The sequence below is a fragment of the Ambystoma mexicanum genome, chromosome 3p, assembly GCF_040938575.1.
Source record: "Ambystoma mexicanum isolate Mex_15411 chromosome 3p, UKY_AmexF1_1, whole genome shotgun sequence".
Lineage (NCBI taxonomy): Eukaryota > Metazoa > Chordata > Amphibia > Caudata > Ambystomatidae > Ambystoma > Ambystoma mexicanum.
This window is the reverse complement of record NC_090925.1, coordinates 1,038,154,604-1,038,298,782: the sequence shown is the minus strand read 5'-3', so window position 1 is coordinate 1,038,298,782 and position 144,179 is coordinate 1,038,154,604.

Sequence of the window (144,179 nt, the reverse complement as noted above, 5' to 3'; positions counted from 1 at the left end):
TGCCCTTTTTGCCAATTTTGTCAATCTAGACCTCTGATTGGTCAACATTTTGGGTAAAACTGCCCACAAATAAAGTTTTGTGCAGAAAAAAAGGGATTCCCCAACCAAGGCAAATCAGGAAAACATCTGATCCAATGGAAAAGCGAAACTGGAGATTAAATTTGCTGATTTCACTTTGCTGTGATAATTTCACCCGGCCCTTGTAAGGGGCATCCTGTTGGCAGTGTCGGCTCGTTTCACAGTCGCCCATGGGCACTCAAGTAAGCCCTGATTCTATGGGTCACAGTGTCAGATCAAGTCGTCCGAGTTGGGTACTCAGCTTTTTTTTATCATGGCTGTCATCTTCTGTGTAGTCTGGGTCTGAGAATACGACAATGGACATGTGGGTAGTAGCTTACATCATTCCAAGATCTTCTCTGATTTGTCTAACCTTCAAGTCTTTTACAGGTGCAGCCTAGGAAATCTCAGGGGAGCCCAACAGCAGTGATGTTTCCTCCGGTCACATGTCCCTTTGGTGGGATTTAGAGGCAGACTGTGCTGGAAGTAGAAGTGTTGCAAATCTTTAGATCCACTCTCTTGATCCTTACTTACATGATAGCACTCTGTATGCTTTTTCTAGCCACGAGGTCTGATCCAGATGATTACACATGAAATCTTTTTTGTCCCTGAGGCTTTTTTTCTCTACAAATGTGGTCTCACCACCGGGTCCCTCTGCATTTCTCTGGTTTATTTCAGAAGTGATGCTCTGACGATGGTACGATAGCTCAGCGGGTTGAGCCTGTCCAGCTGCAATCTATGTGTAGTCTGCATGTCGCAGGTCTGAATCCAGGCAAAACCCAGCCTTTCATTTTTCAGGGGTTGAAAAATTAGTACCAACTTCAGTTGGGTGATATTTGCATGTAAATATGGTATATGTACAGCGCTATATTAATCATTTATCAGATCACAAGTCTCGTCCGCTGGGTCATGCTCATGGGTTAAAACTTTTGATTTTCCATACGGGGCAGAAATTCTACCACCTGAGGAACCAAATGAAGAGAGGCAGCTCAAACTCTAACCAGAGCAAAAAGGTGCATTTTATAGCACGTTTCAGAAGGAATTGGAAACAAGCATTGGCAATGCAACAGTTTGGCCTTTTTTTTGTAGGCATGGGGAATACATTTGCGAGGCAGTGCCATAGTGGTATTAATTGGCCACCAATGGTAGTACCTGCAAAATGGTGTGAGTACCTGGGCATTTAATATCAGTGTCTGGCAAATGCTAACACTTATACACAAGCCAAAACTGTTGGCGGAAAATGTGAGTTTTACCTTCTTGCTGGAGATAAGAATCTCCATTTTGGGCCATTTTCAGTGCTATTAGCACACTGCAATATGCACCACGCGAATAGCGGCACCCCAACCCTATTGTGACGAATGGACACAATGGGGAATGGGGATTTACACGCCGGACCGCATAGTGGTAACACAAATTACATTGGGCGGTATCCTGGTGCAGTTAGCGCTGGTATACCACCCAACTACGGATGAGGCCAATTAACGCTTTGAAGACATCTTTGAAAAAACACTGTCAGGCACTTCGAGCACACAGTTTGATGGTAAGTCTGATAAGGCTTGATAAAGCTAGCTCAAAGAGTTACCCGGAAGATGTATTTTGGGTGGGAAGGAGCAGGGAGTAGGTGGCAATGGTCATAGGGATTAGTATGGCTATTTACTGTCAATGGGTGGGTAAATAATTGAACAACATCTAAAAGCTTTGTGCCCCTACTCAGATGCCATTCCTCCCTAGCTGTACTCTAATGCAATAGATTTGACATATAGGCAGCCCTTTAGCGCCACCTAATAGCTAAAACAAAAAATGACTAGGAATCTACAAGCAGCACTGAAGATACCACATCTCAGCAACAGTTACTTAATCTGCTGCCCTGCTTTTTCATTTGTCCAATTTACACTTGTCCCTAAACCTTCAAAGTACTCAGGCTGTACTCAAAAGATAAATTCTCAGCCATAATTCTCTTTCAGCCAGCCACCCTGGCAACAAAAACACTTCTTGTGTGAGGGAGAGAGACATCAGCAGGCTCTTGGATTAAATTAATGTATTCACTCCTCTTTACAGTCAAAAAAGAGCATCTCACACTATAATACATACATCATGGGTTGTGATACCATGGCAAACAGATTTTGCAACAAAGTATGCTAATGTAGACTTTAAATTTTAACATATTCTTATTGGTCATTTTACTAAAAGGTCAAAGTAGCATGTGTGTCCCTATTGGACAAAAACACTTCCTGATCAGAATGACTTGCTATTTCCCACATTTTCTACAGCACATAACTCCTTATTCAAATTAGGAAGACTAGGTAGCTTTTCAAATTTCACTTCACCCTGCAATATACGTTGCAATTTTTACACTGAACAAAACACGTTTCTGAGAATTATGGATTTGTTCCAGACATCATAGCACATTTTGTTCACGGTCATCTCACCGTGCTTATCTACTTTTGACTGTATACCAGGTTCACTTTCAAAAACAGCACCATGGAAATACTGTATCTTCTCTCATTTAATGCTAAATCTCCTCAAATTGGCTTCTGTTCAAATGCACTCCCATTTTGGCACACAACACTTCATTTCTGTGTTCTCAGTTTTTCTAAACATTTTGTCGGATTCTGAGATTTGCAGCCTTTTGAACTGAGTATCCATTTTAAAAGAATGGATTATCTTGCTAATGTACTACCTTTACTTTACTTTTAATATTTATAATGTGCAACCTTGGACCCTGAGGCATTAGGGCACTGACAGGACGAGACAGAAGATATGACAAAAAGCAGATACCGGTAAGCAACTATCCCAAACAATCAAATCTTTCTTAAAGGCCGTCAAGGAGGAGTGGCCTCTTAAGACCGGGGGTAACAGGTTCCAGAGCTTGGGTGCAGCAATGAAAAAAGCACCCTGTTCCTTTTATTCTGCACCGCGGGAGAAACAGAATGTTCTGACCACTGGATCTGAGAGCCCTGCCATTAATTTTTATTAAAAATATGCTGTTGGAGATAAGCAGGCATTTGACCTACTCAGCATTTAAATGTGATGACCAGTATTCTGAACTTATCTCGTACCGCCACGGGAAGCCAATGAAGAGAGTGTCTGGCATCTGAGACATGATCCCGGCGGGCTAATCCAACCAACACTCTAACAGCTTCATTCTGAACAACTTGGAGTCTGTTAGTATCGGCCTTACTGAGACCAACCAAAAGGCTACTGCAGTAATCAATCTTTGTCCCTGTAATAGCTCAGGCAATCATTTCTGCATTAGCCTGAGATACATAAGGCCTGAGAGGCGACAAAAGCTTAACATAGTATACAGAAGATGACACTATACTACTCGCTTGAGCCCTCATGGATAATGTCTGGTCAAGAACTATCCCCAATATTTTTAATTTGGGAAGAGGGGAAATATTATCGTTGCCCAGTCTGAAGGAACTATAAGCCGGGTCCAGTTTAGCTAATGTAGCAGAACTGCCCAAAATCATCAGCTCTGTTTTTCCTCTGTTGAGGGCAAGGTTATTCTTGATCATCCAGTTCTCAGTGAGTAAGAACACTCTATTGAGTTCCAGCTCATCCTGCGAGTGAACGCCTGTAAGTGGGATGACACACTGGGTGTCATCAGCATAGTTGGAGAACATGACCCCTCGTTCTGTAGTAGCGAGAAGAAAGGGGCCACAACGACATTATAGAGGCAAGGGGATGTACTTGCCCCCTGTGGCACCCAGAAGAGCACGTTAATAGGTGAGGTCTTTGCCTTCTCAGAGCAAACCCTACTGTACCTGTGTTCCAAAAAGGAGGTAATCCAAAGCGCTGAGACTGGAGAAAAGGTAGCCACCCCTATTAGTCTGGACACAAGAATGGAATGTTAAACCAAATTGAAGGCGGCTGAAAGGTCCAGGTAAACTAAGGGAGAGGAAAACCCTTTATCCATAAGTGCTAAGAGTCTGGACGTTAGATCAAGTAGGGAGGTCTCAGTACCAAAACCTTGTCTAAATCCCGACTGATAAGGATTCAAAATAGGAAATTGATTCAGGTTCTGAAAAATCTGAATATAAGCCATGCTATCAAGTATTTTTTAATAAAAACTGTATTTGTAATAGGATTAAAATAAAGTGTGTTATCTACCCCCAAGCCCTGTTTTTTCAAGATGGGGGTAACCCAGGTATGTTTTAAGTTGTACGGGACATTACCTTCACACAATGAGGCGTTTATGAATTTGCAAATGCGTTTCAAAAGGGCCGGAGTACAAGCCTTGATAATCAACGAGGAGTACTAGACATCATTTGCAAAGGGGTTGAGTCCACAAAATTGAGTGTACTATGGATTAGAGGTTCTATGTTAGCAATCGTTAGATGTTTGCAATTCTGCGACAAGATGGTACTGGCAATCTTGTTCTTCCTTTTCAGAGGGGAAGGCACAGTAATTGTAAAATGCACAAATACATGGTCCGACCAATGACATAATGATGTTTGAATATCTACACAGGAGACATTAAGGACTGAAATCCAATTCAACGTATGGCTTAGGTTATGTGTGGGAACATGTACTTGTTGTTCAAATTCTAGGTCCACTAAGGATTGTTCTAGTTACTCTGCAAAGGGATCTTTCGTATTGCCTGGCCAATAATTAAAATCTCCTAAGAGGATGAAGCGCGATGTGGGCTTTAAGGATGGTAACACATGATTAGAGAGGGCCTATATAAAATGTGTGGACAGCGAGGGAGGTCAGTATAATAATAGAATGTTCAATGTAGACTCTGATTCATACTGGAATGGAGCTACCATGCTCTTTCCCGTAGGAGTGACGAGTGAGGGGCTGAAGATATTTCTGGCAGCTGCAATAGCGGCCAGAACTTCAGGAAGTCCAATGGTTGTAGGTGTTCATGCTAGAGTAGCGCACCGCACATGGCCTGGCCACGGACTGGCACAGACTGGCTAGCCCCCTTTGCACCAGTTATGTCAGGGAGCTATATGCTGTAATTATTTAAGCACTACATGTTGCATATACATTATTCATAATATATTTCAATAGTATCTATTGAGTATGTGTAATATCCTTCATATCTTAAACATAGTTTGGCCTATTGACTGTGTTACGTATGTTTGTACACAATGTAAGTGTAATTTTTATATCCTATGCTACCCTAAATGAGTGTGTCCAGTTTTCCCTATTTGTAATGTACTTTGCCTTGACTAAGGGCAGCTTAATTACCTAAACAGAGAATAATCGTGATTTTTACAATGTCGACCAGGAGAGTGGAGTATTGGCCCTAGCTACCATTGTAATTTGCCTACCATGAAGGTTGGGGAGTATAGACCTCCTCTACACTATGGATCTCTGATTCTGCTCAAAATTGCTGCATTACATGCACCTCATGTATAATACTTAGAGCTAAAGGTATTTTGTCTGCTTCAACATTGACACTGAACACAGGTCTCTTAGGATGTATGGTCAGTAACTGGAAATTGTTAAACATCTCTACGAGGGCAAAGTGGGGTGCCTGCCTCTTTTTCTAAAGAGCTAAGGGGGAAATTGACCCATTTGCCCCATGTACACAAGAGTGCTTCTATATATCGTCTACATATAGTAACTTAGAGTTAAGCTTGGAGAGATCATCTTAATTGTGTTCAAGTGAAGAGGATGTTTTCTTTTCTAAAATGGTTGTTTATGGCCACACACTAAAGGCAGAACAAGGACACCTTCAAAGTGCTCCTGGAAGTGTTTGAGCAGAAACAAGGGCCTTAAGGTACATAGAAACATCAAACCTATGTACCAGGACACGCTTCCACATATGGAGTAAAAAGCATTAGGTGTCAAGATGGACCCCAGGGGTTCACCACATTGTAGCACCAGCACATGCAATCTTTCTGAAACCATGTGAGCTGCAGTACTTCTGTAAAGGGGACTAGGACACCTTGATGAGGGAGTGGGCCTTGTCAACAAAGTGACTTTTTGGATTTGAAGCACATCTTGAACAAGAGCCACCAGACCTTGAGTGTTTGATGGTTGGAACAGAATACACAGGTTCACATCCCCTGAACCGGAGCAGTCATTGATCATCTATTGCAGTGGTAAGTAAACTCCCAGCAGGAAAATGCCTCCCAGCCAAACAAAAATAGATGTGCTCCCACTGGGGTCATGTATGTTATTCTCCTGTGTGAGCATTTGCTTGCAGTGTTTGTTAGCTAGGTCCTATGAGGCAGTGCCAGCCCTTGGCAAGGGGAGCCTGTGCAATTACCTAGGGTATCACCAATGAGTTAACTAACCCAACCTAAATACATTTGCTGGCTTCCTGAGCTGAGTGTGGTGTGAGAGCTGCTTACCGCCACCCTACCTTCCTTCCTACAACCCCTGCACAACCCTAAGGCTACATTCCAAATCTTTATTGAATACAAACAAAACATAATACCGAAGTGCCTCATGGATGGAATCAATGTGTCTCACACAGAGGTGTGATAAGAACACAGATGTTATCATTTTGATGTGGGAGACCCTCACAGTTCCAGTTGAACTTAAATGTGTGCCATGTCTTAAGACAGTTAGTCTGTGTCATCACAAATAATATCCCACATTTTAAACCATCTACTTTGTTCCAAAGGTGTAGGCTTGTTGGCATGAACAAAAGTGTCCTTTTGTGCAGAATTCCAAACATCCCTAATAATAGCCTGCACGCCTGTGCCCAACAATGATTCCAAGCAAGTAATTATGTCACACTGCTTGTTTTGAGGAGTGCTTTCAAATCTTTGAAGCACAGTTGTAAAACACTTGATTCTTTTCAGGCTCACATTATTTTCCCTAGCCTAACTGGAAAAATACAACTACAATCATTCTCTTGGCTCACATGTGTTTCTATACAGATTTGCATACTTGCACTTAAATGCCAAACATTAATTTACATGAGTACCAAGCAAAGTCAGGAAGATACGTTGCCAAGTGCCACAATTAGAGACAGGTTTCAAACCCTGGCTTCACTATTTAACTAAAGTGTGTGATGAGGCCATAAAAGTGAATATGTTTCGCAGTGAGCACTATTAAAAAAGAAATCATGGCTAAATAGACAGTAATGTGGCTCCATATAGAATAATGAGAGTGACTACTCATATGTCACTACACCAGTGACCTAATCCTGGAAACGTCTTGCAGTGCAACTTCCCATGATGCCCCATGATGCCCTTGAGTATCAAAGCATGATATCACTTTGCATGGCTTCAGGAGATGTTAATACATTTATAATGTAGGGGCCCCATACACGTCCTTTAAAACACGTAAATCCGAGGACCAGCCCTTTCTGGAGGGAGTGTTCACAGCCAACCCTTTTGCCCATTTTTCACAGACCTCAGTGCTCTTTTGTAGCCAAAGTTATCAGGCAAAATTCAATGCCGAGTTTTAAAAGCCAGTTCCGCTCAGACACTGTGACGAATCAACTTCAGGGGCACCAGTGGTTCAGGGATGAATATCGGTTTCTAAGCCATCAGTAAACCCCACGCCTCTAGTACAACAGAAGGGATCCGAACAAATTGGAAAACAATTAAATTATAAGAACTCATTGTCCAATTTTTGGTAACGTGAACGGAATTGCAGGATTATCTCTGCAAGGTTGTGGATCGTTGGTTAGTTACAACACAGTGAAAATACAGTTATTACCCAATGATAAAAGTGAATGTCCAGTCAAGGTTGTATAAAAATATCTACTTTATTATTACTACAACAGACAGTTCTAGCACAATACAATTGCAACGCGCACTATAAAGTAAAACATAAGACAGTTTCACAAAGGAAAGGGATGCACTCTGGATACTGACAGGAGGGTAGTTGGTAAAGCAATCAGACTTACTGTTCAAGATTATTTGGTTTCAGCACCAAAGGGGCAAAGGGCCGTAGCTGTCTCTAGGGGTTTTCGGAGAAGGAGCAGGGGGCAGAACCACAATGTACCTGTTGTTGAAGAAGTTATTGGTGCTCGACAGCATTGAGGCGGTTCCAGGGTGCTTTGCAGCCTGGGAGACGGAGTTGGTGGTGGGAGACAGCTGCGGGTACCAGACGGCAGGCAGTTTGGCAATTGAGGCTTGATGGACATCTGCAGGGTGTCCAGCGCAGCGACTCTGTGCCAAGAGAGGTTTCTCTGTGCTGGTTGGCAGATCTGGAATGCTGGTCGAGGCATCTCGGATGGCTCTGGGGACTGCGGCGTGACAACAGTCAGTGGTGCAGCCCGATGCGGTTTCGAGGACTCGACTGTCTCAAAATTGTCCTTAAAAAGACGGACACTGGATGATGCTTGGCTGGCTCTCCTCCTAGTTTCTTCACAGGGCTTGTGTCCTTTCAAGGCGGATGGCCCAAAGCACAGGTGGGGGTTAGCAGGCAACAGCCTTGTCCTTTGTCCAGAGACTCTCTGGCAATTCCCTGTGTGTGCTGGCTGGGTACCAGTTCTGGAGCTGCTGGATGGGTCCTCTGAGTCCGGTATCTCCCCCTGTTCCCTGGGAGATGTTTAGGGGAGGGATCCTGCTTCCCTCTTGTAACTCCTGTAACTCCTGGCCTTCCTTCACTGGCGGAAGATGTAAGGTAGACTGTACCTACAGCTCGTGTCCAAATTAGTCCTTCTTCTTACTCCTTGCAAAGTCTTCAGATTATCTGATCAGTGAGGGGCTCAGCCCTCTTTTAAAGCCAAACGGGACCAGGGATTGGTGTAGGCCAAGCTTAACTTAAGTGAGCCAATCCTGGGTATCCACCAACAATCTTCAGTGATGCTTCAAGTAAGAACCAGGGCGCTTAGCAACAGACAGGGGAAGGATGACAACATAGGGGGTCATAACGAGTATGGCGGTAGGGGCTTAACGGCACCGTTAAGGAAGATGGTGCCGTTAAGCCCCTACCGCCATATTATGAGGTCCCTTAGCGGGTCCCAGCAGGAACAGCTGGTCTGACCAGCCGTTCTTTGCGGGACCCGTTAAGGGACCTTGGAGCTAATAACGGGCCTGCAATTTTCGGGCCCGTTCTTAACGCCTTCCCCATTCCCATTGAGCCCTATGGGGGCTCAAATGGAAATGGGGAATGGTTTAGTGAATGGGGACTTACCGGGTCCTTATAGATCGGAATGTCCCGGTAAGTCCCCATTCAGTGGGACCGGACCCGGGTTTGGAGGCTACCTCCAAACTCGTAATGACCCCCATATACTTCTAAGTCCCACCCATCTTTGTGTATGCTGTACATCAAAGTGTCTGCCTAAATAGCTGAGCCCTAAGCAGCGCTTGATCACAACATGTGCCTCCATTGAAGTAAGGGGTTGCAGGCAGACTTTCATCTCGTACAATTCACATACTTCCACACTCTGAAAGGAGTGGTTGCATACAGGACATTCAATGCCCTTTCATACCAAAGAGGGGTGTTAGTACCAAGTTGACACATTGCATTACAAAGAGCTGTTGACGTCTGTTCTCCATTGTCACTTCCTGCACCCAGACCTTCCCTGAGGCCTGCTAATTAACTTTATTCAGTTTACGCCGCCACCAGCAAGGTTCGACAATGGAGATGCAAATCCATGGGCCCTTGACATTCTAATCAGGCTGCCCACGGCCAGAGGCTTTTGATGTACCCATGGCTGTCAGGTATCAGCTACACATGACAGGGGAGGGTGGCACAGGTAAGCTGTGTCCTCCCAGAGTGTCAGACTATGTTTCTGCTGTGCGGTGAGCATGGGAAATATGTGCGGGTATGCCCCCACATATTTACAGAGGTTGTTCTCTCATCATTCATTCTTTTAAATAAACAAAAAAAAGCCCAGGTGAGTGCACTCTTCCTGTGTGGATGGCCGAATCTCACACAGACCTAGCCTGCTGTTTAGAGATCTGGTGTATGAGTGAAGGCTCCGCCCAGCAATCCAAGGAGCTTAGGCAGATAACAGAATTTCGAATTCTGTATTGCATTGTTATTAGACTGAACATGTTATCCCCCAATACTCTCTCCTTCACAGTAACCTTACTTTTCTTCACTTTCCTGCAGCTCTGTACCACTTTGACACCACGGGATGGTGCAACAAGCTTTGTGAGGCACTTTGAGGAATACAGACTCCACATTTTATCTTTCCCACTCCTCATTTCATCATGAAGACCCCAGTGCGGGGGTTCAGAATTACCCTGAAACCGAAGTTATGGCTAGGGAGCAACACGAGATGAAGGGTGGTTGGTGGGGGTCCGAGGAGAATCTAATTTTTGTGTATGGCTGTGTACACTCTGTGAGTAGAGGTTGAGGCTTGTTGGAGCCAATGGGGTGGATGTCTAAGGCAAAACGTCTTGGGAAATTGATTTCTGCTCCAACTCACCTGATGAATGCATAACAAATGGTGTTTGTTGACCCCAAGCATTGCACCGATGGGCAAAGCTCCTAGCTGGCCACAGAGCACATCACCTGAGCACGTTAGAGGGAGGTTTGAGACAACACTCAGCCTGGAAAGCTACATAATGAGGGAGTTGAAATGGATACCTGAGGTCTTCATAGCTCAAGCAGCTGTTTCTCCAAACTAAACGTTTGAGCAACCTATAACCCTTATCATCTTGCATATGGTAATCAGTGGGATCAGCAGGCTGCCGAGTTTGCCTTATCTGCCAATTCCCAGATTCGTTTGGCACGCAGGGCACAGTGTATCTATTGGAGAGAGAGTCTGACAAAGGCAAAGTGAGCAACTGAAAGTGGAACTGTCTGCAAGATGCCAATGATGGGAGTGTTGGAGGACAAAGGGTTATGTTGCTTTGTAAGTCCTTTTCATGAGTTACCATGGACCTCATCATAAGTTGGGGAGAGCAGTAAAATGCGGCAGTAATGCTATTACCACTGCATTTACCGCTCCGGCCAATCTCAAGTTTGTCGGAAAGCTGGAGTTTTACCTCCAGCTTTTTGCTGCAGAAATAAATCTCCACTTTCTGCCAGTTTTCGGCACTATTAGCTTGGCGCTAATTGCGCTGGTGCAAAAAGCACCAAAAAAAAACATTTGGTCAGTAGGACCCAATGGGAAGTGGGGAATTACTGCCTTTCCACCACTCGTGATCCACGCAAATTGCACCAGAACAAGTAGCAGTAATGCTAATTGCGTTGGGTGGTATCCCGGCACAATTACTGCTAGGATACCACCCAACTCTTGATGAGGCCCTATGTCATTGAATGCTTTGTGATGACTTGCATGCCTTTCTTCATGCCTTCCTATGTCTGCATGGGGTTTCAGATTTGTCAGCGCTCCTCACCAACTTGCCCATCGAGGTCTCTAACTGCTCCCTGAACTAAGTTTCAACTCACTATACAAAACACACTTGGAAATGGAACACCCCTCTCAACAGACATCAGACATCAGAAAACGACTCCTCTACAACCAACTCAGATACCACACCCTAGTCGCATGGACATTAAAGGCTCCCTTTGGGATACACATGCCACTACGCTCTCAAAACAGAACACTTAGAAAAGGACACACATGTAGAGCTCAAGGTACTTCCAGTTGGCACCCATCAATACAACACAGAGCTATTTTGTATGTTCTCCTCTCCTGCCACTAGTCCCACCTGCCCTCTTTCTTTCAGTTGTGCAAAATGTGAGAAACATGAAGGTGTCCCCCTGGCTAGTCCCCGGGGATCTGTCATCCAGGTGGCCAAGACACGGCCATCGCTATTGGATCCAGTTCCTGGGGGTGGACCAGTGAGGGAGGATCACCTGTAGGGGGGTCCTTGGGGAGTGGGAGTGGGACACTGATGGGTGAGACACAGTATCCCCTTCTTTCAACACCTCTTCCCCATCCTACCACATAGGACATTCAAAACCACTGCCCCCCCTTTTCCGACACGAACATTTCCGCACAACACACCAGAGAATGGACTAACACTAGGGCCGTTTACTTGACATGTCCCAATACAAGGGTCAGGCAAAGTCAGGCAATTCAATCAGAATCAAACACACTTGATGGCTATTTCCCTTCCTCACAGGGATAAAAGGTGGAGCAAGAGAGCATAGTACGAGCAAGGCAGACCGCACAATGAGACAGCTATTCAGAACCGGCAGTTCAAGAGGAGGAGAAAGCAGTGAATATCAAGAGGCTGAAAAAGAGAGACAAGAACTTGTGCTTTACAACGCAGACCCGCGAAACCTCTGCAGAGGGAATCGTAAGACTGAGGACAATAGCCCAAGTGTGCTGAAACAAATGTCAATGGTACACGGAGCATGTCGACAATGATAAGCGGGAGCGAGGGAAACTCCTGCTATCGTGGTACGAGCCTTGACTCCAGCAGAGAAGAAAGCCAAGCGGTTCATCACAGCCAGTGAGTTGAGGGGAGAGCCGATAAGAACCAGCTGTGGTGAATGAAAGTAGCAAGTGGCAAAGTTGAGAAAGTTCAAAGAACTGTAAAAGTGTAAAGGGGAGACCAGCACCACGTGGGTGCTGCTCCAAGAAACTCTGGTTGATCCCCATTTGAGTACAACTACAGAAACCAGAAGGCTTTAGGAGAGCCGTAAAGTTAGGTCAAAGTGGTCATACAAGAGGTCAAACAAAATCCCTATACAGTCGAAAGCCTTTGATCTACGAACTTGAGAAAGCCAGGGAAGTGAATCCTGCAAACAAATGTGAATGTGAAGATGGCAAGAATTAACCTGACTGAGGGATGCCTACGAGAAGTGGCACGTCTAAAGTCCCAAGGAACAGTGTGTTGACAATGGTGAACCCTGCCGAGGGATGTCCTCCAGAACTGTTTCAAAAGACAGTAAGATTTATAAGTGCAGCTAAAAGTAAAGAGGGGGATCCAGGGGTGAAGAATCCTCACCCAAAACAAAAGTAGGAAATTAACTTTCATTTTGTTGAAGGAACTTTTATTTTGTTGTTGAATACATCAGGCCATCGAAGGCAAGAGAATTTCAAGAGAAACTAGACTTGGCTATCAACGGTCCTGATAGCTGCAAGTGGAACTGTCAACTCATGCTGGGAAAGCTTGAGTGTCTGCTCCAAGTTCCCATTTTACACAGTGCTCAAAACGTGGGGAAGGGAGATCCGAGCTACAGCATCCTGACATATTGTTTGTGGACACTTCTTTCTTTTCTTGAAAACCATCCCACACCCTTTTTGTATTAGTTGTAAGGTTTGGCAATAGGTTTCTAAGTATAGGCCCCTTTTATTTGACACAACGCCACTGGAACTGCCTTATTTTCATTTGATAGTTGACGCTTGCTCCCATCTTAGATCTAGGTTTAGATTAGGTGTTTTTCCAACCTGCAAATAGTTTAATAAACACCCCTTAACTGTGATCATTTGTGTTAGTCTTTACTGTTGTCACCATGTGTTCCTTACAGAAAGCACCTAGATGCCGTGCAAATGGTAGTGCAGCATGGCATAAATCTCAATAACACAACATAACCAGTACAGCAGGGGCCACAGCAGAGCAGATGTTCCACACGCAAAACAAGCACAACATGGGTCACAGCTAGATACATTTCAGTCATACATCAAGGCCCACAGAGGGCATATTTCAGTCACACAAAGCAAGTACAAAAAGGGCCGTAGCTATGCATGCTTCAGTTACACAGAAAGGGCACTGCAAGGGCCACAACAGGGCATGTTTCAGTCACCCAGAACATGAAGAGCATGGGCCACAGCAGGGCAAGCTTCACTCACACAGAACAGATAAGGCATGAGCCACAACTGGGTAGATTACACCACAGTGAGGAGCAGGTACAGCATGGGCCACAGCAGAGCAAGCTTTTCTCACACAGAACAGGCAGTGACGCAGCAGGTCAAGCTGTCCACATATAGATATAGCATGGGCCACAGCCAAGCAAGCATCACCCACTCACACAGAACAGGGACATCAAGGGCCACAACAGTGCAAACTACAGTCACACAAAAAATGTACGGCATAGGCCTCGGCATGACAAGCTTCCCCACAAACATATAGCATTGGCCACAGCAGGGCAATCTTCAGTTTCATATAACAGCAACAGCATAGGCCACAACCAGGCAAGCATCCCTTACACAGAACAGGTGTAGAAAGGTCCAGAACAGTGCAAGCTTCACACACACAGAACAGGTATGGTATGAGCCACAGCAGGGCAAACTTCAGTCTCTTAAAACAAGTAGTGCTTAGGCCATGGCAGGGACAGCTTCCCCCACTTTTGTATAGTATGAGTAACAGTAGGGCAAGTTTCAGTTTCATAGAATAGACAGAGCATGGACTACAGCTTTGCAAGTTTCATTTGGGGGGGATACTGGTGCAAACCTCTGAAACTACCAGGGGCTACGGCCAATGTCCTGATCACCTGATGAAGACCAGACAAACGTGATTCATCTCCCCCACGGGTGTTCCCTGATGTGTAAAGGTCCCAGCTGGCCACTGAGCAATGTAGAGTGAGCTTTGAGACAGCACGCAGCCTGTCAACTTACATACTAAGGCATTTGGAAGGGATACCTGGGGTCTTCATTGCTCAAGCAGCTGTTTCTATGACTCAAACATTCTTGCCACCCATAATCCTAGTTTATGGTAATTAGTGGCATCTCTATACTGCCCCTTTCTGTAATCTGCTAATTCCCAGCTCCTTGAGCTGCATAAGGTACAATATATCTGTGAGAGAGAGAGAGAGAGAGAGAGAGAGAGAGAGAGAGAGAGAGAGAGAGAGAGAGAGAGAAAAGAGAGAGAGAGAGAGAGAGAGTGACAAAGTCCGATAGTGGCAATGTGACAAAGTGAGGTAGGACCTGACTGCAAGAGGCCAGTGATAGGATACCTATTAAGGCCATTTTGATGTGTTTCTGTGACATCTAATGCGTCATCAAAAACAAAGAGGTGATGCTGGAAGGTTTAGAATGAATCATAAATTCTAGCATTGCTCTGGGCAACCCTCCAGACCATAGTTCTTCTCCTGTCAAGCCATTACAGAAGGAGAAAGACCATATGCAAATCAGGCTTGGTCCCACCCCAAAAGGGGCAGTCCAGCTGAAACTGCTAGGTCACATCCCTTCTGCAGGAAATCACAAGCATCCCCAGACATTTTTCGGCCTTGTCGGGCCTCATCAGTGAGGAGTAGCTTGGGTCTCTTGGCTCGGAGGCATGAGACCCACGTCTGGGCATACCCGTATCACCCGGGGTGACTAAGCAAAAACAAAGTGGTGATGGCTGGGAGGTTTCAAATTATTTTTAACCTCTGGCATTGCTCTGGGCAACCCTCCAGACCATCGTTCTTCACCTGCTATGCCATTATTGGAGGGGAAAGACCATATGCAAATCTGGCTTGGTCCCACTGCAAAAGGGGCCATCCACCCCGAACTGCAAGGTCACATTCCTTCTGCACGCGACTGCAAGCATTCCCAGACATGTTTTGGCTTTATAAGGCCTCATCAGTGAGGAGCATCTTGGGTCCCCCGGGCCGGCAGGCACGGGACCCACGTCTGGGCATACCCGTCCCACTCGGGGTGACAAAGCAAAAACAAAGAGGTGATAGCTGGAATACTTTTTAATTACTTCTATGCCTTGTTCATGCTGTACTATGTCATGTTCTGATTAACTGTATGTAGTTTCAGGATCATCTACACCCCCTCACCAACCAGTCCATCGAATTCACTGACTGCTGCCCACGCTAGCCCTCTCAAATTCTAACTTCCATTTGACAATATGCATACCAACTGCACTGCCCACGCATGGCAATTGAACACCCCACCCAAACGCTATCCAACATCAGACCAATACACCTCTACAACCCACTTGCATACCACCCCCCAGGCCAATGCATCCTAGTACGACAAGAACCGCAGGCTCCCTTCTGGACACACAAGCCTACATGCTGTTGATACAGAAGATCTAGAAATTGACCTGCGTGCAGAGCTCAGGGTAGGCAGCAACATAACAGCAAAGCCATATTGCATTTCCCCTCTATCTCCTACAACCGCCCCCTCTCCCGTTACCTTTAGATCGGCCAAAGTGCCTGGAGGCAAGCAAATGGCAGCACAGTGCAGTGTAAGTTCCGATATCCTAACAGCATAAATCCCAGTACGATTTTGCCAGTGTCGGCTGTTAGAATATTTTGAGCCCTTCATGCTAAATGGTAAATCCCAACACTGCCTTAGCTTGTTGCAATAGTGCAAACCCTCTCATACTTTCAGGAGCAGTGCTCAGAAGGTAGCTTCTAGGTGCTGACCTCTGAGTCTCCCAATGGCACTGTCTCAGTGGCCTTCTCCACTCCTCTCGCAGTATGGCACTTGGACTCCTCTCGCAGTATGGCACTTGGACTCCTCTCTCAGTATGGCACTTGGACTCCTATCACAGTATGGCACTTGGACTCCTCTCACAGTATGGGACTTGGACTCCTATCACAGTATGGCACTTGGACTCCTCTACCAGTATGGCACTTGGACTCCTATCACTGTATGGCATTTGGACTCCTCTCACAGTATGGCACATGGACTCCTCTCGCAGTATGGCACGTGGACTCCTCTCGCAGTATGGCACTTGGACTCCTCCCGCAGTATGGCACTTGGACTCTCAGCTACAATGGTCGATTGTTGGGTTGTGGTGCTTCAGGGCATAAAACAGGGAGGTAGCGTCTGGTCCTCCTTCCAGCCAAGACACAGCAGCTCTTCTTCGGCTAGGCGGGGAGACGGTTTTTCCAAAGATGCTGCATTTTAATGTGGCACAGCTTGGCTTTTACAGGCTGCGAAATTGAAGCATTTAATTGGTGTATGTTTCAAGCAGTGTGCTTGTTTGTACGCCTCTGTGGTCACAGAGGTGATTCGCCATGTGTCTAATATGGCGGCTGAGATCTTTTCGGAGAAAACTCTCCCCCTGCCCCCACCTTTTTGATTAATTTACGTCTGCTACCTCAACGGGCTGCACGTGGTACTCCTCAGTTAAGGTGGTTAGAATCAGATGGGGTACCAATTATCTTGCCCTCGCGCAATGCACGCCCTTTCTCCCAGGTTAAGGGGCTAACTATTACATCTCTGAGCTGACCACGGAAGGATGTGAGATCTTTGCTTTCCCATCGAACAGTCGAGGAGTGTGGCTGGTATTTTTCAGAGGGCCCTATGCATCATTTTTAACTGGGGTTGGCATATATTCCAATGCACCCCGTTTTAAGTGGCATATACTAGTGGGTCTACTTTACATTCTGTCCAGTCTTGGATTTTCCCATTGTAAATCCAGAACTACGAGTCCCAGAATGCAGGAAAAAAACGGGCCTCGGCTTGAATCTCCCGAATGGAGGATATTGTATGCATGCCGTGCATGCATCCCCTTCTTTTCTCACAAATGTAATAACCAACTTGTGGAAAAATATTTTTCCAATCCTAAAACAGTATCCTTCATTCTCAGCTGTCCACAAATGAAGGCTCTTTCCAGACGCCATTTCGAAATTGTGGGTTTGATATCAGAGAGAAATCGAAAACATACAACACAGCCAGAATGGCTGTACGTTGCCATGGCGCCCGGGAGACACTGCACTTGCCACATTGCTTCAGGTTTTGGAAATAAAAATGCGGTTGTAGCGCTTCTGCGCTGGGAGGCTAGCGACGTGGTGGAGCGCACTAGCTAGACTGGTAAGAAGTAAGCATGTCAAACCAGCTGGAGGGCAGCTTTGCCCAAAGAACCTTTACTTAGCAATAGACAGTTATGTCACATGAACTCTAGTCAGTGTCCATAAAAAGGCAAGCTGGTGTCCCTGTCAGGTGTTCCTTCCAGTTCACAACTGCTACCAAACGTCCATCTTAGATTTCAATTTTAGACAGGAATTGGGTAAATTGGATTGAGCCGTAGTGTGATGGGATGTACCAATTTTGGAATCCTTCTATCAAGGTTTGGAGACTTTCAGGAGTGGGTCCAACGGTGCAGCCTGCAGCCCGGGCCTTCCCTGTGGGTGAACATCCCAGCACTCTTCCAGTGCAGCTATTTCTTTCTTTTTCATTTTGTTATCATTTCACCCGCTTCACAGTCCCTGTGCCTCCTCTCCCTCTAGGCCCATCACAAGCCCTTATTCCCTCCCCTCTCCCGCCCACCCATGCCACATTGGTGCTTCCAGTGAGGAAGAAAGCCACTTAACTAGGAGCATCAGGGCAGCCCTGCCTGGGCAGTCGACTAAGGGCTACAAGGCAAAGGGCAGTTCCCCTTTGGGCAGCTCCCACTCCCTGTTTGCCGCTGTTCACCCATGGATGCCTGGCGGGACACCCGGCAACTACAACAAGGTAAGGTGGCACGGGGCGGTGAGCACAGCCATTGCTGAGCTCAGTTAAAACTCTGCCACTTCTACATTACTATCACTGAATCAGTACTTTAAGTAGATTACCTGCTGCCCTCCAAAGATAACCTGTTAGATCTGTTTCAGGGGCAGGAAATGTGTTGCAATTAGATGTATTTGAGGGTCAGTATATGTGTTGTACTTCGACATATATCGGGGGCAGGAAATGTGTTGCACTTAGCGTATTTGGGGAACATCACTTAGATGTATTAGGGGGCAGGAAATGTGCTGCACTTTGATGTATTTTGGGGCAGGAAATGTGTTGCACTTACATGTATTTTTCAGCGCAGACAATGGGCCTCATTACGACCCTGGCGGAAATCGCGGTGCTAAATGCACCGCGGAGCACGGCGGAAAGCTGCCGATAGCGCCATGGAGGTTGGCGGATTTTCCGCCCCATGCCGACCTTGGCGGGGCGGTAAATCCCCATTCCCCATTTTACCCTTCCCCATTCCCATTTTTGCCCCATAGGGTATAATGGGAGTGGGGAAGGCGTTAATTGCGCCACCGTAAAATACGGTGGCGTAATTAACAACAAGGTCCCGTAGCGCCATGGATTTTTCCGCCCGGAAAAACCAGGCGGAAAACGTTCCATGGCGCTACGGGAACTCGTAGTAGGGCGGACGGGTCCGCCGCGAATAACGCTGGCGTAAACCCACTCCGCCAGGGTCGTAATGAGGCCCAATGTGTTGAAATTAGAGGCATTTTGGGGAGAGAAAAATGCATTGCACTTTGGTGTGTTTTGGGGCAGGAAATTTGTTTCTCTTAGATGTATTTTGGGGACATGAAATGTGGTGCACTTAGATGTATTTTGGGGGCAGGAAATGTGTTGCACTTAGATGTATTTTGGGGCAGGCAGTGGGTCGCACTTAGATGTATTTAATGCAGCAATACTAGGTCAATGTTCAAAAGTAGCTAGATCTCTGAGGGATTCATGAAGTAACAGGCAATGCTTTTAAACCAGTTGCACTACATGCTTAGGGAACTTAGCCGCAGGCCAGTCCACTCACTCGCACACACTCACTCTATACCAAATATATACCAAACTTTACACCAAGCACAACATCTCTGCTTTTAAAATGCAGCTACAACCTGCGGCAAAATTCAGTCTAGTTGGACACATAATGAATTTACTGCATCAGAATGCAGCTACAACCTATGACAAAGATTCAGTCTAGCTGCATACATAACGAGTCTCTTGCACTCACGCATTCCCCTGTGCACCTCTTAGCACTCGTACATATGCCTGAGATTCATTGGTAGCTTTTTCTGTGATAAAGGACTTGGTGGATGGGTCTCTTTTCCACCACTACGAGCACTGATTATTCTAAGCCAGATGCGGGAACCTTGTTGAAAAAAGGGGTTCCCTGAAACTACACTTACCAGATTATTGACGTTACTGTAGGGTTTCCGCTTCTGGAGTCTAAGTACTGTGTGGTATTGACCCTCCAAGCGAGCATTGCTGTGTTCAGTACGTTAAGCGGGACAAGCAATTGGTGGGGTAGGCCGTAGCGTGTTGCAAAGCAATATTTGGTGGAATGGCTTAAGAAGCACATGATGGTTATGCAAACCCTTAAGAGGATCTAGCTAATAATTGCATGTTTGCACAGCGGGTTATTGTGGTTTACATTGCACACTTTCTCACTTTAGCATATTGCACTTTAAATTGGTTTTAGGAGATGAATGATATTTATTATATTGCTTTATGAATTGTTTTTATGTAACTAAACCTTGAAGTCAAAACCTAAGGGGAATGCAAAAATGTTTTCAGAAAATAAATGTGTTTTTTTAAAAATTGGTGGTCATTACCTATATTAGCAGTCCAGGTAGGCTCACCGTTTTTTTTTGTAGGGCTTAAGAAGCAACTGGCTCAGCCTTACAATTCCAAGTAGATAAGGAACATTTCAAAGATGTGGGATCCACCGACACTAGTTACAGGAAGTCTGTACCATCGCCCAGGGTCCCAGGCTTATTTTGGGAACACGGCACAGGCCCCAGCTACCATGTGTACACCAACTAATACTGAGTGCGTTCTAGAGGAGCTTCGTTGCTTTTAGGCTTTTTGCTGCCTGTCCAGCGAGGCTGTGCTGTCACCTCCCAAAACTCTGTGAGGCCCTCAAGACAACTCCTCTCCTCCACCTCCCTGTGGCCCAGCAGATGAGGGCATATCAGGCCCACTGCAGCCTCACGCACACTTTATTACTTAAAGAAATGGTCATCCCCCTCACACTTTTTCTTCATGAATCGTAAGTACACCCGCTCTGCACCTCAGTGCAATGTATAATAAGCATTTATTTTTCAACAATTCCATCAATGTTTATCCATATTTATATTTTCCCTGTAAAATATAATTCACACTTAGTGCTTTTCCGCATTAGTTCAATTTGAAAATGTAGTGCTTTGATGCATGAAATGGGCATCTCTTAGAGCTGGGTTGAAGCCAAGATCCATTTTCACTTCAAAAACAAACAGCTGTTCCTTATTCCGATGAGATATACATCTCTGTAGACCTTTACACAACTCCAAAAGGAAATACATCACATGTTTTAGCCTCTCCATTGTGTTTCTTTGCACAGTCATTAACCTGCAAGGTGTAGTTGACAACCTGAAGAGCTGATCAAGAAACATACATTTCCACTTTTCCTCCTGTCATTTTTTCTAATTCATATATCCATTTCCCAGCGCCCGAAGTCAAGCTCAGGAGCTTACATCTTACATTGTCCTTGACCATCTGCAGCCATGAGATATACTGTGGTCTTGCTACCACTTTTTCCAATAAGGGAAACTGTGTGATCCCCAACCCAGAACCAGCTCCCATCATTAGTCTATCCATGGCATGGACGATCATCCCTGTCTGTCTCCTTGTTGGTAACAACCTTAACCTGCTCACATATGGTGGCAATTTTCCCTATACGATCGTCCTCAGGGACGCTCTGGATATGCTATGGGATCTGGCATCCTATCCTTAGGTTGTGCTAGATCCGACCATCTTACTTCTTTATCCATTTGCAGGCTTCCTTCAGGGGCACATTCACTCCCTACCTTTACCCCAAGACTAAATTCTCTTTCCGTGTCCCTCATTAGTGACTATTATCTTCCCCACCTTTGTCTAGGTTCAGTCTGCTGAAGGACACTGCTCTACGTCCGTGACTAAACAGAATTTCTTCTTCACTTTGTGATTGAAATGCTTGGGGTCCATCCCTCTTTCCTCGAATTCCATACTTGCTATCTTCCTTTCATTCTTGATAGGCCTTCTCGATCGTTTCTCCAATGCTCACCGCATCAAAGCTTTCTTCTTCGAAAACTACTCTAGATGCCATTGCAATTGTTTTCTTCATCAGAGGAATCTCTTCTATTCTGTCCCATCATATTTCTGGGTTTGGCCCTAGTGGTTTCTTATGAATGAGACTGGTATCAAGACCACGCTGTCTTCTTCTTTGTTCTATTTCTTCATCTAGTTCTCTTTGTTTTCTAGCATCCCTTCTAATTCTTTCTTCCTCTTACCTTCATTCTCTTCTCCTTAGTCCTGCCCTTCTTTCCTCTTCATCCCTTCGTCTCTGTAATCTTTTTTTCCCTAGTCTTTACGCTTCCTCCACTTCTCTCTTCCTTTCTCTTCTATCCTTATCTTCTATTGCTCTCCATCCATTGTCATATTTTCGTTGTTCTTCTGCTTGTTCTTCTTTTTTCTCTTGCTCTTCCTGATATATATGTTCTCAGCGCTCCCTGCTCTTCCTTTTCTGCTCATGTTATTTCAATCTCTTCTCTCATTCCTTGTCTTTTCTTTCTTGTTTGTCCTTATCTTCTCTTTGCCTAACTTCCTCAATTCCTTTCCCATCTATTTTACGTAATATCTGTCCTCCCATCCATTCGTTCTGCACAAGCGCTATCACGTTAGCTTTATCCTTCTCTCCTTTCCATCTCTTAATTTCCCTGTCTATTTCTCGTGACAGATTCGACCACTCACTCCTTTCTTCTTTGTCCTGTATGATCTTATAGAGTTCTTCTTTTCTCTTATTTTCCTCTGGACTATCATCACCACTAAAAGCGGGGGTTTCGTACATTGGATCAATTTACCCCGTCGCCGCTTTCAACTCCTTTAAAGGATATAACCCTATTTCTTCCGTACTGGCACCTTTTACTTTGGGCGAGGTACGTGGAACTGAGGGCTTAACACCTTCCTCCTTACGGTGAATAAGCATCCACTCCTCAGGTGGCAGATCTTCCCTTTTTTCATGGTACATTTTCCAGAGCTATAGAATGGCTAATCTTTTTTTCTAATTTCTTCCCAGTGTAGGCAGTGTGCAAGTATGTAGTCATGTGTTGCAATACTGCTTTTGAGAATGATCCCCCTTGTGGACATGGCATACATGTTATCTGCTTTGCCTTTCACCCATTCCGCACTATACTGTTTGAGCTTGGGCATATGGATTGGTAGCATTTTACATAAGCGCATCAGAGGAATATCTCCCATAATGACGAGTTTCAATTGACTGTCAATACTTACCAGCCTTATGAACTAACCTTTATACTTTTGCTTACATCACCACTTTTTGAACGCCTTTAAAACAACAAATATGAGCACACACCATCAATCCCTACTCGAGCCTCTAATTTCTTAATTAGCTATCTCTACCTTTTGATTGTTACCAATCACTTTGCTATGTTCAATCACTATTGCTCCTCAACTTTTTCAACTAATTCACAACTTCTATCGCTCTTCGATATTTTTACTCAACAAACAACATACAGACTAGTCGACATCACACATTAATAAACACTGTGATCACCTTTTTCTCTCTCGCCTTGCCTTTACAGTGTACCCCACACAGGGTTTGAGACGCCACCTTACACAAACCCGTTTACGTGTTATATGTTTCTGTTCTACCCCCATTGAGATTTGAAATGTCTCCTTTTGAAACTCCCTTGAGCCAGGACTCTAGGCGCTACCGTTTCTTCACACAATATTTCCTGTTACTTAAAAAGTTATCACAATCACATCCCCTTCATTTGCCATTCCCCTTAGTCTACTCACGTTTCATTCATTAATCGACTCGAGGCCTTCAGTATCTACTCCTCCTCCAATCCGGCCACTTTGCCTTCTGTTTGCAGAGCACCCATGGAAACCGGGCAGAGATTTCATCAAAGGGGGACCTGCCCACCATCGTGGTTCTTCGTGCAAATTTATGTCTATTGGCCACTCTCCACAGGAAACCCTGCAATCTTCCGGCTAATGGCAGAGGATGCCAGATCATCCAAAAATCTGGAGACAAACTAGTTTCTATCTTTTCCAACCATCCGCACTGCTATCACATGAGCATATGGCCCTTTGGGTATTGTGCATGCAATGGATGGGGATGCAGAATACCTCAGACACTAAATTATCGAACTAACTCAGGAAGATGGTAAAGTTACTGTTTTATTAATAATTATCTAAAACAGGGAGTTACAATGAACATCAACGGACGTTTGCTCGAGCGCTCAGTGCATTTCTCATAAAAGCATCCTTATAATACGTCAGACGTGATGTCATACTATGTGGAAAATAAGAAAAACCTACTTGGGATTGTGATGGGTTCAAGGGGAACATCTAAGTATACTTTCTATAAGGGCTGGGGTTGTGATTGGCTATCTGCTGTTAGGTGGACAACTAATGCCTACCTCTAAAACATGTAATCTTCAACACTTTTAAGTACACAGTATATCATTGGCTCTCAAACTATAAGGCCCTTTGTTATACGGTCTTCTACAATTGGTTGGCACGCTCGTAACAAGTTTGGAACATTCGGTTCACTTAGCAGCACGTAAGCTCAGACCCAATTGCCAGGAGGTGGACTTGACTTTATCTCCCCACCCAATTAGCCCAAAATCTCTCATTGCCCATGCCTTCTGCCATGAAGAATGTTGTTGAACTTGTCCTTGCAAAGTATTCATGTCTCTGGGAATATGGGAGTACAGGCTTTCGCTATTATTGTTCTAGATATCTACCCTCAACTCTATTTCCATCCTTGGTTCACGTGACAGTAGACCACGATTTGGTCAATTTTTCAGCATTTATATATTTAAATGAATAAAACTTGCCATGCTTGGTGTTCTTTCTTTGCACCTTAACAATGGATGATTCAGCTTTGCATGTTTACTGCCTTCAAGAATAGATAACCCAACTTGGCTGCTTCAGCTTTGATACCAGGCCAAACAGCCTCGTCATTAATTTCCACAATCTCAGTTTATTCTTGCTGCAACACAGTTCTCGCCTTTTCTCTCCATTGGTCCTAGCTTACTAAATTCATGACACTGAGGTCCAGTTTCTATACAATGGCGGCTTCACCTGCAGTCTATTCACTACGTATAGCCAGCTTCTAAGATTACTTAATCTACTTGTGTTACATCATCTGTACAGTTATTGAACGACTTGTATTTTCTGCCGTGCTTCGCACACATGCAATCTTCTTTTCGCATATGAAAGTTTACTCGATTCTTAACTTCGTCATCAGTTTCTGTAAGATCCATGCTTTCTCTTCAGCCAGTATTCTCAGGGCACTATGCTTGTCTTTTGTGACGTCACCAGCTCCTCTTTTTGCTCCTTTTCATATTCCTTCAGGGAGTTCCTCCCTCAGATTATCGTCTCTTCAGGGTACATTCGATAGGGCTGTCTCAGTGGGTACCTTCTTTCAAATACTCGCTGTAGTATGGTCACAACTTCTGTTGTTAAGAATGGCACAATCTCAGGCTTCCAACATATTGTATGCAGGGGGGTGGGATTTCCTGCGGAGGCATGTAACTGCTCCTCTGCAGATTTGCAAGGGATGTCTGGCAAAAGTGTCTCATAGTTAATATTTTTGAGAAATGAGCTGCAAGCATGATCGATGTTATAGATCTTTAATCTATTCAGCATTGGACATCTTCTCAATGAGTGGTTTCATCTTGTGGCATACAGAGAATATACTTGGTGGATTCATGGCAGACTTGAAACGAAAGTGCATTGAGTTATACCCGCGTGTGTCGTACATTTCATAGCAGACGAATCTGAAAGTTCTTCAGGAGATTATGCTGGATTTAGCAGTGTATAAGATATACAAGGAGCATCAAATATATTAGATGTTTTTATAAGGATATCAGTATATTATTTTTAAACTTTGAATACCAAATGTACCTTTATCACCGTTGGCTACTGTTATAAAGGAAGATTCCTTGAGCCTCAGGTAATTCTTCACATCAACTTCCTTTGCCACTCCAACTGACACTGATGGAACACACACACACACACACACACCCCTCTCTCTCATAAAATCACATTCACCCCGACATCATCTACTCACATCATTCACCAGCTCAGACATGCACCCAAGGTAAGAATATACAATCCAAATACTTTCTTTCCTATGCACCGATACACTACACTCACACAGACACTCACTCAGCCATGCACACCATCACTTTTGCACACAGATTTAATTACCTTACGTATGGATTTGAAACAATTACCAGACCCTATTTGTTAGCACACAAAAAACATATAATTTAGCATCACCCTCTGCGCATCTCACTACCATCATGCTCCCTCCTTTATACTGCATATCCACTTACACTATCATGCAATACATCCTTACATCTTTACTCCACACAGTCTGAGAGCCACAATATCTACTGACAATACTTCCATTTTCATTTGGCATACACGTGTGGTGCCTCAATAGCTAATAGCAATACATCCAAATATAGTTTGCACACTTATGGTGCCTAAATAATTATTTATTTATTGGTTTTATTTATTGAGCATTTGTTAGGCCCCTATACAACAAATGGTGTTTCCGGGCACCACAAGACAAACTGGGGATGGAACAAGGAGAGTAAATAATGATGGCAAAAACAAAACAGTGAACATACAATTGTGGTCCTACTAGTCCTTGTGACATTCGGATGTGCAAGTGCAGTGAAGAGAAGTGCAGGAGATAGGGGTGGGGGTAAGGTATGGGCAAGTGCTGCTGAGAACACAGGAGGGAAGTGCTGAGGGGTGCCAGTGGAGGAGGCCACTGGCTAAGTGCAAAGATGTAGGAATCCCAAGGGTGGGATGCACAGCCGCCAGTTAGGGGACCCATAAGGGCAGTGCTGGGGGTGGGCGGGTGCTGGTGTCGACTGGCAAGGGCCTTGTAACCTGTGAGATTCATGAAGTTTCAGACTACCATTTTCAGCGATAGTGAGGTGATTAGCAGGGAAAGAGGTAGAGAAAAGCAGAGATTTCCAGAACTTAAGGAGGTCCGGCTCAAGTCTGAGAGGTGCAGGGAGGCTGTTCCAAAGAGCGGCATCAGCCGAAGAGAGAGACCTGCCCCACTCTCTGCTTGGAGAAGCATTTGACAAGCAGAGATTTGGAGTTAGCGGAGCAGAGGGCTCTAGCAGCAAAGTATTTAGGGAGAGAAAGTTGGAGATAGTGTGGTCCCAGGCCTAGGAAAGCCTTGTGGATGATGCAGAGGGTCTTGAATTTGATCCTCGCATTTAGTGGAGAGAACATACTGCTGGAGATATACGGTCCTTGGGCTTGAGGCCAGGGATAAGACTTGCAGCCCTATTCTGGTTTAGCTGAAGGGGGCGTAGAGAGGAAAGGGGAGATTGAGCAAGAGGCTGTTGCAGTAGTCCAGTTTAGAGAGGACCAGAGCTCTGGAAATATTGAGCTTCTAGAGCAAGGTGAGGAAAGGAGAAAGCCTCCAAAGAGGTGAACCTGGAACTGGGCTTCTTGGCAAGGTCCAAGATGTAAGAGGTGAAGGAGAGAGAGGAGTTGAAGATGAACCCCATGGTTTTTGGCCCTACAGGATGGTGAGGGTGAAGGGCCCAAGGAAGGCAGCCAGGGAGTGGCAAAGAAACAGGGCGCAGATGTCCCAATAAGAAGGATCTTCATCTTACTGGTATTAAGACAGAGGTCGTTAGCAGCACACCATACCTGGTAAGCGGTCAGAAAATTGGGGATGAGAGAGGAGGAAGAGGAGGTAGTACAGGGAAGTTTGAAGGAAAGCTGTGCGTCATCTACATAACACTGGAAATGAGGAAAGAAGGAGGGGATCAGGTGGGCAAAAGTGTAGAGATAGATACTGAAGAGCCATGGCGATAGGATAGAGCCTTCTGGAACACCAAATGTAGAGATTGAAGAGGTGGAAGAGAAAGGGCACAGCTGCAATTGGGAGGGTTGGTTAGTGAGGAAAGAGGCCCATCAAGGCTGAAACACGTGTATGGGGTTGCTGTTGGTACTCTTGTTCAGAAGGGAATTACCATAGCATTTCGGTACTGGACTGCCCCTATTGGGCGGGACAAAGACTGATATGTAACTGGGTATTTCCCATCTGTGAAAGGTACAGTGAGCGAAAAGCGATGGCTGTGAACTCTCAAAGTGGGAAAAAACCACAGAACAGGTTATCATGACCTCTTCTTTCTAGAGAGGGGCGCATGCTACCTTTTATGAAAAATGTTTGCAGAGAACTTGGGATTGGTCACCCTGAATTGCCTGGGAGAACACAGACGTGGACTCCCTGCTCACTTTGCTTAGAGAGGCACAGTTCCACCTCACTGATGAGGCCCAACAAGGCTGAAACACATGTATGGGGTTGCTGTTGGTACTCTTGATCAGAAGGAAATTGCCATAGCATTTCGGTGCTGGACTGCTCATGTTGGGCGGGACAAAGACTGAAATGCAAATGGATATTTCCCATCTGTGAAAGGTACAATGAGCAAAAAGCGATGGCTGCAAATTCTCAACGTGGGACAAACCACAGAACAAGTTATCATGCCATGTTCTTTCTAGAGTGGGGTGCCTGCTACCTTTTATGAAAAATCCAGTGGCGAGTCTTTGACGCCGAGGGTATCACAGAGGTGTTTTGTGAGGATAGAATGGTTGACGGTGTCAAAGGCAGAGGAGAGATAGGGGAGAATGAGAACAGCAGGAGAGTTAGAGTCAACATTTGCGAGCATGTCTTCAGGTGTTCAGGATAGCAATTTCCAGGCCTCTGGATCCCAGAATTCAGAATGATGCTCACGAAGGCAACTAACAAGTTCAGTGTGAAAGATCAGTTGGGGGAGGACCAACTACTCCAAGAGTTTACCAAGGAAGGGGGTGATGGAGATAGGGCGATAGTTAGCCAGGCAGTAGGGGTCTCCAGGTGTGTTTTTTTAAGAGAGGTTATACAAGGGAGTGCTTGAGACTTAGAGGGAAGAGCCAGTGGCGAAGGAGTGGTTACAGAAATCGGCAAGAGGCAAGGCGAGGAAGGAGATGTTGTCCTTAATGTTTCTAGAAGTGCAGGGGAGCACCTGTTTGGATGAGACCTTCATAGAGCGGACAACTTTAAAGACCTTGTCAGGTGATATGGACAGGGGGAAGAAGGGTTCAGGGGTGGAAGGAGAGAAGCCGGGGGAGGCAGGAGAGCAGGAGCAGGAGTGGAGGTGGGGGTATTGGAGAGTGAGGACAGGATGTCCTGAGTTTTAGATGTGTAATGGGAGGCCAAATGTTAGACGTCCCAGGTTGATAGGTGGCGTTCCTTGTGCCAATCAACAAGGCTTTTTCGACAACCAAAACATGGCACTATGTGAATCATGCCATGCTACACTCAGGAGGAGTAGCTTTTCCATTCCTGAACATAAAAACATCATGATGGCATCAAGGCTTGGTGTTGCAACTTTCTTCGTTTCTCTGTGCCTTTCCTTGCTCTTCCCACTTATCGTTTCAGTGGCCCTGCTTGCCACTTTATTTCCTTCTGTTCCCTCCAGCACTCTGCATACTTTCCAGTACTGTCCTACTTGGGTAATTCCACCCTACTCGTGCCTCACGCTTAGCGGTCCCACTCTGTTACTGTAGCTGTTGCCTTGGACGTCTCTGGTCCGTGACCACTCTGCTTATTGTAGCTGGCTGCTCTTGGTCCTCTGCATTGCTACATCCACTCCCTGGGAACATCCTAACTACAGGACATCAAGTTTTATTTTACTCCTTCAGGGATTTTCCTTTCCCTTGCCAGGTCAGTCTGTTTTAATTAGACAGCCCTGGCATCAGGTGAGAAGAGATGCTATTTACATCATAGAATACCTCTGCAAAAGAATTGGGTAAGCAAACGCCTAAAAGCTTGCATTGCCCACCTATTGAGGACAGCATGGCACAGCTTCAGGAATTGATGGCAGCAGTTGAAAACCTCTCTGTGGAGTTACAATCCTTAAAAGATAAAAACCTCATTCTTAAACAAGCCCTTCAGCTACATGACGAGTTACCTCCAGTCTGTGGAACCACATCTACTGTATATAAGTTCTATGGAGACCCAAAAAGTTAGACGGCGTTTTTGGATGCCTGTACTGTCCAATTTACCTTCCGTCAGACTTCCTTTCAGTAAGATAGGACCAAAGTGGGCTTTGCGGTGACCCATCTCTCAGGAAGCTTGTTAGCTTGGGCTACTAATCTTGTGGTAAATGACAAACCAGTCCTTAACTCATTGGTTGCATCCATACAAGCCCTTAGAATAATGTTTGACATACCAGACTTGGTCTATACCATTCAGGAAGATGTGTTAGACTTTCATCAAGGGAATATGGACATTTTGGCCTATACTACCAAATTACAACAACTGGCCACTCAAGCTACCTGGTCTAATGAAGCCAGTATGACTCTGTATCGCCGTGGACTTTCTTAGGAGTTGAAGGATGAGGTTTCTCGGGTTCCGTGGCCTTCCACCTTAGAAGCTCTAATTCGATTGGTCATTCAGATCAACTTTCACATACAAGAGCGTAAGGCAGAAAGAAGAAAATTCAAAACAGGAACCACTCGTCCTACGTCCCCTCCACAGGTCACACCAGAATCAACTCGGGATACTCCAGAGCCTATTCAGATAGTTACTACAAGGGGAACTTTGAGTTCAGAGGAAATAACTTGTCATCGTATACAAGGTTTGTGTAAGAATTCTGGTTCCTCTTCACATCTTCTGCGTAATTGTCCATTAGCTCCTCCTCGGAAGAAGGAAAACTCCACCTCCCAGTCTTAAATGGGACTAAGATCCAGGAGCAATCAATAAGACCCAAACACCCAGACCTCACCTCAATACGGTCAGCTAACACTGACCAGAACTTGCTGCTAGATCTCATTGTATCTCTGTCAGGATACGAAGATCGCCGCCACAAACAGTTAAACCATCCATAGAATGTAAAGAGTTATATTCTATATGTTCCCGCACTAATGCTTTACTGTCAGACAATCGGCAGAGTATTAGGAAAATGCGTTTCCGTGGCTTGTCATTTCAGACGTGCTGGGGATTGCCATGGAGACGCTGGCACTTGACACATTTCCAATCACGTGTCTTTTTGCACTGCCGGTCACATGTACTCCGCGTTTCTAGGATGCGGAGATATAACCACGCCCCTGGCTCAGCGCAGCGCTTCTGATCACTTATTGTGGATTTGTAGCATTCTTGGTTATTGTAATTCCTTCGTTCCGGACCCTTTTGCCTGTTCTACAACCTGCTCTTGCCTTGCCCATTGTCTTTGTTGCATCTTGTTGGTTTCGACCCGGACTGTTCCTGGATTGGCTTGTCTTGTTTTGATAGAGTGTCTCTCCTCTGACACGTATCTGTTCACGAAATTGCTTGCTTTGGACTCAATGCATATATTCATACCTGGCTCCAGCATTGGACATTCTTCCCGGAATCACGGCTGGATTCATCATCACAAAATAACTTGCTTTTGGATTATAAGGACTTTAATAGGTGTCCTTGTGCTGGCGGGAATAGGGTACTAGTGCTGGACTAGAGACTTCCTATTAGCACTATTGGACAGTAGGCATCCTCTTGCCGGCGGGACAGGATTCTATTACAACTCTTGTGGACCCTCCTACTGCCAAGTACCAACCAACCCTACCTAATTAGGAAATTGTCTCCTGGTCAGCCTGGTAAGAACCACATTTGTTTGTCCTTATAATATATCATCATAGTTGGTAGCATTTATTCTAATCAGTGGTTTTCCTATTTAGAGTATACATTTTCCTTCATGACTTAGAGGATCCTTACAATTCCATCCAGAGATTTATACTTACAGTCTCAGGTTGGCTCTATTGATGTTTGTTTCGGTGGATTATGTTATGATCTTGACTATGGGCCTCATTACACGGTAGGCGGAGATCCATGGCTCTATTAGCACCATGGTTCATGCCGGTAAAATACCGGCACCGCCTTGGTGGAAAGGGGAATTACCGCCCCATTCCAAGGTTGGCGGGGCGGTAATTCCCCCTTCCACCATTGCCCTTCCCCATTCCCATTTTTGCCCCATATGGCATAATGGGAATGGGGAAGGCGCTAATTATGGTACCGCAAATTGTGGTACCGTAATTAGCTCCCTGGGTCCCTTTGTGGGTTGGTTTTTAACGCCTGCAAAAAGCAGGCGTTAAATTCCCCAACCCGCAAAGGGACCTCATAGTACGGCGGTAAGGATTTACCGGTACCGGTAAAATACCGGTACCGGTAAACCCTTACCGCCTACCGTGTAATGAGGCCCTATGTGTTAATCACGCATTGTTTCCTTTGCACCCATTGAAGTTCCAGGGTGTCCAGTCCATCTTTCAACCAATTGAATGTTCAGTGTGTCCTTTGGTACCTCTGAGTGTTACATTGGTGGGAAGAACTCACTTATTCATTATGAGTTCAACGTACCACCTCTTCTAGATTCATCAGAGAATCTGACAGAATCAGAAGCCTATTCATGGACACCGCTGCAGACCCTTTGGCCACATTGGTAGAACTGGTGGCGGAATTACGCGCTGATATGTCGGCTGCGCACGACGCGACACATCGCTGCATAGATGAAATGCAGGCGGGCCTGCGGACTGGGCAGGTCCAGAAGCAGCCCCAGGCCGTTGCTTCTGGATCGGGTACATCCAGATCCCAGGCCGGTTCTGGTACAGTACTAGTGTATATGGCAGCCCAATTTCCCCTTGCACCTCCTGAATGTTTCTTGGGTGATCCCAAGGCCTTTAGGACGTTTCTAAATCAGTGCCGGTTTCACTTTTTGTGTCGTCCCACGCCTTTTCCAGATGCCACGACCAAAGCGGCCTTTGTCTTATCGAATTTAGGTGGTATGGCAGCAACCTGGGCCAACCCATTATTGGATCAAGGCAGCCCCTTGTTGTTTGATTGTGATGCACTGATTGAAGCTATAACCCGGGTTTTTGATACCGTTATATAAGTCACAGGCCACAGATCTGGAATTACTCAGTTTACAAATGGGGATGCACCATTGTTGATTTATCTTGCTATGTTTAACCAATTGGTTGCCGAAAAAGGTTGGCCGGAGGAAAAGAAGGCAGCCTTGTTTTACAAAGGGTTGTCTGACACCCTTAAGGATACTATAGCTACTGTACCTGTAGACTTCTTTTCCCGATTTTTTGGACGAAGTCCTTTAGATCGACACCCGCAAGGCAGAAAGAAAAGGGGAAAAGAGGCTTCCAGTTTCGTTCCCTCAGGAATACCTAGTTCCAATTCGGGGAATGGGGAACCTATGCAGATAGGGGCTGTTCAGGGTCCTTTAACCCATGAGGAAAGAGAAAACCGCAACAGGAACAATTTATGCTTTTATTGTGGTTCCTCTGGGCATTTCCTATGTTCTTGTCCCAAGAAACCTTTCAAATTGGGAAACGCCAAAGCCCGGAAATAGAAGGAGTTCCTATGCCGAGCTGTTTAACATCGGGCCCCTGCTGTTTTGTACCATTTATGCTTAAAGTTAATTTGCTCTATCCAAATGGTGCACCCTGGTTGTCTGAGGATGTTTTGGATTCAGGTGCCACTAGTAATTATATAGGTTCCCAGTATGTCCAGGAATAAAATATACCCTTACGCACCAAAGAGCGACCCGAGGTAGTCAATGCTGTGGATGGTACAACCCTTCCTTCGGGTTTGGTGACTGAATGCACTGTACCGTTGGTTCTGACTATTAATGATATGCATTCAGAAGTGATCACGTTTGATCTGATTTCTGCACCTCTGTTTAGGCTAATCCTGAGATTGTCATGGCTCCAAACTCATAACCCGGTTGTTGATTGGGTTACCGGCGCAGTCACTTTTGCATCGTCACATTGTCTATCACAATGCATAGAAGCAGAGTCCATAGGGAATGATCCTAGTCGAGCCTTGCTAGATTCTGCTTCTGTGATTGCTGGTATTTATGCTACTACTCTGCCTTCAGAATACCTTGACTATCGAGATGTGTTTGATAAGGGTGAAGCAGAGAAACTACCACCACACCGGCCTTATGATTGCCCAATTAACCTCAAAGAAGACGCTTAGGTCACTTAAGGGAGGATTTATTCTCTCACTCAGAAGGAGGACAAGGTTCTGAGTGAATATCTGGACAAGGCATTGGAAAACGGTTTTATTCAGCCATCTCATTCACCAGCAGCCTCCCCCTTGTTCTTTGTCCCTAAGAAGGAGGGTCAATCGAGGCCTTGTATCGACTACCGTGAGTTGAATGCGATCACGATATAAAATCAATATCCCATACTATTGATATCAGTATTACTAGATCAACTGGGTTCCTCAGTTATCTTTACCAAACTGGATCTGAGGGGTACCTATAATCTAGATAAATAAAACAGGGGGATGAATGGAAAACTGCACTTAAGATGCGGTTAAGTCTTTTTGAATATCGTGTCATGCCATTCGGACTGTGCAATGCCCCCGCCACTTTCCAGAATTTTATCAACAATGTTTTCCGGGATATGATTGATCGCTTTGTAGTTGTCTACCTAGACGATATATTGATATACTCCTCGTTTTATGATCTCCATGTACAACATGTTGCTGAGGTTCTACAGCGTCTGTGTACTAACCATCTCTACGCGACATTAGAATAAATGCTACCAACTATGATGATAGATTATAAGGACAAACAAATGCAGTTCTTACCAGGATGACGAGATGACCATTTCCTAATTAGGCAGGGTTGGTTGGTACTTGGCAGTAGGAGGGTCAACAAGAGTTGTAATAGAATCCTGTTCCGCCGGCACGAGGATGCCTACTGTCCAATAGTGCTAATAGGAAGTCTCTAGTCCAGCACTAGTACCCTATTCCCGCCAGCATGAGGACGCCTATTAAAGTCCTTTTAATCCAAAAGCAAGTTATTTTCCGATGATGAATCCAGCCGTGATTGCGGGAAGAATGTTCAATGCCGGAGCCAGAAATTAATATATGCAATGAGTCAAAAGCAGCAATTCCGTGAATGGATGCGTGTCAGAGGAAAGACACGCTATCAAAACAAAACAAGCTAATCCAGGAACAGTCCGGGTCGAAACTAACAAGATGCAACAAAGACAATGGGCAATCAAGAGCAGGTCGTAGACAGGCAAAAAGGTCCGGAACGAAGGAATTATAAAAACCAAGAACGCTACAAATCCACAAGAAGTGATGAGAAGCGCTGCGCTGAGCCATCGTGGTTATATATCCGCGTCCTAGCACCACGGGGTACATGTGACCGGGAGTGCAAAAAGACACGTGATTGGAAACGTGTCAGTTGCCAGCGTCGCCATGGCAAACCCCAGCGCATCTGAAATGACAAGCCATGGCAACGCCTTTTCCTAATACTCCACCAATTGTCTGACAGTAAAGCATTAGTGCGGGAACGTGTAGAATATAACTCTTTACATTCTATGGATGGTTTAACTGTTTGTGGCAGTGATCTTCGTATCCTGATAGTGTCTCTCTGTCCATCTGAAGACCATTCAATACATTTCCAGCTCTTTTGGATTCAGAAGCAGCAGGCCTCTTTCTGGATGCTACCTCAGCATCTCAGAATAAAACCCCTTTCTCTACCAAGCAAATGCCCATACCTGTTGAAGGAGTAGATGGGAGCGAATTAGTGAGTTGACCCCTAATCCACAATACATGTCCCATCTACATGTGGATAAATCATCATACAGAGACCATCATTTTTAACATCATACAAGATGCAAATTTCCCTCTCATACTGGGTATTCCATGGCATACCTTACATAATCCGAACATTGACTGGAGGGCTCACACAGTGTTCCTTGGTTCAGAACACTGCATGACAGACTGTGTCCAGGAGAAGACGCTTGTATCTGTCGTTGCAGTATCAACCATACTGCCAGAAAAAGACACTCAGATGGTACTTACCACCATTCCTATGCATTACCAGGAATACGATACAGTCTTTCACAAAGATCTAGTTCAAACCTTACCACTTCATCGACCTGAGGATTGCGCCGTCATGCTCCTTCCCAACACCTGGATTCCATTCAATCAATTCAAAAGGAATATGTGCATCAGAAGCTAGCCAATGGTCTCATAAGGGAATCGGTATCTCGTGCAGGAGCGTTGCTCTTTTTTATTCCAAGAAGAAATACAAAGGAATTATGACCATGTTTGGATTACAGAGGTCTTAACGCAGTAACTTTGAAGGATAAATATCCGCTCCCTCTAATCCCTGACATAATAGATGCTGTTCAGTCTGCTAAGGTCTTCACCAAGCTTGATCTCAGAGGAGCCTAGCATTTAATCCATAGAAAAAGTGCAGACGAGTGGAAGATCACATTTAGGACTCTGTACAAAACTTTGAGTACTCAGTATTGCCCTTTGGTCTCGCAAATGCACCCTCTGTATTTCAGCGTTACATGGATGATCTTTTTGCAGAACTTCTCTTTCATAATGTTATAGCCTATCTGGACAATATTTTGGTTTATTCCCAGTCATTGAAAGAACAAATTTCCCATGTGAGAACGGTTCACCAGTGTCTTCAGGAAAATCAACTTCAAGTGAAACCCAAAAAGTGCATTTTCAATTTTTAAACAGTGCCTCATTTAGGGTATATCCTGTCCCCTGAAGGCATTTCCATGGATCCACAAAAAGTGACTGCTATTCTTTGATGAAAAGGCCATGTGATGTGAAAGAAATTCAAAGTTTCCTACGACTGGCACATTTTTACAGAAAATTCATACCCTGCTTTTCTCATATGGATCTGCCCATCACCGCCCTGTTAAAGAAGAACACCACCTTTGCCTGAAACCAAGAAGGAGAAGAGACATATGAACAACTCAAAAACGAACTTACCTCCAGATCTCCACAAGATGTTTATTGTAGAAGCAGACGCATCAGATGGTGCAATCGGACAGTACTCAAACAAGAAGCATCGGACAAAAAAGAACATCCCTTGGCTTATTACTCAAATACCCTGACACTCTCAGAGAGAAACTATTTGGTTCTTGAAAAATAACTTTTAGCCCTTTAGGTGACTTGTAAAGAGTGGCGGCATCACCTACTGGGAGCCGAACAGGAAACTGAATTAAGAACTGAGCATCATAATCTAGTCCTTTTACAATCCTTTGAATGCAGAAACAGCTGTCAACCCCGTTGGGCGTATTTCTTCTCACAATTTCAATTTCATCTTACTTTCATTCCCAGATCGGATAACATCATTGCGGATCTCTTATCCCACATGGAGGCCCTGTTTCATAAAACTAATGGACCCTATGAAAGAATTTTTCTGGAATCATCCTTTATAGGGGTTATACCTTTCTGCAGAGGGTCTGCCAAGCCTATTCTGGTACAGATCCTTCCTTGTCTACTCTGGATCCCAAGAAGATTTATGGTTTCATGGATTAGCCTTGTATATTCCCTCCAAGGCCTTAAAGAGAAAAGTCATGCAGATGTGTCACAGTTCTACAATTGCAGGATATAAAGGGATTAAGTCTACTTTGCACTTGTTTCGATGTCAGTTTTGGTGACAACGATTATACCACCAAGTGGAGCAATACTGTCATTCTTGCCTTGTGTGTGGACAAGTTAAAATCCCCTGTCGAAGACCGTCAGACAAACTTCTCCAGCCAACTGTATCTTCACGTCCATGGGAAAAGATAACCACTGACTTTGTTGTGGATTTACCCCCCTCAGGAAACTGTACAGTGATCATGGTGATGGTGGTTACCTTCTCCAGGATGGCCCATTACACGCCTTGATTTAAAATCCCTTCAGCCATCGAAATGAACAATCTCTTTTTTAAAGAGATATTCAGATTTCACAGATTACCCAACTCAATCATCTCAGATTGAGTAACCCAATACACCTCAGTTTTTTGGGAATCTCTTTATAAAAACCTAGGACTATAAACCTGTATGTCATCTTGATATCACCCTCAATCAAATGGGATCACCAAGTGCACAAATCAATCTCTAGAACAGTAATTCAGCTGTTTTGTTGCCACGGCCCAATACGACTGGGAAGACTTGTTACCCACAGCAGAATTCTCTTATAATATCTCTCTTCACTCTTCGATTAACATTATACCATTCTTCTGCAATTATGGGTATCATCCTACTTGGATTCCAGCAATGCCCAATCACAGTTCTGTAGTACCTGAGGTAGAAGAAACCATATCTCAGTTACATGAAACCCAAAATCAAGCTTTATCAAACCCTATTACAGCTCAAAGAAATGCCAAACATTACGCAGATGATCATGGTAAACCAGACGCTTTTTATCAACTAGGAGACCAGCTATGGTTGTCTAGCAAGTATTTACCTGCCCATCTCCATAAGGGCAAGTTCGCTCCCAGGTACTTTCGGCCCTTTCAAAATCATCAAAAGGATCAATCCAGTTGCATTCAAACATTGTTTACTTCTGACCTGGCACTGCATACATCCAGTTTTCCACTCATCCTTACTTAAAACAGTACACCCAGACGATTATTCATATCATCAAGCTCCTCCACCACCTCCCATTTTACATAACCAACTTCATAAATATGAGGTGGAACACATTTGCGATTCCCGTTTCTATTGTGGTACATTGCAGTATCTCATCCATGGTATCTGTCCTCAGAAAGACCATGGGAACCCGCTTGTAATGTCCATGCTGCTGCCCTAGTTCATCATTTTCACTGATTACATCCCTGGAAACCAGGCAAGACACGGCTTGCCAGGGGGCATGATGTTAGACGGCGATACCGCCCCTAGTTCCTGTTTGATAGGTGGCATTCCTTGTGCCAACCAACAAGGCTATTTCACCAACCAAAACATGGCGAAACATGAATCACGCCACACTACACTCAGGAGTAGGAGCTTCTCCATTTCTAGACATGTAAACATCACAACCGTATCAACGCTTTGCATTACACCTTTCTTTGTTGCGGTACACCTCTAGCATGATTCTCTGTGCCATTCCTTGCTCTTCCCACTTATCATTTCAGTGGCCCTCCATGCCTTTTTCTTTCCTTCTGTTCCCTCCAGCGCTCTGCATACTTTCTGTTACTTCCCTGCTTGGGTAATTCCACCCTGCATGTGCCTCACGCTTAGCAGTTTCACTCTGTTATTGTTGCCTTGGGCTTCAGTGGTCCGTGACCTCTCTGCTTATTCTACCTGGCTGCTCTTGGTCCTCCGCATTGCTACAGCTACTCACTGGGAACATCCTGTCTACAGGACACCAATATTTTTGTTACTCCATTGGCAGGGTCGGATTGGCCCCTCTGCCTTTTGGCACGTGGCCGGGCCGAAATTGTCCCTGGGAAGTGAGGCCCGGTTTCTGGCCATGCCTGGGCTGGTTTGGAAGAAAAAACATTTTGAAAAAAAATATATTTTTTTTAACTTCTTTTTTCTTTCAAAAAGCCTTTCATCCTTCTTGGGTCAATACATGAGTACCAACACAGGTTGGGTGATATTGTATGCATATTTGTTCTATAAAAAAGAGCTTATGCGTAAGTGCTATACAATAACATATTATCAGTTGCCTTGGACGTTTGCTCGGATTCACAGTTTAGTGTACTTAGGAGCAATGCTATTTGATGCCATTTCCTATTTTGTCAAGGGGTGAAAGGTCGTGTTTCATCACTTCCCGGGATGTCACTTTGAGGTGGTGTCAAATTATATCACTTCTGGTGATGTCAGAGGTCAAGAGTTGCGAGGGGTGGGGCACTTTTATGAGGCGAGGGGTGGGCCACTTTTTTTTGGGTGACCGGGCCCATTTCTTGTCCCAGTCTGACCCTATCCATTGTTTTTTTTTTCTTTCCCTTGCCCGGTCGGTTGTTCTAATTAGAATGAGGAGAGGCCCTATTTGCATCATAGAAAAACATCTGCCAAAGAATTGGGTAAGCAAAAGCCTAAATCCAAAGCGGTTCAGAGAGCCTGGGAGGGAAGGAAAAGGACACTGTAGTTGTATTGGCGACTTCCTTTCAGATTTTGAAAAGTTTGGCCATGTTGTTAGTTGTTCAAGAGATGCAGGCTTGGATGTGGGCCCTCTTCTAGGAGCGATAGAAAAGCGATATTGCCTTTAGAGAAGACAGGCCAGTGTTTCTGAGGATGAACCCGAGGTCTGCCACTTCTCTTCAGCAACTCTGAGTCATATCAGTCGTTGCACTTGGAGGCAATTTTCAGGTGGATGCTCATAGCACGGTCAAGGATTTTGAGGGTGTTAGAGATGGAGAGGTGAAGGTTAGCAAGGCATTACTAACAATGCATACGATGTTCTTTTGCACACTCCAGTTGTGCCACAATAACCATCAGTACTATGCCAATATCATTGACGGCACACACATTTGGTGCCCCAATAGCTACTGACAATACAATGACGTTCATTAGGTTCATGCATACCCCAATCACTGCACACCCATAGTCTTTTACAGTTACCCTATACAGCTCAGTCCTTGACAATACCTCTCACAATTTCTGTTGGCATCAAACACATGTTCCCAATATTTCCAAAACTTGAAATACCTTTTCCCTGCAAGTCCCTGTTGCAGTGCCCAACTCTATACCTGCAATTAATGAAAAGCTTACTTCTTAAGACACTGCATCCCCAATTTTGGCCACTTACAAAAATATTCCAACATACTACATTGTCACACACTTCTCCTTTGGACATGTTCCCTCAACGGTACAACAATGCATCATAACAACTACTCCCCGAATAGCCGAACTAGCCAAACTTCCACGTTCTCATCTAGACAATTTATTGGACTTTTTTGGGTTCATTCGATATCTCACACTTTCTAATTCACCAGATAAACTGGAAAATTCCATCACCACATTTTCTTGTGGGCATCCACACAACACACATACCAGTAACTATTCAAGTTACCCATGATCAGTATTTCAATCTTATAGATATTTATCTTTTATATATGTGCCGCCCAATCCATGCCCGGGATGCCCGCACTTAAGTACCACTCCCGTGAAAGATGGCACCCCAGCCTCTTCGTCATACGAAGTGGAAGTATTCTTTTGAGGCTTCCTCACCCAAAATACACATACACCACTTTATTTTACATGGAACACATTATGTATTTCAAAAAGAGGCTCCACCACACACTGCTCCTCTGACATGCAAGCACAGTATTAATGTCCTCAGTAATTTCACGTTCTGTTTTATCCCCTCTTATAGATGGCAGAGCGCATATGTCCTGGCACAGTCCTGGTTCAGTAGGGTCCTTTCCTCTCACCTACCTATTGCCAAGGAACCACTCACAGCTATCCTCATAGAACGGTTCAATGCTTAAACAAAGTTACCATTTCGAAACTGACATCATGATTTAGAAATGTATCGTCGCCCTTTGCAGAGTACCTGTTTCACTTATGAACACATACAAATGTACCAGTGGACTCATAACAAGAGTGAGCCAACAACAGCATTTCATTGGGCGGCCTCCTAGTGCACGTTAACCAGCTCACCAGAGCACCATCACCCTTATCCAGTCTGTGCTCTCCAGAACTGTTTTGTTTTCTAGCACCGTGGTCTATCCGTCTTCTCATCACTTAGCATCCACATAGATTAGAATAATTAAAGTTCACATGATCACTTCTCCCTTCAGGACAGGACTAACGTAGACACCATAGAGAGAATAGAAAAAGGGACCCGCGGATGTGAAAATACGTGCCGCCATTTTGAAAAGCATTGTGATAATACGCACTGAGATATGTAAACAGTATAAAAAACGTTGTGAAAACACAGAGAGAAATATAAAAAATAATGGAATAAGTGAGTTGGAACGAAGCGCAGTAAAAATAAAACAAACTGGGAGTGACACACATTAATATATACGTGTGAAATTGAAAAAAAATAAAATGGAGAACACCAACATAACACCAGCTAAAATTTGGAAAAGTGAAAGACAACAGATTACAAAGTGGGGTTACAAACACAATATATGGCAATAAAGTGAAAACAATAACAAGTCAAGAAGCAATTAAATAAAATATTTCTGAGTTTTGTTAAAACACCTAAAGTGAGGTGGTCGTACAAAAATGTCGATTGAAAATACACATGCGGTGGGTGATGCAAATGAACAACAAGTCACGCCTCAGATGTCTGCAAATACGCTCATGTCGACAAATCCACTAAATTACTTGAGACGGCCAAATCCCTTTACTCTGGAACGACAGGAAACACAAGGCCAAAGATGGCAAGAGTGGATTGATGAATTTGAGGAATTCTTAAGGGCTGTAGGGGATCAAAATGTACCAAACAAAATGGACATTTTTACGAATCTAGTCGGAAGAGAAATAAAAAGCATAATCAAAACAATTCCACCTCGAGACAGAATGACATATCCGCTATTGGTGGCAGCAGTCAATGCACAGTTAATAATTCCACTCAACAGGGATTATGAAAGATATGTTTTCAATCAATGTACACAAAGCCCTCACGAAACAATAGTTCAATTTGTACTGAGATTGCAAAAGAAAGCCACATTTTGTGAATTTGTCAACTTCAATGATGATGAAGCAATACGTTTGAGAGTTATTGAAGGATGTTTATCATCGCAGTGTAGGAAACACTTGTTGAAAAAACCTCTACCCTTGAAAGAAGTATTGCAACTTGCTAGGGTATATGAAAGGGGTGACACACAAGCGGCCAATATAGAGAATCCGAAGAGAATGGGCACAATTGCTGTCATGAATAAGAATAACCAATGGCAAAGAAAAAATCCTGGCATAGGCTCACCAAGTTTGATGCGCAGGGGCATGGGAGAAAGACAATGCTACAGGTGTGGATTTGAGTTTCCTCACAAAGGCCCTGTCCTGCAATAGGTCAATTATGTTCACGATGTGGGCAGGAAAATCATTTCCAAACGATGTGCAGAGAAAGGATAAATACATTGTCAAATAATTATAACTCCCAGATAACACCAAACAGGAGGTATGAAAATCAAAGACGTTTAGGAGGACGGAACCCCGCAGAGAGAGAAACACGACCTTATCCCATTTCAAGGCCAAATCTGCAAATAACACAACCAGGTTTTGTTAGAGCCATGGATGATTTACGAATCAAGACAACAGACCAAAATATTCAAGATTCGAGAAAGAGAACAACATCAAATAATCAATCTCAAGATCAAGAAGGAATAAAGTATGAGGATCCATATGAGAATCCACCTGTGTCCTATGAAGAGGAAATACAGCCACATGAATATCATACAGAATGTGAATATGATAGGTACAGCAAAGAATATGTAAGGCTAATATGTAATAAGGAAGGTGGAAATAATGCAATAAGAGTAGTGATATGATATGATATGGCATTTGTAACACGCCTATACACAAGTGGTAAACCTTAGTGGAGAAGATATACCTTTCCTGGTAGACACTGGAGCTACAGTGAATGTTATGAGTGAGGAAATGTACAGAAAGATAACTGAGCAATATCCATTACATTCCTCAAAGGCTGCAATTTTTCAATGGGGAGCTGAACAACCACTACTGAACAAAGGACTGTTTCGATGCAATTTAATTCATATGGGACGATGTATACCAACCAATATACATGTCATCAAGAGCCCTGTTGTTGGCAGGTGACTCATTAGTTGTAAAACTGCAACACATTTAGGACTTATTGATGTGCGATACAATCAGTCGGAGAAGATACAAGGTGTTTCTTCAGGATGCCAGTCTATAAGATTCATATCAAAAGAAGAATTGAACTTCGAAAAGCTGAAGACAGAATTCCCGAAGTTGTTTCAAGGCATTGGAAAATTAAAAGCCAGCAGTGTACATCTGCACATTGACAAATCAATTCAGCCGGTCCCACAACATCCAAGACACACAGGCTTTCATTTACAGAGGAAAGTGTTGCAGGAACTGAAACAATTGAAAGATAATGACATCATTGAAAAGGTTGAAAGCGGCCCGACCCCATGGATTTCTCTACTAGTAGTAGTCCCAAAGCAGATGGACGACTTCGACTATGTGTAGATATGAGGATACCCAATACGGCCATATTGAGGGAAAGACACCCGGGACCGAACATAGAGGACATGATCATTCGCTTAAATCAAGCCAGCAGATTCAGTAAATCGGATCTGAATCAGGGATACCATCAATTGGTGATTGATCAGGAATCTGGGCCGATAACCACTTTCAGCACTCATGAAGGCTTATTCAGATACAAGAGACTTTGCTTTGGAGTCTCTTCGGCAGCTGAAATCTTTCAAGAAGCCATCAGAAAAGTCATAGCGCTTTTACAAAATGCGTTTAACTACAGCATTGATATTCTAGTATACGGGACTCACCAAGCTCAGCATGATGAAGCATTGAAAAATTTGACATAAACAAAAGAAGCCTAAAGTTCTTTGAGCACATATTCTCAGAGGACGGCATGAAAGCAGATCCGGAGAAGGTGAAAGTGGTATTGGACTTGAAACCTCCAAGAGATGTGGTGGAACTGAGATCTTTCCTTGGAATGGCAGCATATTGTGCAAGATATTTAGCGGAATATGCCACTCTCACTGATCCTTTGAGACAATTACTGAAGAAAGATATGGCATTTATGTGGAATGAAGACTGTGAAGAGAGTTTCAAGAATATAAAAAAGGAGCTGGCTAATGATAGAAAATTAGCATACTTTAATCCAGAAGGGGACACTGAAGTGACTGCTGATGCCAGTCCAGTGGGATTGGGTGCAATTCTGGCGAAAAGAGATTCAAGCAAGACATCAGAGTATAGACAGCAGCATATTGTTGCTTATACCAGTATAGCGCTAAGTGATATTGAGCAGGCCTACTCACAGGCAGAGAGAGAGAGTCTGGCTGCTGTGTGGGCATGTGAGAAATGTAACCACTTTATAATTGGAAAGCCCTTCGTACTTGTAACGGATCATCAATCATTGATTTCATAGTTTGGGAATCCAAGAGTAAAGATGCCTCCCAGAATTGAGCGAATGGGCATACGATTGCAGGAATATGATTACAAGATTGTACATAGGCCAGGAAGGATGTTAATCCAGCTGATTATCTGTCAAGTCACCCTGTGAACACGGTAGAACATGAAATGCAGCCGGAAGCGGAAGAGTATGGGCCTCATTACACGGATGGCGGTAGGGATTTACCGGTACCGGTAAAATACCGATACCGGTAAATCCCTACCGCCTTACTACGAGGTCCCTTAGCGGGTTGGTGCTTTAACGCCTGCTTTTTGCAGGCGTTAAAAACCAACCCGCTAAGGGACCTCGGAGCTAATTACGGCACTGCAAAATTGCGGTGCCGTAATTAGCGCCTTCCCCATTCCCATAGAGCCCTATGGGGCAGAAATGGGAATGGGGAAGGGCAATGGCGGAAGGGGGATTTACCGCCCCTCCAACCTTGGAATGGGGCGGTAAATCCCCTTTCCGCCAAGGCGGTGCCGGTATTTTACCGGCATGAGCCATGGCGCTAATAGCGCCATGGCTCACCGCCTACCGTGTAATGAGGCCCTATGTGTCTTATGTGTCATTAAATGCTTTACCTATCGCAATAATGAAGGAGGTATTCATAGATAGAAGTCAAGCTGACCCGATGATAAAAGTAGCAGTTCGACTCACGCAGACTGGGAAATGGCATTGTATTGACCAGGAAAGAGGATTGGAGGAGGGAGATATGAAGGATCTGTGGAAATTGGTGAGAATGAGCAGTGAACTGTCTGCAACAAAAGAAGGAATACTTCTAAGAGGGAACAGGCTCATAGCACGGAAGAGTTTGAGGAAAATATTAGTGATGTTGGCTCATGAGGGCCATAGAGAGGTGGTAAATAAAAGGAAAATCCTAAGAAATCAAGTATGGTTTCCATGTATGGATGTGATAGTGGAGGATATTTTACAAAACTGTTTTGCTTGTCAAGTAGCAACCCCTAAGACTCAGACGACGCCGCTTCAAATAGTGCCACTTCCTACAGGGCCATGGATTCGAGTGGCTCTTGATTTCTTTGGACCACTGGAGGAAGGAGGATATCTGATGGTGGCCATAGATGAATACTCAAGGTTCCCATTGGTACAACAAGTCCGGTCTACTGCATTCCAACACGTGGTGGTAGTCTTGGATGAGCTCTTCAGTGAGTGGGGAATACCTCAAATAGTCAAAACTGATAATGGAGCACCTTTTCAGGGTCATGAATTTAGCAAATTTGCAGCCCACATGGGATTCAAGCATCAAAAAATAACACCTTTGTGGCCACAAGCAAATGGAATGGTGGAAAGGTTTATGAGTTCTTTGAAAAGGACCAGACAAAAGGTCCTTGTGGACAACATGTTGTTTCCACAAGCGGTCTCGCAGATGTTAAGAAGCTACCGGAACACCCGTCATGAAATAACAGGACACTCTCCATCGGAGTTGATGATTAAATACAAGCCACAAATCAGACTTCCTAGAGTGGCGGACTATACGGCTGATGAGGACAATGAGATTAGAGAGAGAGGTCAAATGAAACGATTGAAGACAAAAGAATGGGTGGATCGCAAAAGGAAGGCTGTAGTTATCAATCTTCAGGAAGGAGATGTGATGATAGTCAAGCAGAAGCAACGGAAGAAAACGAACTCTAAATATCGGCCGATGTTATTAAAGATCAAGGACATTAAAGGGTCCATGGTCACGGCAACTGGTATTGATGGTGAAACAACCAGGAATGTATCCTTTTTTAAAAAAATAGCGCAAAATGAGTCTGGAGGGGAAGGTGGTGAAAGGAATGAGTCAAATGACACTGACCTGGACATTGGTTTAACATGGTTATATGAGGATGAAGGGAAGATATGGGGTTGTGATGCGGGGCATATGGGGAGCAGTAGCCAATGTGAGAGGAGAGAGAGTACTGGTTGGGATATGAACATGGTTGGGGGGAACTGTGGAGGTAGTGACACTTGTGCTGAATCAATGGACATGAACATTGATACTGAGTCAAGGGACACGAGCATACAAGGCAGACCTCAAACAGTGGTTCGCAAGCCAGCGAGGCTAATTGAACAAATGTAATAGTTGATATTTTTGGTAATTACTTAGATGATAAGTAAGGGGGGTGGAGGGTGTTGTGTATTGCTAATACATATTAGAGTATTTAAAGCCTGGGTAGAATAGTAGTCTAGTTAGAATACAGAATGTGAGAAAAGCATGTTCTGGAACATGGGGAGCGGGCTAGAGTTCAGTTGTAGTATGAATAAAGATATATGAAGACGTATCGCAACGTGTGAGCATTTATTAGGACATTTTAAGAAAGAAAGCCATAACAGTACCCACCACACAGACCACGTCCCTCCAAGTCACACTAATGGAACAGCAGAGGTAAGCGTTCCACACACACACACACACACACACACACGCACACACACATACAAACACATTCCACTCATGACATTACATTCACCCTGCCATTTTCCACTCACAACATTCACCAGCTCAACCATGCATCAAGGATAGCATATACGACAGGCACATAGCTATTAAATAATTTTATTTTATTCCTGTAGTGCCTTGTTATTCCTCAACTCTTCCATGGTCCTTTACAACCTGCCCTAAGCATGAAACACATACAAAGTATAGAGAGGTTTTGTCGGTACTAGGGTCATGAATCCGCTTGCGCTGCACTTTTGAGATTAGCTGCTGAATCTTAATGAACTGGTGTGCTGCGAGATCACAGGTCGTGAAGGTGTTGTCCACACCTCTTGTAAGAACTAGTACTTGTGCTTACCTGGCTATCTTTCGCTTGAAAAGAATGATTCTAATTCTTCATATCTTATTTTGAGTGGTTTTTATTATTGTCCTTTTTAATTTGATTTAAGTTGTCAGTCGACACGTGTTTCCACCTCTCAGGGTCTAACACGTTATGTTCTTATGGACTGGGTGGTGAAAAGGTTCTGGATTGCTAGTTAGATTGGAATCCTCACACTGTTAGTCCTGTCTACACTGCAAACCAGATAGAAGCACGAGAGGATCATCGGGCCAACTGGCTAGCACTTATGCCCAGCCGGGCACAACATTCTAACCGGACTAACAGTAGGACATCTATTGTCTAGGCCAAGTGAAATGCATTCTAACCTCCTATGTCCTGGTTAAATATGTGACTTTTTTGGGTTTGCTAGTATTTTCTCTGTATCATCCGCCACATCACAGGGTGTGCAGGTTTTACACTCACATTGCTTTGGTTATTTTGGAGAATGTTCAGTTTCTTGAACTGCAAACTGTGTATGTATTCTGCATTTGTATTAGTTCTTGCAACTATCTACAAACTAATAATTAAACCTCACCTAAATACTCTGGATCGTTTGCATCTGTTCTCTGTAGAGGCACACAAAAACATACCAAGCCATATACTGCATTTAAGTAAATAGTTACTTTTAAAAACAAAAAAAAGTATTGTTAAAGGCTGAGACTGTTACAGGAAGACGTTTAGTTGTGCAAATCCGGGTATGAAAAATCCTAGAGTGAGTACCAAAAAACTGTCAACTTCTGTGTTCAGCAATTTATGCTAACCATAATTAATATATTGAAGTACTATTTTTATTCTGAGATATTTATTTAATTGTCGAGGCATCAAAGACCCTTTACAATTTTAAATTGTTTTACTTTCCTATAGAGACTTAGGCAAATGAACGGAAAACTCAGATCACACCACAAACAAGGATCACAATCTGTCAAATGACATTGATTTGGGATGTAGCAATCCAAACCATCGCACAATGAACTCATGGAAACTACCCATGAGCAGTGGCCTCAATTCCTGATAAACAGCAGCGCAGAGCCATGGAAGGTTATGCAGGACCATTGCTACTCTGCAGAGTGTCCAACCCAGCTGATATCAACTTCAGAGAAGGTAAAGAAATTCAATGTCAATTAAAATCTTTCCCAATCTACACCATCATCCGCCAGCTTGCATGTTCCAGAGACAGTTTTCCATATACCACCATTTACACACCATGAACTAAAATTATCACTTTTTGAAGCTTCAAAAAAGCCTCAAACCCTTACACATAATAAAGAACTTGATTCTGATTAACGCATATCAAATGTAGAAGAAATTACTATCGCGTTTCAAGCTGAAGAAGGTGAATTGACAATTGAAGGCTTGCTATGGGAGCCTAAATATGTCTTTGTGTTAATCGGGTGGGACCTCTCTATACGTGCTGTAGTAATTTACATCCTGGAGGGCCATCACTGTATGGTGCTAATTATGGTTCGGTGGGGCCTACTTAACCCTTATTATCATGGCTGGGTAATGAGGTGGTCTAGACCCCTGAATAATGAACTTTTATGCACGTCTCCTCGAAATATGAACTGAATTGAACTGCTGTTGGTATTTTTTATGTTTATTCATATCTCCCATTAAGAATTTGTACCTGCATCTTCATGCTGTTTAATAAACCTGGAGATTATATGAGCTGGAAAATTAGTTTAAAAATTAGTTTAAATGAGGTTAAATGAAGGTATTCTATTTTATTTTATTTTTTACTTATTTTAACTGATCCTACTCTAATGTATTTTCTTTTCTCTCTATATATTCTTTATCTTATATTTGTAAATGTATTTGAATTATGTGTAAAGATAATATTTAAACTGTCTCACATTGTTAAATAAATCATAAATATGTCTTTGCATGCTGCCTGCTGGATATTTCAATAAATGCTGAAATGCAATACATTAACTGAAGCTACTCCTTGTGGAAAACAATTGATACATTTCAAGAATATGTTTATTGCAAGGAACTCCACAACTCGAGGTACCTGTCAAGATGAATACTACAGTCATCACACAAAAAAAAGAGTTAGAGCTAAGACTTCTATCTGACTAGGGCACAATGAGAAACCAAAAGGAATGAAACATATAAAACCACAAGCAATGTGCCCTATTGCAATGGTAATCAAGTTCAGACTCAAAATGTACCATAACATTTTATGATAGATTCCATTTTTATTGTCGAATTCCGTTTTTTACAAATAAAATTTCCTAACTCAACATGTAATCACAACATTTTTATATGAAACAACCAATCTGTTCATAACCCGGAGCACAATGATTACTCCCACACCCTCTCTTTTTACTCCTCTGCAAACCTCATCTCATGTATACCACACACCTACCATACTTTCAAAAACAATGAGAACAACACAATAAAATGAACATCTTTCAGACAAAATTTGAAAAAAGTAGAACACAAAAGAGACAAAACAAAAATCATCTTCGTTTTCAAAGGTTCATGAATTGATTAGAACCATAATTAAGCTCGTTCTTAAGCCTAATGACTAATGTTTCCATTTGTAACATTCCTGTGTTCTCTGTCATCGATGACAGAGGACAATTCATGAAACTTAGAAACTTTAAGATGAATACTACAGCCTTGCTTGATCTGCTCAATCATTCCTTGAAAATGTTGTGGAGCACACTATATGCTAGGTTCATGTGCACTTTGTTTAGTGGTTCGACATTCACAAAAATCTCAACATTTTGGGACATTTTGTAACTACAGTTCATGTTGAGGAACTACTACTTTAGATACTATCAAAAAGAGTGGCACGAGCAGGCAGTACTGGACAGTTCTCTCACAGGAAAAAGCCTTCATTTTCAGTTGATGGCCAGTGTGACAGCCTTGGTTTTAGTAGAAACACTTGCACGTATTATTTCCAGAACTTGTGCACTAAAATTATTTTCATTCCATGGTGGTCCAGGTTCCAGAATGTACTTCGGAAGTCGAACTGGTAGTCACTGACACCAAAGTTGGTCAAACCAAAGTCATATGAGAGAGGTTAACACAGATCAGGCATCAATTAGAAGGTTGGCTTATGTTTAAGTCGGTGGACAAGAAAATAAATGCTGCTGGAAAAAGAAGTTGTGAAGAATTAATAAATTGGTCATAGTCTAAATTGGCCATAGTCAAAAAGTAATAATCTCTGGGACATTCTCACAATTTTGAACGATCATAATAAATACATGTTGTAAAGTAGCAACCGCGTCTACACCATACTGCCGACAAATCCGCACTGGGAAGTGAACATGCTCTATCAGCCCTGCACATCTGCCACTGCCTGAGGAACAGGAGAGGAGGAAGAAATGGTTGCAGCATAGGGGGCCACCTCATACAGCTCTTGTGAGAATGGGGATGACCAAATATTTGAAGGGCCTTGCAGAATGGTACTGCAAAGGGGATTTAGATATTTTCCATAACATGTGTCTCAACTCCCATCTCAGCATCGATAACATGGAGGCAAGGACTCGCTTTGCTTTGCTAGCACATGCTGAAAATGTGAGTAGGCAACAAGCATGAACCAGTGGTGGTGCAAATGGAAACGAAGTAAGTGGTGAATGTTGCTGTGGATTGGACTTCAATAAAGAAAAGAGTGGGTAGACAACTCCATTTTTGATTAAAAGCAATTTAGGTTTGTGCGTGATCTGGTATTAATTGTCATTGAAATGAAGAGGCACAGCTTTAAAACTGAATTTAGAGCACATGTTGAAATGTTGCCCAAAAACAGTGCACTCAATAAACGCCCTCCAGATTCTACCATTATTGCTCAGTCTAGTAGTCAGTTTAAATGAACATGTTGTGAGCTCTTCATTAAATTAGGATGTCTTGACCTCTCCATTAAAGACCTATTTCATTAACGAATCCTCCAATTCCTTATGTGTATACTTTAGAAATTAAAGTTTGTATATTCACTAGAAGTTAACCTTTTGACATATTGTTTGCTAACATATTGTGAATATACTGTAATGCCCTTTGTATGTTTTTTTTGTTGAAAATTTTATTTTATTTCAGTTTAAACTTTATACAAAGCACTGTACAGTAAATAAACAGATAATATACAATTCAAAACAAATATATAACAGAATTCATTTTTACCTCCCTCCCACAACCCAGAGTCCACATATGCAATCAAACTGTTCAGTATAACAAAAGGAATTTCCCCCAAAATGTTCTCAAATTACACATTTTTGTTCTCTCTGAGGTAAAGTACCTTCTCAATCTCCGCCAAATCATGCATTTCATTAAGCATTTCATTAAGATGTTTTTCAACCTCTGAGAATCAATCTTTTCCCTATCATTGCGCTCCGGAAGATCAATTTTTTCTGGCAAGTAGACAGGTCATCCAACATCAAATCACTTCCCAATATCAGTGTTTTGAAATCATATTTGAGTCTTTCACCAAATACTTTTTCGCAGACATTGTCAAACTCCAACCACAAACCTCTTACCCTTGTGCAGTCCCACAACATATGCTCTAATGTACCACATTCTTGAACACAGGCCCACCACCCTGATTAGTCCTTCATTCCTCTCTTCTCTAATCGCTCTGGCGTCCAATAAACACGATTCAAGATCTTAATTTAGCGTCACCTCTCTACTAATCCCAGCGAGCATAATCGAACATTCTCACACATGCGGGACCATTCATCCACATCAATCACAGAACCGATTCTCCTGGTCCATTCTTCTCTCAGTAAATCATTTCCCTTGTAAGCATTAACAATCATTCCATAGACTCTACTGGCAAGTCTCTTACCTCTTGGCCCTTGTGATTTATTGAACAAATCCAAGTCCAGTCCTTCTTTCATTTCAATTTTACCAATCACATTCCTAATTTTCCTGTAATCTGTTACACTAAAATCTGGAATATTGTAGGTGGACTGAACTTCTTTGCCCCTCATCCATCTTCCATCCTTACGAAGATCTCCAAGCCATCTAATACCACAAAAGAACCATTTGTGCCAGAAAATTACTTTTCCCTCTATTTTGATTGAATGATTCATCCAAATAGAGGCCCCTAGATCACACACAGCACCAATACCAAAGAAAGTATTCAATTTCATCCATGCTATTTTCAAGAACCTAGTAAATGGATCTTTCATGTCTCTGCAGGACCCAGAAGACACAGATGTCAACATTGCTCTTGGTGTGAGCGGACCGTGAAAACTAGTTCCAGCAAGAACCCAATTATCTGGTTCTGGTGCCAAAAATTCAACAAGGAATTGAGATGCAAAAGCCATATGGTACGCCATAAAATTTGGAACACCCAAACCACCTTTTGACAAGGGCAATTGCAATTTGCTCAATTTCAGGCGTGGTGGCTTCTGATCCCAAAGGGAACTCTGAATAATCAATCCTATCCAGTTGCAACCAATACCTTTTCCGAATTCCCAGCAGAATCATGCCCAAAACATAATTTATTTTTGTGTTTGGAACCATTTCTAAGGCATTTACCTTCCCCCAAAGAGACAGGTGAAGCTGCCTCCATCTCTCAATGTCTAGTTTGAAGGCAGAACAAGCCATGTTCATATTTTCTGCAATGAAGTCTTTCACTGCTGGTATTATCCAAACGCCCAAATATAATAACTTGTCGTCACACCATTTGAACCCTAACTGAGTAACTGCATTCTTGTCACAGACGTGCACCAGTGGTAAGATTTCTGATTTATTCCAGTTTATTTTGTAGCCCGAACAATGGGTAAAATCTTCCAAGATAGTCATAACTTTCAGAAGAGACTGTTTTAGATTGCTTAATACAAGCAATAAGTCATCTGCATATAACCAATTGTTTGTTGCAAACCCCAACAACTCACCCCTTGGATGTCCACATCAGAACGCAAGGCTATATCCAATATTTCAATCACCATAACAAATAACAAGGGCAACAGTGGGAATCATTGCCTCGTGCCTCGCTCCAAATTAAAAGCATTTGACCGCTGTCCATTTTTATTGACATCTGCAGTCGGACTGGTGTAAAGCAGTGTGATCCAGGATCTGAAGATAACTCCGAAACCCATTCTTTCCAAGACCTGAAATTAAAATTCCCAATTGACTCTGTCAAACGCCTTCTCAGCGTCCAACGATAGGACCGCTGAATCTTCCTGACACCCTGCCGCTCCAGATATAGTTTGTAATCATTTCCTGATATTACTAGAGGTTTTCCTCCCTTTCACAAACCCAGATTGATCTTGGTGTATCAACTTCTTGGTCTATAACTAGATGCCAAATCTTCATCCTTATCTTTTTTTAACAGTACCGAAATCATGGCATGTCTCGTGGTAGCAAACCCTTAGTTAGTGAAGTGGAACAAATATTTAATAACATGTGCAAGACAGAATTATGGAGAATTTTATAAAATTCCACCGGCAAACCATCTGCACCAGGGGACTTTCCGGAATTCAACTTGGACATTGCTTTCCTTATTTCATCCACTGTTATGTCCTTTTCAAGAACTTCAGCATCCTCCATCGAGATCTTTGGGGTATCTATATTCTTTAAGAATTCCTCATCCGCCCCATTCACATTCGCCTCATTTTTGCATAAATCTGTGTAAAATGATCTAAAAACCTCATTTATTTCATTTAGTTTAAAAGTGATCCCACCATCTTTTCCTCAAATTGAATTGATAGTACGCTCTGACTCTCTCTTCCTTAGACTATAAGCTAGCCACTTGTCACATTTTTCCCCCATCTCAAAGTAAGTACATTTTTGGTTAAAATTCCTCTTCTCCATGCGCTCTAGCAATAATGTTTGTAATTCTTTTTTAACTTTAGATGTTTCTGAATCAGACCCTAGCATGTCGGATGTCGCAACAGTTCCTTATTGATCTCCCTAATACCAAGTTCAAGATTCTGTCTTTTCTGCTCAAAAATCTTGTTTTGCTTACTCGCCCTACCAATCAGAATTCCTCTCATCTTACACTTAAAAGCCACCCACACCACATCAGCCCCAACCTCACCATTACAATTCTCTATCATGAAACATTCTGCATCTTCTAAAAGCTTGTCCAATATTTCCTTATTGTCTAACAAAGTAGTATTCAAGCGCCAAGTATATTGCTTTTGCACATTAGAATCTAACTTCAGCTTCATCATCATCACATGTGCATGGCCAGACAATACAATGTTACCAATCTCACTTGTCACATAACACTCTGATATTTTCCCACTTGTGAACAACATGTCTAGCCTACAGTATACCGCATGCGCCCCAGAGTAAAAACGGTATTCTCAAAGTAAGGGATTCTCTGCTCTCCAGACGTCCTTCAAGTTATGTTCCTTCAAAAGTTCACCCACAGCAATCGTTTGCATATCTAAATGTTTGCAATGTAAACAAGCAGCATACAAAAGTAGATGCAACACTAGACAATTAGACAACTAGACCTAATGGAAGAGAAATAGTATATTCGCAGCCAAACATGCCGCAATAAAAATTAGATTAACTTGGTTCAGCCAGCATGTCTTAGTCAAAATCCTAATAAACTATATCTCCCATTTGCAAGTTATTATTCATAAAATTTACCAACATTTGCAAAATGAAACCAATGCCCGAGTCCCATTTGTATTAGTAAAAAACATGCTCCATCATCCTATGCGGTTGAAGTGGTATGCCTTAATGTCATACACCCTATACAATTTCCTCTTCACATATGGCTAGGTCGCCGACATGAAATATAGCCTTTATATCGATGCTTTAATCCTGAGATAATTATATGTATGAACTTCGAGCCCATTTTGTCAATTCGGATCAGCAACCTATAGGCAGCAGAAAGACTCTCCATTTGTAAACATGTGCAGTTTGCAGTCACATCACCCGTTGATATATATATTGCACATTGGTGCAACCATGTTAATGTTAATGTTAAAGGACATTTGTACCGTGCACTATCACCACCGGAGTGGTCCCCTGGCTACCTAACAGACAAACTCAGTCTCCAAAATCATATTAATGATAGTCAAATGCAGATATGTTGGAGCACACTATTTTCTGATCGATCTACACTACTTTCTGAGGTGATCCGTGTTCATGTGAAAAACTACTGCTTTTTGTTCTGCTTTTCTCAAAGGGTGGATCAGAATCATACAAGTGGTGGCTTATGGATACCACATGGAAGTCTTTGCTTCAGTGAAAAAGTGGTACATGCCATGCGAATACACATTGCAGGATCGACCACATGCCCGCCTGATTCCAAACAGTGAGTGGCATGCATTTTGTCATAAGAATATAACACGTCATGATTGGTTACACAGCAGTGCTTAGGCTACTAGCTCTGAGACTGCTTTATGGCGGTTTTTGACAGGTACATTTCCATCTGATCCATTTAGCCTGTATTATTTTCTGTCTTCACAGATTTTTTAAATGTGTTTTATTGTGTTTGATTTAAACAAAAGCTTTAACAAGTACAATACAAAAGATAAAAATGTAAAAAATTACAACTAAGCAATATCAATCAATTTATTCAGCATTTAACCAACACTTCATTATTCACGTAATTACCTAACATCAGATAAGACTGATCATTATTCTCTAGGAAAGATCTGCACTTTCCAGTTCAAAGTAAACACTCTAACACATAAGTTCCTTTATGGCGCAGCCCCATCGTATCTGGAAAAAGCAGTATGAACCAAGAATAATACTACGTTCCTGCAATACCAACCGCCTGGTGTGTCCGTGAACCAAACGAGCAAGGGGGAATGGTCGCTCCCTAACAGTCCAAGCAGCAACCGTATGGAACACCCTTTCCACTGAGGTGCGTCAGGAAAGAGACATTCTCGCCTTTAGGAAACTGCTGAAAGCCCATTTATTCGAGTAGGTTATGCTGGTTCTATTACACATGCCCTGTCTTTTGATGTTGTATTTCTGTGTAAATGCGCACCATCATGCCTGCGGGCTTGGGTGCATGATAAATAAATAAACAAATAATTAAAAAACAACTACAAATCTATTCGTTTCCAATATGATGAACATCTTAAAACAGTTCAGAGCAGGAATGCCCTACCACTAGACCATCCACTTTAATATCAAGAGGACACCGGCAACACACATGAAAAGAGATTTGCAAACATGAACATTGCATGCTACTGTGGTGTGCTGTGCGCTTTTCCGACATGGCATTTGACTTTCATAGGCTTGGGCAAATGGGCATTACAGCTGGATTTGACCTAGTAAAGGTCAAGGCTTGCTCTAAGCAGGCCCATCGTTGTTTATGGGAATACATAGCAATTTTAAATAGTAGTTGGCAACCCATTGAATTCATGGGGACTATTTGTATGTGACCTAAACAGACAAAATACAGGTGGGAGCAACATTAAAGCACCCACTTATGGAATGTGAAATGCTTGGGTGATAATGCAAAAAGTGAGGTACATGCTTTGAGTAATCATTCACTGACCTGGTGTAAAAATATGGCCTCTTTGAAAAACATTGAGCCGAACCTTTGTTTCACTCACCTGTGATATATATCCCACGTTTTAGACTGTATAATAACATAACTATACTGAGGTCTACAGCTCTATCACGCCATTGAATTGTTACATAAAATGTTATTCTCTGCCAATAAAAACCATGAAGTGTTATTATGTACAGGTGATGAGCTCGTTAATTTTCAGACTGTATCACAATGGTTGAAACGCATTTTCAAGCTTCGCTAATGTTTCAATTACTTACTGGTAATCTCTAACAATCCAGTTCCGAGTTGTCCTCGTCAAGAGTCGTAGACATCACTCCATCCGAGAACCACTGAGATTTTAAACTGCTCGGTAATCAAACATGAATTATCTGTGAGTCTGGGGTGATTTTATACCCTGCTTTGTGGAGGAGCCTAAAAATGGGACGAGCAGCTTTGGAGGGCCACAGCTGTGATAGTTCGTAGCCTGAAGGATGGAGCCAATACGAACAGTTTGAGAACAGTTTTGATTTTCTGGGCTGTTAACGCGTCTCCTTAAGTTTTCCTGTTGAATATTGTAATGTTTCGTTTTTCCGTTTTACTGGAAGTTCAAGTTGGAGTCAACCTGCATCGGGAGAGGGAGACGGACTAAGGCGGCCCTTTTAGCCAGTTGGGCATTCCTGGCAGAGTGACTGACTATATCGTTGAGCAGTTGGCCTCTTTTCTTCTTTTCTAACCATAGTGTTCTTACTTTCTCGATAACTTGACTGCTGTTTAGGAGCTCCGAGAAGGGCACAGGTCTGGGATAAATCCAGTGGGTGCCCGCTCTCTCCAGAATAAGTACTTTATATGGTAACAGCGTTCCTGTCCAGCATTTGTAAACTGTTGAATAATGTATGTGTTGCATTTTAACATTTTCCCTACGTGTTTTTTTAATTTTAATGCAGTGCTTTACATCACAATATGGAAAGGCAAGGTTTTATTTTCAGCACTTGCACTGTAACGTTTTTATTGCCTATGCTTTTTTAAAATAATTTTGCAATCTGCTGTTTAACTATCTCAAAAAGGAAGGCAGCGAATTGAAGGTCCCCCGCCCCCCCCCTCCGCACTCCTCTCCCCTGATGGGAAAAGTAGGACAACAGCAAAGCTGAAGGCTCACATAGAGGGTGCCAACTTGCTGATAAATGACATTAATGGGCCTCATTACGACCCTGGCGTAGGACCATGGTGCTACTAGCACCATGGTCCATGCCGGATTCCGCCATGGTGGATGGCGGATTTACCGCCCCATTCCAAGGTTGGCGGGCGGTAAATTCCCATTCACCATTGCCCCTCCCCCATTCCCATTTTTGCCCCATAGGGCTCAATGGGGATGGGGAAGGCGCTAATTACAGCACCGTAAATTACGGTGCCATAATTAGCACCAAGGTCGCTTAGCGCCTTGGACTTTAACACCTGCAAAAAGCAGGCGTTAAAGTGTGAATCTGGCGTTAACGGTTTAACGGCGCTGCAGCCTTTTACCGCGCGGTTAACCCCTTAACGCCAGGGTTGTAATGAGGCCCATTGGGCCTCATTACGACCCAGGCGGTAAGTTACCGCCTGGGCCGTACCCTTACCACCATGGTGTAAACTACGTTTACACCATGGTGGATGGCGGATTTACCGCCCCATTCCAAGGTGAGTGGGGCGGTAAATCCCCATTTCCCATTTTACCCTTCCCCATTCCCATTTTTGCCCCATAGGGCATAATGGGAGTGGGAAGGCGCTAATTACGCCACCGTAAATTACAGTGGCGTAATTAGCACCATGGTCCCTTAGCGCCATGGATTTTAACGCCTGCAAAAAGCAGGCGTTAAACTCACCATGGCGCAAAGGGACCTCGGAATCAGGCGTTAAGGGTCGGCGCCAATGGCGCCGTTAACCCCTTAACGCCTGATTCGCAATGAGGCCCCTTGAGTCTTATTCGACTTAGATAAGGAGAAACTTCAGAAAATTCATCTGGAAATACCAAACAAGAAAGGTTGTGAGACAAATGCTGCTTTCAAAAAAATAAAATCCATTCCACATAATACTCTTAATTGGAGAAGGATATTTATACAGAGATCCAGACTACTAGACTACTTTACCCTAGGGGTAGGCACCATGCATATGCCTTTGGCTGGACATTTGCATCTGTGTGTTGCTGCCCCCCTACAACATGGGGTAGGCACCATGTGTATGCCTTATACGTGACTTTTGCATATGTGTGTTGCTGCCGCTCTGCAACATGGGGTAGGCACCCTGTTTATGCCTTTTGCTGGGCTTTTGCATCTGTGTGTTGCTGCCCCCCTACAACATGGGGTAGGCACCATGTTTATGCCCTATACTTGACTTTTGCATCTGTGCGTTGCTGCCGCCCTACAACATGGGGTAGGCACCATGTTTATGCCCTATACTTGACTTTTGCATCTGTGTGTTGCTGCCGCCCTGCAATATGGGGTAGGCACCATGTTTATGCCCTTTGCTGGACCTTTGCATCTGTGTGTTGCTGCCGCCCTGCAACATGGGGTAGGCACCATGTTTATGCCTTTTGCTGGACTTTTGCATCTGTGTGTTGCTGCCACCCTGCAATATGGGGTAGGCACCATGTTTATGCCCTTCGCTGGACGTTTGCATCTGTGTGTTGTTGCCCCCCTACAATATGGGGTAGGCACCATGTTTATGCCCTTCGCTGGACGTTTGCATCTGTGTGTTGCTGCCGCCCTGCAACATGGGGTAGGCACCATGTGTATGCCCTATAAGTGACTTTTGTATCTGTGTGTTGCTTCCACCCTGCAATATGGTGTAGGCACCATGTTTATGCCCTTTGCTGGACTTTTGCATCTGTGTGTTGCTGCTGCCCTGCAACATGGGGTAGGCACCATGTTTATGCCCTATATGTGACTTTTGCATATGTGTGTTGCTGCCGCCCTGCAACATGAGGTAGGCACCATGTTTATGCCCTATATGTGACGTTTGCATCTCTGTGTTGCTTCCACCCTGCAATATGGGGTAGGCACCATGTTTATGCCCTTTGCTGGACTTTTGCATCTGTGTGTTGCTGCTGCCCGGCAACATGGGGTAGGCACCATGTTTAAGCTCTTTGCTGGACTTTTGCATCTGTGTGTTGCTGCCGCCCTCATGGGGCCAGGCTCAATGGATGTTATCACCTTGTACTTATCATTTGCACTTTGCGTATGCTGTATTTCCTTTGCACGTTCTACGATGTTGCAACTCACCTCTTACGCTTCCTTTCTGTAACCTGAACACTGAAACTAATCTTTCAAGCGTAAGCACGTAGATACCCCAGGTTTTGCGCGCAATACAAATAAACAAACAAACAAACAAACCCTTTAAGACTCTAGGGCAATGTCCCTTGTTGCCGGATTGCACTCTACATGAGTTGTCCTGTCTGCCTCTACAGGAAGTTGCAACATAGGATTCAGTTGTAACTGGCTGTTGTAGGCCAGAAAATGATGACGCTCTACCTCTTCGACAGTCCCAACCAGACAAGCCCCCGAACGGTGGGACGCCGCACACAGTTATTGAGACCGAGTCACTTGATGAATCCTGAGCAGATGGCAATTGGGACCTGGTCTTGCCAGTTATTGCGGATTGGATCATTTATACACTGTCTATAACTTGGCTGAAACCAGTTCCGTCCACTTGCTGGTAACCTGGATAATAGTTATGTAGCTTTTGTTACGCAGCCGCTTGAACTATGTAATAAACATTCTGTATCAGCAGCCAGTTTAAACCAACTGTTGACAGTGGAGGGGGGGCACAAGATACTGCATCTAAAAGCAATACCAGGAGTGACTGCTATGGTTGTGTCCTTATGAGTAAAGAAGTTGCTTGTACAAAAAAGGGAATTCTCACATTATCTGCGATAAGGAGGGAATGGTGTCCGGTTAAAGGGTCGACTACAAAGGGTCGAATGGTCAAAGGATCGACACCAAAGGATCGAAAACAAAAGGATCGAATTTTTTTTTAAATTACATTTTTTGGGGGGGTTTTCGTTTATGGAACAAAAGTTGTTTTTACCACAGAAAAATGGGGTTGTGGGGGGCGCCCCCAAAAAAAAAATGTAAAAAAGAAAAAAATAATTCGATCCTTTTGTTTTTGGTCCTTTGGTGTCGACCCTTTGACCATTCCATCCTTTGGTTGTCGATCCTTTGACCTACAACCGGAGGGAATTGGGTATGCTATGTGAGGAAAATCATAGGAGGGGCTTAATGACTAATATGGTGCATAAGACCTCTGATATAGTGCATCATTACCACTAATGCAGACCAGGGAACCTTCTATCAATAAGGGGTCAATGCAAATCTCAGAAATACGTAGCAAGGAAGCTGGGACGTCTGAGACCCCAATACATCCTAGGAACAATCCATCTGCTTGCAATGATCCATTGTTGACTGTGATTGAGAGACAAGCTGAAAAGACCACTGGCTCTGTATTATTTAATAGAGGTGATATCTTGGCTAAGAGGCCGTACATACCTTCTGGACAATGGTGCAATAGGCTTCTGTTACACAGTCAAACCATCACTCGCGACATAGCAGGGATGTCTTGGATACTGTATGCATGACTGGTGTCCGAAAATTAGCTAAGGATAGCTTTGCAAGCAAAGATTCACTAAATAATAACTGTAGCCATTGGATAAGACATGTAAGAGGATGTGTGTCCGTTGTAAGGTTGGACTTAAGAAAAGCAACCAGAATCAGAGACCCTAAAGGCAATTGTTTGGATGCTATTGAGCTTTTGTTACAGAGGCCGATTGCGGAAGAGCGATCAATGCTGGATTTTAGAGGTTTGCCACTCGCACACTCTTCAGTACAAATCAGGAAGCTCAACCCATTGCTCGAGAAGTTTTGGTAGGACAAAAAAGGGGTTCCACCATGTCTAATCAAGACATTTCAGACAGGACACCAGGTAAATCATTATGCATCTCCCCCCAACAGGACCCTGGGATTGCCCAGGTTTCATGAACAAGGGGCAGTGGAATGTCCTCTTCCCTAGAATTCCTTAGTTGGAATATAGCTGGCCTTCAACCTAAAGTGGAGGACCCAAAATGGCATTCATTATGGATACCTTCCACGTTATTACCCTGCAGGAAACGTGGGTCGATGGGGACACTGTGAAGCTTGGATATCCTACGTATGCCATCCCAGCTTTAAGGGGGGAACGTGAAAGGTCTAAAGATGGACTCCTAACCTGGGTAAGAATTGATATCAATATTAAAGTAGAGGCCATCAATTCGAATTGGACTCATCTTCAAATCTTAAAACTTTATTTTCCTGATCGTCTCTTGATTATATTGTTAAATGTGTATATGCAGTTTTATGGTGCACCTTCAGCAATTGCTAGCACATTGGTTGGACTTTCTTCAAGCCTCTAGGCCTGGAGATAGAGCTGAGGTGGTTTTTATGGTTAATGGTGACGTTAATGCTCCATTAGAACCCCAGAAATGGCTGGAGGCCTTACTGAAAGTAGAGAATGAATTGCTGGGTATTCTGAAGTCTCTGGCTCCCATGTCTAGAACACATTATGGCCATGCTCAGGAGCTGGCAACGCTCTTTGCTGAAAAAGGTTTGAGGGCATTAAATGGTCAATTAGATAGTGAGGGTCTGGCTAAACCTGCATTTGCGGTGGCGCATACCGCTAACCTGACTGATGATAGGTTGGTAAGCGTCCACTACTGGCTCTTACTTAAGATGATACATGTCGATGAACATAAAGATAGCGACCATAATGCCCTTATAATGCCCACGTCAGGGTTCCGGTCCCTCTGGAATGGCTTCAAGGCAGCGATACAGGCAGTGATCGAAGTGAGGGGGAGCGGTGCTCCTCTACTGTTTTTTTTAATCTTTTACCATTCCTATACTTTTATTTTAAAAAGAAATCGCTCCGGAGCACTCCTTTTTAAATTAAAAGTATAGGTACGGCTGCGTTGGGAGAAGTCAATGGATCACAGGACAGGTGCACTGCACGCAGGCTGCTGCTGCAGTAAACTGGATGGCAGACTGGAAGGCAGGCAGAGCCTTGGCCCACGCCTGCGCATTGAGCAGCAGTGCTGTTCATTTCAGCACGTGCCCTCCGTATGCGCAAGCTTGGGCCAAGCAGTGCAGTGACTAGCCAGGCTCTTGAGTCTTGTTGGACTCCAGACATTTCTTTTTTACCTCCTGCCGCCACTGCCAGCAGTTAGGTAATGAGGTGAACCGAGGAGTGGTCCGAGGCAAAGTGGGTCGGGAGAGAGGGACGGTTCAGTGCCGTCCCTCTCTCCCCGACCAATAGCTAGGATATTCTGCAGGGCAGGCCGGGATGAATGTGGGTGGGAGCCAGGTCAGGGAAGCCAAGTGAGTAGTGTGGGTCGGGAGAGAGGGACGGTTCAATGCCTTCCCTTTCTCCCAACCCGGGCATTTAATTTTTGCAGGGAATGCGGGCGGCCGCGGATTGTCGGAGGTCGGGGACTGAGAGGGACGGTTCAGTTGACTATTCAGTCTACTAAACCGTCCCTCTCTCCCAGCCTCAAGCAATAAAGCTCAGTGGCGCCCGAACGTAATGATAATTAAAATGACATATTTGCACCTCTACCACATCCTGCCTTATGGCTTGGACAAGCTTCGATCCATTTTCAGAACACATCGACAATACCAACACACACTGCAGCCCTGCCTCCTACCACATCTGAAAAGAAATTGCGCTGGAGTTGTTTAAATGGTGCCATATGCTGCCTATGCCTCTTGCTCCACGATTCACTGATTTTCCTACATTTTACCGTTACAAATCAAACACTGTCTGGCAGACTAATTGTTCTGCTATCATATGTGAAAAACCTGGAGCATCTCTCCAGAGGCGTTGCTGGGGGCGGCTAAGGGGGCTATAGCCCCTGATCTTTTGGTAGTAGCCCCGGATGGAATCTCAGGAGCGACATCCAAAAGGCTGGCTAGCCCCCAGTCCCAACAGTACTGACATCAGCGTAGCCCCGGGTCTTTTCCAGACCTAGCAACACCCCTGCATCTCTCAGTGCTGTGCCGTGCAGCATTAGTGCATTATTGAAGCACCTGGTTTGAAAGCCACTGACTGGCCTTGACTGGCCTTCCTTCACACAATCCCCAATGCGTATTGCTCTAAAGAGGGAACATCCTGCTCTGCTCCATACATTCTTTCCTGCACTTGGAGGCTGCTCCTGTATGTCCGTTAACTGTTCGAGTGCATCATATGGTGGATTTTCACACTACTCTTGCTTTTGTTGCATAATGTTCTCTGCCAAGGGAAAGGCCGGTCCTTTTCACAGTTTAATTTCTGAGTCCAATCCCTTTCCAGATGTCAGCTCTGGGGGATTGCGGTGCAGCATTGTACTTTATTGTTGCTATTTCCTTAGGTAGCGTTATTGATCCTAGTTGGCATTTGCAAACTGGCCCCACTGCAGCTCCCAGAAAACCTCTCCAATTCCCCAGGCCTTCAATTATTATGTACTACCTCAAATACATAGCGGGAAAGTGTAGAAATGTTTACCTGCCTGTCTTTTGCTATGCAGTACATGCCTGTTGTTGCAACTAGTTCAGACACTTTTGCTGATAAGACCTTTGGCAATTCTCCATGTGCTATTGCTTCAACTGTGGTGCACAATTTAATTTTCTTGTTTCTTTTGTCATGACCCATTCTGAATTTTGGAACAGCATTTCTTGTAAATCTTTCTCCAGTTTAGTAGTTGTCAGAATACAGACATGTTCCTCCCCAACTACCACACATGGCAGTAATTAGGTGCATATTTGCATTGAGGCAGGGAATGCGGGCGGAAGGTCAGGGGATTGTGAGTGACTGACCATCACTCAGCCTGCCTTGCATTGCTCTGTGCAGACTGAGGCAGAGCAATACATGTCCTTTCTCCCATTTGGTGGTGCCAATAACAAGGGCAACAAGAGCCTGTTTTCTGCACTAAAAAGCAGAAGACAGGCCCTCACCTCGTCATTGGCACCAACAATGTTCTAGTTGTTCTTGACAAGTCAAAAGAACAATTTATAATATCAGCCTGGCTGTGGCTGCCTTTCGTTGCGCTATGCCTGTTTCCCACAGTCACACTCACAGTCATCCTAAGACACACAGGCTGCATGCCTGGCTCTGCAGCCAGTGCCTTAAGGAACTTTGTCATCAGCAGCAAAGCCTTATGCTTGATGGTCAATTTGCAACTGCAAGAGCACAAGTCACCTTGCAAATCTGTGACTGACAGTTAAAGTGAGCAACACAATAAAGCACCCTTTGAAAACGTGTCTTCACACCCATAATATCTAATAGCTTGATATGCTAAAAGGTAAAGTTTGCTTCTATGTCCTTAGTTGAATGAACCATACATAACAACACGCTGGAGGTTTGTGATGAATCCCCCCAACCTAATAGAGTTTATGACACAACTTATTTTATTGTGAGTGTGTCTTAAAGCGCTGAAAATAAGGGGGGTAAATAGTTTGTCTTTCCGTTCAGGATGTGGAAAATAAAAGGTACACTGATATTATTTTGTCCCAACATGCTGCTATAAGGATTTACATGTTTTCATGATGATTTACTATGCAATTTGAGTAGTTTGCAAGTAAACTCTATAAGACGGTATTATTGTAGGTCTTGACACCCAAAACTTAAATATTTGTTCCAAGTAAAGCATGGAAGAAGGTGGCCATGCCCAAATTACAGAGTGGGTTAAAATCCCTGCTTCACAGTTTAGAATAAGTGTGTGATCCTGGGCATATAATGTAAACTCACCCTGAGTTCAACTGCAAAAATGTTAGTGCGTATAAGTGATTACATTTACACCCTTACAATAGGACAGTTTTAATAAATGTAGGGACACATTGGTGTACCCTGGTGCTCCTCTGCTGGTGGCCCCAATACTGTCACGTAGAATTGCATTATTGCTTCACTGGCCCTCCCTGTCTTGTATCACTTGATTTGACAGGTAGACATAGTCTCACCAGCCAGTCAGTGCACCAGAGATTCTACTATAGCGGACTACCTGTGGCTGAACCAACATTACATATTCTCCCCTGTTGCTCCCAGCCACTGAAGTTGCTTGGTCCATCCAGAGTACTGCCCCACACTGTTATGCCATGATATTGAGTCTTTCATTGCACACCATCTGCCATTCACACACTTTCTGGGACCTTCAGGATCTGCAAGAAGTGGATGTTTTCAGACTTAAAGGAGAGAGTTAACTGAATGTAACATTGAAGCTGCACTAGAATAGTCTCACTACAATGAATAATGAAGTTAGATGCTCCTACACAAGTAAGTTTGCCACTCCCCCACAATCTCTGAAGTTAGTGCCTCTTCCAACATTTGAAGGGTTACCCCCGCCCCGAAGTTTTAGTCTAGTTGCACCCTTATAGTACTCTTACACAACCAGTTCTAAAAGGACAGCAGCCTATAAAACCTAGCACGTGCCTAAATAATGAAAGAACACATCATTGAAAATGGATGCATGTCGTGATGTGCTGATGTGAGTCTCATCAACGTGCAGGCAGAATACGCTGCATGGTCCCCATTGCTGCAGGGCAGCCCATTACTTAGGAGCTACCCCCAACTGGAAGCTATTGGGCCCCATATTTTATCTAGAACTTCTTGTTACTTTATTGGGGGCGTGCACAGTCGAAGGTAATTTACGTGTACAATTTAGATATGGGATTTCAGCTGATGCTAATTTCATTTATTTATTTGTTTTGTTGTAACGCACTACATGCATTGTGTTGCTTCAGAGTGGATTGCTAGGAGAAGGGAGAGTTTCTGGGGTTGATTCTTTGTCAGAGAATATAATGGATGGGCGATGCAATCTTAATAAATAAGTCAAAGGAGGGTAATGTGGTGACTACAGAGAATATCAAAGTATAGCCTCCCAATATGAAAAGCACACACTTTTATCCTTCGAAAGTTAACACAAATGAGTACTTTTGAATACAGGAATATTAATGTCATCCATTACTGCAGGATCTGGAAACACCCTAGGTTTGAACAGTCTATAAAAAAGCAGTATTATTTTTGTTACCTAAAAACGTATTTCTATTCAAGTTAATGAGCTTTGGAAGCAGTGATTTGTGAGTATTTCACTAGTCCAACCCCACAAATGCAGAATAACAAAATTCAGTGGAGGGAAATATTTGCAGTAGCACAGTGGCGGAGTTCCAAAATAAAATGCATTGAGCTGTGACAGGCACAGCGTTGGTGCCTTTCAAGATTTTTGTGACAAGTGGGCCCCCAGCAGCAGCCCCCATGTTGCCAGTCATCAGTTTTGTAACACTGCAATATATTCATTTTGCTATTTTTGTTCTGGCACTTAAAAATGTGCGCATGCTGCTGTTGTGAATGTGGATGAATATGTATTTGCGTGGAAAGCTGAGGTTTAAGGCAGTATTGGTGCACTGAAATGTTTTCTCAGGTGGCATGGCGGGCAAAGCAAATAAGATGAACATTCTTAAATGCAGTAACATTTATGCATTCAGATGAAACATTTCTTATTATGAATTGCATTTTATACTGGCACAAAGCCAATATATGTTTTCTTACGTGGAAAACCTGGAAAGGTTTTCTTACTATGGCATGGCATGGCATTTTGACCTTCGTTGAGAGGGCAAAGCCATCATGAAATGTATCCATAATATGGGTGGTGTGGGGATTTGTAATTTGTTCTTCTAGCAGGGACTTGTTTTATTACTGTGGCTTGCCATCTTAAACTAACGTTAAGGGCAAAGCCAACATGATCAGCGTTTTCTATGTGGCCTCACCAGCCAACACGGTGCAGCCAGTCAGGACATGTTTTCCTATAGTACCTTTACTGGTAATATGGTCAAAGCAAACACTAGTACATTCTTACGTGTAAATACTAGCATATATTGGTTTAACCAGCATGTACATGTATGGGCGCACTCAGCATTAAATAACATTTTTTTACAATGGCAGAAAATTGCATTGTAGTGGGAAAAGGCCTCATGAAAATGTGTTGGGAAATGCTCCTGTTCACTGTTGGTGACTCTGCATCAACTTGATCTTTCATGAATTACCCTAGAAATCTGTTTGTAAATAAAATCCATAGCTCCACTACTATTTACCCCCACTTGGACCACTGGATACAGGGAGTCCTCATAAGGATAGGATCCCAGAGGAAAAAAGAGAGGTGGGAGCAGCAATCTATCCTATCCAGAAAATAGCTGAATTACAACGGGGGGTCCTCTGGACACCTCACTCTCCCAGGCAGGGGCAAATAGGCTCTGACGATATAAAGCGCAGCTGAACACCATCTTAGTTCAAGATACAGAGAAGAAACTCCTGTTCTTGAATCAGAAATATCACAAAAAAGAAGAAAAGTCGAATAAGATACTAACATGGAGGTTAAGGGAAGAGAGGAAGCAGAGGACCATTGGGGGCATAAAAACCAGAGAGGGGAGCATGGTCTATGATCAACAGGGCATTGGGAGGGAGTTCCCTGCATACTATGAGAACCTCTATTCCTCGGATTGGCAGGGGGATGATGGACCACTCAACGCATTTCAGAAGAGCCTCCCCCTCCCGGACTCTCGTATGAGATGGCAGAACATCTAGATAGGCCCATCACAGTAGAGGAAGTGTGGCTGGCCATTAAGGGTATGAATTTGGGGACAGCTCCAGGGGAGGATGGCTTCTCAATGAAATTCTATAAACTGTTCCGCTCCCTTCTAGCCTTGTACTTAGTGAGAGTTTTCAGTGCATGCCTGAAGGGAGAGGCCCTACCTGACACAATGCTAATTGCAATGACAGCCTTAACCATATCCAAGGATGGGACGGATCCCACCAGTTGCTCTTTATATAGATCCATTTCTCTCCTGAATACTGATGTCAAGATCTTAGCAAAGATCCTGGGAACTAGGCTAGAGGGGTTGTTGCCAACATTGGTCCAGCATGACCAAGTGGGTTTTGCCCAGGGGAGACAGGGGTCGATAATATATGGAAGACTATAAACTTAATACAAGATGCCCAATCAGAAGAGCAAGATGCCTATCTAATATTGCTGGACTCGGAAAAAGCATTTGATAGGTTGAAATGGCCCTTTATGATGAGAGTATTGGGGAAAATGGGGTTTGGGTCAACTTTCCTAAGGTGGGTGTCAGCATTTTACAATAGCCCCAAGGCAAGGGTTCTCATAAACGGGGGGCTTTCTGAGGTAATCACATTGTCAAGGGGTATGCGACAGGGCTGTCCCCTCTCACCACTGATTTATGCCCTGACCATGGAACCCCTCGCAATCTCGATTCAGGAGAATATGTAGATTAGGGGTATTACTGGGGGTGAGATCAAGTTTAAACTCTCGCTTTTGCAGATGATATTTTGGGCTACCTCACAGATATTTAGACTTAGCTTCTGGCACTAATGGAGCAGATTTCGATCTGTGGCGCCCTCTATGGCTTGGAGATCAATGTGGCGAAGTAATGTATTATGCCCAATCAAACCCGTAGTGCACTCTTAGACTCGCGGAGCAGGTATAGGGGCATGAGGGTACAGCATGAGGCCATAGTATACCTGGGGATCCAGGTCACAAGAGATCTGGGGGGGATGGTGAAGGCTAACTATGACCTGCTACTCGTCACTATAAAATCAGACTTGAAGAGATGGGCTCCCTTGTCTTCATCATGGTATGGACAAATGATTTCAATAAAAAATGAACATGCTCCGCCGTCTGCTGTATGAGTTTGTAGGCCTCCCGAGTCAACCCACTGAGGGGCTCTTTGTGGAATGAGCGGAAGAATTTTGCAGATTCATTTGGCAAAACAAAACACAGAGGCTAAAATTGATGACACTGATGCTCCCAAGGGTGGATGGAGGGTTTGTATTTCCCGATATTCGGTTGTACCACACGGCGGCTCAGCTACGTGTTAAGCTTGAGCACATGAGAGATGATGTCAGAACCTCTTGGACTTACCGGGAGGACCAGGTAGCTCACCCCCTGAAGCTAAGGGACTATCTCCGGTCTGGTCCCGGGCCATGCCGGGGAAATTGAGAATCCACCCCACATTGAGTGTGCTATGGTTCAACTGGAGGGACAATGCAGCTAACCGGGAATTCTCAACATGGCCTTCGCAGATGTCCTCGGTGTGGGGGCCCCCTTTTAACCTCGCTAGTAGGGGTCTCAGATTCTCACAGGAGTTGTCAGATCTAGGCTTAGAGAGGGAGGGGAAGCTGTTTAAGGATGGGGTATTTCTGGGGCTGGACGATGTCTGAGAAGTGCTGGGGAGTCATAGGATCTCAATCTTTCAATACATTAGAGTAAAAGGCATTGAAACAGACCAGAAGTGGGATATATCCATCTCAAGGGAACTAACACCATTTGCGAAGACACATCCCCTACAAGAAAGGGAATCTTGTCTAGATTATACAAAGCTATGAACACCACAAGCCTGATGGGGAGACAGATGTTTCATAGCTACTGGGAGGACCTGGTGGGTGAAGAAATCACTGCAGAGGAGTTGGCGAGGATCTATAAAGTGACCTTCCATGGCAATCTTTTACATCCACAATGGAACACAACTATAAAATGCTGATGGGCTGGCTTTGGGACCAGCTGAAACTCTCCAGGATATTTGCAGGGACCTCCCCATTGTGCCTTAGGAGATGTGGTCAGGTGGATTAAATCGCCCACATGTGGTGGAGTGGCTCAAAGATACAGGTGTACTGGGATGGAGTGTTAAGTTGGATGAAAGAAGGTACGGGGGTTCAAATGGGGCTAGACCCACTCAGATGCTGTTAGGGCTCCCGGAAAAAGATAGAAACAAGTATAGACTCCCCAGAATGTGGGAAGCGATGCTTAGAGCAGGGTGCCTAGCCATAGCGCAAGGATGGAAAAGTGATAAACTACCAGCGAAGGCCACATGGGAACAGAAGGTGCACGACATGATGGTGATGGACAGGTTGACAGCGGTGGTTAAGGACAGGATGGGGTCCTTTAGTGAAGAGTGGGGAGCGTTGCTGTGTGGAGAGGATGCTGAAGCAGGGGACCTCCTGAGCCCAATGGACATGTAACAGCAAGAAAGGGCGGGACTGCTGAATGGAGTAGGGATCCGAGACGATAAAAATTGAGAGGTAGGGACTTCCAGTGGCAACCGAGACACTGACCCAAGAATTGCCGGAAACTAATGGCACCTTGAGTGAAATGGAACCAAGGAAGAAGTGGGGGGAAGGGTATGGGGAGAACAATCGAGAGCCCACGTGGGCCTGACTGACAGCTAAGTCTCTTGGATAGGAATAGGGGATTTGAGTAGGACGACATTATGTAGCTGGAGTAAATGCTTAGGATTTTGTGGGAACCCTCTCGGGTTGTGGAGTACCAGGGGGAGAAGTGGAGACTAATTGGTGAGGCATTGGACCGAATTACCAGATGTATGTATATCTCCCAATGTTACAAAAGTTAATAAAAAATAAAGATAAAAAAAAATAGGGAGACAGGAAGAAGGAGGGGCTAGCTTCCTGGGGAGAGAGAGGTGCTGGTACTGGCTGGCTGAAGGGGGAGGGCTGTCATGGGTGGCTGTCTCTGGTGAGGATCATAGACTGGGCCGCAGAATGGTGTAGATGCAGAGGAAGCCATTTTGAAGGCTGTAATTCGAATCTGGGGCCATGTCTTGGCAGAGACGGGCTGAGTCGTACTTAGCTGCAAGAAAGCCCTGGTGAGCCAAGGGTGAGGTGACCATTCTGAAAAGCAGAGAGCCGAGAAATTGTTTTGGGGGTGACCCCAACATGCAGCGAGAATTCATACTATAAGGAGACACATCAGCTATAGATATGGAGGCTTCCTTATCCCAGAAATGGGCTCAAACTCAGTGGCTTCATCCTATCGCTTTCATGTCATGCAAACTTGATGTCGCTGATTGGAATTATACAGCAACAGAAAGAGGGCTGTTGGGAGTCCGCATGGAATTCCAAGAATGGAGACACCATCTTCAAGGAGCTCTCCGGACTTGGTATATTCTGAACGGTCTTGGTATATTCAGACCAATCAAATCTACAGGACATGGCCTCCCTGAAATTCACCAATCCTAGGCAGGCATGATGACATTTTTTATTTTTTATTTTTTTTATTTTGATTTAGCTGTAAAATACAGCCTTTCAAAATGATGTATATTACAAAAATACATTACAAAATACAATACAAAAGTACATGAATACATGTTGTACACAAAGAAAATGAATTAAAAAGTACATATTATTACATTAAGAAGAAGTGCAGTTTGGCAACAATGCAAAAGACCAAATTAGTTCATTTCATTGTATAAAACCACTTATTTATTTTTTTATAGGATCAGTTACTTAACCAATTATGTCACTTTAAAATCAAAATTATGTCACTTTAGTATTAAAATTAGTAGTATCAGTTTGATTCAACAGGGCTAATGATTCAATAAACACAACACTTGCAATGTTCATTTTAGCAGATTGACTGTTAAATAGAATATTCCAGAAAGTGTCCTCGCTTAACCTGAGATTACTCTCAAACAGATGTTTAAACATTTTGCATCTTTGTTGTAATAGAGCAGGACATTCAGAGATTAGATGTTTTAGTGTCTCTATAGCTGTTGGTACAAGACAAAATCTACAGTTGGCATTAGATGTGTTATTTCTCATGAATCGCACTTCATTCGTTAGGCAAATATTCAATCTTATTCTCATATATGTATACCTAGATTTGGAATCAGGAAACTTTGTTAGATAGTTTTCAATTACATGAAGTTTTTTGATTGCAAAAGCTTGTTGTTTAAACACTCATAATTGTAGGCATGCCTCACGAGTTTTTATCCAGTCATACAACTCATGTTTCATATTTGCCCTCTTGGGATTGTTAGTGAGTAAATCATCATCAATACCGGACATTTCCATCAATGCTTTCGCCCATTTTTGCCATTTCAGTATTTTAGGGTTCAATGATTCCAACATGTATCTTCCCATTGTATACATTATTCCATTTTCTCTGACAACCCTTAGATATTTTCGATATAACGTCAATACTTTCCATGTATAAATTGCATATAGTGAGACTAAACCCAATTCGTGTTGTATTAGGCACATTGATGTAGACATTGGGAAGCCACAAATTCTTTTCCAGTAGCGACCCTCAAATCTTAGCCAGACATTCTCTAAAATGATCTCTCTTGTTTCTGCTCCATAAGTTATTATGGGTGTAACTTTTTGCTTACAGAAAGTAATGGCTGGGAGTAACGAGAATTTGCCAAATTTGGCTTGTATTATTTTTGACTGGGCTATACCAGTGTTAACCTTGGTTTCAATTTCACAGTAATATGGTTTATCCTGTTGGGTATTACTAATTGTCACTCCCAAATACTTGTATTCAGAGATGATTCCTATATTAACATTCTGGATTTGCCATTCTCTAATTTTAGAGATTTTGTTTTTCTTTGGCTCAAGTATCATAATTTTACACTTATCTTGGTTGATTGTTAGTAAATTTGCATCGACATAATTGCTTAAATTAAATAAGAGTGCTTGCAAGCCCCTGGTGTCTTAGCTAATAGCACTAAATCATCAGCATAGAATAACCAGGGGACTGCATGACCTCCCAAACGGGGACCATCAGATATGATTTTCCGAAAATCATGTTGTACCGCCGACATGAAGAAATTAAACAGGGTGCTTGCCAATATGCATCCTTGCTTTAGCCCCCGGAATGTTTCAATTGGGTTTGACAAGGTACCATCTAAGGCCAATCTGATTTGTACTGTAGTTTTAGAATGTAATTCGTTAATCCAGAATGTGATATAGTTCGGGCACTTCGCTTCCTGCAGCTTCTTGATTAACAATTTTCTGCATACTGAATCGCAGGCAGCCTGGAAGTCAATAAAGGCCATGTAAACAGCCTGCCCTTTCTGATGTTCCTGCTTCTTTAGGACCTCCAAAATATGAAGGTTAATAGCTGTCCCCATCCCTGGCATGAAGCCAGTTTGATTAGGGTCTCTAATTCCAGCACCATTTAGCCATTTGTTAATATCTCTTAATAATAATCGGGCAAAAATTGTGCCCGGTATATCCAAAAGAGATATAGGTCGATAATTCTTAGGATTTTGATTGTCCCCCTTCTTCTGGATTGGTATAATGATGGATTTCCTCCAAGAATCAGGGATGGACTGAGTTAGCACAATTTGGCTAAAAATGGTGACTAGAATTTGTGCCCATGCAGTAGGGTTTTTTTAATCATAAAGTTGGACAGTCCATCAGGGCCCGGAGCGCGAGATATAGACAGTTTCGAGATGAACAGTAAAATGTCATCAATGTCAAAGACTAGATCCTCTATTTTACTTGATTCAGAAGTATCTTGGTATCTGGTAGTCATGGTGTCAGCATACAAGGTTTTATAGTAGGCAGACCATACTTCTTGGGAAATTGGATTCATTTGGTTCACCATTTGAATTTTCGTTTGAGACTGTTTTAAAAGCGACCATATTTTAGCTGAGTTCTTCTCTTGGAGATGGTTTAGCATGACCTCTGCGTCTCGTTGATACATTAGGGCTTTCCTTGCTCTTAGCCAATTCTTATGTTTGCATTTTAATGTATTCAATTGGCGTAAGCAGTCAGGAGAATTTTCTTTTATGATTTTCCTTCTATCGGCTCTATACCGAGTTTTATAAGTAGCTACTTCGTGGTCAAATGTATGCAGAGTTCTAGACTTTCTGCTATTGTGATCATTTCTCTTGGTCCTAAAGATCTGCATTTCTTCGACATAGGAAGGACAAGTGTTAGAACCATAATGTGTATCAACTTGCTGGGAACTGTTTAATGTTTTGCATAAAAGTTGTAGGGAGACAGGAGTCCAATAAAATCTATTTTGTGCCGAATTGGTCGTTAAATTACGAGCTAGAGATGAGTCATATAATTTGTCATCTACAAGCCAGGACCATTTTGTGGATTGAATATCATGGTCACTTATTTTCTGAGGTATGATTCGAAATTCATTTATATGGTTGAACAGATCTCGGTTTACGAAAGTGTAGTCAATTGTTGCAGTTTGTGAACCTCTATGCCAAGTGCTGTTAGATGGCATATCACCTTTTTTTGCTCCATTTAACATTAAGAACTGACGTTCCAACATATAAGCATTCCATCTTTTAGCTATCGGCGTCAGAGGTTTCCCCACTTGGGTTAAGCATGTTAAATTCAAATTGCCAGTTATAATTACATGATTGCAGGTCGGATCTAGTATTGTTAGATTTAATGCTTCATCCAAGGCATCAAAGAAATCAGAATCAGATATTGCTGAGTGATTCCAATAGACGTTTAACAACCCAATGTCAGATGACTTAAATTGTATCCTTACCAATTGCAGAAAGCTGTTGGGAGAGAACCAAGGCTCAATTTGCATGTTGTGGCAGGGTTTTATGGCCACCATTAAACCTGCCATGGGTCTACCTCTGACTGGCACAATAGCAGGAGTCAATATTATAACATGATTATCCCACACTGGAGCGATGGACAGCCATATTTCCTGGAAAGCCAGAATGTCATATTTCAACAGTAAACTATCTTTAGACTTAGTAAGATGCTTAAAGCCTCTTGTATTCCAGGAGGCTAGCGCTAAAGTTTTGGGATTTTGGACTAGTTAGTTATTATTCATTCTCAACTCTCTCTCCTCCAACATTTGACCATTCAAACTTGGAACATTTATCTGTGAGTTACAGCTTTGACCTTTCTGATATACATTTAATTTGGGCATACACTGGTTTCTGGAAATAGGTGGTTGTTGTTGATCCCACAGGGCTGGATTTATCAAGATAAAGCCCAATTCATAGAGATCATCTCTCGCCTCCCATACTGCATTTTTAACAAAGTTAGATTTCATCCATATCTTTATCATAGATAGGTCATTTCTGTGAGGGAATTCTATCTGGTCTATATCACTCAAACTTATTTCTTCAAGAGCATGTACCTCAGCGAATATGTTCATCACAGATTGCCTATTCAGGTCAAAACTTTGACAGGGCTGAGGTCGACACTGCATCATTAGGCAGTTTGTGTTAGCATCTCTCAATGGAATTCGGTACCCAGCTTTAGTTGTGTAGTGTGCTTTGGGCTGTGGTGGATTATTAGATTGTCTTATGGTGTTGCTCACTGGTGTATGGACTCCGCCACCCATGTCAGTTCCCCTTAAATTCTCTTTCATATTTACTTGAGCAATAATTTTTTTTAAGGATTGCTCTATTTCCGATTTCCATTCTGACATGTGCATAAATTTATCCTGATTCTGTTTTGTAGAGTCATAGCATTCCTCCCTCTTATTAGCATGTTCTGCTTTCTCCCTTGTTGGCTGGATCTCCGTACTGTTAGGGCCACCATTTATCTGATTTGGTAGTCTAATTGTTGCATCAACTGCTTCACTGCTAATCACCCCACAGGGTTGCTCTTTTACAATATTGTCAATTTCGACTTCCTTTTGCTGATCAGCTAATTGAATTAAGTTGTTCAAGGGTTCATATTCTGAGGGCGTAATTTGCATCAATCATCCATGGCTCGCTTTTTGGGATATCACTTTCCGATATTTATTTGCAATAGCCGTGCGAGCTACAGCTGCAGCTGTTTTGGGCAGTGTTAGAGTCTGGATGAACTGTTTTGTTCCTGTGATTTTGGAATTAGCAACGGTTGGAGCATTTTTTGATTTTTTTGTGGTGGTTTTAGCATTCTTATTTGGTTCTTTCTTTCTTGTGTCAAAGATGTTATAGGTCGGGGCATTATCAATTTCTTCTACCCCTGTAACAGTTTGGGTAACACTACTTTTCTTCTGTATCAGAGGTTGCTTATCAGAGATTTACAGATTCTTTGCTTTGTCTTTTTTTTTTTTAGAACAAGATTGCCCAGATATGCACACTTCTTTTTTTTTAGTGCAACTTAAAGGTGAGCTTTCCTGACCTTCAGCATTAGGGGATTTAATAATAATGTCTTCCTGTACACATTCTATTGAGCTTCCTCCATTTTGTTTTGTTTTTTGTTTTTGCCCCCAATTGTAATGCAGTCAGTTGATCTTGCGTGCAATCAATTAGCAGTGTATCATCACCCTGTGATTTTGTATATTCAGTTCTTAGTTCTACATTTTTAATTCGGCTATTATGTCTATTACTTTGTTTCTCGCAGCATACACAGTAGGACGTATTAACTGAATTTATTTGAAGTAGTTTAATTAGTAATGAGTGTTGATCATTCATTTTAGTATCCAACGTGTCATAAAGACGTGTAAGTGAGAATAGGGCTGCATTCATAGTTTTAAGAGAAGTTTCTAGTCCCATTACAAAACTTCCCGGCATTGCTTGTATTTTTTCATTTGGGGCAGAGTAATTCCGCCGCGGGGTCGGTTGAGCAAAAGAACAGGACAAAACCGATGAGGCATTATTCGTTGGGGAGAACATCATAGGTGATTGATATAAGTCTTGTCTATCTATACTGTCATCTAAGTTCTGCTTCGAGTCAGTAGTCTGGTTTGTCTCGGGTGAACTGATTTTATTTCTATTCAAAGTGTCTTCCATTCTCACCTCCTCTATATTCTCGCTGTCAGTGTTACCAACAGTGGCATCCTGTTATTTTCCATCATCACTTAAGCCTGGATTAAATTGTATACTTGGCAAGCTTTCTGTTGCCTTAATTTTTGGATCCACCCTCCCCTGTTCTTGGAGTTCAATTACATTCAGTAATCCTGCGGCAATTAATGAGTCTGGTAGGGACGATTGAATATCCACACTACTCCCCTGCGTATCTGCACGTGTTAGATCCTGCTTAGTTGGAAGCTCGACCAGCCCTGCGGTTTGAACAATTTCAATTGTTTTTCCACTTTTTCCCCCTAGAGCACAACATTTTCTGATATCAGCCATCGCCGAACAAGCTCTTATACTCGAGGCTGATTTGCTGACCCGTACAAGATTAATTGACCTTGAAGACGTTTTGGGCGTGGAAATGGCTTCACGCGCACACACATCGATGACTTCTTTTGGCGGCATCCCGGTGCGCAGCGTCATCACCATTTTAAGTACAATAGCTTGGGGCAACCACTTAGTTGTTGCAAATGTTATTAACAGAAAATCGATTTCCCTGTTTGCTCGCTTTTGAATTCAAGACAGACAATACTATGTTATTGGTGATTATTTAAATATGCTATCACTCCAGATCACTGTTGTTAGTGAGTGATGCTCATGTTTTCCACAGTAGACAAACTTTTTAACAGATATACATTTAAACACAGAATTATCTGATGAAAAAGAATATTACGTTTGCCTAGAGCCCTCAGACCCTCAGCCAGCAGACAGCCGACAGCACTTCTCAAAAGCACTTCCTCCAAATGCGCACGCGCCAAATGCGCGTGGCTCGTTGTTTAAGAGGATTATGGGAGAAGGGGGCGGAGCTTAGGCTTGTCGTTCTAAAAATGAGTGGAATAAGAAGGTATGTTATATAAATAATACTGCAAATTGTGTCCTTGATAAATGCTATAAGAGTCTTTTTTTTCTCTGTATCTTTACCAAGTCAAATGTTGTAGTTCAGCATCCACAGAAAAACGGGCATTCGGGCTCCTCCACAGCCGACAGCACTTCTCAAAAGCGTGTGCGCCAAATGCGCGCGGCTCGTTGTTTAAGAGGATTATGGGAGAAGGGGGCGGAGCTTAGGCTTGTCGTTCAAGTCAAATGTTGTAGTTCAGCATCCACAGAAAAACAGGCATTCGGGCTCCTCCACAGCCGACAGCACTTCTCAAAAGCACTTCCTCCAAATGATGACATTTGTTTTTCTCGCTGTTTAATTTTGTGATAACCTATCGACGAGGTGGTTTGCACAGTAAGGCAGATGCCCTTTCATGCATTGGCAAGGGAAACTCATTACGGAGTGAACACGATCTTTTGCTCAGTTCCGATAAAGTGATCTGGATCTTTACCTCTGATCTTGTCGAACAGCTAAAACTCTGGGTTAAAGAACATCCAAACATTCTCCTGGATATGAATCTCCATGTAATTGATGGGGCCCCTTAATCCAAGGACATCTTTATATCTTGTGTGAACAACTCCATTGCAATTCCATGCACTGGTGCCACAACATCAAATCGCGGCCCATCGCTGGCAGCAGAAAATGATCCATCTATTAAGACGATGGGGTTGATTGCCCTCTCTTTGGCCGGATGTCGTAGTTTACATTTGAGATTGGGGTGTGTGTCCAAGGAAAAGCCAGCCGCACAAAACCAACAGGGAGGCTGCAACAAATGCCTACACTGCATCTACCCTGGTATCTGATCTATATGGATTTCATTGTTGGCTTACCTCCTAGTGAAGGACATGATACTGTTTGGATGGTCATTGACTCTTCAACCAAATTGGGTATGATTAATACTTGTAAGGATATTCCCAGGTCTCTCCTTCCTGGCTACATTAGTCTTTTGGCATATATTATGTGCCCATGGCTTGCCCTTGGTGATTATAATAGGTCAAGCAAGTCAGTGTACATCACAATTTTAGAGATCAATGTCGAGACATTTGGATGTCGATGCTAGGTATTCTTTAGCATTTCACCCCCAAACTGATGGACAAATGGAACAAGCGAACCAGACGATTGAACAGTACCTCCCTTGCGTCAGTATCCAGCATCAAGAATCATGGATGCCCCACCTTGCATTCGCAGAATTTCCATATGATAAATCATGCCATTCTTTTATGCAATGCACTCCGTTATTTGCATGATATGATCAACACCCAAGTCGCTGCCCATTGAACCAATTGAGCCATCTGCTGTGCCAGCAGCAACCCACAGTCTTATGCATCTTCTGCAACTACAAAAGGTCATGCACAAACATCTATGTGTAGCCCAGACGAAGCATTTCCTTATGACCAATCGGCGAAGACAAGCTGAACCTGTGTATCATGTACGTGATAAGGTGTGGTTATCCACAACCCACATATGTTTACACGAAAAGAAGAAATTCTGGCCCAAATATGTGGGTCGGTACCCCATTACACAGGTGATAAATATGGTTGTGGTTCACCTACACCGCCTACGACATGGAGACTTCATCCTACTCTCTATGTTTCCCTGCTGAAACCTATTGTTCCTTCCACACACTTGCCCAAGAGACCCTCTCCCATATCCCTTCAGGGTGCACCTGAATGCGAAGTATGATGTATGCTAGACTCACACGTAGTGCAGGGTTTATTGCAGTATCTCACTGACTGGAAGGGGTTTGGGCCGTTGGGGATAATATGGGAAACTTTACGGAACGTCTATGCTCCCTGTTTATTATCCTGGTTTCGTCTTCTTCATCCTGACCGCCCTTGTTCAACACAGGCATAGAGAGGGGGAACTGTCATGATTCCTTCAGCCCCCGTGTCATCATGCTGCCCAGATACGTCCTGGAAACTCCCCTGGTGGATGGTGGACCGCCAGGGGTACTACATGTGCCATGGGCCTGGCGAGCCTCAACGCATCTTATGTCACTAACATACATCACACTTTTAGTTTGCCAAACATGCATTCTTCCATATGAGTACCAAGTTCCAGAGGAAACCAAAAAATTGAATTGCTAATGCCCTTTTACTTGAATTATGGATTTGGCTGACAGACTGGAAGTTTTGTGAAAGATTTGTTAAAAAATAAAAAAGTTATTAAGAAAGCAAAAAAACGTTGTTTTTGGCTTTTCACCATTCATTTACCAATAAGAAAAAGTCACAATTTCTGTGCAGTGCATGGCAAAAACTGCTGGACGGAATTGAACCAGGTACGAAACACCTTGGGCGCAAAGCATTGGCTCTAATTCCGGGAGGGGTCTGTGATTATTCTGTCCAGTTGTTGTTAAAATATTTGACGTAGAATGGGGTGTCCCCGCCTCCCAAAATTATAGCTATATCTCCCATGATGCTTTGCAGCAGAGAGGCCTTTCTGAAATGATAAAGCAGCCATTTGTCCCAAAAATTCGATTGCTAATAACTTTTCACTTGCTGAATGTATTTGCATGAAATTTTCCACAGGGAAAGTATGCCAATACGTTATAAAATTAAAAGGTTATTAAGAAAACAAAACGAACCACAACAGTATTGCAGTTTTCAGCCCATTTATTTCCCATAGAGAAGGAGTGCAGTTTTTGAACAGCCATAGCCAGATTCAGACCAAAGAAGAAACAACTTGTGCACAAAGTGTTGACTTACATTTCCTGACTGGTTTGGGGTCGTTTTTTTAAATATTCAATAAAGAAGAGGGGTCCCCCCTCCTTCTTAAAATCTTTATATCAGCCTTGGTGCTTTTTACAGCAGAGAGGTTGAGTAAGGCTAATAACCTTTGACTTGCTGGATGGATTACAATGACATTTTCCAAACAAACAGTACTTTTGTATTTATGCAAAAGACTAGACTTTAATTGTTGAATTCCAAGTGCTGGAAAAAGTGTACAGTGATCAGTACCCTCTGAGTTTGGTATTGAGAGTTGGTCACCCTGTGGTGCCATATGTTAATTTTGCACACCTGGATCACTGCGAAATCAATCCTCTCTGCAATCGCATAGTAAAATGGGCTAAATTGTTCGCAGTGGCTACCCAGACTAAGGCTGTTTATGCAAATAGGGGACAAATTGCCTCTATCCTTTCACAGGATAAGGATCCAAGGGAAATTATTTTGGCTTCTCCAAAAATCTGGAACTCCGTAACAGATCTTTTTCAGCAGGACTTTAAAAAAAAAAGGGAGTAGTAATATCCAAGGCTGGTTTGATGAAACATGCCGTGCAGCTCAGAAAAACCTGAAGGGGCTTTTACGTGAAAGGGTTAGTACTAGAGGAGTACTAGAGGAGTACTAGAGGAGAGATAATTAGGGCACACGCACATTACAAAACTGAATTGGCTAATAGGAAAAATCACTTAGAAGAACAGGCATCCATGCTGTTGCGGCAGGGGACACAAAATAATTTGGGGAATTTGTGGTGGATGGGCTGGTCTATAAAAGAGGCAGAACACATAGAGAGAACAATGTGAGTGCAAAGGCCTGATCTGACTATTTTCGCTCCTTATATGAAGCAGAGGTTTCCAATAAATTTGACGGGGTGTGTGGCTCTACACTTCGTCTAATTGTGAAGGAAGTCCAAACGGCAGTAAATAGACAACTGCACCATCGAGCGCCGGGCCTGGACGCAATTCCAGCAGACCTATTCAGGGAGGAAGTAGATCTGGGGGCCCCTTTATTAACCAAATGTTTCAACACATATCTTGAACTTGGTGTATATCCACACTCATGGCGCCAAGCAATCATTTTTCCCATTTTCAAAAAGGGTGATCTGGGTAGCCCGTTACAGGCCAATTTCTCTAATAGACACCTCATTTAAGATCTTTGGTCGGGCAGTCATTGAACACCTGGAACAATGGATTTCGGACAGTGAGGTCCTTGCAAACATTCATTATGGCTTCTGTTAAGGTTTGGGGACCCGAGACCAAGTCCTTAACAGGAACCTGGCGGGAGCAACCTGTATCTTTGTAAGGGGTGAACCACTCTATCTGGCGTTCATGGACCTGAGCACAGCATTTGATAAAGTGGACAGAGCATTGTTGTGGAGCGTGCTCAGGTCCATGGGCTGTCCAGAGGAGTTGGTAAAAGTGCTGCAGATTATTCACGAAAACACCTCCGCTTGTGTGAAATTCAGAGAACAAGGCCAATGTACAGGTTTTTTTGAAGTGGGATTGGGAGTGCATCAGGGATGTGTGGTTGCCCCAGTTTTATTTGCCCTCTATATTAACGGACTTTATCGGGCATTGGTGGAAACTAATGCTGACTTCCTTAGGTTGGGCGGATTTTCGCTTCCAGTGTTAGCCTATGCGGATGATACTGTTTTGATTGCCTGCACCCCTATTGCACTACGAGACCTAATAGATGCCTACACCTGTTCATGACAAATCTTAAGTTAACAGTAAACTCCAAAAGTATCTGCAGTAATGGCTTGTTTGGGCAGAGGTGGTAGACTGCTAAAGTTGCAGAAAATGTGGAGTTGTGGTAGACCAATGCCCAGAGTAGATAGATTTGATTATCTCTGAGTCACTTTTAGTGAAAACTGGCAGGGGTCTTGTCAAATAGAGAAGCAGTGTTCGAAAATGAAGCAAGCTCCTGTCCCGCTTCCAGAATATGTGTTCAAGGCAACCGATCAAGTTGATTTTGGAGGCATATAGAGCCCAAACAAAGGCTGCTACCAATCATGGGGAAGCCTTATGGGGCATTGAGAAAGCCACCCTTATTGAAACTATAGAAAACACTATTTTCTTTAAACTGCTTGGTTTACCGAGTTCAGCTCCTAATTTTGCCACACATATTGAACTTGGAAATACCCATGTTGGTGACAAGTGGCAGATGGCCCCTCTGTCTCATTGGTTGGAGGTGTGGGTTAACTCAAAGGCCACTTTAACACACCTGATTATCAAAGCTTTGACCACCAACCCAACAAGATTTAAAATACCATGGTTGTCTTATGTTTACAAGTGTATTTCCCAGCTGAACGCTACAGATCAGAATCTACAATGTCCTTCTGATCTCCGGTTACCGTCGGTGGTAAACAAATAAATGCAATTGTTTCACTTAATTATTGTGTATAACAGAGAAACATCTGGGCTCAGGGTTGAGTCTAATAGAAAACAAATGTTTATCTCCGGTTTAGAGGGAATTCAGCCATATCTCCTGCACAGCCACAAGGCTTCAGATCGCTGGGCATTGACCAGATCACATTTTAACTCGTTATGGCTTAGGACGAGAACAAAGAACTGGTTGTGTATGGAACAATCCACAGCTTGGCCGAGCTGCGGCTGGACAGAGGAAGATCTCTTACATTTTTTAATGTTGTGTCTGACCCATCAGGACATAATAAAGAGGACCATGGTTTCCTTGCTTAAAAATTCAGGTTTTACTCCGGTCAGACCTGCTTTGATATTTCTGTTGCATGCTGAAACTACCCCAGTGGCATGAGGCTGTTTAGAATTTTTAAGAAAAGCTTGGCATCGGCGGAATAAACTGTTTGTAAACTGACATACTACATGCATTTTATATTGTAACGTTTTTTATACTTTTTTGTATAAAATAGGTTTTAACATGGATTGTTCTTAATTGATGTAACAATTGTTGTAACCTTATGTATTGCTGTTTGTAAATTGGTTTATGGATTTTTTTCCCGAATTAACTTTATTTGATGATGATGTTTGTCAAAGGCCCCCCCAAACTGGATTATTTAGGAACAATTCATTAAAAAATGAAAAAGTTATTAGGAAAACCTAAAAAGGGTGTTTTCAGCCTACTCACAGTCATTTTCCCGTAGAGAACAAGGGAAAAGGTGCCCCCTTGTCCCAAAATTATAGTGATATCTCCCATGGTGCATTGCAGCAGAGAGGCTTTTCAGAAATGAAAAATCCACCATTTGTTTTTGTTCGATGCTAGAGATTACCATGGTTATACCCACGGCTGCCCAAAAACATAAACACATAAAAATGCTGTTTGGAGGAGAAAAACTGATGCAATGACATCAGGCCAAAGGAGGGGGTGGGCGAAATGACACCATGTGAAGTTGGGGAGATGTAGGGGAGCTACAGACCAAGTTACCAGAATTAACGTTTTATTGTAGTCGCGATTATTTGGCAGGATAACCGCGGCTACTAAATAAAACTGGATCGGGAATGAAATTGCATCGCACGGAACCACAGGGGTTTGGCGGGGGCATAGGAGAGGGTTAGGGAGGGAAGCATGAGTTTGGGGGTGGTGGCAGCATGCCAGGAGGAGAGGGGCACCTGGTGAGTTACTGGGAGGGCATGGAAACATAGTATTTTTTCATGCAGGTCCAAATGGCCGTCGCCATCTAGTGGGAGGAAAAGAAACATATTGGGGGAATATGTACAGTGGGCACACCCGAAGGCCATGGTTAGTGGCCCGGTAGTGTTGTATAATATAGTGTGGGCCGTGCTGATTGGCCAGGGCCATGCTGATTAGCCAGGGATAAGGGGAAACATGTTCAGTGGTCACAGCCAGAGGCCATGGCTAGTAGCCTGGTAGTGTTTTAAAATGTAGAGTAGGCACGGCCAAATGCCGGTCCACTAGTCAGGGCAGTGGGCCTGAAAGACATGGAAGTGGGTGTAAAAGAAACCTATTCAGGGAACCTATACAGTGAACACGGCAAAAGGCCATGGCCAGTGGCACATAAAAAAAGAGGGCATAGCAAAACCCTTGAAATTCACTGGAAAAACCTTAGGTAAAGTTTAGTTAAGTTGAGCAGATTTATCACAACAAAACCCTTCAAATTCAGTGGATGTGGTAAGTCATGACCGGTTTAACTCAGTGCGTTCTCGTTTCAAAGCCCATAGAAGGAATTCACAATGACATACAAAATGGCATTATGGGGCACATAACATTATGGGGAGCATCAATGGGAACGCGCCAGTCATGACTGCCCAAATCCACTGAATTTTAAGGGTTCTGTTGCGATAAATCTGGTCAACTTAACTAAATTTTAAGTAAAGTTTTCAGTGAATATATATATTATATACGTTTATATTATTATATATAAATTATGATACCATTTGAGGACATTGCCAAGAAGTCCCACTTTCAGCTCTTCCTTTTCAATGAACTTCTACCTTTTCTCACCTTCCCCCAGAAGCTCAGTTACCTGAGCCCTGGTTCTCTCGGGGCTGGACAATTGCAATAGCCTCCTCCTGATCTACCTTCTTCCACTCTGCGACCCCTCCAGCTAATCCAGAATAGGGCAGTGAGACTTATCCTTGGCCTGTAGCCCTTGCGTCCTGTTTGCCTGAGAGAAGCTTGCCGGTGAGTGTACGCCCAGGATTGTGTGGGTTTGGTGCACTGTGTGCACACCGTAGCCTAAAGCCCCTTGATCCCCGTGCCTTTTCCATCCTTCCCACCCGACTCCCTCCTCCAGTCCCCTCGAGCCCTCCTGCCTCCCAGCCCGCCTCCCAGCCCACCCGAGCTCTGATTGGGCCATCTCTTCCAATCTTCCGGGTCTAGCAACCCGCCCGTAGCCCTTGCGTCCTGTTTGCCTGAGAGAAGTTTGCCGGTGAGTGTACGCCCAGGATTGTGTGGGTTTGGTGCTCTGTGTGCACACCGTGGGCTTAAAGCCCCTTGATCCCCGTGACTTTTCCATCCTTCCCACCCGACTCCCTCTTCCAGTCCCCTCGAGCCCTCCCGCCACCCAGCCCGCCTCCCAGCCCGGCGCGAGCATTGATTGGGCCATCCCTTCCAATCTTCCGGGTCTAGCAACCCGCCCGTAGCCCTTGCGTCCTGTTTGCCTGAGAGAAGCTTGCCGGTGAGTGTACGCCCAGGATTGTGTGGGTTTGGTGCTCTGTGTGCACACCGTGGGCCTAAAGCCCGTTGATCCCCGTGCCTTTTCCATCCTTCCCACCCGACTCCCTCCACCAGTCCCCTCGAGCCCTCCAGCCCCCCACCCCTTCTTGGTCCCGCCCCTCCCGCCCATCCTGCCCTTCATCACTGCTCCTCCCAGGGCAGCCCTCTGCCCGGCAGCCCCCAGTGGCTAAGGGCCCCAAGGCCAAGGGCGGCTCCAACAGAGGCGGCTCCAGGAAGTGTCAGCAGGTTTTCACAGAGGAAGCCAAGAAAGCCACCAGACACCGACAAAACTGTAAGTGCTGGCTTGGGTGGGGCGTAGAGCAATTACTCTGCTCCTGAAAGCTCCTGCCACTCTAACCTACCTTTCAATAGCCTGCAGTCTAATGATAACTAGTACAGTAGCCCGAGAGAACCACACAAATTAGCCTGCGCCACCTCTGGGCAGAAGTGCGAGTGTTAGCATATGCCACACTTGATGGAATCTCTAATAGCCTCTCTTTGAAAGCGAATCTAGAAGTGTACCTCTCCGCGAAAAGTTGTTTTTGAAGTGCTTTAGAAGCTGAATTCAGACGTATGCACAATTGCATTTAGAAGTTGTGACCAATAGCCTGTCTGAGAAAGTTGAACCCAATTGCATTCAGAAGTGTACCCAACTGTATTTAGAAGTGGCTCCCAAGTGCACTTATAAGCTGTGACCAATAGCCTCTCTGAGAAAGTTGAATTCAAATTGCACCCAGTTCATTAGAAGTGTGCCCAATAGCCTCTATGTGAAAGTTGAATTTAGAAGTGCATTTAGAAGTTGCATTTAGAAGTGAACAGAATGCGAGAAGTCTATTTAGATGTGTGCCCAACTTGCCTCTTTGTGCAAAGTTGAATTAAGAAGTTCATTTAGAAGTGTGCCCAATTTGCCTCTCTGTGAAAAGTTGAATTAAGAAGTTCATTTAGAAGTGTGCCCAATTTGCCTCTCTGTGAAAAGTTGAATTAAGAGGTTCATTTAGAAGTGTGCCCAATAGCCTCTATGTGAAAGTTGAATTTAGAAGTGCATTTAGAAGTTGCATTCAGAAGTGAACAGAACGCGAGAAGTCCATTTAGATGTGTGCTCAACTTGCCTCTATGTGCAAAGTTGAATTAAGAAGTTCATTTAGAAGTGTGCCCAATTTGCCTCTCTGTGAAAGGTTGAATTAAGAAGTTCATTTAGAAGTGTGCCCAATTTGCCTCTCTGTGAAAAGTTGAATTAAGAAGTTCATTTAGAAGTGTGCCCAATTTGCCTCTCTGTGAAAAGTTGAATTAAGAAGTTCATTTAGAAGTGTTCCCAATAGCCTCTATGTGAAAGTTGAATTTAGAAGTGCATTTAGAAGTTGCATTTAGAAGTGAGCAGAACGCGAGAAGTCCATTTAGATGTGTGCCCAACTTGCCTCTCTGTGAAAAGTTGAATTAAGAAGTTCATTTAGAAGTGTGCCCAATTTGCCTCTCTGTGAAAAGTTGAATTAAGAAGTGCATTTAGAAGTGTGCCCAACAGCCTCGCTGAATCTAGAAGTGTGCCCAATAGCCTCTCTGTATATTTAGAAGTGTGCCCAATTGCCTCCCTGTGAAAAGTTGAATTTAGAAGTGCACTTAGAAGTCTTCCAAATAGCCTTGCTGTGAACTTAGAAGTGTGCCCATTTGCCTCTCTATGAAAAGTTGAATTTAAAAGTGCTTTTAGAAGTGTGCCCAATTGCCTCGCTAAATCTAGAAGTGTGCCCAATAGCCTCTCTGTGCATTTAGAAGTGTACCCAAGTGCCTACCTGTAACAAGTTGAATTAAGAAGTGCATTTAGAAGTTGCATTAGAAGTGTGCCCAATAGCCTCCCTGTGGAAAGTTGAATTAAGAAGTGCATTTAGAAGTTGCATTTAGAAGTGTGCCCAATAGACCCTCTGTGGAAAGTCAAAGGTAGAAGTGTACCCAATAGGCTAATTGTGAATTTAGAAGTGTGCCCAACAGCCTGTCTGTGGAAAGTTGCATTAGAAATATGCCCAATAGCCTCTCTGAATTTAGAAGTGTGCCAATAGCCTCTCTGTGAAAAGTTGAATTAAGAAGTTCATTTAGAAGTGTGCCCAATAGCCTCTATGTGAAAGTTAAATTTAGAAGTGCATTTAGAAGTTGCATTTAGAAGTGAACAGAACGCGAGAAGTCCATTTAGATGTGTGCCCAACTTGCCTCTCTGTGAAAAGTTGAATTTAGAAGTGCATTTAGAAGTCGCATTTAGAAGTGAACAGAACGCGAGAAGTCCATTTAGATGTGTGCCCAACTTACCTCTCTGTGAAGAGTTGAATTTAGAAGTGCATTTAGAAGTCGCATTTAGAAGTGAACAGAACGCGAGAAGTCCATTTAGATGTGTGCCCAAATTGCCTCTATGTGAAAGTTGAATTTAGAAGTGCATTTAGAAGTCGCATTTATAAGTGAACAGAACGCGAGAAGTCAATTTAGATGTGTGACCAACTTGCCTCTCTGTGAAAAGTTGAATTTAGAAGTGCATTTAGAAGTGTGCCCAACAGCCTCGCTGAATATAGAAGTGTGCCCAATAGCCTCTCTGTAAATTTAGAAGTGTGCCCAATTGCCTCTCTGTGAAAAGTTGAATTTAGAAGTGCATTTAGAAGTCTTCCCAACAGCCTCGCTGTGAACTTAGAAGTGTGCCCAATTGCCTCTCTATGAAAAGTTGAATTTAAAAGTGCTTTTAGAAGTGTGCCCAATTGCCTCGCTAAATCTAGAAGTGTGCCCAATAGCCTCTCTGTGCATTTAGAAGTGTGCCCAAGTGCCTATCTGTAAAAAGTTGAATTAAGAAGTGCATTTAGAAGTTGCATTGAAGTGTGCCCAATAGCCTCCCTGTGGAAAGTTGAATTAAGAAGTGCATTTAGAAGTTGCATTTAGAAGTGTGCCCAATAGACCCTCTGTGGAAAGTCAAAAGTAGAAGTGTACCCAATAGGCTAAGTGAATTTAGAAGTGTGCCCAACAGCCTGTCTGTGGAAAGTTGCATTAGAAATATGCCCAATAGCCTCTCTGAATTTAGAAGTGTGCCCAATAGCCTCTCTGTGAAAGTTACATTTAGAAGTGTGCCCAATAGCCTCTCTGTGAAAAGTTGAATTTAGAAGTGCATTTAGAAGTCTTCCCAATAGCCTCGCTGTGAACTTAGAAGTGTGCCCAATTGCCTCTCTATGAAAAGTTGAATTTAAAAGTGCTTTTAGAAGTGTGCCCAATTGCCTCGCTAAATTTAGAAGTGTGCCCAATAGCCTCTCTGTGAAAGTTACATTTAGAAGTGTGCCCAATAGCCTCTCCGTGAAAAGTTGAATTTAGAAGTGCATTTAGAAGTCTTCCCAATAGCCTCGCTGTGAACTTAGAAGTGTGCCCAATTGCCTCTCTATGAAAAGTTGGATTTAAAAGTGCTTTTAGAAGTGTGCCCAATTGCCTCGCTAAATCTAGAAGTGTGCCCAATAGCCTCTCTGTGCATTTAGAAGTGTTCCCAAGTGCCTATCTGTAAAAAGTTGAATTAGGAAGTGCATTTAGAAGTTGCATTAGAAGTGTGCCCAATAGCCTCCATGTGGAAAGTTGAATTAAAAAGTGCATTTAGAAGTTGCATTTAGAAGTGTGCCCAATAGACTCTCTGTGGAAAGTCAAAAGTAAAAGTGTACCCAATAGGCTAATTGTGAATTTAGAAGTGTGCCCAACAGCCTCTCTGTGAAAGTTACATTTAGAAGTGTGCCCAATAGCCTCTCTGTGAAAAGTTGAATTTAGAAGTGCATTTAGAAGTCTTCCCAATAGCCTCGCTGTGAACTTAGAAGTGTGCCCAATAGCCTCTCTGTGAAAAGTTGAATTTAGAAGTGCATTTAGAAGTCTTCCCAATAGCCTCGCTGTGAACTTAGAAGTGTGCCCAATTGCCTCTCTATGAAAAGTTGGATTTAAAAGTGATTTTAGAAGTGTGCCCAATTGCCTCGCTAAATCTAGAAGTGTGCCCAATAGCCTCTCTGTGCATTTAGAAGTGTGCCCAAGTGCCTATCTGTAAAAAGTTGAATTAGGAAGTGCATTTAGAAGTTGCATTAGAAGTGTGCCCAATAGCCTCCATGTGGAAAGTTGAATTAAAAAGTGCATTTAGAAGTTGCATTTAGAAGTGTGCCCAATAGACTCTCTGTGGAAAGTCAAAAGTAAAAGTGTACCCAATAGGCTAATTGTGAATTTAGAAGTGTGCCCAACAGCCTGTCTGTGGAAAGTTGCATTAGAAATACGCCCAATAGCCTCTCTGAATTTAGAAGTGTGCCCAATAGCCTCTCTGTGAAAGTTACATTTAGAAGTGTGCCCAATAGCCTTTCTATAAATTTATAAGTGGACCCAACTGACTATCGGTGATAGTTGAATTTAGAAGTGTGCTCAACAACCTCTCTGTGAAACTCAGATTTAGAAATAACTAACAGTATAGCTGTGTAATGTATAATCTAAATCAGTGACTAATAATCTACAAAGTTGATTTATATCCATGCCTAATACCCTCCCTGCATAAAGGTGAATTGAAAGAAGTCCACCACTACCGTGCCCTAGTCAATCCTTTTAGTATAACTAATGATATAGTTGTGTAATATAGAATCTAAAACTGTGCTCAACAACCTCTCTGTGAAACTCTGATTTAGAAATAACTAACAGCATAGCTATGTAATGTAGAATCTAAAACAGTGACTAATAAGCTAACTACAAAGTTGATTTAGATCCATGCCTAATACCCTCCTTGTATAAAGGTGAATTGAAAGAAGTCCACCACTACCGTGCCCTATTCAATCCCAATAGTATAACTAACAGTATATCTGTGTAATATAGAATCTAAAACTGTGACTAATAATCTAATACCCCCTCTAAGCAAATTGAATCTAGAGGCTGACCGAATATCTTCTCTGTGTACAAGTGAATTTAGAAGTGTACCCAATAAACTAAAATCACCTCTGTCTACAATTCTATCTAGAAAAGCACCAATAGTCTAGTATCATCTTCAAGCAATTAAACTTTGAGGTGTGCCTAAAAGCGTGTCACCACCGATCTTAGAACTACAATCAGAAAGCCCTCCTAAATCAACCTAAAAGCTCGCACCAATCATGAGTGCACCCACTCCTCCAGAGTCAGTCAGAAACGAACCCCGTGGACCACCCCCACACTCCGATATGCCTTCCCTCCCGCCCCCTCCCAAATCTCCCCACCCTCCTTCGCACTCCCTGCCATTCCCCTCTCCAAACACCAAGCCAGGGGGGCACGATGGCGAGCCACTCACCCTAAGACCACTCATCCCCTGAACCCCACCCCGACCCACCAGCATTACCCATACCCGCTCCCCTCACTATCATTCCTGGCACACCCCACCCTGCAATCTCCCACCTCCCACCCTCCCCTCATACCCCTGCCTCCCTGCCCCCGACCACACCCTTCCCCTCCCTAAAAACTGCACGCCTAGCCCTAGAAAGAACCGAAGCTGCATCCCTCTCCCCCTCCCACCCCCCTACTCTCTCTCACACACCAGTCGCAGCAAAGAAACTAAAGAGGAAACGTTCCTGGTCCCCTTCAATCTCTCAGCACTCGTCGCCTCCCTTGTCTCGACACATCACCTCTATCCCGCAATCTCCTCCTTCCCCCGTGGCTTCTCCCTGCCTGAAACCCCTCTCCCTCGATTTCACATCAACTGCAACTGAAACTCCTAACCGCCAACACCCCTCCTTCAAATCCCCCAACCCAAACCCGATCATCCTATCACACGCAGCCTCCCAACCCCACCCGAAGCATGCCAATCTCTCTGCTCGCCTACTATTCCCATCTATCATCACCCACCCTACCCCCCTCCCTCCACCCTCTCCGCCACCGCCCCATCCCGCTCCAGCACCGAGACCATCCTTGGCTGCCGATGTGAACTGCATCCTATTTAACGCCCGATCTGTGGCAGAAAACAGACATTGCATCTTTGACCTCCTCGCCTCAGTCAAACCAGACCTAGTTTTCTACAATGAAACCTGGTTCTCTGACGACTTCGGCACAATCGCTAATGAAGCCTTTCCCCCTGACTACTCCCTCATCCCACTGAACCATCCGTCCAGGGGAGGGGGGATAGCATTCGTCTTCAAATCTCTCTTCCACGCCTCAATCATCGACAACCAACCCTCCATTCCATCCTGCAAATCTCTCCTCGTTAAACTATCCCTCTCCCCGTCGCTCTCACACAGCTTCCTAATAATCTACAGGCCCACTGGCTACGATAGACACTTCGCAAACAACCTTTGCGATTCTATTGCCACCCTCCAACTAACACATCCCAACCTCACCCTTCTTGGAGACTTCAACATATGGCTCGATATCCCCACCAACCCTATGACATACTCCCTGGTTGACGGTTTAGATGCAATTAATCTCCAACCCCTCATAAACGGCCCGACTCACTATAAAGGACACACTCTTGATGCCATCTTTAGCTCCAACACCCTGACTCATCTAATGCCGGCCACCCCTATCTTCTGGTCCGATCACTTAATTCTCTCGTTCGCCATCCACTCACCCGAACCCCTTCCCATACTCGTATCTGAACCTCCAAACATACGCAAATGCTGGAAGAAACTAATAATCACCCCGGACCTAGCCGAGGCACTCCTCCAGTCTCCACCACCTACCTGCCATCTCAACAATCAACTAACCCCTGAGGCCTTTGATTCATGGCTCAACGCATCTCTGATGCGGCTCACCCCCTCGTGCAAACCATCAACCCGCCGTGGCCTTTTCCCCAGATGGTTCAAATACCTAGAACGCAAATGGCAGAAAGAGAAAACCCATGAGAGCAAGACCTCCTTGGCCCGACACCTCTATCGGTACAAAGCCGAAATCCGGAAAGCAAAAAAAGCCCTCTACAACTCCCGAATCCTAAACTGCAAAAACCCAAGCAAAGAACTTCACAAAATTATCTCCGAATTCACCAATCCGGCTTGTAACACAACCATCCCGACCACGTCACAATCACTGTGTGACTCTCTCTCCCTCCACTTTTACTCCACGGCTATAGAAAGGACAAAAACTCTAAGCACCAAACTGGCTCTCTTACAGCCACCAGGCAATCCTCTGCCAGAACCGGCCAGCCCATCAGCTGCGACCTCTACGCAACCAACGTTCGAATCCTTCAGTCCAATATCACCAGAACAATTTCTCAAACTCCTATCTGCCCGCAAACCATCTGGATCACCATTGGACCCCTGCCCAGCCACAACCCTAAAAGAAATCTTTGCCTCCACCTGCGCAGGAGAACACGCAAGATCTATCATAAATGCCTCCCTTTCTTCCGGTATCTTTCCAGACGCATTCAAATTGCTGCACGTCAAACCTCTAATTAAAAAACCTTCGCTCGACCCTCTCGAGCCCAAAAAGTACCGCCCCATCTCAAACTCCAGGTTTCTTGCCAAACTCATTGACCGAACCGCCTACTCCCAACTAAATGCCTTTGTTGAAGCCAACAATCTCCTAGACCCCGCCCAATCAGGATTCAGAACCCGTCACGGAACTGAAACCACCCTAACCTCGATCTGGGATGACCTTAAAATGACAGCTGACTCCGCGGGATGCGCCGCACTAATCCTTCTCGACCTATCGACTGCCTTTGACACGATCAATCACTCAATCCTCCTTGACCGCCTCCACTCCCTAGGAATACGTGGAACCGCCCTTAAATGGATAGCTTCGTTCCTCAAAGACAGGCACCAAATAACGACACTCTCCAACTTTACCTCCCAAGCCCAACCAGTCGACACAGGAGTCCCACAAGGAGCATGTCTATCCGCCCTCCTGTTCAGTCTCTACCTGATCACCCTCCCACCAATAATTCGTTCACACAACATCCTGTGTTACAATTACGCCGACGACACTCAACTAATTCTAAAAATCTTGAACGCGAAACCCAACTCCCAACCTGATCTGGCATCCTGCCTCCTTAACATAGAACGCTGGATGACCCAAAGCCACCTTTTGTTAAACCCATCCAAAACAGAAATCATGGTTTGCGGCAACTCCGATCTTCTCCCGCACCCACTACCCTGGCCACCCGCCATAGGCAACTCACCGACACCCTCCAACACAGTGAAGAATCTTGGATGCACCCTTGACTCCGACCTAACACTCTCGCGCCAAGTCAACAATGTCTCAAAGTCCTGCCACTACCATCTCAAAAACCTTAGGCGCATCTTTCCATATCTCTCATTTCCCAACAGACTTTCCGCGGTCCAATAAATCGTCATATCAAGACTGGACTACGGAAACCCCCTATACCTCGGAATTCATGCCTACCAACTGAATAAACTCCAAAGAGCACAAAACGCGGCGGCCAAAGTGCTACTTGCGCTCGGTCCAAGAGACCACGTATCCCCAGCCCTCAAGACACTGCACTGGCTTCCAGTAGTCCGTAGGGTGGCCTTCAAAACCTTATGCCTCACCCATCGAGCACTACATAAAACTGGACCGCAATATCTTCAAGAAAAGTTAACACCTTATCACCCCACTCGCACCCTTAGATCAAGCTCAGCCGGCCTCCTAGTAATTCCCAAGACAAACTCAGTCAGGTTAGGCGGAGCATCATTCTCAGCCCTGGCCCCAACCCTATGGAACTCGCTCCCTCCCCACATCCGCCTAACTGAGGACTTAACGGCATTCCGCAAACTACTGAAAACCTGGCTCTTTCCCTAAAAACCAACCGGTTCCAAACCAGCATCATCAATCATCACAATAACACCGACCCAGCAAACCACCCAATAAATAAATAAATAAATAAATAAATAAATAAATAATGTACAGCTAAACTAACCAGACTGTAACCTACAATGACAAACAGAACTAAAACGAGTAATGTAGATCTAAACAGTGAAGTGGATAATAGGAATAAATCACTGGGAATGTAGAAAGCGTGGAGAGCGGATGAACGTGGAGACCAGACGAGCGTGGAGAGCAGAAGAGTGTGGAGGGCGTGAGCGGACGAGTGGGGAGAACGAATGAGTAAGGATGAGTGTGGATGAGTATAGATGAGTGTGGCTGAGTGTGGAGGATGAATGCTGTTGGCGGATGAATGTGGAGGACAGTTGAGTGTGGAGAGCGGATGAATATGAAGAGCAAATGAATGTGGAGAACGGAAGAGTGTAGAGAGCAGTTGAGTGTAGGGAGCGGTCGAGTGTTGACAGCGGAAGAGCGTGCAGAGCGGAAGAGCGTGCAGAGCGGAAGAGCGTGAAGAGCTTTGAGAGTGGAAGAGCTTGGAGAGTGGAGGCGCGTAGAGAGCGGAGAAGCATGGGAGCGACTGAGTGGGAGGAGAAACTGAATGGGGGGAGCGACTGAGTGTGGAGAATGGATGAGTGTAGAGTGCGGATGAGTGTAGAGAGCGGATGAGTGTAGAGAGCGGATGAGTGTCGAGAGCGGATAAATGTCGAGAGCGGATAAGTGTCGAGAGCGGATAAGTGTCAAGACCGGATGAGTGTCGAGAGCAGACGAATGAGGAGGACAGATGAGTGTGGAGGGTGAGAGGGCTGAATGGGGAGACCGAATGAGTATAGATGAGTATAGATGAGTGTGGATAAGCGTGGAGGATGAACGCTGATGGCGGATGAGTGTGGAGGGCAGTTGAGTGTGTAGGTCGGTTGAGTGTAAAGAGCGGACGAATATGAAGAGCAAATGAATGTGGAAGACTGATGAATGTGGAGAGCACATGAGTGTAGAGAGCGGTTGAGTGTAGAGAGCGGTTGAATGTAGAGAGCGGAGGAGCGTGGAGAGCGGATGAGCGTGGAGAGCGGATGAGCGTGGAGACCCGACGAGCGTGGAGAGCGGTTGACTGTGGAGAGCGGATGAGTGTGGAGGACGTGAGCAGATGAGTGGGGAGAGCGAATGAGTAAGGATGAGTGTGGATAAGTATAGATGAGTGTGGATGAGTGTTGGAGGATGAATGCTATTGGACGATGAGTGTGGAGGATGGTTGAGTGTGGAGAGCGGATGAATATGAAGAGCAAATGAATGTGGAGGACGGAAGAGTGTGGAGAGCAGTTGAGTGTAGAGAGCAGTCGAGTGTGGAGAGCGGTTGTGTGCAGAGAGCGGAGGCACGTGGAGAACGGAAGAGCGTGCAGAGCGGAGGAACATGCAGAGTGGAGGAGCGTAGAGAGCGGAGGCGCGTGGAGAGCAGAGAAGAATGAGAGCGACTGAATGGGGGAACGACTGAGTGGGGGGAGCAACTGAGTGGGGGGAGCGACTGAGTGGGGAGAGCGACTGAGTGGGGAGAGCGGTTGAGTGTGCAGAGCGGTGGGGGGAGCGACTAAGTGGGGGAGCGACTGAGTAAGGGGGAACGGATGAGTGTGGAGAGCGGATGAGTGTAGAAAGCGGAAGAGTGTAGAGAGCGGATGAGTATGGAGAGCGGATGAGTGTCGAGAGCGGATGAGTGTCGAGAGCGAATGAGTGTCGAGAACAGATGAATGAGGAGGGCGGATGAGTGCGGAGGATGAGAGAGCTGAATGGGAGACCGAATGAATATAGATGAGTGTGGATGAGCGTGGCGGAGGAGCGCTGCTGGCGGACGAGTGTGGAGCGCGGATGAGTGTGGAGGTTGGTTGAGTGTAAAGAGCGGACGGATATGAAGAGCAAATGAATGTGGAAGACGGATGAATGTGGAGAGCACATGAGTGTAGAGAGAGGTTGAGTGTAGAGAGAGGTTGAGTGTAGAGAGGGGAGGAGCGTGGAGAGCTGAAGAGCGTCCAGAGCAGAGGACCGTGGAGAGCTGAGGACCATGGAGAGCGGAGGACCGTGGAGAGCGGAGGAGCGTGGAGAACGGAGGAGCGTGGAGAGCGAAGGAGCGTGGGGAGTGGCTGAGTGTGGGAGCAGCCGAGTGTGGGGAGCTGCCGAGTGTGGAGAGCGGTCAAGTGTGGAGAGCGGCTGAGTATGGAGAGCGGCTGAGTGTGGAGAGCGGCTGAGTGTGGAGAGCGGCTGAGTGTGCGGAGAGCGGCCGAGTGTGCAGAGAGCGGCCGAGTGTGCGGAGAGCGGCCGAGTGTGCGGAGAGTGGCCGAGTAGCGAACAAGTGTGTGGAGAGCGAACGAGTGCGTGGAGAGCGAACGAGGGTGTGGAGAGCGAACGAGTGCGTGGAGATCGAACGAGGGTGTGGAGAGCGAACGAGGGTGCGGAGAGCGAACAAGGGTGTGGAGAGCGAACAAGGGTATGGAGAGCGAACGAGGGTATGGAGAGCGAACGAGTGTGTGGAGAGCGAACGAGTGTGTGGAGAGCGAACAAGTGTGTGGAGAGCGAACGAACGTATGGAGAGCGAATGAACGTGTGGAGAGTGAACGAGTGTGTGGAGAGCGAATGAGTGTGTGGAGCGAACGAGTGTGTGGAGCGGATGAACGCATGGAACAAATGAGTGTATGGGTGAATAGTGCATAGAGCGGATGAGAAACAAAACACATAGAACGGACCTGACCTCTCAGAATTGCGTGACGTGCATATTTTGTTTTGGAATGCAAGGAACCTTTGAAAGAGCATACTGCATGTCACACCCCACGCTTACTCTCTCCTTACACCACCATTCAACTAGAACACAGAGATACTATGACACCATTCGGTATAACTGTTCTCATATCAACATCTGCCGCTCACCCCCCATCACTCTAAGTAAACATGGCTGGCCTCACACCCCCAGCCAGGCGTTTCTTCTCAGGCCTAACGCCGCCACACTCGGTCCAGATAATTCCAGCCAGACCGAACACATACCCCTGATCTCTCAACCACCACACCTACCGCTAAGAAGCAGCTACCACATGAATTCCGCACCAGCTGCACACATACCGGTGCACACACGCACCTTTGGACTCTCTCTAATCTCTCCACTGACCGGAACTTCGGTTCCCAAGGGCGTTCAACCTACCAGCGCTTTCAGACCATACCAATGGTATATAAGGCGCTATATAAATGCAAAATAACAATAACAATAACAATTAAACCCAATGACCGCATCTTTCTTGCTCTAAAACGTCTTCACTCGCTCCCCGTTGCGGCACGGATTAAATTCAAATCCATCTGCATCATCCGCAAGGCTGTCTGGGGCCGAGGACTACACTATTGGCAACACTCTCTTACTAAATATTCCTCCTCTAGACCTCTGCGCTCCTCTGGCACCAACTCCCTGCGTATAAAGCATTTCGCTAAACAGAGGGCACGAAGTTGATCGCTTTGCTCAGCTGGCTCCCTTTTTTGGAACAGCCTCCCCTTCCCTCTCCGTCTTGAGCAGGACTTACTTAATTTTCGGAAGATCCTCAATACCTTCCTCTTTACTTCCTCCTTCCCTCCCTCTCTCGTATGCTAATCTCACAGTTGCTTCTGTCTATCCTCAGCACTTGCCCCGGCTCACCCTCCACCCTTGGAGGCTCGCATTTACTTTACATTGCACTTCACCTGTATCTCACCCATGAGCACCCCAGCACCTATCCCATTCCCTCCCCATTCTTCACTTGCACGTTCTGAACACTCACAAGGCATTGTAGGTTTGTCCCCCCCCACTGTATTTAATATTTTTCAGTGTAGTTTCATTGTTTCTCGCCCCTTCTCCCCTCCCAGTTGCCCTGTGGGCGCTTTGAAACAGTATTTACTTCCTGTATGAGTGTCTAACAAGTGAACAATAAATAAATTGATAAATAAATGGAACCAAAAATCAAAATAACCTAGGCAACACAGAAAACACCCCAAACCACACATACACTCTCCATCAATACACCCATCTATGCATTGCACAACACATACGCTTAAAACAAGCCGGACCTATTGGTTTTGCCAGTGCTTGATGGGACCATAGCTGTGCACAAAAGGAAGTCATGAAGGAGTATGGCTGTGATGGGAAGAGGGATTTCGAGTGAGAGCTTATTTCAGGGTGATTGTTCCAGCTCCTCCTCTAATTTTCCAATGCCTTTCGCATTAAATATTTAATTTCATATTCCATTTTGAATCTAAAAACTGCCAAGCCCAAGCCTTCAGCATGTTATATAAATCAATATATTAGGACTGCACACGACACAGAAAGAAAACAGACTTGAGGTTCAGCACCACACTCAGTGGACAGAGCACAGGCAGAAGGTTCAGCACCACGTGCTGTGGACAGAGCACAGCCTGAAGGTTCAGCACCACGTACTGTGGATACAGCACTGCCTGAAGGTTCAGCACCACGTGCTGTGGACAGAGCACAGCCTGAAGGTTCAGCACCACGTGCTGTGGGCAAAGCTGGGACGGGAGGTTGATCGCCATTTGCTGCAGCACAGACCCGAGATTTAGCACCGCATAGACAAAGTGCAGTCCTGAGTTTGCATCACAACCTATGCTATTGAGAGAGCACACATCAGATCTGCAGCACCGTTCAGCACAGCCGAGGCACAAAGTACACAGATAGCTTCAACACTCCACGTAGTAGTCCTAAGACAGAGCGCGCCTTAGCATCTCGCTACGGCCAGAACACAAACCAGAGCGTGTATCATCGCCCTATGCTTTAGAGTGAGCGCACGCCAGCACCTACTAGTGACAGACCACATACATCTGTCATCTCCTTAGGCTGACGATGGAACACGGAAAAGGTCATTGTCGTTAGGGCAGAACATAGCAAATGGTGCGTTGGGCTAAGGGGGCTATAGCCCCTGATCTTTTGGTTGTAGCCCCGGATAGAATCTCAGGAGCTACAGCCAAAAGACTAGCTAGCCCCCAGTCCCAACAGTTCCGACATCAGCTTAGCCCCGGGTCTTTTCCAGACCTAGCAACTCCCCTGCGTTGAATGCATGCATAAAGCGTAAATGCGTGCGTTTTATTTGTTCTGCCCTACTTTAATTGCTGTGTCTGGTGGAGCAGGGCCTCGGGCAGATTTAGCATTTCTGCCACTCCCATTGGCTACCACGCCGATCAGGGCCGGGCTTAAGGGCAGAGGTGCCCTGGGCGAGTTCCCCCCCCCCCCTCGCCCTTTGCACGCCCCTGGTTAACAGGGGGAAGGGCGGAAGGGGGGTGGGGCCAGGAGGGGCCACTTTTTTTAATTTATTTTTTTCTTAAACCTCCTCGCGCTGGCGAGAAGGTAATTAAATGAATAGGGCGCGTTAGCACCCCATTGTCATTGAATGAGCCCGCTGCCTTGGATACATTCAATCACAATGAGGCGCCTGCCACGCCTTCTGCCAATACGCCAGCTCGGGGGAGCCCTTGAAAGACTCCCCGAGCTGGCATGGTGGGGGCCAATGGTGCCTTTTTGCTGTTAAAGTCACCCGCGGTGACGGTGGCGGGCACTTTTAACAGCAAAATGCTGCCTGCCCGCCTTCTCCCACAACACCAGCTCGGGGGAGCCCTTGAAAGACTCCCCCAAGCTGGCGTGGTGGGGGCTTATGGCACCCTGGGGGGCGTGGCGCCCCTGGCAGTCGCCCGGCCCGCCCCCCCCCCAAGGCCGGCTCTGATGCCGATCCACCTGCATTATTTTATATATTTTATTGGCTATTTATCATGCACCTCCCTGATTTGTGGAATTATTTGTGTGTAAAATGGGGATTTACGTGACATTCTGCGCGCAAATTCTTGTTTGACGAATGGGGATTTGCGGTCAGAATGGCACGCAAATGCCTGTTTTACACGCAAATAAGTCCATTAATCGGGTGAAAGCGTTTCAAGGCGCAACAATACAAGGGGGGAGGGAAGGGCAGTGAAGCGAAAACAAAAACGGTCCTACTAGGCCTTGTGACATTCGGATCGTGCAAGTGCAGCCGCTGATGTTGTAGCTGGAGGTCATTGATTGGATTGCTGTGCACGCCACCTACTTTTTACACCTGCTAAAAGCAGGTGTGTGCCATAGGAATCCATTGTACATTCTGTCTGCCAGGTGCAAATTGCAGGTGGCATTAACACTATTTGCAGTATGAAGTGCAGACAGATGGAGCAAAGAAGGAGCATTTCCTGTTTTGTAGAGCAAATGCCAGAACGTTGCACGAACGGGACCTTTTTTCACTTAAGCGCAAGTTACGAGCTTTTGGAAAATGACCTCCAGAGGGTGTCAGTATGATATGCCATCAATAGTGCACGGGCTAGCACTTCAGCACCATGGGCAACAGACACTTAAGCTGGGGCATTTAAGGTGACTTAATGGAGAAGTTCATGTCAGACCTTGGGCCTCATTATACGGTAGGCGGTAAGGGTTTACTGGTACCGGTAAGGGCACCGGTACCGGTAAACCCTTACTGCCTTACTATGAGGTCCCTTTGCGGGACCCGACCTTAACGGCTGGTGTAGACCAGCCATTAAAGTTGGGACCCGCAAAGGGACCTTGGAGCTAACTACGGTACCGCAATTTGCGGTACCGTAATTAGCCCCTTCTCCATTCCCATTGAGCCCTATGGGGCGAAAATGGGAATGGGGAAGGGCCATGGAGAAAGGGGGAATTACTGCTCCGCCATCCTTGGAATAGGGTGGTAATTCCCCTTTTCTCCATGGTGGTAACGGTATGGTGCCGGCGGCAACCATGGTGCTAATAGCACTATGGTTTACCGCATAACGTGTAATGAGGCCCCATGTACATACTATTCCAACTCAGCTGAGCTATCTCTCACTTTTATGCACTTTGTGTGTGTGAACCCATCTCTTTCCTCATATGTGTGCTGAGGGTTGGACAGGCTGTTGCAGCCTAAAATACCACTGTATTACCGGGGCTAGGGAGAACCTTGTGAGCTCGAATGGTGACTTTTTCACAGTGCAAGATTGTGGCCATTCGTGGGTTTCATCTGAGGTAATGAGTAAGTCAGGGGACTAGATGAAAGGTCCTGAACCCTCTCTACACAGGATCATACCGTGTGCCAGAGGCAAGCTGGAAATGTAAGGGTTGGGTAGGCACTTTCTCAGTGGTATGCCACATTGTCTCTCTGAGCAAGTGCTCTGCAGTGTCTTGCTCAGCAGCTATTCCCAGCACCACAACTGTACCTCTGTGGGATAGACAGAAAGCGTTCACACACTGTAACGCCACAACCTATTATAAACGCAAAGGGCTGAACTTCCGAACTGCATTCTCTAGACAAAGCACAGGAAAAGGTACAGCACCACATGCTGTAGGACAGAGCATCGACATTGCTTCCCATGCCAATGCTACCTGTAGAGCTGCATATCTGCATGCTAATGAATGTTAAGAGCCTCTGGAGCATGCAATGTGGAACAGAGAACAGTCAAACAATCTAGCATCCAGGGCTTTAAGTGGACCGGGGCTAGCTGGGGCTGAGCCCAGACAGTCTCCAAAAATCGCAATCAAGCCAGGGCTCATACTACCCCTGACAGCCACTTTTTTGCTCTTCCTTCCGTGCACAGGATTCAAACCCACCCGCTGCTGGAGACTAGCCAGTGTCACGTTGCACTGTGCTATTACATAGGTGGCGAATGTTGTTTTTTTTCTCATTCATGGGCTCCTTATAAACAGGCTTCATGTTTTAAGTAGTCTATAAAACAAATGAAATGGTGCACCTGTGAAAAGCACAGTGTGCTGTAACACTGCTTTGTCAGTGGCAGGGCTCGGGTTGCAATCCCCAGGATGGGACAATAAATAAAAGGTATCTGCTTGTTATTGTCCTGGGGATTCAAACCCGAGGCCGGCCAATGACAAGTCCGTGTCACATAGCCCTGTGCTAGTTCGCAGGTGCTGACATTCTTTGGTTTCATGGAATAGACTGTTGAGACAGTCTATTGGATGAAACAAAATAAATTGAGCACCAATGAAAAAGCACAGAGCAATTTCCACGTGCTTGTCACCGGCAAGGCTCGGGTGCATCCCCAGGGCGGGACAATGGAAATAAAAGTAACGCAGCAACTTTTCTTTCTTATTGTCTCGTGCTGGGGATACTTCAGGCCACACCCATAATATAGGCCACACCACTTCGTTGCAGCCCCCTACCCCTCGATTCCTCACCCCACTTAAAGCCCTGCTAGCATCACACACCATGAACAGGGAAGGAGTCTGATCTCCAGCATCCTATGCAGTGGCCAAATCAAGTGGCAGGAAAGGGGAGCGGCTCAGGTGCACTGATGATCCTACCCGCCCTTGCCGCTGACCCAGTCCCTGGATAAAATGAACCAGAGACGCGCCCCATCTCCTAGGATTCTGCTTGGTGGCCTGGTCCGACAACGAGGCTGGAGTAAGATAGTGCATATCCAAATGATGCCAAATATCTATTTAATTACGACGAGTATCCAGCCAGAGTTATCGCCTTCAAAAAGAAATGTGTTAATAACCCTTAGAAAAGCAGTTAACAAATGAATTTTAAAAAGGCGATAAAGGGGCCCTGCCAGTTCTTGTGTCCTGACCTCAAAAGAGTTCGAGGAGACAGGATACAATCAGTACAAACTGGGAGGATAAGAATCCGTATGGACCTTTGTTAGTTTTATTCTTTCGAAAGTTAATGGAAAGTTAGTGCTGTTCTCATCTAATCCCTCCGGATCGGTTCTAACTCTGTCCTTCCAGTTCTTTGTGGATCTGAAGTTCTATACTTTACAAGGGGGGTAGGGGGGTTATCCTGTTGTATTAGTTGGGTAAAGCCTTTCAGCTCTTGCTTGAGGATAAGGACCTGGAATGCAAGGGCCATATGTGTCCATAAAGGCCTTCACAGAACACCGGTAACCACTGCCCCTGCAGCAACCTCAAGGCGCTTGATGGCCAGTGCCACGGTTTAGTACAGCGGCCTCGTGCTCATTGCTAATGTGTTGGCTGGACCACTTTCATGTGCCGGCCGGGGTGGACTGGCCTATACGGAACTCTGGGGATTTTCCGGTAGGCCTATGCACCTTGGGCCTCTTTTGTGTGGTATTTCCACATTTTCGCACAGGGAAAGGGTAGGGATTGCTGAAAATGTATAAAATGGGGACACTTGGAAAATAATTTACAGGTCCTCTTTTGGTTCCCAGTCCATCCCTGCATGCCGGACACTACACCGCCCAGCCTTCAGATGAGGGGGAAGCGGGCAGGGCGGACTGAGTTCCCAATCAGAGTTGAGGAGAGCCTTGGTAGCTTCCCTTCAGTGTGCACTGCATAAGCAGGCAGACCCACAGCAAGGCAGGCCCGCCTAAGGCATAGGCAGCAAGGCGGCTCATCATGGAGGCCCCGGCTGATCGGGCGGCGGACTCAGCGCGCAGGATAGGCAGCCCTGGGGCTGAGCAGGCAAGCCCTTGTGCACAGTTATGGAGTTCAGACCTAGTGTGGTCCAGGCACATCAAGCAACCTCACCTCGAAGGCAGGGTTCCTCACTAGCTCTCTAGTCTGCGCCACTTAAAAGGGGTGCATCCTGAATTCAGAGACCCAACTATGCCTGGACTTGGCCAAAGCCAATCCGCGACCTTTCTTATGTGCTGTATGAAGCTTGTGTTCTGAAAGGGTTTTAAAAAAAAGAAATAGGTCTATTGTTATACTTTTGTAATAAGCACGTGCCTGCTTCCCATCGCAATACTTCCATATACAAAGGAAATATGCCAGGAAACTGCCGCTGCTGCTGTGAATCTTCACATTCTGGAAATGTATCCATCAAATTAGAAAAGAGTTTGGGATGGGGTTGCTACTAGGCAGGGCTCAGGGATGTGTTTTAAAACATACGCATTAAGCACACTTTAAACAGGCCCACATGGGACCTGGCTGCAGCAGTTAAAAAAAGAGACAAGAAACCCCAACAACCTTTCATTTGTAACTTTTTCAAGCTGAAGTCAGCTCCCGCCCTCAGTATCATTGAAAGTGAGCTGTCATGCCTGGACCTGCGTGTTTACAGTAGGATACCCCGTTAGGGGGAACACATTCATAAGGTATGATAATGTAGTTTGCAGGAGCGGGAGAGTCTGGTCTGACAGCAGCTTCAATGGAGACCTGCCGCTCTAATCAGGAAGCACAGAGAAATCCATTAACCAGAGAGACAGATTCTGTGATCAACAACAGACAGGAAGATGGGTGGAATTAGTGACACAGGTTTTTAGCCCTTTACCTTTCCTTTTGCAAAGCACTCTGGTTATGACCTCATGCATACAGCATATTGTTGGTAGGAAATCCAGACTTGGTTCATAAAGGTTGGGTTAGCCTACACCAATGACTGTGGCCCACTTGGCTTTTGGCCCTCTTTTGGCAGATCATCTGAAGACTTTGCAAGGAGTAGCAAGAATAACTCATCATTGGGCCCTGGCTGAAGGTACAGTCTGCCTTACATCTTCCACTACTGGAAACAGGCCAGGATTTCTAAAGAGAGGAGAAAAATCTATCCCCTGAACATCTCACAGGGCACAGAGGGAGATAAAGGCCTCAGAGGACACTCCAGCCGCTCCAAACCTGGTACTCAGCCAGCACACAGTGTTCCCTGCTAGGCTCTGCAGCAAGCACCCAAGGTAGGAAGCTCTAGAAGGTCTCTGGACCTACAACACAGGACAAGGCAGCTGCCTGCAACACTCTCCTCAGCTTTGGGCCATCTGCTTTAAAGGACGACACAAGCACATTGAAGAAGCTGGGAGAAGTGCTTCGACAAGCATCTATCGCCATCCACCTTGAAGGACATTTTCGAGCCAGTTCAGTTCCTCGACCTGCAACCGACCGCAACGCTGACCGTTGTCAAGCTACCCTCACTTAAAGACATCTGAGACATCCCGACCAGTACTTCAGAACCACTGATCAGCATGGAGACAACGATTCCTGACCCTAACCCGCCATTTAGACCAGCCTGCAGCTATTCGTTCAGCCTCGCTTGCCGACCTTCTTGCCGCCTGATACCCGCAGCTGACTCCCTTCTTGAACTCTGTCACAGAAGCCTTCAAAGCGCCCTGAAGCCAACTCAACCCTGTAGAGCACCAAGAGCATCTACAGCACAAGATACATTGTTGTTATATGCCCCATGTCCTTCCCAGAAGGCCCCCTACAGACATAATTAAGACCCCTTACTCCCTTTGTGCTGAGGTCAAGTATTCTTAAGCTGTTGTGGTTATTAACAATACTGACTACCCTCCTGTCAGTATCCAGAGTGCATACCTTTTCCTTACAACCTTTACCTTGACTGGACAGTCCCTTTTTCATTGGGTAATAATTGTATTTTCGCTGTGTTGCAACTAACCAACGATCCATCACTACAGTTCCGTCCACGTTACCAAAACTGGACAATGAGGTTTATAATTTGCTTGTTATTCTAATCCAATATGGTGGATCCCTTCTGGTGTACTAGAGGTGTGGGGCAGATCGATGGTTTAGAATTCGATATTCAGCTCTGGACCACTGGTGGTGCGGAAGTTGATTCATCGCATTGCCATCTGAATTTATGTGTACAAATCAGTAAAAATTGAAAACTGGGCACCCTACACATAGTCCGGGAATGTTCACAATTGTATGCCACAAGCTACTACAAGAATTCTAGGTGGTATTAGAGAGCCCTTGCACTGGTGCAAGTGTAATTAGCACTAGGGCATAGTGCAAAAAATATAGTCTTGATTTCATGTTTACCACAGGTGAATGTTTGTTGTAGTCCTAGAACTAGTGTGAAATTTACCCAGTCACACAAATGCATTGAAAGAATACGTTTTTTGCATTAGGTGTCAAGGAGTTCACCCTTCTCACCCGGGTCCGTTCTTTGCTGGAGTCCTTGGTCGCTGCCTTCTTGCGGACGGACCTGGTTTTGAACAAGGCTGCCGAGTCTCTTCCAACTCCAGAGTGCGTTCAGTTTCCGGGACGCGGATCCAGGAATCCGGGGAACTAGGAAAGGTGCAACTAGCACACGAGTCCAGGAAATAGGAGGAAAGGAAGGGGCAAGGAACGGGTAGATAGACAGGTACAAGGAAACAATACCACGAGGTACGGGACACACGTCGGATCGCTACTTTGCAATAGCATTGAGACGTGCAGAGTCGCGGAAGGCATGGTCTATTAATAGAATACGTTACGTCCAGCGCGTGGAGCGAGAAAGGGGTTTCACTCTGGACGACCATGTTGGGAGTATTATGGGGTACACGCCCCGTTGTGACAAGGACCAGGAAGTCAAAAAGGGACGTGTTCTGTAGTTCATGACATTAGGGAAATTCTTGCTATTGTGCTTATTGCACTTGCACTGATGCAAAATGTCTTATTTAGTCAGCCGTGATAGTTAAAAAGTAAAAAATGACAGGGGAGCTGCGACTTATAACCCAAGTTTCAGCAATTCAACGAAGCAAGAAACCTTGGGGTCATCTTTGACTCCCCTCTCTCCATCTCCTCTCACATTTCAGACATCTCTAAAAATCTGTCAGCTACACCTCCTCGGAGGTATTCTACCCTTTTTCACCTTCTCCCAGAGGCTCACTGTCTCCAGAGCTCTGGTTCTCTCCAGGCTGGACTTTTGCAACAGCCTCTTCCTCCACCTCCCTGCCTCTGCCCTGCGCCCTCTGCAACTCATCCACAACAGAAACGCAAGACTTATCCTTGGCCTCAATCCCTGGGACAGCATCTCTCCGGCGCTGAAATCCCTTCACTGGCTCCCCGTGGCTGCAAGGATCAAATTCAAGACCCTTTGCATTGTTCACAAGGACAAAGCTTTCTGGGGCCTTGGACCTACCTACCTTCAGCGCTGCCTACCTAAATACTGTCCCTCACGAGCCCTCCGCTCATCGACCTCAAACCTTCTGCGAGTGAGCCGGTTCTCAAAGCAGAGTTTTGTAGGGAGATCCTTATCCTCATCAGGTGCCTGCCTCTGGAATACCCTCCCTGACACCCTCTGTCTTGAGCCGGATCTCCTTAAATTCCAGAAATTCCTCAAGACTTTCCTCTTCTCCTCTTCCTTCTCTCTCCCTCTACCCTGTTAACGCAGTTCTCTGTTTTTCCCTCTCCCCCTCTTTCTTACAGCATGCTGACTGGCCGCTGGGTGAACCTCAGAGTCTCACTGGTCCCCGTCACCCCTTCTTTCGCACTTGCCCCAGGGCCCTTCACCCCATCCACACTCAATAAACTTGAGAAATTAATCTGAGAGAGTGGCTCTCTCTACACTTACCCCAGTCTCAACCGACTGGGTGCCCTTCATACCCCCACCACCCTCTTGCATTTGCACGGTCCGTACGCACCGCACCTGAAGATGGTCTGTCTGTTCTCCCTTGTCTTCACCCCTAAATTGCACTGTTAAAACTGCAGAATCGCTGTCAGGCCTATTTGCTGTCTCCCAAACTGTTTAATGTATTTTTATGCACTTACTCTGCCTGTGCAGACTATTATCGTCTCAGAATTTCAAGGGCTCTGAGCAACTGTTTGTTTTTTCCCCATGTCCCCACCCTCCTTGAGCGCTTTGAAACACTTGCCTGTGTGTAGGCGCTATATAAATAAACAATACCATATCATAGCAACGCATGCCGTGTGCTACAGTCAGAACATGGGACACATAGAGCTGAAGCACATGCTGCTTGGCTTAGCACGTGGCTCCAGCTCCCTGCTTCGTGATGTGCCAGAGTTTCGGCTCCATGCGACATGGGCAAAGCGCACAGCAGACTTTTAGCACTGCACGCTATACACAGAAGAGTCACGACCAATGGTCGCTACCCTCCGATACTGCAAAACAAACAACAAAAAGAGTTCAGCACCACAGTGAACAAACCAGGTCCATTCAGCTGCAGATACTATATGCAGAGCACGCACCACATGCTACTGACAGAGAACAGACCCGACACTGGTCACCAAATGCTACAGGCAGAGCAAAGATTGTACAGCGTCAGCGCCGCATGGTAAGGACGAGCCGCGGCGTCAGCGCCCCGGGCTATCGGTAGAACGCATCGTTTCACCCCGCCATGCTATGCTATGCAGGCCCGTATGCAGGGAGCGCACGGAAAGCTTCAGGACAATGGCATTGGGAGAATACACGGAGATTCAGCACATCATGCTACGGCGACAACAGGCGTAGAGATGCAAGGCGACATGCTAAGGAGGAATCACACGTGGCCACTGGCCACATGGATGTGCAAACGTTAGTCCCTCCCCCGCCCGCCCCCCCCCCCCCCACGTGCTGTTCACTGAGCGCAGCCTGAGGCTTCGGGACCATGTTCTATGGGAACAACCATGGCGCTCGTCCCTGCTCTTCAGAATGGCTCAGAGGCCCATCCAGCCGCCCCGTGCAGGTGACTGATGTTACATTTGAATGGCGGCATGTGCACCGTGGCGCAGCATCTATGCTTTAGAGAGGCGGGGTTTCTGTGACACGACATAAGTCCTGGTGTATTGAGCAAACTGGCAGCTGTTCTAGTTCAAGAACGCTATATTTAAATTGAAACTATACCCTGTGTTCTACCGAGCGAATAACAATTCCTGCACTTGGGTGGTGCACATTCTGTCGCCCATGGCAGTCTCTTCACTGCTGCCAGGCCTGGCAGGGCTAATACTAGAGAGCTTTGACATGACGTGGCCAGTCCAGAAGACAGCCAAGAGGGTCATCATCCCACACGACATGAAGCGAGTATAGAACCGAACCTCAGCACTACCCAACATGGACAGCGATTCTCTGACTCATGGTAGGGCACAGTGCAGTGCAAACGGAGCTTCAGCAGCGCAGGGAACGGGCAGGCGAACCACCCGCGAGGGATTCAGCACCACGCGCTACGGACAGCGCCGAGGCAGGGCTTTAGCCACACGCGCAATGGACACAGAACAACTAGCCACCCACAGAGCACGGAGAGACCTTCAGCACCACCTGCTCTGGACAAAGCGTGGGCCGCGATTCATCACTGTTCTCTAGGGACACAAGTCAGGTACGACCGGCTAAAATGTGTGATGCCCAATCAGGGTTCAATTTTTAAGATAACAATGTATGTATATGGAAAACATAGGCTGACCAAGACGGAAGTACTAGGACATCTCCTTAACAGCACCTTGAACCTGGACCATTCCAAGCTCCAACAGGCCAATGTCACAATAGGTAACAAGAGAATAGGTTGCACCAACCTCAGTTCCCACACCGGCAGGAAAGATTCAGACATACCTGTCACACCATACAACGCACACTAGTATACAGCTAGGTCTGCGCCGCACTTTCATTATCACACACTACAGGGAGACGTCCTACAAGGCATCAGCAACAACCCCACCCACAGAAATACAGCTCAAACGGAACAAGAAGTATCAGAACCGGGATAAGAACCCCACTAACCCAACTTTCAAATCCCTGCATACTCAGCCCACATAAAACTCACACAACCATCTCTCTCCGAAGCAATCTGCACACACTTTACCACACTGCATCAACAACACATAAACAGCACCTACAGCACACAATGTCTCGCCCGATTCGATACTTGCACCAAAGCTGAGCACTCGGTGTATACCGAGCTGAAGCCTCCAATAGCACACCACTTCTCCCATCCCCCTCCACCCAACTAACCCTACCCGCCCCCCTTCTTGTTTACAGATCTGCCAGAGTGCCTGGGGACGGTTTATGGTCATGGCATCAAATTCCTTGCATCGACATGCATTTACATAGAATTTTTTCCATCTAAAAAATTAGCACTGATTGCATTTTTTTTTGCCCCTCTCAACCCTTGTTTTTTACCCTTTATAATGCACCTAAACAAAAATTAACCCTTTACCCCCCAAAATATGCATTAGATGGACATTGTTTAGATGGAAAAATTTCGATGGAACAGCATTAGATGCAATGGCATTAGATGCAATGACGAGATACCCCAGGGGACCAATTCCGTTGGTAACAGTGCGCTATATAAGTACCTTTAACATAACATAACATATAGGGCCTCATTACGACCCTGGCGGTAAGGGGTTAACGCCAGCGTTAGCTGCGCCGACCCCTTACCGCCAACTACGAGGTCCCTTAGCGCCATGGCGCTTTTAACACCTGCTTTTAGCAGGTGTTAAAATCCATGGCGCTAAGGGACCATGGAGTTAATTACGCCACCGTAATTTACGGTGGCGTAATTAACGCCTTCCCCACTCCCATTATGCCCTATGGGGCAAAAATGGGAATGGGGAAGGGTAAATGGGGATTGGGGACTTACCGCCCCGCCGACCTCGGAATGGGGCGGTAAGTCCGCCAACCACCATGGCGTAAACGTAGTTTACGCCATGGTGGTAAAGTCACGGCCCAGGCGGTAACTTACCGCCTGGGTCGTAATGAGGCCCATAGACAAATCTGGAGTGTTGCAGCCACCTTGGGGTTATACTTGGGGTTAAGCATACACCAAAACAAATGTTAGGTCAGAACTCCAGGGCTCCGGAAACATTCAGAATGTAGGTTGTTTTTCGGTTTCGGTTGTGTTTAGGGTTAGGTATTCCAAGGCCGTTGTCTTGTGTGCGTGATTTGATTGAATGTTTTTGTTGTGGATCTAAGAAGCAGGTTAGCAAATATTGTAATGTTTAGATTTAATGCACACAGTCAGTAGTGTACTTCATGGATATAGGTGACACATATAAACAGGATTTGGGTAATCTATCACCTGTTTTAGGCCTACTTATGTGACTGTGGGAATGTGCTTCTCTGTGGTGTTAGGCTTAGACCATCTAGGAAATGCTTATTGCTAATCAATGCTACCACTCTAAGGGGATGTGCTTGAGTGCAGCACACTGGGAAATGTGAACGGTCAGGGAAGGTGTTTGGCTTAACACTACAAGTGTTGTTTCAGGTATACCCTTGGGTACAAACCTCAACAAAATTCAGACCTCAAGTCGAGGATACACATGGGTGGACAGAGTCCACCCACTTTTTTCAGCTAAAATGAGAAACATTCATTGTCCTCTTTGAATTTCTGAATTAAAGCCAACCTCATGATCGGACCTCGATGATCGAACTTGCAATCGTCAAGTTTGCACGTTGGACAAATCACCATTGCACTGCATAACCTGATGACAATTAACCAAACAACTTAAGGAGAAATGTCCCATTTTGCTACTGCAAGTTCCAGGGAAAACATTTGTATTTGTTCTTGGAGATTAAAACATGCACAACTTTTAACGTTTTCAAAAACACTATTAGAAGAAAATATCCTCTCTTGGTTTTGTGTGTGTGTTGAGTTTATGAAAGTCAAATGCCATTCGCCCCGTTCAATTTGGGTTGTTATGCAAAGCTAATTTAATGAAATGTGCATATGTCACCTTGATATGCGAATTTATGGCAACGTCACATCCCATTGTGTTTATTAATGAGTCCCCACTTGAATTTTTAGGACTTGACCCCTGATAACATTCTTGAGCTCAAAAAACGATATTTCGGACAGTCTGGACTATAATCGCAGCTGCTGCATCATCATTGGGTCAATTTGTATTTATAGTTGTGTACTTTAGGTTAAATATGGCTCATTTTAGTTAAGATCAGCTCCAGGAAGTACCACATGCTCATTTGCATCTGACTGTTGACAAGAGAGGCAGGTGTGCAGGTGCGTGCTACTAGTGCATGCAGGGTGTTGAGCGTATGCTTCTACAAAACCTGTGCATGTGTCTGACTGCCGTGTGGTTGGAGCGTGGGTAATTGTGGTGCATTTGGAATGAGTAAGGGTATCTGGCATGGTCTCCCTGAGTGGTGTTATGATTGCATGACCTTGAATGTGGTACAGTCCTGACTGTCAGTGCGTTGGGAGCAGTTGAATCAGCTTCTCCTGGTGGCAGTAGAGGTTTCAGCTGTTGCTGGGATGTCCGATTTGTTTGTTGTTCCTCGATGGATAGTGGGGTATCCGGTCCTTCCATCGAATCCAAAGCATCGACAGAGGATACCATTGAAAAAAACGCATAAAAAAACATCGAATGCATTTAGTTCAGTAAAAAATGTTTTTTAAGGTTAAAAAAAGGGGGGTTGAGGATAAAAAAAATGTAAAAATGCATTCAAGGTTTCTTTTTCGATGCTTTTTGTGTCAATGGTATGGTTGTCGATGGAATCACTAGGAACCGATAGTGGAAGGTTGTCCTCTTCCAACACACCTTGCAGCGCACTGGAGGCTGTGTGACACCACTTGTGAGCATGTTAGCAGAATTTGGACATGGGCTGTGTAGGACGTACCTCCTCGACAGGTACCTCTTAGTCGAGTTGTTTGGAAACGTGCAGTTACCCACTTGTTGTTTTCCCGTAGACAAGATCACATTTCTGCACAGCATATTGCGTGTTTATTGGAACTGGTGTCCACCTGCTGGTTATTAAGTCCTAGCAAAGATGACTGGGGTGAAGGTTGCATGGTTGAGATTGTAATTGGTTATTTATAACGTGCTTAATACACAGAAGTTTCTAAGCGCAGACCCATGGATCGAACCTGTGTTGCCCCGCGTTGTCTTTCTTCCAAGGCAAGCACGTTGCCCCTGAGCTATCCTCCCGACCCAGCTGCTTATTGTTTGCTTGATTACTGCAAGGAAGATGTAGTGACTTGATGATGCTCTCCTTTTCTGCTGGCCATCTATGAATGCTGATAGAAAGTTGACATATGGAGAGACAGACAGCTTAGGTGATTTTTGGTGAGTGCTTGGTGTGGAGGTGTTATGAATGTGTCAGTTTAGGCCTGAGCTGCAGTGCATGAGGATGGCCGGTGGTGGTCTTATTGTGTATACAACCTATGAATAACTGCAACCTATTAACTAATGCTCAACAAAGCTTACCTGGACTTTCTAACCTAGAGGCTCACAGCTGGCCCGTGCCTGGACTTCACCATTAATCCTCTCGTGGTTACTACTCACCCACACGGCCAGCATGGCCCTACCCTTTTCTAGTACGAGTTCTGGCACTAAGCCCGACCCGCCAGCCTTGCCAGTGGAAACGGCCCTAAACTCTTCTCCTGCGATCCGGAATCAATACAAAATTGTATTTAAAAAGGCAGTAAGCAAGGTTCCCCGACATGATGTACTGTTCAAGGCTGGGGCTCTGCCGCTCGCTGGTATTCATCTATCCCTGCCACCTTGAGCGCCCAGGCAGCGTTGATTCGTGGGGGGTGTGGGTCCCCTGAGATGCATCCGCTTCAGCAGTGCTGGGTGCAGCACACCAGACCGGCAGACCGGGCAGACCGGCCAAGAGGGGCGCAGGCGTATCGGCACGGAAGGTCACAAAGCAAAATACTGATGCATACTAGCAAGGCGTGCCTCTGTATGCAGATCGCTAATTTGCACAAATGCATTATGCAGCTACCAAATTCTATTACAGGCTTATATGCTGAAGGAGGCTATTACACAGGCATAGGTCCTAGGGGAATGGTGGTGGAAGTGTAGAGCCTGTGTCGTGTAGACCCCCGCGAGGGGTGGAAGGAGGAGGAGAAAAGGAGAGTGTTGTTAGGGCAGTTTGACAGAGTGCTTGTGGTGGAGAAGTGCAACCGGTAAGTGAAGAGGTGAGGTAGCCAGTAGATGTCTGTTGTCTGTGTGTGCATGTGTGTGTGAAGCTGTCCACGGTGGCTGGGAAAGAGGAGTGTTCATGTTGGTGGCGGTAGCAGATATAGTATTGTGGACAAGTGGCATGGTGTTTGTGTATGTGTGTACATGTATAATCATGATTGTGCTGTGGTAGAAAGAGGTTGTGTATGTGGGTGTGTGTGTCTGTGTGTTAATGTGGTCGGAGAGAGTATGTGTGCTAATGTGAATAATGTATTTATTTTGCAGTGTGCGCTATAACAGTCGGGCTCCGTGGTAACCCTGCCGGTGCTAACGGCGAGTTGCCACATGACCCGTAAAAAATGTACCGCCGCCTGACTTTCTGGTGCCACCGGCTCATTACGAGTCCGGCGCCCAGGAAGTCAGGCGCCGGTATATTTGTAAATCCCCATTCCCATAGAGTACCATAGGACTTTATGGGACACAGAAGCACTGGCAGCGTTGTTAACGGTGACAGTGCTTCCGTGATGACTTTGCTCACCGTGATTGCTGCGCCCGGCAGGGTCAGATCTGTCGGGCACTGCGACTCTGGCAAGCAAACCCTTAGTTTGCTGGTCTGGAAACAAGGGTGCCGGTGAGCTTACTGGCACCCTTGGCAAACGTGCCACGAGGCCCAGCATCTGCAATAGTGCAGCACTGAAACAAGCTATCTATGGATCTAATCTCAGGAAGGATTGTATTCTTTTTAGCGTGTGCTGCGGTAGAAAAGTCTCTGCCACCTTTGCAGCAGAGGCAAAAGAGAGGTAGCGCACCATATTGGTGAATAGACGGGACGCCCCTCACAAATATGGTCTTAATTTTGGCAATACGAGAAAGAGGACTAGTGCCGTGAACCTAAGATGAACCAAGCAGAGAATGTTACACATGACTCGATGTAAAAGTGGGTGCCAAAGAAGAGTGGCCGAAAGACTGGAGGTGCTGGAATAAAAGGGAGTAACCGGGGCAACATCATTCTGGAGGATCTGAAGTGAACTCAAGCAGTCCAAGACAGAGATGATATGATATGTTATTTCTAATGCGCTTCATACCCAGATGTTTCTAAGCGCGGACCCGGGGTGCTCGGTGTCATCTTGCTTCCAAGGCGAGCACGTTGCCCCTGTGCTATCCTCCCGAGGCAGGAGTACCATTAGTCCAGACGTCACAATGCCAGGGTGGATACACCAAACTAAACTGCTGTTAATAAATAGAACAGGAAGAACCTGTTTCAGATTTCCACATGGGAAAACAGTCTCCAGTGACAATATTAATTTGGAAAGCCAAGGGAAGATCGCAAAGTCGCAGCCCAGGTTGCAGACTAAAGCAAAGGAGATGTGTGGCAGGGGCCATCTCAGGGGGCTAGTGATTAGGGTCCCAGATGGAGGAGCCCCAACCACAATCATCACCTTGGCTGTTTGGAGCATCAACCAACTCTGTGCCATCCAATCGTCGATGGCACGCACCCCATTCAGGAAACGGGATGTGGGGCATCACTATCCTGATCCAAATGGAACAGTATCTGGGTGTCTTCAGCATTTATTTATTTATTGATTGTTCGCTTGTTAGGCGCTTATACAGGAAGTAAATACTGTTTCAAATCGCCCACAGGGCAACGGGAAGGGGACAAGGGAAGAGAAACAATTAAAATACATATACATATTAAATCCATTGAGGGAGGACGAGGACGAACCTACCATGCCTTGTGAGTACTCAGAACGTGCAAGTGCATGAGATTGAAATTGGAAGCCCGTGAATGAGGTGGGCTGAATGGCGAAGGTAGACATTAAAGAGGACAGGGGAAGAGCATAGCTCTGTAAAATTCCAACACACAAGGGCTGAGGAGCCAAGAGGAAAGGGCCCATAAAAAGCAACTGGAATCTGTCAATGAGAAAGGAACTGAGCCAGCATAGTGCTGACTCAAGGCAGTGGCCGCAGGATGAATTCAATTCTCCTACCACTACTTGAACAAAAGCCAACTTGGAATGGGTCCAGTTGGCCAGTGGATCCATGAAAAGTGCAGAGCGCAGGTGTAGCGGCACACTCAAGGAGCTCAGATGGGAGATGAGAAATAGGCCGAAACCTGGAAAGGATGCCAGGTTCGATTGGGAGATGAGATTTTAGTAAAGTAGGAAAAATACCTTCTTGAAGAGCTACATTTATAAGCTCAGTACGCGAAGCTGTGTGAACATCTGATAGAGGTGGATATCTAACCCCCCACTGCTGGAAGGAGGATGTCAGGCCAGCCACACTTAAAGCCGATTGCTTTTCTCCTCTATGAAGAAGCAGGAATAAGACCAGAGAAGATCTCAAGAGGGAGGATAGCAGCGGGACGTTAGATATCCACCAACACATCCAAGGCAAAGAAATGTCTTGAAGTAACCTCGACTCACCTTTAAGTATCTCAGGCCGAAAAACAGGACGGAGCGCATCCGACGGTGCCAGGGGATGTAGGAATCAAACTATTATGAAATAATAGGCCTTAGAGACGAGGTATCTAACGACCACTTAAATGTAATTATAAAAACATTGGATACTGTTTAGGCAGTCACCACTAAATGTATCAGAGTTGGAAACCGAATCAAACATAATACAATTAACCCCACGTATCATATATGAAATTTATATCAATTAAAAGGATGGTAAAATTAATTTAAAGGGCCTGACCATTTTACAATTGTTTTACAAAAAGCATTAAAAAAAAACTGAAGGATGAAAACCAGTACACAGATGCCTTTTAAATATGTAAGTGTCCACCAGAGGACCTCAGCAATCCAGAAAGTTCACACAGCCAAAACGGGGTGAGAGGTCACTCAGCAGGATGCTTAGAGAACTAAAGAGGGTTTCCTTGGCGGCTGCACTCGGTGGTGTGTGATTCATTTCTTAACCTACATCAGGTTTTTTATGGTGATGGATCTCAAAGGCCAAATGAGACGCAGCAGTTGAGGAAATGAAAAGCAATCCCGTTTTAGGCTTCCCCAAGGCGTGTGTGTCCCTTGGCACCAGTGCAATGGCTTGCTGCATCTGGTATTCATGGCTCTTGTTCTACTGTTATGTGAGAACAGCACTTGGCAGGCTCTGCCCAGCATTCTTTGACTCCCAGGCTCCCGTATATGCCTGGAGCCTTATCCTGGACAGGGAGCCCACACACTGAGCTGAGGTGCCGCTCTACAGGCATTTAGCGTAGTCTGAAGCCACGGCGTCACTGCTCCTCCACTATATTAGGTCCAGGGAAAACAATACAGGCAACTTTCAGTCACGTTGGTTGGGTCTCAAAGCACAGGGATATAGAGTTGTAGGAAGAAAAAGCCATTCCTTCTCACTTCTTTGTGAAGAATTCAATGTACAGACTTCCAGAGTTTAACAACTCCTGCTTGGTTGATTCTCACTCACCACACCCCAATTCTGGAAATAACCCCCTTGTCCCCCGTGACAGATGGCCATCTGGTGAAGGAAGGCAGCCTTAGCTTTTTTAGTTTCATTAACTAACAATGATGTGGGTAATTTGATCTCTGAAAGGGATGTCTGCTAATCAGACCACTCATAAATGTTTCATGCCTAAATTATAGTGTATACGTGTACCTTTGCTGTGACACTCTCCCTTTGACCTCCGCACCAGCCCCTCACTGAAACAGGGTAGGCTCAAATGTGACATGTGCATTACTGATAACTGCTGGAACACAACGTTCCTGCAGGCGAAGGCAGCTTTTTAACTGCTCGCACCTCTGATGTGAGTTATAATAATAGCAAACTCCTGTCAGTCTGGTGGCATGTAAATCTGTAACACATAAGCCCTGCTTGGGCGGGCAGGGTGGTTGCTACAATAACACAAGCATAAAGCCACAGAAATCTGGTATCACACTTGTGCAGGCTCTGTAGGAAGGGCTTAGCTATGACAGGGCTGATGTGTATTAGTGTTTGGTCTGACAGTCTCCACTACTGCCACTGCCATTGCCACTACTGTGGAGCAATGGTTAGGATGCTGGCTCCCTGATTCTTCTGCAGGAAGGGAAACACCTTCACACTGGGCACAAAAACCCTCCCCGGGAGACCTCCTGGAAACTGCTGATTCAAAGGCAGCCCCGACATTACAAAGACAACCTCACTCCAGGGTGATGGCCACTGGAGTCCATTGGAAATCAGCAGGCATGGCAGGGGACTGAGGGACATAAGCCAAATAGGAAAGGTGGTCTGAGATAAGGGTCCAGTCATCTTGGTTTCTGTTAGGGCACTCTTCCTTTTTATACCCGGCCAATTGCCTGCAGACAAGATACTCTGGATGTGATTTCATGAAGCAAAATGAAATTGTTTTAGCAACCTAGATGGAACCCCCTACAGCAGGCATGTCTTTGACCAATCCCGAGTGGAGTTTTCATTTATAAGGAGAGGTGCACCCCTAATTCTTTGAATAATCTTTGTACTCTCAACACAAGAAGAAGGATGTCGGTTGGGGATACAGACCATCCCAAAGTCCTCTGCCAGGGAGGTGACGACAAAGGCATCCAAGCCAAAGGCAAGCTCTGTCCCTTGCCCTAATGCAAACTTTTTTTTTAGATAACATGGTTTGCGACAAAACTGGTTTGCTCCATCCTGTTTTATCAAAGCATTTCCCAATGTTTTGCCCTTGGGCAAATGTTAGATAATCAAGCCCCTATAGTGCCCATACCAAAACTAGGATTCCATTAATTGGAAAACCGTGAATTATCAACATGGAACTCACCAACAGTCGAATGACCAGAATTTACCTTAAAACAGAGAGGTTTCCTTCACCATCACTTTGAGCACAATCCAGAACTGTTTTGATACCTCAAACATGTCTTCGTCCTGACGAAGGCTGGGCTCCCTTTCACCCAACAACCCAGTTAACCGAAACTCAAGTGCTTTGTGTCGACATACTCTCTAGATTTTAACCACTCCTCAACCCTTTGTGTGCACATTCATCTTTAATGTTCTTATTCTATTTTCATGTTAAAACTAGACTAAATTGTTGGTGTACTACAATTGAGAATTATCATACATGCGTTGAAGATTTGCTTCTCATGCATTGTAAAACTGAGCGAAAATGAAGATGTGTATTGTTTGATATGTGAACAACAGCACTATCTATTGGTTCACTCAAAAGCCTGTCTTATGTTGTCAGGTGCCCTGATTATGTATTTTTAATGTGGAACTCTCTTTGTTATAGATTCCTGCTTTCTCTGTTAAGCATATCAGATGAATAAAACGACTTGTGTTTAAACCGCACAAACATAGCATTGTGTGGTAAGCAGAGCACGCCACAAGAGGGAACTCCATTTCTACTATACTTGTGGGTATGGGACTGTTTCAACTTTATGATTGGGATCACTGATGGTTTAGTACTAGTGTGGACTGTGTAGGCGGTTTAGCCGCTACTCAGCCCTGTACTCCTGCAGTACAGTCTCCATTTTGTCAAAATGTTATACAGTACTTGAAACTAGATAAACTTTGTCATGATTTATTTGAACCGTTATATTACAATTGCTGCATTACAGACATGTCTACATTTAAACAAGAGAAAATGCATTCTGACTGATATCAACATGGTGATTGCGAAAAGGTCGGTCGCAACAGGCATTGAAATCAATGACAGAGAATAAAGTCAATAACAAGCAGTCCATAAACAGCCTAAACATTGCAATCGAAGTACATTAAAGTAAAAAAACAATAAACATAATGTAACATTAAAAGATAATAGAGTTAGAAAATACATAGTAAGTCCAATCATAGACATTTTATCCCAGGATGTGCTTCCCAACATGCTAGCATTCCAGGCAGCGTTCATAATTACAATTAAACGCTGCCTGACATGCTCACATGTCGGGGAGCGTTTACAATGGATCCCTATGGGATCCACCTGCTTTATGCTGGTGTATAAAGCTGGCAGACCCCATAGGGATCTTCAGCATTTGCGCCAACATGAAAATCCATGCCAGCGCAAATGGCAGAGCATTTGTTTGGTGGAGAGGAAGGAAGGTGGCGGAAATACAAGTTGTGTTCCGCTCATCCTCTCCGCCATACAAATGATTGCAAATGGGGCGTGATGTTAATGGAAGGCATTAAAGCCTTCCTCAAGGCTTTTTACCTCTTCCATTAACGTTACACCCCTATGGGACATGAGCTCCTATGTATTGTCTTTTACAACAGCAAGTTCACTTTAGATGTTAAATAATTACAAGCTATTACTATGATCTTGGGAAATGCTGTGCACATAACATTGATTTTTTGTCTCAGGAAAACCTGTGCAATATAAGGCTTGATGTTTTTTGCATAGGATTTTATCCTCTTGAGTGAGGTAGACCTTCCTCCTCGTTTCAATACAACCAGATCTCTATAAAAAATAACCAAGTTGGAATTAAACAAAGGAATTTCCTTTTTGTTTAAAAGTGTTAGAATTACGATTAATAAGAGGAGCAAGCAAGTTCAAGATAGAAATAATGATCTGGTTAAAATCAGATAGTAAAGGCTCTAAGGAAATTGACTAATTCCAATATAACGGTGATGTACCATATGGTACTCTTTAAAAGTTTCAGAAGACATTTCAAACAAGTTACAGCCATTTTTAATTTGTTGCTGAGAATTACGCTGTGTACAGATTTCATGTTTTTCATTAATACAAAATAAATTTAACATGGCACAGTCTGACTAGACACTGGTCGAATACCCATATCTCGAAAAGCCACGTCAAAAACTAAAACGATGTCTAAGAGCTGACTAGCTTGGTGAGCAGGATCCGTAGAGCACTCCTTAAAGCCTAACATATCTAATCCAGGTACACGTTCCGTGAATATTGAAGAATCTGGATAGTCCCCATGCAAATTAAAATCACCCCAAATCAGAATCTTTCTGCCTTATGATTGCACTTGCTCCGGTAGTCCCTGAACTTCAGATAAACCAATCCACAAATGAAACTAAAATAGGGATGATCGTGAGAACCCCCTTTATGAGCTCGACGTAGAAGACAATTATTCTCCAGCAAATATACTGTCTCTTCTAGGAGACTGCTGACTGTTAACTCGATTCGATTGATTTGTTTACTATCGTGTCAAATGGGATCATTTTGATGTGAATCTGATTTATTATTCATTATCAAGTTCAAATACCGTGTCTTTGGTCATATTTTAGGATCCACTATATTGCACTTTATACGTCAAGCACTTTATCTTGTATTTCACAACTTTGGGGAGACTCTAATTGTGATTTATGCATGCACTTTATTGATATAGGATTTTCTGCTTTGTTGTATTGTTTCATTTCACACGTGATACATTAGGTGTTTATGGGAATTCTGATTTCCATGTTCTTGGAGACACATTGACGTTATATGATTTCTTGTATTACATTCTTTCAACCTTTACACACACTTGTGGTGTATGATTATTGTGAGCCCCTCTGCTAAAGGTTGCAAATAGGGCATGCCTACCTTTTGGTTATATAACATTGTTCTAGAAAAGCATTACAAATAAATATGGCAATCCCACACCTTTTTTATGCTGATATATTTTTACAAAAGGCCTGGTAGGCAGGGGAAATTTCATTTATAATAAGGGTGCTATTTTGGGAACCCCCATTTTCTGTTACTGCCTGTAGGTCCAGCTCTTTATTACCCTGGCCATTCAACTCACTGAGACAAACATCGACCAACTATAAAACAACCATCCCCAAAAGCGGTTTGCCCAACCCATGCAGCGACTGCTGCTACCAACCATAAGCTGGAAAAAAGGAAACAGGGGATGAATACAAAATGAAAAACAATAACATAGCTACAAATACCCAGAGATCATCCAAAACACACTAGTCCCTCTCTCATCCAAACAACCCACACTTCCTACCTACAACACATGCCCAGATGGCAAGTCAATCAACCGACCAAAGCACGCAAACCGCACATCACTCTCTAACTAAGCTACAAACCCAGTAACCTCTGACAAGAAATAACTCCAACAATGGACACCGCCCTTCGAGACACAACAAGCTAAGTGAACAAAACAAAACACCCCCGGAAACCGCACAGGCACAGACGCCAGCTCCTCCTGATTCTTAACACATCAGCAGACGAGCACAGCACCTATCCTATTCCTCTGTACCTCACTACCCAACCCAACCCACTTATCCGTGAAGAGCTACGTGAGTGCCTAGACACCATGAAAGTGGAAGCGTGGTGTGCTACAAATAACTTAACATAACATAACCCGTTACCGGATCCGTGCAGCAACTTGTTATGCCGGGGAGAGTCGCCACTCTGATCTCTGTGAACAGGCTTCATTTAAGTGGATTGTGCATGTTTTTTGTGCACCTTTTGAAATCAAAGCGGAAATGGTGGCTGTGTTTGCTAGAACAGATTCCCGTGTATTCACCACGTTTGCATTAAAGGACACGTGACCTTGGGCAGATTCCTGGGTCCATTACCATTTGCTTCAGGCACATAGATATCAGAATATCAGGAACAGGTACAACTCACTGCAGTGACTGTTTCACTGCATTTTCTCTCCAGTATTCTTTATGGGGGTCACCCCCTGAGTTTTGTGTGATTCGAGGTGTTGGGGAAGAATCATAGATTTGCTTTGTAGGCGGGAGGCTGGACATTTTTTGTTGAAATACAGAGGATGAGTATGTGTGTGTGTGTGTGTGTCTGTGTGTGTGGTTATGGGGGTGGGTGTGTTGGAGTTCGGGTGAGGTGTGAGTTCATGTTGGTGATTGGAGAGGATTTGAGTTGGCGTGGAGGGTGTTTGTGCGGTTGTGTGGACAGTGTGCTGTGTGTTGGTGGTGGGGTGGAGAGGAAAGGTTGCGCATGCCGGTCGTGGGAAAAGCAAATGATGTGTTTTGGTGCTGAAGTGGTGGTGATTTAGTGGTGGGAAAAGGGAGGTGTGTGTGGTGCTAGTGCTAGGGTCAGCACGGGGGTGCATGTCGGTGGTAGGGAGAAGTGAGTGGTGTATGTACATACGTGTGTCTGAGGAGCCAGTGGCTTCCTAGGCTAGAACGCGTGTCTATTCCCATCACCACACATGCTGTGCCCCTTTCTGGCATTCCTGCACACAGTGCAGCATGTGTTCACCTCACCGGTATCAGGAGGCAGTGAGAAGACGGCTCTGCAGATCACCTTCAATGAATTAGATGTTGGGCCTGCAAAGGTCCCATAATGTGACAGACTAGCGCTTAGCCCCCCTCCCTCCCCTCCAAGTGCTTTTGGGTCAGGATGACTGATATCCGCCGCTGTCTGACCGTGAAATACAATATGTTCGATTTTTTTTTAATGCATCCCTTATAAATAGGCCGCCATTTGCAATGCCATGAAAATGAGACGATCTGGAAAGAAGAGCTCCTTAAATATTCGGACCATAAATATTCAGCGACAAACAAATTACAGTCATAGCTCAAGCAGGAGAGATGCAAACATTCAAAGACATTCATTAGTGCTGGAAGTTATTGCGAGCCTATGAGAAAGATTATTAGGAGCTGGAAATTTGCATAATTCTGCCTCTTTATGGGAGATGAATGGGGGAAATAAGAGCCCAGCGGCGAGGGCGTGCTTGATCCTGCAGTCAGACATGCGCAGTTGATATAAAGCTGGGATGCGCCCGCATTGCTCTTATGTTCCTCATAACAGGCCTCCTTCAGACACGGCCCATGCCTTATGAACATTTCCGCCCAACCACGGCATTCCCCATGGAAACGGCCTCCACCACTCCAGAGTTGAACCCCATAGACTGCCCCTTTAATGTGTGGATTCTCAACTCGGAGTCCTACCCTTCCATGACACAGTTATGAGTGTGAGTCCCAGATGCGTAGACGGGGATGTGCCTGAGCGGGCAAGGCCCACCCACAGTCTGTAACTGCCCACTCAGCAGTGTTGTGTTGGCATTTACAGATGTTAATGTCACTGCAGTGGGCACAACTGCATTATGTTGCGGCCCCACTGGTTAGAGAATCCTGGCTACGCCCCTGGTGAGTTCGTGTCTGGCAGGCAATCAATCTTAGGACTGTGGCAGGTGAGCCAACTTTTGCATTTCCTGGAAGTGCTGGTGGCTAGATTTTAGTGAAGTGCCATTGAAGGTCTATTAATATTTAGTGCAGATTGCTTTTCCCTGGGGGTTGCCTGGGCTCTAGAGCACCCACGTACTCTGCGCCCCTAGACTGTGGTAAGGAGGAGCAGGGCTTCCCATGTGGAAAAGTACCAACAGGCAATCGGTGTATTTCCGCCTCTTCCTGGTTACAGGCCCCGTATCCTACCCTAACTCATCCTATATATGCACATTAAGGGCTATGGATGTCTGTGTAGATGGGCACTGTGCAAGTGCGTGACACACCTTGCCTTGCACAGTGTGTGGTGCTCAGCCTCAGATAGGGCACAGAGAACTTTATGGGAAACGTTTTATGGTGTCTGCTAAATGTTGTGAAAACTAAATTCGCACCCGGGGAAGGGCCATTGGTCAATCAGTTGGCTGGAACAGCGGGCGAGAATATACTTTCTCTGCACGCTGTTCCAGCCACCCGAGGCCCTTTCCCCGGTGGTGCCATTTTTGTAAAGAAATGTTGTATGTGGCAAGGCAACAGGGAGCCTCTCCACTCCCCCAGCCCCAAACCAAATTTTGTTCCCTGCCACTTGTCACGTTGTAGAGTGACGAGCCCCGTGTTCTCCCACAGCGTTATGTGCGTGGTTTCATGTTTGGGCCACATGTTGGAAAGGCAAGTGACGTTGGGTCTAGGGAGGGGCTGGACGAGGGAGGGACTCTTAGTTTTATTGTGAATGCTAGCATGTGCCGCACTTAGACACAATTCTGATAAATAGCATGTGCCCTAAAACCGTCAATGTGTTAAAACTGAATCTAGAAAGTGTGCCCTAATAGCGTCACTGTGCTAATATGGAAGCTAGACGGTATTCCCAACATCATTGAATCTGCCCAATGATATCAGTGTGTTAAAGTTGAATCAAGAAAGTGTCACCATGTGAAAGCTGAATCTAAAAGTGTACCCTGATTGCGTCCCTGTGTTAATGTTGAACCTAGAGAGTGTGCCCGCCCTAGTGTCACTGTGTTAGAGCTGAACTTGGAAGGTGTGCCCTAGTAGCGTCTCTGTGTTAATGTTGAATCTAGAGAGTGTGCCCGCCCTAATTGCGTCACTGTGTTAGAGCTGAACTTTGAAGGTGTGCCCTAGTAGCGTTGCTGTGTTAATGTTGAATCTAGAGTCTGCCCGCCCTAATTGCGTCACTGCATTAGAGCTGAACTTGGAAGGTGTGCCCTAATAGCGTCCTTGTGTCATAATTAAACTTAGAAAGTGTGCCCTAGCGGCGTCAATGTGTTAAAGTTAATCTTAAATATTGTGCCCTAATTGCGTCACTGTGTTAAAGTGGAACTTAGAAAGCATACCCTAATTAGCGTCACTGTGTCAATGTTAAATCTAGAAGATATTGCCAACATCAATGTCTGTGCCCTAATAGAGTCATTGGCCCTCATTACAACACCGGCGCTAAACCATGGCGCTATTAGCACCATGGTTGGTGCCGGTGTTGTAACGGGTCTGCCATGGTTCAATGGGGAATTACCACCCCATTCCAAGGTTGGCGGGCGGTAATTCCCCATTGAACCATGGCCCTTCCCCATTCCCATTTTCGCCCCATAGGGCTCTATGGGAATGGGGAAGGTGCTAAGTACGGTACCGCAAATTGCGGTACCATACTTAGCACCAAGGTCCCTTTGCGGGTCCCTACTTTAACGGCTGGTGTAGACCAGCCGTTAAGGTCAGGTCCCGCAAAGGGACCTCATAGTAAGGCGCTAAGTGTTTAACGGCGCCGCAGCCTTTTACGGCAGGGTCATAATGAGGTCCATTATCTTAAAGTTGAATCTAGAAAGTGTACCTAATAGCGTCACTGTGTTAAAGTTGAACTTAGAAAGTGTGCCCTACTAGCGTCTCTGTGTTAAAGCTGAACTTAGAAAGTGCACCCTTGTAGCATCTCTGTGTTAATGTTGAACCTAGACGGTATTCCCAACATCATTGAGTGTGTGCCATTAGCGTCACTGTGTTAAAATTCAACCTAGAAACATCCCCTATTAGAGTCACTGTATTAGAGTTGAATTAAGATAGTATCACCAACAACATTGAATGTACCCTAATAGCGTCACTGTGTTAAAAGTTACATTTAGCAGGTAGATTGTGCCTAATTGCATACACTTCACTGATTACCACAATATCACACTTCTACGCTTACTCTCCCCTATACACCACCATTCAACTAGAACACAGCAGTACTATGACACATTTGGTAAAGCTGTTCTCATACTAACATGACCCATCAAACCACCCATCATCCTAGTAAAACACAGCTAGCTAGCACACACCTGCTACTTAGGCGTCTCTTCAGGCCTAACGCAGCCAAAACTCAGTCTGGTTGTCAACCCTCCAGACTGAACACATTCAACTGATCTCCTCAGCACCATACCTACTGCTAAGAAGTAGCTATCATGCAACAACCACACCAGCTGCACACATACCTGGTGCGCCCATGCACTTTATGACTTTCTCTCTCTCTCAACTGACTTGAACTGCGGTTCCCGAGGGCGTTCAACCTACCAGCGCCTTGAGATCATACCAATGATACATAAGGCGCTATACAAATGCAAAATATCATGACATAACATAACGTGTGTACATGAATAAAGAAGGTTTCACACTGCACCTTGCCTGCACCGCATTATTTATGGATGCGCGTGAATGGTGGGTGAAGCCGAGACTGAATGAGTGTGGTCTGCTCCTGTTTGCTGACATTGGCGACGAGGATCGAAATGACCACATGCCACATCCATCGCTGGCCAGGAGGTCATGCTGGCTTGGAGACGTGATGCACGTGTGTGAGAAGGCGGGCCGTGCCCCCCACCCTCTGAAGTGCAGCCTCGGAGGTTGTCATCAGACACTATACGCGCATCGGCGCGCCTCCAATTCACAGGCTCTCAGGTATGGCGGCAAGGGGCTAATACATAGCGGAGGCCCAGGACTGTTAAGCCATGCCCCTGGCACACCCTCACAGAGTGCTAGAGACATTCAGCAGCCACCGGCACGGGCTGCACGTGGGGAAGCAGACAAGCAAGGAAGAAGAGAAGGCCTAAACAAGGGGCCCGGCACCACACCTCGCCTGCGCTACATTAATTATGGATGCGTGTGAATGGTGGGTGAAGCCATGACTGAAAAAGCGTGGTCCGCTCCCGCTGGCTGACACCCCTCTCCCTCCCTCCCCACTTACTTGCAGGACAGGAGCATTATTCTCCAGTCCACCGCACCTCCCACTTCGGCCGCCGCCATGGAAATGAAAAAGGGGCTTAGTCCCTTTTCATTTCCCTATGGCAGTGGCCAACTTTCATTAATTACAATTTTTTTTCCCCATCAGAGATTTGCGTTGCTTACAGCAGCCAAACTCTGGAGGGAAAATAAGAAAGCCATCCACTACCCCGAATGAACCCCAGGGTGCGAATTCGCTTTCACACCACTGCGAGGAGGTGGGGGTTAGGACATGGCCAGTAACGGCACACAGGCCGGGCTTCGTTCAGGCCTACCAGCCTGATGGACCGTTACCAGCCATGTCGGCCCCCCTCCGGGGACGTGGAAGCCATATTCTGTTCTGATAATTTCACCCTGTAAAGCTTTCTGTGTTCTCTGTGAAACACGCAGTGGTCCAGATTCTCAAACCTTTTGTGGCTCAAATGTTGAAATGCCTAAGGCGTCTCATCACTTGTGCCAAAATAAGTTCCACCAGATTCACAAAAGGCCTCTGAATGTGCATCTAAGATGCTCACATGAAAATGCTCATTTGTGCAAATAAGAGGGCATTTTTGCACCTTTCAATGTGCATCCCGAACCGCAAAATGGGTTGTGCTATCCAATACAAGGTTTCCATTGCTTCTGTTTGGACTAGCCGAAGGGAAATGCCCAATGCATGATAGGTTCAGTTCTGAACCTGCCATGCATTTTCTATAAGGTATTAACAGCTGTTCTCCTCCTTGCATTTCCAGGAGGGCTAGAAATGCATTTTATTTGTTACCGCATTCTACAGCGACAAGACGGCCTGTCGCTCTGAAATATGCTCCAAGCATCCACATGGGTGCTGAGAGCCTGTGTATATTAGTACCGGGAGCAGGGTCGTGACACTAATGTTTCTAAGGGGAGTGGGCAACTGCATCCTTGCGCAACCGTTCAGCCACCCTAGAAATGTGCAAGCGTGAATAAGGTGACATCCGCGTTTCTGAAACATGCGCAAATGCATGCAGTGCATTCCTCGGCATTTTTTATATTTTCACTTTATATGAGAATCTATTCTACCCGTGTGTCCATTCACTATAGCACAATTCCTGTAGCATTCTCGCCATTCTGTGGAGAATATTTCGATCAGTGTAATCTTGAGAGATGAAATTCATATTGCTACATTAGAATGCCAGGATTTTCCAGAACATAGCTCAGTGTGTGATTTGCGTTCGTATTCGAGATCACAGTGCCAAATTAGAGCAAAAAACAAGCTGCTGTGACTGCACCATATTACTGCGCCAGAAGAAAATAAGGCTGAATCCAGGTAGGGTTATGTGATAGGAAGGTTTCATTAAATTGCCCTATAGATTACACGTGTTTCGTCAAGGTGCCTTTCTCAAATCAGTGCATATCTAGATGCAATAAATCATAAGTGAAAATAGTACATATGCATTCAAAAGACACCATATTCCATGTCACATTGCAAAGATCAAAAATGGGAAAGTCAAGAGAAAAGTGCAGTCAGCCATAACATAGAAAAGAAAAGTTCAGCAATTGACATATTACCCATATGCATTTACATTAGAGTTCAAAAATGACAGAGAGAAAGGGTGGGGAATGGGGGAGGATGAATAGGGGTAGAGAAAATCAGAGATGAACAAAAAATGAAAAATTAGTGAGTGGTTGTGATGAATCCATTTTGTGCTAAATTTGCAGTAAGGTAAAGGGTCCTTTCTTACCCAGCATTGTTTCTTGTAACCATTACTGAAGATGTAATAACTGGGATCAATCCCAACTGCGAGGTAGAAGGATGGGAGAGGAAGGAAAAACAGTGGCGGTTTTTATCATTAGTTATACCAAGTCTGCTCATTACGTTCAGTTTCAGTTCAGACCTAAAGATCCTGATCTTGTTGTGTCAGGGGGCAAAGCTTGCGCTGTCCTTGGCTCTATATAAGTGAAAATGCATTTTTAGAACCATTCAGGGTTCTTGTTGCTCGCGCTGCCCTTGGCTCTATATGAGTGAAAATGCATTTTTAAATGCATTTTTAAATCCATTCAGGGTTCTTGTTGAGATACACCATTACTGTGAAAGCTACATTGCACTTAGGTATCAAAGAGTCATTGTTTAGTACTCATGCGTATGAATATTTTAAACACTTTGTTGAATGTAAAAAGCCATGAACTGGCAAGAGCGTTACTAATTATTGCCTTTGTCTCCATGTAAATGAAAATGCATTTTTGAATCCATTCGAAGTTCTTATTAAGGTGCACAGTTTTTCTGAGAATGCTAAATTGCACTTAGGTATCTAAACAAGTCATTAATTGGCACTCATGCGTGTAAACAATGTTTTAAACACCTATTTCAATATGAACTGCCATAAGTGGCAAGAGCGCTACTGTATTAACATGACTGTGCGTCGGTATATTGCAATTAACGCATCTAGATGTGATTGGATATGATGGTGGGTGGGCTACCATAGACCCAAGGGTTTACCTGAAAATGTCGTTTCCGCGTCCAGCGTCGTGGCGAAGTAGAGCTGTGATCCCTGCTTGTTGCCATGTAATGAATGGTTTTCCCGGTTACTTGGTCCCTTGTTTGTGTCAATTGGGACTGTCTGTAAGTGTATGCGTTAGTGTCGGCCATGTTGGAAGGTGTTCGGGCATTGTTTTAGAATAGGAAAAAAGAAATAAAACCACCTAAGCGTTGTACGTCCTGATAGTGGACAGTCACTAGAAAGGAATAAATGTGCTTAACAGATCGTCTACCAACTGGAAATGTAAGGAAAATGGTAGGGGCAAAGTTTGCTCAGATTCCGTTTTGGCTGCTATCTGAGATTTCAAAAAAGGTTTCTAAATGTCCTTAAGTCAAACATTTTTCAAAATATTTTGGAAAAAGAAATGTTGGTTAACATATAAAGCCTCTTTGTAATAGAAGGGCTAAAAATGGGGTCTGATAATAAAAGTGCCAGTTCGTCTCATGTAATTCCAAAAAAGTGTATTATGGGAATCGTGGTCCTGCGTAGGTAGCGTTTCTAAGGATGCTTGAAATTGGCTAAAAATCATATGTGGTAACCCTGGCAAGGTGCATAACTTATTTGTATTGTTAGATGAGGGAGTTCATGTCATTTGTGCAATTATTGTATATGTATAGCATTATGTGCTAGTCCCTGACTGTATCTCATGTGTAGAGGATAGAAATGTTGGTTGACATATAAATCCTAGCTATAGTGGGAAGATTAAACATGGGGTCTGGTAATAAGGATGCCCATTCGTATCATGTGATTCCAAAGCAGTGTATTGTGGGAATCGTAGTCATGTAAAGGTTACATTTCTAAGGATGTTTGGAATCACCCGAAACTCATATGTAATAGACCTTGTAAGTTACATAACATTTCCATATTGCTTGATAAAGGGGTCCATGCCATTGTACTACATGTATGGCATTATGTGCTAGTCCCTAACTATATCTCATGTGTAGATGGCCAAATCATTACAGTAAATATTGCAGAAAGTATGCCATCTCATTATCTGTGTTAAAACCAAAGTCTACACTTCTGAAACAACAGATATATTTGGCCTCTTCACGGCGTAGGAGCAGTTCTTGGTTGCCGCCCCTCGGTCCCAATGAACTCTCTTTAAACCTATGAATCTGATGTCTCTTTTGTCTTGCAATTGATGAGCTTTCTGCCAATGGTCTGCCAGAGGTAAGTTCTTATCTTGACTGCCGATTGTTGAGAGGTGCTCTCTGATCCTTGTCCATAGCTCTCTGATTGTGCTATCAATGTAAGTTTATTTACAAATACATATAATTGCATAGACCACGTACTTGGTCCGGCAACTAATTTGTTCCTTTATTTTCATTTGAATACCATTTAAGTCTCTGTAGGTTCTGTACTGGTTGTTGCATATCTGCACATGGTGCAAGTGCCACATTTTCTAAAACCTGGTCTTGGGTCATCTAGCCAGGTCTGAACTTTTTGTTTTGTCTTCTCAGGTAGTAATGATGGGCTTAGGCTTGTGCGGAGTGTTCTCCCTCTTCTGTAAATTATAGAAGGATGATCATTAATAAAGATCCCTACGTGCAGATCAAGTTTTAGCAAATACCAACTTTTAAAAATAATTTTTCTGATCTCATGGTTGTTGGCACAATAGGTCGTGATGAATTGTACTTTGTTGTCTTGCGTAGGTTTGGCCTTTTTTTATCAGAGTTTGTGATCTTGGTATTGTGAAAACAAGGAAATAATATGAGGCAGGGTAAACAAAAAGGAAACACACCAAACACAGGTTACAAAGGAACATACAAAGCACTTTATTTTATACTGAATCCAGTTACAAAAGAACAGAACAAAATTCAGATAGCTATCGACCCTCAGTACAACACAGCGAACTCCGGTGTGGTTCGGTGTGCTCAGTGAGTGCAAATATTCATTGAAACAGTCAGGCTTTTATACATTTCTCCAGCCTGTTGTCCAGCCTTTCTGCAGGTTAACCATTCCATGAATAAGTTACTGCTCTAGGGTCCCTTGCCAGGTCAAATCTAGTTCATCTTAGGTTTATACATTAACAAGAAGAAATGGTAATAATGTATGCTCTAGGCCTAAGATTACAATGCAGGACTTAATTTATACAATATAGTTAAGCAGGTATTCTCATTCAATTATAGATCAGTTTTGGTGATACAGGTAATCCATTGCACACAGGTCAGCAGAAGGACAAGGTCTCAGCTCATGACCCTAACAAGTGGCCTGCAGGCAAGTTATACATTAGCTGTAGAGAGGTCATGACAATCAAGTTCTGTTCTGAATAACATAGGCTACCATTTTAGCTCACATGGTGACTTTATAGAGCAAGAAAACCTCAAATGGCGGCTTGACCCAAAATGACAGGTTACATGGTTTCTAAGGTCAGGACCTTGCAATCCGAGTTTATTCACATGTAGTTTATAAGCAGCTTGTTAGCAGCTTGGCGTAGGCCAATATACATATATTCATAGCAATAGGAGGCACGATATAATTTCTAGTTTGACAAACCCTCCTTTTGGCCTATGCCAAGTGCTAAAGTACTTCTGATCTCCCTGCAAATATGTAATCGTCCATACACCTGAATAGCTGTCAGAAATATCTATCGCCATTATGTAAGAGGATTCAATTCAACACTACAGCTAAGTCAACGCCTAGTCTATAATACTGAATGAAAACCCTTATTGATATATCTTTATGTCCAGTTCATGCGTTCTGGATGACTACCCCTATATAACACCCCTCTCTTGGAATCCCCCTGACCCCACTGAGCCGAGAAGTAGTTCTGTTTTGCAAGTTAAAAGGTTTATTTGATAATTTAAACAATAGATATATAGATCATACTTTATAATAAATTAATAATTGAATATCACACTTAATCTAATATGATAAATATTAACAACGGAGAATCTGGCACTAACACGCTTCTCTATAATCAATAAGGAGTTGACATGAAATGGATAAGGTAGCACACAGGTGAATAGGAACAAAAGAAGAAGGTGGTACAGAATGCTTTATGTAAGCTCAGGTGGATGCAATATTCAATGAATGCAGTACAGAAAATACTCAATATGATTTCACCCAAACAATGTAATCACTTTTCTCTGGCTATTCACTCCCCCCCTCTTTATGCAATGCAAGGAAATGGGAGGAAAACACACAGTTCTCAGAAATGCAATCAAATGTGATTCAGTTCACCGCAGCAAGCTTAGACAACAGAAGTTTAAAACACAGGCAAAATGCTTTGATATGTGCTGGCAATTCAGTGAAAAGTATTCTAAAATGCTTTTAATTCCCTTTCAGAGGTTCAGGGTGAGTGATATCTAGTTAATATTAGCTCAGGCTTACTCTTGCAATGATTCAGGGATAGTTTTTATGAGGCAAACGATTTTCCGGCAAATGGAAGGCAAGCAGCAGCTGATTTTACATGTGGAGAAATTTGCAAATCGCGGTAAAATTCGCGGATGCGTGTTCCGCGATTGCGGTAAAACTATAGGGGGGTTCATAGGAAAGCCACGATTCTAAGCTTTCAGATGAAAGTTATTGCAAGTCTCTAGCACAAACGGTTGCGGAGATATGAGTGATTAAATAACGGTCGTTTTTCAGATTTGAAATTTTAAAGTTCAAAAAGACACGTGCAGCTTGCAACTAGAAAATGACAAGTGACAGCTTTGCAAATGGCAGGTGACAGTTAGGAGACAGTTCTACTTAGATTAAAATAGGATTGAATTATATTATTTTAACTAAGAGATTGGTTCTGCACAGTTTTGCTATGTACTCACACTATATTCTTGAGTGAAATGGGCCTCGCCATGGATCTGGTCAGGTTTTAGACGGGACTCTGGTCTCTGCACTTCACAGTGATCTGGGTCTGCTCTCTCTCTGGATCTCTGGTCTGGGTCTCTAGTTCTGGATAGATTGAAGTCTCTGGTTTGGCTCTCTGGAGGTTTGATGGAGGTAAAGTATGGATTTTTCCGGCAGAGCTTCCAGCGGCAGATGGATTTGAAAGTCTCTACCTAAGTTTCAGTGGTCCATTTATATGTTCTGCAAGTGGGTGTGTGTGTTGGTCATAACTAAACTTGCCCCTCTCCCTTGTCATTGGTCAAATTTCCATTCCTCACTTGATTGGGGAAGGAACTATGAGTCAGAGTGATGTCATCCATTTATGATCTCTTGAAAAACCTCCCCTGTCATCTGTGCACCCAAATCTATATATGATCAAAATACATATTCAGAGTTACACAGTTGTTTGAAATTACATATACATGGTGTGGCTGAATTTAGCCATTTCTCTGTCCAAATCTGCTGTTTCTAAGAGCTTGCATTCAGAAATGGCAGATAATTGACTTTTTAACTGATTTTTCAATTTCTGACATTGTCCCAACTTTACATACATGTGTGCAGGGAGTATGGACATTAACTGATGAAGTTTCAGATTTTTAACATGCATACATTTAGAGTAATATCCACTTTTCCGCTGACACCCCCCTGAACATACCACCGGTCCTAAAAACCTCTTAAACTGTGGGCAGAAAAATCACAAGCATTATGGTATCATTTATAAAATTTTCACATGTCCGCACCATGAGTTATTCATCTTTTTCTAAACAATATTCTGGCTACAAAGGGGTGTGGTTTCCCAGGTCACATGGTGGAAATACTGGTTTATCCAGTTCTGCCAAGCCAGCTTGCTCTCACAGGCAGTGCCCCTCCCAGCTTCTGCCAAGAGGAAGCTACATTTTACGACCGCTGTAATAAAACCTTTGCCTGAGTCAAGACAGGCTTTGTTCAGAGCTCCTGTAGAGCACAGGTAATTCAATCAGGGAAGTGTCATATCCCTTTTGGTGTGAGCAGCAAAAGGGCAGCTAGGCCTGGGAACACAGCTGTGACTCAAGTTTCACTCCTGATGGGGGTAGTTGCCAGGCAGAATTCAGTTCCTTAAGCCAAGTTTCAGATAAAATGTCACTTTTTGTTCCCCAGTTTCTGCATTCAAATAAAACTAAACATTTTCACATATGCAGCTAGAAGGCTGATTCTAAGTGCAAAACTATGGCATTTCAACAGTTACAAAGGCATGTGACACCAAACATAGGTCACTCATTTAATCTAAACATTTCGATTTTAGTGTCTTTAAATCCAGTGCAACTTAAACTGCTGACTCCATAGCAGTTTTGTTATAAGCATTGTTTTGGGCTCTTCATTTCCCAGATTTTGTAAGCACACAAAACTCCATTCTGCCAAATGTCTGCTGGTGTTCAGTGAATATTTTGCACATGTTGCAATGTTTGAAAATAGGCATTTTGAGCCTGCCTTCAGAGAAACACAGGGTGGTTTTAAAACGCCGGCTTTTGGATAGTGGTGAGTACTGGTACTGCACCCCTTTTTGGGATTTAAGAAAATGAATTCCCAACAGTTATGGGTTTGCTTTTGGCAATCAGCATTGCCATTCCCAATGGTTTCAGACTACTGTGTGGGTAGTCCAATGGTGGTTTTAGGCAGTGTCCTTCTGTGCCCATAACATCGGCAAAAATGGGTGGCAGCCTATTCTTCATGCATTTTCCTGTGCATTTTCTGGGAAGCTCTGGCCATCATGATGTTTTCCATGTCAGTACTGCACAGTTTTGAGGTACGGCTCGGATGCATGGGTAAATACATCCCACAAGCCCCCCTCTTGCGATGGCCATTCTATTTCACGAATGGGACTCGCAAGACCTGGGATGTTTCCTCATCTTCTTCCAATAGATGGCACAGTTCAGCATCTTTTCCTCCATCCGGTACTGATCGATCGGTTCTCCTCGCCGGTCCTGATGGGAATATTGGGCGGTCCACTGGGCCCATTGGATCTTCGTTCCCGGTCTCCGGATCGCCCTCCATGGCCCGTCTTCAGGTTTTCTTTCTCCTAGGACGACAAAGGAAGAGCGGCAATACCTACTCATAGACGTTTTTCCACCACTGTTGAGATAGTGGGGCAGCATATGCATTTCATCATAACGAAACATTACATTCTTATTTTGAAAAAAAAAACAGTATAACTAAGAGACAGTTTCATGCAAATCACAATATTTTAGAGACTAGATGTGGTATGTTTTATGATTGGAACAGAATTAGTCTGAGACAGTACCCGCTAGGATTCCAGAGGATTCCTCCAGTTGTTGCAGAGCGTGCCTGGGATGGCAACACTTCAACTGGTTTATGTGGACCCACTTGTCTTCCCCCGCTGCCAAAGGACCTTTGGGGATGTGGATTTTGTAGGCCACAGGGGAGATTTTGTCGATGATCTCAAATGGTCCCTTCCATGTAGGCAAAAATTTGCGCTGCTTGGCCTGGTTCCTTTGGAAGTTGTATAGAAAGACCCGGTCCCCCACCTGATATTCCTTCCTGGAAGTTTTCAGGTCATAATGGGTCTTCATGCTATCAGCCGATCTTTCTAGATTCCGCTGAGCGTAAGCAAAAGCATGTTGGAGGTGTTTCCTTACATTCTCCACATACTCATGAGTAGTGGAGGCATTTATCAGTGTCTGCTCTTGGGTCCTATAGAGCAAATGCTGAGGAAGCACCATCTTGCGCCCAGTCATCAACTCAAATGGTGACATTTTGGTTGCAGATGAAGGGGTAGATCTGATGGCCATTAGGACCAGAGGTAATCGGATATCCCAACTTGGCCCAGAATCTGCCACAAACTTTTTTAAGATGCTCACAATTGTCCGGTTATATCTCTCTACTGCCCCAGAAGAAGCTGGTCTATAAGCAAAATGCAGCTTTCTCTTGACCCCCAGTATCTCCCACATCTTTGTCATTACTTCACTGGTGAAGTGGCTACCTCTGTCTGACTCAATCCTTTGAGGTAGACCAAAACGGGAAAAGATGTGGTTAATCATCAAGGCAGCTGCCGTTTCTGCCTTGCAATTTGGGGCTGGGAGACATTCCACCCACTTGGTAAACAAGCATGTGACGGTCAACATGTACTTATTCCCCCTAGCAGAGCGAATCACGGGGCCTACAAAGTCGATTTGTAAATCTGACCATGGCAGTGTCATCCCCCTCTTTTGGAGAGGTGCACGATGCGTGAGGGATGATGGCTGAAATTGTGCACACATAAGACACCCCTTCAAGTATTGGTCGAGGTCCTGCCCCATGTGTGGCCAGTATGCAACCTCTCTTAAGATTTCCAATGTTGTGTGAAACCCCCTATGACCGGCAGTGGCTGCATCATGGGCGTGACTTAACATCAGGCTTCGGAATGAGGTAGGAACCACCCACTGATCGTGGCCAGCTTTGGATTTCCTTACCAGCAACCGTCTTGGATTCGGAACATTTTTGGACATTTCATCAACACTCTTAGGTCCTCTTTCCCAATGTAATCGGTATCCGTCAGGGGAAAGTTCTCAGGGTCCTCAAGGTGCTGGTAAAATTTACCAATTATTGGATCCCCCTTCTGAGCTGTAATCAAATCAGCATCAGGGGTCTCCTTACTCCATTGTGCAATTGAAAGGTCGTTGTGAGCATTTGTCTGGGACCTAGTGATAGCAGTGACCTGGATTTCCCCCAACAGGGACTCAATCTCAATTAGACCCCCTTGGATGGCCCCGGTTTTGGCCAGCTGATCAGCTAAGTCATTTCCAGTTTTGTCTGGTCCCTCTACTTTGGAATGACCCTTAATCTTTTTCCAATAGATGGTCATCCCATTCGAGGTGACCAGATCATCAATGTTTTGGATCAACTTCCCATGTTTTCAACATGCCTCTGGTTTTCCAATTAACCAGGTGCTCCACGAACCCGTTCCGTACATAATCTGAATCTGTGATTATGACCAGTTCGCGGAGTTGATGCTGGACAGCAGTGAGGATGGCCTGATGCACAGCCATCAATTCTGCCACCTGACTACTTCGGGGACCAATTTTGTATCCAGCGGAGGGTTCTGGGGACTCATTCACCCATGCATTCCCTACGCCAGCCACCAGTTCTTTCTCCCCGTTGTTGTCAACATGGTAAGAGCATCCATCCACATAGACAGTGGGCATTCCCTCACACTTGTCCTCTTCAAAGACTTTGTGTGGGGAATTAAGGTATGCCTCCGTGTTGTCCTTGATTTTTAGACTTTCGTCCTCGAGACAGTTTTCTCTGGCACAATCATGCAAGTCAGCCAGACCTTGCGCGAGTGGACTCTTCTTGTTTTGGCCATATCTGACCTCCACAGGAAAGCCTTGCATTGACAGAATCCAGGAAGTAATTCGGGAATTACTCACATTTCCGGCCCGGATTCTGTCACTTTGGAGATATTGCAGAGGCTGGTGTGGAGTCTCCACTATGATGTGTTCCCCCTGGATAAACGGGCGGTAATTCTTCAATGCCCACACCGTTGCCAGGAGTGCCTTCTCACAATCGTTGAATTTTTCCTCCACAGAGGATAAAGTTTTGCTCGCATAGGAGATTACTTTATTGACCTTGTCATGCTTTTGGTATAATACTGCCGTCAAGCACGTATTAGAGAACCCCGTCTCCAGGAAGAACTCCTTGTTTCTGACAGGGTAAGCCAGGCAAGGCGCTTGTGAGAGGCTTCTTTTGAGTTGTTTTACCGCCTCGGCTTGTTCTGGACCCCATTCCCACTTGACCCCCCCCCTTCAGGAGATGAATCAGGGGTCTGGTGTTCTCTGCGTAGCCCTCAATGAACTTTCTGCTGTAATTAGTCAGTCCAAGGAGGCTCCTTAGTTCCCGCAGAGTTGTGGGGTCTTTCAGTTTCTGAAGTGCTTCCACTTTCTTTTCCTGGGGACAGAGACCCTGAGGAGTAATCTCATGCCCCAAGAAATTAACACGGGTTCTACACCACTGTGCTTTCTGAAAGGAAAGTTTTGCTCCGGCGGCCCTCAACTGTGTCAGAACATAACGGATCTCCGCTATGTGTTCCTCCACAGATGAACTTTTGATGAGGACATCATCTACATAAGCCAGGTTACCCCTTGCACCCAAGTCGGGCATGGCCTTGTGTAGAAAAATGTTGAATTCATTGCCGGAGTTGAGGTATCCGAAGGGAGTCCGGGTCCAGGTGTACTGCTGGCCCCCAAAGGTAAAAGCCAGCTTGTATTGGTCCTCCCTACTGACAGGCACAGTCCAGTATCCATTGGTCAGGTCTATTGCTGTGAATACCTGTGACCCCTGGATCTGGGCCAGCCCTTGGTCAATGTAGGGCAGAGGCCATCGGGAAGTATGGACCCGTTTGTTGAGCTCCCTGAGGTCAGCACAGAGTCTCCACTGGCCGTTCGGCTTCAATATTCCCAGCACCGGATTATTGAAGGTGCTGTGGACTGGACGGATTATTCCCCGGGACTCAAGGTTCTTAATTATTTCAGTAAGGGACTCCATGGATGCGAGAGGCAATCGATATTGCTTCACAAACACTGGGGTCATGCCAGGGTCCGTGGGGATTGTTGTTGTGTGGATGTCAGTGCGACCACAGTCATATGAGTCTACCGCAAAGAGATCTTGGAAATCCAAGAAAACTTGTTTCAACTTTTGCTTTTGTTCCAGAGTCACACAGGCATCAGCTAGGTTGACTCTCTCTTCCACCATCTGCCTGAAGCCTGGAAAGACTTCTGGTCTGGCTATCTCCGCGGCCTCCTCCAGCTGGGTGGAGAAGTCCCTGGTCAGGGTGCTGATTTGGACCGGAGGCTTCAGGTGGGAAAGGCAGCCCTCATGGACCTGGAAAATCACCTCATCCCTCCTGAAGTCACAAGTCACATCTTCCTTACCATAAGGGCAAGAAGTGTACACCAGGAAGTTCCCCCCATGCCGGGTAAAAATCCTGTCTGGTGTTGTATTGTCCTCACTGTCACTGTCAAAACAGTCCTTGGGGATTGGTCCTAACAGTTCGTTACCTAAATCAATGGAAAAATGTCGGTCATCAACCGCCATTCCAATAATGGTGCCTGCGGCTAGAGTAATACTCTTTAAGTCGCTGTTATCCACCTCTATTGGAATGGTGTCATGTTCTATGTTGACTAATGGAGTTGGGTTTACCCCCAACCCTTGCTGTTGGAGAGAAGCATTTAGATGTATGTAAGCATCAGGGTTTTTCAACTCTTGTCCCCTTTTAACTTTCACTTCCAGGGAGAATTGTCGGGTCCTTTCTGGGATGGTGACTTCCTCTTTAACCTGAATTTCAACCGCAAAAGGTAGCAATTGAGCTGACCTAAATGCTTTTTCTGGATCATCAAAGCCCATGGGATTATCCGCTAATCGGGACCAAGCTTTGAAGTTTATTAGGTCCAAACTAATGGCAAAGCGATTGAGAATGTCACTGCCTAAGTAAAAGGCGGCAGGGACGTCTCGCACGACCCAACAATTATGGACTATGCTCTTGTTGCCAATGGAGATTTTGAACATACACCTGCTTGGCAGGAGATGTTTGGAATTAGGCGCTTCCAGGTCCATTTCCCATTTGTCTATCAGTTTGAATGTGGGAATGGCTGGATCTTTTGGGAGTTGGCGGAACATGGCTTCGCTGATGAAGCTCTTACCATTGTTCACGCACACTCGAGCGAGAACAGAGTCCTTCCCATCATTTAACTGAACAGGGATGAACAACTGCTCTCCAATTTGCTGAATATCAGCCAGGCTCTGAGCTGATTTCACATCTTTCTGGACTATAGGAGTGGGAGTTTCTGATTGTGGATCAGTATAGAATCTCAGGGTGTTTCCTTCCAGCGTGGAGTACCACTTTAGACTGGAAGGAAGGTTGATTTTCAGAAATAGAGAGGACCCTCCATCACCAGTCTGTTGTCCTACTGCTATTACTGTCACGTCTGGAATTTGGTTATTCTGGAAGTGGAATTCTACTTGGTCAGATTTTTGTTCAACCATGTGGCAGGTGCCGTTTAAACTAACATGGTTGACACTCTGTTTTAATTTTATTGGTCGGCTAGTCTGGGTCCAGAGGACCTTGTTTACGCAATCTATTAGGGGTGACAACCTTCTCAGGAGGTCATTCCCTAGTAAACAAGGGGTGCCCTCTGGGGTCACAACTATGACCGGGTGTTTCAACTTGTGTCGCCCAATTTTAATGTCCAAGTCTGCCGTCCCCTCAACGGGAATTTCCTTCCCGTCGAAGTTCTGGAGTTGTCCAGGAAGAGAGGTGAGAGGAATACGATAATTCTCTCCCCTTCCTGCATTCAGTTCGTCAAAGGCCCTTCTGGACAGAAGGGTAGCTTGAGATCCAGTGTCCACCAGTGCCAAAATTGTACCCTGCCCCTGTACTTGTACCGGGGCATAATATCTTCCCTCCTTCTCCTCAAGGGGGCACAGATAATGCACATTTTTGGACAACTGGTTGGCTAACTTTCTGGTTTTGGACATGGCGAGAGAAGAAATTTGGGCGGAATTCTGTGAAGAGTCTTGGGAATCTGAAAGAAAAAGTTGGCAACTGGAGATCAGAGCCATTGTGGGTTCCCCTGGCTCCGGTTCTGGGCCGCCCCCCCCTTTTTGGAGGCAGTCACCAGGATGGGTTTGAACCAGGGGATTTTCTTGCTGTTGGTTCTGGGATGAGATGTGGGCGGCGGTAGCTCAGTCTCCACATCTCCCCAGTCTGGATTTGCATCCCTAGGGACCCATTTTTCTTTGGGAGGAGTTCCCCCCTCTCTGAAGGAGAAGATCCTTTTCCCAGGACCCTCTGAGGATCCCTCCCCCTCAAATTGGAAGATCTGTACCTCCTCCTCAAACTGAGTCTGTTTGGGTCTTTTGTTTCTCCTACCCCCCCTCTGCTCCTTAGGAGGCAGACTTTCAGGGGCAAGAGATTTTGTTTCCGGTTCCTGGGTTTCCAGGGGCTGTTTACAAGTGAGGAAGGAAGCTTCCTCCAAGGCTTTACACCCCCCTTCCCTTCGTGCCTCCTCCCTGGGAACCGGTGAGTTATCGGGGTGCTGCCCCCGTCATTGTTCTGGAGCACCAGGTCCAGAGTTGGGTGCGTTCTGCGCCGGCATGCTGATCTAAGGGTTCTGCTGAGCCCTCAGTATGTGACCCATATCCCGCGCCATGTTTTGAACCTGGCGCTCTAACTGGGAAACCCGCTCAGGCTGATACGGGGCCCTGTTTTCTCCCCTGGGCTGATCCCGGGAAGGGTAGCTATCCCTTCTTTGGTAGTACCCCTGGTTGGGAAGATTTGGGTACCCCTCCACCCTTGGCCTCCCCTCTCCCGGATTCAGTGGTCTGGGCTCAGGGAATTGGGGAAAGAAGGATGGATGGTTTTGGGGCTGAAAGTCGAGTGGATATCTGGGGAAAAAGTTCTGCCCAGGGTTTGGTAAATTTCTGCCCTCCTGTGGGAAGTTTGGAGGGAAGAGTTCCCTGGGTTTGGTGCTTGGCTGGATCCCCCCCCTTGGGCTGGAGGAGTCCACACATAACCCAGGGTGGGTCGATTTCCCTTGTAACGGGGACTTACATAATCAGGAGAGCGAGGGACCCCATTTGTGGGGCTGCCTCCTTGGCTCCCTGTCTGTGACTGACCCGAGGACCTCCTGGGCCTAGCATTATTAGGTGCAGGTAGGTTTTTAGGCCCCCCCATCTCCAAATCCAAAACGGGGGTGACCTTTACCTCTGCCACCTTGGCAGCAGCAGGGGTGCTGTTGGCTTTGGGGTTTTTCTGGGCATTACTTTTGCTATCTATCGGTTTCTGCACCTCATAGATCCGGGTAGCCTGTTCAATGACCCAGTCTAAAGATCTTTTCTCGTGAAAATCCCTCACGAGCTGGGTCATGATATATTTGGGCAAGGCATGGAAAAACGTATTTATAAATTCTCTGCTATCTGTGCGCACCCTTCTTGTGGTCTGTGCAAAAGCACGCTTTAACTCCTGCACAAATTCTTGTGGGGCCTGATCCTCCCCACATTGCAAATTGTAGGCTGCCTTGCGAGCCTCTTGAGGATTTCTGTGAACAGAAAAATGTTTCAAGATGGCCGCCTTATAGGTGGCCCATCTTAAATGATTTTGGTCCTCCAGCCCCGCAAAGAAACTGGAGTATTCCGGAGAGAAGGTCCACTTTACATATTGAATACAGCTTTGTCTGTCCTTCAAATGGAAAGTCTCCATCATTTGCTCAAACAACTCTAAGTGCTCCCAAACAGAATACTTAGCGTTCTTATGGTAAGGCGTGATGACGCTCCTGATCGCCTTAATCTGCTTTAAGGGGTCCTTAAGCAAGGCCCTTTTTGCCTTATTGGCCTTTTTGGTTCGGGTAACCCTTGTCCATTCGTCCTCGGATTCAGAGGCACTGCTCCCAGAGGTTCCCGTCTGTTCTTCCAGGTTTTCCCGGATTCTGCGAGCCTGGGAATGGCTGGCAGAATGTGGGGACCTGGTCTCCTGTGTCCTGCGCAGTTCAGAGGAGTCTTCAGATTCCTCCTTGCTGCCAGGATTTGATGGGTACCCCCTCCACTGACCTAACTGGGCAGAGGTTTTCAGGATGCCCTTAATGGGCCTACTCTCCTGGGGTTCCCCACTGAACTGTACTGTACTTGGGTGCCCATACCCGGATGCCCACCCCTCCATTCCTGAGTGGTACTGGCCTATGAGCCCCATACTCTTAGCTGGATAGTAATCTGCCATCCCTGTGGCCCTGTGCTCATGTGCGCCAGGGGACATGGGGGTGGTAGAGTCGAGGGACTGGGGGAGATGAAGGCACCTGGTGTTAGGGCTCCTGCGGTTATGGTCAGGAGTCTCTCTTTCCCAGCGGACCTCATCTCTATCCGCCCCTGCTCCCTGTTGCAATGCAAGAGCCTGCATTTGTGCTTTCAGTTCCTCTGTTAAGGCCTTACTCGACTCTATCAGTTTCTCCTGCATCGCTACCTGTTGCAGGAGCCTCTCATTGTGCTGGCAGAGAGCCTCATTTTCCCTCTGTACTTCCTGTTTGGTCCTGGATAACTGGGCCAGTCTTTGCTGCAGGAGGGTTACCTCCTGAGCTGTGTCCCTATTGGCCTGCTCCTTTCTTGCTAGAGCATCCTCCATCCTCCTGGTGTGCTCTAGCAAGTTCTGGTTTTCTTTTTGGAGGTCACCCAGCCCCTGGAGGGCCAGGTGATTTTCTTCCATTTTTCTTTTTAAGTGGCAGACTTC